This window comes from Tamandua tetradactyla, chromosome 5 (assembly GCF_023851605.1).
Source record: "Tamandua tetradactyla isolate mTamTet1 chromosome 5, mTamTet1.pri, whole genome shotgun sequence".
In the NCBI taxonomy this organism is placed as follows: Eukaryota; Metazoa; Chordata; class Mammalia; order Pilosa; family Myrmecophagidae; genus Tamandua; species Tamandua tetradactyla.
This window is the reverse complement of record NC_135331.1, coordinates 23,722,100-23,866,278: the sequence shown is the minus strand read 5'-3', so window position 1 is coordinate 23,866,278 and position 144,179 is coordinate 23,722,100. Positions and strand designations below refer to the sequence as shown.

General features: G+C 41.2%; 1 long non-coding RNA gene across 3 annotated transcripts; it reads right to left on the bottom strand.

Annotated features, from left to right (window-relative positions):
* Window positions 1-34,220: 34,220 nt before the first annotated feature.
* LOC143683789 (uncharacterized) lies at window positions 34,221-128,381 on the bottom strand. Of its 3 annotated transcripts, XR_013175655.1 has the most exons (5): window positions 128,113-128,381; window positions 109,573-109,653; window positions 102,509-102,629; window positions 102,398-102,426; window positions 101,088-102,311 (listed from the first exon to the last, which is right to left on the bottom strand). It is a non-coding gene; the product is annotated as an uncharacterized LOC143683789 (long non-coding RNA). The 3 variants fall into 3 exon arrangements; XR_013175654.1 differs by adding an exon at window positions 34,221-34,915 and having other exon boundaries at window positions 102,003-102,629; XR_013175653.1 differs by having other exon boundaries at window positions 101,088-102,629.
* Window positions 128,382-144,179: the final 15,798 nt, after the last annotated feature.

The window sequence follows — 144,179 nt, the reverse complement described above, 5'->3', positions numbered from 1 at the left end:
TTGCAGAGTTACGAGAAGCACATAGCCCACACAGCCAAAGACTTTTGGAGAAGAAGAAGGAATACATCCCCTGGGAAGCTTCATGAAACAAGAAACCTGGAGAGAAAGGTAGCAGATGTTTCCATGTTCACCATGTTGAGTCCTTCCAGTTGACAGAGAAACCCCAAACATCATTGGCCTTCTCGAATCAAAATATCTTTCCCTGGATGGTTTAGATTGGACATTTCTATATCCTTGCTTTAATTGGGGGCAATTTCATGACATTAGAACTGTAAAGGTGCAACTGAATAAATTCCCCTTTTTAAAAGCTTTTCCATTTCTGATATATCACATTCCGGCAGCTAGCAAACTAGAATAATGCAATTTATGTTAATTTTTGTTAGGGGTATTAGGTAAAGGTCCTCTTTCATTCTTTTGGCTATTGTTATCTGTTCTAGCTTGCTAGCTGCCAGAAAGCAACACTCCAGAGATGTTTCAATAAAAGGGGACTTATTTAGTTAATTCATTGTTCTTCAGAGGAAAGGCAGCTAACTTTCAACTGAGGTTCTTTCTTATGTGTGAAAGCACAGGGCGATCTCTGCTTGCCTTCTCTCCAGGTCTCTGGGTTCCAACAACTTCCCCCGGGGTGATTCCCTTCTTCATCTCCAAAGGCCTGGGCTGAGCTGCGAGTGCTGAGATGAGGCATACTGAGCTGCTTGGGCTATGCTACATTGAGCTTTCTCATTTATGCACCAACCAATTAAATCAAACATCATTCATTGAAGTAGGCACGCCTTTTAGCCAACTGCAGATGTAATCAGGAATAGATGAGGCTCACATGCCATTGACTCATGTCCACAGCAATAGAACTAGGCACCTTTACCTAGCCAAATTGACATCTGAGTCTAACAACCATATTATCCCATGCCCATTTCCTGAAAAGACTATTTTTTCCCAGTTCAGTGGATTTGGGAACCTTGTCAAAGATCAGTTGACCATAGATTTGGTCATCTATTTCTCCACTCTTGATTCAATTCCATTGGTCAATATTTCTATCTTTGTGCCAATACCATGCTATTTTGACCACTGTGGCTTTATAACGAGTTTTAAGTCAGGAAGTGTAAATCCTCCCACTTTATTCTTTTTTTTAGGATGCTTTTAGCTATTTAGGGTCTCTTTCTCTTCCAGATAAATTTGGTAACTAGTTTTTCCAAGTCGTCAAGGTAGGCTGTTTGAATTTTTATTGTACTGGATTGAATTTTTAGATCAATTTGGGTAGAATTAACATTTTAAGTATATTTAACCTTCCTACCCATGAGCAGGGAATATATTTCCACCTATTTAGATCTTCTTCAATTTTCTTAGCAATGTTATGTATTTTTCTGTGTACAAATTCTTTGCATTCTAGTTAAGTTCATTTTAAGCATGCAATTCTTTTAGTTGCTATTCTGAATGGAATTTTTTCCTTACCTGACTCCTTGATTAGGTCATTGCTTGTATAGAAATGTTACTGATTTTTGCACATTGATCTTATATCCTTCACCTTGCTGAATTTTTGTTTATTTGCTTAAGTAACTTTGATGTAGATTTCTCAGGATTTTCCAAGTACAGTTATCATGTCATCTGTAAATAATGAAAGTTTTGCTTCTTCCTTCCCAACTTGCATGCCTTTTATTTCTTTGCCTGCCTGATTGCTCTTGCTACAACTTCTAATACAAGGTTGAATAGTAGTGGTAACAGTGGGCATCCTTGCATCATTCCTGATCTCAGGAAGAAGCTTTCAGTCTCTCTCCATTGAGAATGATGTTGGTTATCAGCTTTCATATATGTCCTTTATCATATTGAGGAAGTTATCTTTGATTCCTAACTTTTGAACTGCTTTTATTAGAAAACAATGTTGAATTTTGTTGACTGCTTTTTCAGCATCAATTGAGATGATCATGTGATTTTTCCCTTTTGATTTGTTAATGTGCTATATTACATTAATTGATTTTCTTGTATTAAACCATCCTAGCATTTCTGGTATAAAGCCAGAATGCAACATACCAGAGACTGATTGGCTTTTAATAAAAGGAGATTTATTTTGTTAGTTCTACAGAGGAAAGTAATTTTAATGTGTTGTTGGGATTTATTTACTAGTATTTTGTTGAAAATGCTTTCATTTATGCTCATTAGGCTGATTGACCTGTAGTTTTCCTTTCTTATAGCATCTTTACCTGGTTTTGATATTAAAGTGATGTTAGCTTCATAAAATGAATGAGGTAGTTTCCTTTTTAGTCAATTTTTAAGAAAAGTTTGAGCAGGATTTGTGTCAGTTCTTTTTAGAATCTTTTGTAAAATTCTCCTGTGAAGCCATCTGGCCCTGGACTTTTCTTTGTAGGAAGATTTTTGATCAGTGATTGAATTTCTTTACTTGTGATTGGTTTGTTGAGATCTTCTATTTCTTCCTGAGTCAGTGTAAGTTATTTGTATGTCTGCAGGAATTTGTCCATTTCATTTCAGTTGTCTAGTTTGTTGGTGTATAGTTGTTCAAAATATCCTCTTATGATTTCTTCAGGGTCTGTGGTAATGACCCTCTTTCATTTTTTATTTTGTTTATTTGCATCTTCCCTCTCTCTTTGTCAGCCTTGTTAGTGGTTCATCGATTTTGTTGATTTTCTCAAAGAACCAACTTTTTGTTTTATTGTTTCTTTCTCTTGTTCTTTTGTTCTCCCACTCATTTAACTCTGCTTTATTATTTGTTATGTCTCTTCTTTTATTTACTTTGAGGTTAGTTTGCTGTTTTCCCTCAAGTTCTCCAAGTAAGCAGTTAAGTCCTCAATTTTTGTTCTTTTTTTTGTTTTTATCTTTGGATAATACTTCTTAATCCATTTTTCCAATCTGTATCTTTTAATTGGTAAGTTTAGTCTTTTAACATTCAAAGTTATTTCTATAAAGGCATTTCTTGAACCTACCATCTTATCATCTGGATTTTATTTCTCAGGTCTGAATATTATTTTCCCTTTTTCTCTTTTCATCCTTTAAGTTACTCTTACTGATGCTCATCAATTCTGTGCCCTCTCCCAGGGAGGGAAGACTTCCTCTTCTGTCTTTTTTTTTAGCTAGGAGAACTTTCTTTAGTATTTCTTGTAGGGGCAGTGTTCTAGTTTGCTAGCTGCCAGAATGCAACACACCAGAGATGTATTGATTTTTAATAAAAGGGGATTTATTTTGTTAGTTCTTCAGAGGAAAGGCAGCTAACTTTCATCTGAGGTTCTTTCTTACATGGGAAGGCTCAGGGTAATCTCTGATGGCCTTCTCTCCAGGCCTCTGGGTTCCAGCAACTTTCCCCGGGGTGATTCTTTTCTGCATCTCCAAAGGCCTGGGATGAACTGTAATTGCTGAGATCAGGTATGCTAAACTGCTTGGGCTGTGCTACTTTGTTTTCTCTCATTTAAGCACCAGTCACATGTCATTCATTGCAGCAGGCATGCCTCCTAGCCAACTGCAGATGTAATTAGCAACAGTGAGGTTCACATATCATTGGCTCATGTCTGCAGCAACAAAACTAGGTGCCTTCACCTGGCCAAGTTGACAACTGAATCTAACTACCACAGACAGTGTCTTGTTGATAAATTCTTTCAGCATTTTTTGTCTGTGAAATTTTTAATCTTTCTCTCAATCTTGAAGGACAATTTGACTGGGTACAGTATTCTTGGATAGATATCTTTCTCTGTCAGGATCTTAGATATATGATATTATCACCTTTTTGCCTTCATAGTGCCAGTTTAGTCTGAACTCAGTCTCATGTGATTTCCCTTGTATGTAGCAGATTGTTTTTCTCTTGCCACTTTCATGATTTTCTGCTTCTATTCAACATTTCACAGACTCATTAGTATGTGCCTTTGTGAAGGCCTATTTGGATTTATTCTATTTGCAGTTTGTTGGACTTCTTTGGTTTGCATATTTAAGTCCTTTATAAGGGTTGGAAAGTTTTCTCTCATTATGTCCTCAAGTAATCTTCCTAGCCCTTTACTCTTCTCTTTTCCTTCTGGCACAACAATAACTCTTAAATTTATGTTCTTTGTTTTGTCCATCATGTCCCTGAGATCCAGTTCAAAGTTTTCCATATTTTTTTTTGCCATTTGATGTTTTGTGTGTTCAAAATCAGCTGTCCTGTTCTCTAATTCACTTATTGTTTCTCCTGCTTCTTCAAATCTCTTTTTGTGTATCTCTACTATGTTTTTTTATTTGGTCTGCAGCATCTTTAATCTCAGTCATATCTGCTATTTTTTCATTTCTTCTTTCAAATTCTTCTTTATATTCTTCTAGTGTCTTCTTGATCGCCTTTAAATCATTAGCCATCCCACTGATTATACTTAGTAGAGTTAACATTTTTGGCTAGTTGTTCCAAAGTCTCTCTCCTATGGTGTTTTAATTCGGTCATTAGGCTGGGCTGTATCTGTCTGCATCTTGATATGCTTAGTGATCTTCTGCTATCTTGGAGGCATGTAAATACCTTGGTAGGGTTACTTTGGAAATTGATTTTTTTCAGTAGTCTAAAGCTTTGGATTTGTTGGATGGATGTGTTGTAGGATGCAGGACTTGGGGTTGTGCACAACAGTGTGATTGTGAGCTGCATCGTAGGTATAGAAACAGGTTGGGGATGCTATGCTGTTGTCTGTGAACATGGTGTTTGGGGCATGGGGCTGTGGAAGTGCAGTGTGGGGACTGTGGGGATGTGGTTCAGCTCAGGCATGCCTTGAAGCATAGGAGCATGGTGTGGTTAGTGGACACATAGATAGGACATTGTGTGATGTGAATGGGGAAGCTATGCAGATGCATGGGTGCTGGTGTGCAAGCAGGATGTGGGTGGGCATGCAGAGTGTAGAGGCCATGGGTATCAGGGTGTAGGATAGGTGTCACAGAGCTAGGAGCATGGGGGGAGGGGCAGGTGTGTCCTTACATGGGGGGAGGGGGAAGGTGTGTCCTTACATGTCCTTACATTTGGGGCAGGAGGCCTGGGATGTGGATGTAGGAGTGTATAGGGGTGTGACACAGGTCACAGGGGTTGCAGAACATGGGTCAGGGACAGGTGATGTCAGGTGGGTGGGGCCCTGGCACAAGTGCACAGGTGCAGGGGGTTGGAGCAGGTGTGCATGTGTGTGCAGGGCGGGGGTTATGTAACACAGATGTGCATTTGAGCACTGTCTGGTGTGGGAGAAGGGTGCTTGTGTTGGGGGTTAAGGCAAAGGTGACATGTGTAGGGCAGTAGGTTGAAATCAAGAGGTCAGTGTATGAATGTGTGATGCCTGGTGGCAGGATATTTGATTACACAGGAGCATGGGTGTGGTGGGCAGGGCCCTGGTGTGCACTGGTCTAGGGAGCAGGGCCCTTGTGTACACTGGTCTGAGGCAGTGGGGCCCTTGTGTGCACATGTGCAGAGCTCAGAGTTGATGGGCTGGGGTTGCATTGCTTGGGTTTGGGGTGGGTGTAGCTGGGATGCACACATCAGTACTTTCCCAGAGCTGGGTTGCATGATGAGGGCACACACATCTGTGTGCATGGATCTGGGAGTATCTTAGGCTGAGGTACATGTGCAGAGAGCTTGAGGGGGCATGATCAGGTTGCATGATGGTAGAGGCTGAGGGTGGGTGTAATTTGGATATGAAATTAAGCACCTGCAACCTTTATGTGCTGGTAACCATCTGCAGGGAATGGGGAGGGAGAGGGGATTGAGGGGCTGGGCATGGGTGGGCAGGTCTTTGGAGAAGTGAGACTGTACTTGTGTGGGAGAGGTAGGTTGGGCTGGGGCAGGTTTCTGCAGGCTCAGGGTGGGGATGTGGGGTGGGGATACATGTGACAAATCAGGGTGGGGGTGGCTGGAGTGCTGCATATGGGGTGTGAGGGTGACAGGGCTCAGGAGTGTCAGGTGTGGGGTATGCCATGGGTCATGGGGCAGAGGCGGTGTGCTTGAGGGTAGCAACAGGGAGCACAGCTTGGTCTACTTCTTAGTCCCTCTCTCCCCATCATGCACTTTTGAGGGATTCTGACTTCCTTTTGGAAAGGGATGCATTAGACTGTTTACAGTAGCTGGTTGGTCTCCAGTTTTCTGCATCTCAGTTCTTCAAGTTTTGTAACCAGGGCTTCCCCACATTGTGTAGAATACACTCCCAGGTCACTTGCACTCTGGTATCACCTCCTCAGTCACCTTCCTGTCCTTTTTCTAGCTGTTCCTCCACTTTCATGAAACTTTGAGTACCTGTTTGCCTCATAGGATTCATGATGTATACCTTCTTAAGTCATGGAAGTTAGATTAAAAATAAGCATTACTAAACAGGATCATTTAAATCACAAATAAACCACTGTCTTATGCAGAAACCAATAGCTCCCAGATATTTCCACATTCCTAGTACATAAATACACCCCAATGAAAAGTCCTCCTGGTGAAACTATCACATGCATCAGCATCCACCTTATACAGCAAGTAGGCACCCAAAAGAGTTGGAGCAATTAGTCATTTAGAGTCAACATACTGTGCATGCATAATACAAAATGTTGAAAGAAATGAAAAGGGAAGTAAATCAATAATTACAGAATTTTAAAAATGCAGACATTTTATAAACATACAAATGGAGATTACATAAATATTTACTATAATCATTGAAATTAAACATGGTCGAGGAAGAAAAAAATGCGATCATAGAAAAAGATCAGAAAATATTACACAAACTGCAATACGTAATCTAAAGTGATGCGAGTTTTAAAGCAGTTAAGGGACATCAACGTTATAAACTAAAATCATGGTATTCTCTTAGCAGTAGTTCAGAAGAGAAGAGGAAAGGGGCCTTAATTTATCAGGATTCTTCCTACAAGTACCACTCTTAGTTGGCTTAATCAACAAGAACTTATTTCCTCATGTTTTTGGAAGCTATATGCCCAAAATTAAAGTGTTGGCAGGATTACATTTTCTCTGAAGACTTTAGACTTATGGTTGCGGATTACCAGCATTCCAGTACTCAATTTCTACCTTTGTCACATGGATACCTTTCTCCCTGTCTGTCTCCTCCTGTGTCCAAATTTCCTCTGCATAAAAGGCTTCCATTCATATTGCATTAAATCCACACAGATCTAGTTTAGCAACACTTTAAGTAATAGGATCTTTGAAGGTGCTATTTACAAATTAGTTCTCATTCACAGAACCAAGATTAAGACATGAACATGATTTCGTGCTGGACCTGTTTCATTCCATAAAAAAGGGGGAATAATGTAAAGCAAATGCAACTTTTTTCTGTAGAAATGAATACAAAATAAATTTTTAAGAGTTATAGTAAACACAATATAAGATTGATTATACATGTCGGATAAACCAATATTTTGATATTTATAAAATAAATATATAATCTATTCTTATTGTATCTTTTGGATTATTTTTATGGTAGATATTTCTGATCTATATTATGCTTTATTGCCATACCTTTATAAATTAATTATTTTTATTTCAAAGTTATGCACTTTTTGACGTTCATCCGTATGGTACAATATGCCAGAACTTTATTTTGATGCCTTAACAGCATAAGTTGAAAACATTATGTTGAGTGAAATAAGCCAGAAACAAAAGAACTAATATTGTGTGGTTCCACTGATATGAAATATCTAGAATAAGAAATTCATAGAGATGGATATTAGGTTAAAGTAACCAGGATCCAGGAAATCATGAAAGGTATCTGAAGCACCTACAATTTTATTGGTGTTTTCTATTATTGTTGATTGACTCCTAACAAAGTAAAATTTACTTTATTTTTGTGAACAGTTCCATGAGTATTCACCATCAAATTCAGGATATAAAAAATTTCATTGTTCCAAATTATCCCTTCATAGTGCTACATGAGAATAGTCAAACTCTCATCATCTCCTACCTCCAGTAATGATTAATTATTTTTATCCTCTCCAGCAAGTCATATAGAGTATCATATTGTATACAAGATAAAGAATTCTTTGTTGGCAAATCTTCTCTTTCAGTAACTTAAATGTATCATCCCACCACTTTCTCACCTCCATTCTTTTTGCTGAGAGATCCACACTTAATCTTATCAACTCTTATCAAGATTTCCTTTTATGTCATAGATCACTTTTCTCTTGTTGCTTTCAGAACTCTTTTTGTCTTTGGCATTTGACAATTTGATTAAAAAGTGCCTTAGTATAGGTCTATTTGAACCTATTCTATGTGGGGTATGCTGCTTTTCTCGGATTTGCAATTTTATGTCTTTCATAAGAGTTGGGAAATTTTCATTTATGTTTACCTCCATTATTATTTCTGCCTATTGTCCCCTCTCTTTTCTTTTGGGACACCCATAACATATATATTTATGCATTTGTTTTCATTTGGTTCCCTGAGACCCTGCTCAAATTCTTCAATTTTTTCCCCTATTTGTTCTTTTGTGTGTAGAATTTCAGATGTCTTGTCTTCTAATTCACTAATCCTTTCTTTTGCCTCTTCAAATCTGCTGTTGTATGTCTCCATCTTGTTTTTAATCTCTTCTATTTTTGTGTCCTTCATTCCCATAAGTTCTGTCATTTATTCTTTCAAGCTTTCAAGTTCTTCTGTGTATTTTCATGTCCTTCATATCATTTTCAATATTTTCCTTCAACTCAATAAATTGATTTAGAAGACTTGTTTTAACATCATTAATTAATTGTTTCAAATCCTTCATCTCAATTGAGGTCTCTGTTCCTTTTGTTGGGCCAGATTTTTGTTCTTCCTGGTTTGAGTCATAATTTTTTGCTGATATTGAGACAGCTGATTTCCTTGCTGAGTTTATTCTAGAGGTAATTTATCTCCTCTCCCTAGGTTTATTTTGATAGTCAGATTTGTTCTCTGTTAGTCACTCTCACTGGCAAGCTGTCAGATTTGTTCTGCCCCCCCCCCCCCCCAGTTTCTATCCCAAACCAGACACCTACAGCAAGGATGGGAGTAGGCACTGGTCACCTCACCAATGTCTCTGTTTGTGAGTAAAACAAGTCTGATGTCTCCCTGGGGTGTTCTGTTTACTACCACCCTGCAAGGCCAGGTTTTTCTAAGGGCTCTGCTCTAACAGTTGGGTAGTCTGTTTCTCAGCCAAAACAGGGGTGGCTAATTTCTGAAAAAAACATTTCAATTTTCTTGCACTTTCTTTTCTGTCCAGAAGATGGTGTTACTTGATACCTTAATCATCCTTAGAGTCCTGTGCCTTTGGAGCACAAGCTGTGCTTCAGCAGATCAGGTTGACTGCAGGGTTCTTGGTCCCTCTCTTGCTGGCCAAAATTTGCTTACTCAGGGTCTGTGTCCCACCTTATCTATGGTGGAGGACATCCCAGCTGTCCCAGTCTTTATCCTCGCCCAGGCAGGGATAAGGTCTATTATAAGACTTTGAGACTTTTGGATCGAAGGCACGTGCGTACTTAGCCCGTCTGTCTCTCATTGACCTGGGCCTTGAAATTCTCTCCCCCATCTCCCAAGTCTCAAAAGATGAGGGTCTGTTCGACTGCTGTGAGAGAATACATATTCTGGGTCCCCATTGGGAGAGGTTCCTGCTGCTGTTTCTTTGCCTGTCCTGCATTTTGAGACCATTGAGGGGAGGGGAGAGAACTGGCCATTCCAGGACAGAAATTTCCTACCTGATAATCTTTTGATTCAGACTGGAATTCGTAGGATCCCTCTCCAGTGCATATCCTCTTCAAGATTTCTGAACAACCCAGAATTGATCTTTTTAAACTCTGAATCTCTGTGAGATTTTGAGTAGCTGTTTACATTGCCATGTTGATGACATCACAAAATTGTTTATTCATTCTGTATTTGAGATTTATTCAAGTCATTGCTCATACAAACAGATCATTCTTTCAGTTGGTGTGTGGTGTTTAGTCATGGGAAAGAACAGCATTTTGTTTATCAATAAACAAAAGAATTATTATGTGTTCGTTACAGATCATTGTTGTTTTATAATCATACACAGCCAAGAATGAATCCTATTTATAAATAAGGTCACATTCACAGAACCGGGTATTGGGATTTTAATGTATCTTTTGGGGGGCACAACTTTACCCACATCATTGGTTTTCAAACATGCTAGACAACCCACCTGAGCAATTTAACAATGAATAGTGCCTTTGGCCTGGATATTTTACTCCATAATCCTTCCTTTCTCTAGATCTTGTTTCTGATATCATTTTCTCAGTGAGCTCATTCTTGGATGATATTTTAATCCCACATTTATCATCCCTCATCCTTGTTTTATTTATTTTTTTCCATTGGCACTTTCTTACATCTAGAATGCTTTAAAATTCTATTAATTACTATGCATATTTTTCTATCCCATTAGAATGCAAAATCTTAGAAAAGGAATTTATGTATTTTTTCATAGTCATACCTGCAATGATTAGTACATTTCCTCATACATAGTTGGTCCTCAGTAAATATCTGTGGACTCAGCAAAAGAATGGATAAAGTCATTTGTGGGAGGTATGCCTTTTGTGCAGATCAAAAACTCCTGTGACCATTTCAACAGCAAAAGATGTTTATGGCCAGGGTCAAGGCAGTGGAGGAAGCTGTGACCACAACAGGGAATGTGTCAGCTGTCCAGACAGTGACAGACTGGAAAAGCATCAGGGCCAGGTGAAGCAGTTGCACCTGGTTGGCTGGAGTGGACCTGCAGGAGCTGGGCTGACTAGCAAGGACTTGGGGATATTAAACAACAGAGAGCTGCTGCCTTCTCCCAGATGTTAACACTGATAGCTGAGGTCAACAAGTGATGGGTAGCTTTTGTGCATGTGGTGAAAGGAAAAATGAACTGGTTACTAACAGCACCGGCTGTCATACCTTGGAAGGAGTTTTTGCCAGGAGCAGGAGTCTGGAACAATGGAGCTTTCTTTCAGCTGCTATAGAGGGAAAAAGGGACAACGTATCTTTATTTGCCTGACTACTGCAATCAATCCTCAAGGAGCACATCTTTCTTTGATAGCAGCCCTTCTATAGTTTCTCCCCACCTGGACACTGAGTATAGAAGGAACCAGCACCAGCGTCCAAAGGCCTTTCATCTCAGCCACCATTAAATTCATTGACTGTTTCTTGGCTTTGTGGATAAACCTAACAGTGAGTAATTTTTCTAACTTTTCAGTGCCTTCTTAGGTGTTTTGTTTCTGAGGGTACTTTGATCAGTTCATTTAGCTAAAACAGATTTTACCTACCACTGTAGAATGTCTGCGCCACAATTTCTGAGATGGCATTCAAAATTCCTCTGGATTATGGGGGAATCTTTCCTAATGAGATTTTTCTGGAAAGACTTAATTGAACATTGATTTATTGGATAGGTAATCTAAGATTGCAGGATAAGACACTCAGAGTATTGTTACCCCCCACAGAACTGTTAAAAAAAAAAAGTAGTGTAAACTAGCAGAGCCATCTTCTTCAAAATTTACATGGTTGCAATAACCACAAAAGGGCCAAATAAAAAAAATGCTTATAGTAGAAAATTTCATTATGCCATTGCTGATCCTTCCCTCACCTGCACACCAAGCCAGCCTGCATTCCACTGAGGGTCCCTGATCCTCCTCTGGAGGGAGCACAGGAAATGCTATGTTGCTATGTGCAGGCTGGAGTACCTGTGTGTGCCATTGTATCTACCCAGTGGTAGCAGGAAAGATTGAACCAGGAAATTCCTCTCAGTCTCAGCCTCTTGGAACTTGCCTTGTAGACAGAAAAAACTTGTTCACAGCAAAAGCAGTGTAAGAAACCACTCAGTCAAAATGGCCTGGGGCAGGGCAGTGCAACTGTGGCTCAGTGGCAGAATTCTCACCTGCCATGCAGTAGATTTAGGTTAAATTTTCAGAGCCTGTCCATGCCAAAAAAAAAAAAAAAAAAAAAAAGAAGAATTTTTAAATTGCCTGAGACAAATGATTATCTGTCATAACCCCTACAATATAGCCTACGGGAGGTTCAGTCTCTATCATAGGGAGAAGGGGTGTTTGAATTTTTGTAAATACAGGAATTCAAAAGGCCACTGACAAGGACAAGTTTAGACAGGATCCAAGTAGACGATGGGGAGGACACTGCCTTTCACATTCACCTTGGGCTGGACTTGACAGGAGTGCCAAACTCTGAAGGAGGCACCAGCTAAAACAAACAAAAATAAATCACAAAGACTGTGAAAGGTGTTTTTTTGGTTTGCTTTGCTTGTTTTTGTTAGCTCCTAGAACTCAAGGAAAACTCTACCCTATCATTCACTGGATACAAACCAAAGGAACAGAAAAAGTTCAGGTATAAAATCTGAGGGGTAACACATCAAAATATTCAAGTGTGCAGTGTACAAAAAATTACAAGACAGAAAATAAAACAGGAAATGATGGCTCATCCAAAGTAATACGACAAAAGTTCAGAAACTAACAATAATGAATACCAGACTTTAGATATTGTAGATAAAGACTTTGAAACATGATCCTCATTATGCTCAAGTAGATACAAAAAAATACAGAGAAAATACTAAAGGATATCAGAAAAGCAATGGATGAACAAGAGAAGAATCTCAGAACAGAGAGAGAAATTTATAAAAGGAAACAAAGAGAAATACTGGGCCACAATAACTGAAATGGAAAATTCCCTAGAAATAATTTAACTCACCAAAAATTCCATTAGTCATATAGCAAAATGTATCAAATTTCTACATAAAGGATACAATTTAAAGGATTAATCTAGTTCTCGTTAGCAATGATTAATTAACGATATAAACATTGTCAAAATACAGAAAAAAAGCATTAAAATAACAAAAAATATGTTACAAATGACCATAACTAAAATACGCTTTCACAGCTCTGTAGAGAAAAATTACAATGTAAGAAATGGGATGCAATTGTCTGATAAAAAGATATAATATGTTTATATTTGGAAAAAAATCAATTTTGTAAAGCTACTGGATCTCCACAAAACTATATATAAATTCGATGTAATTCAGTTTATTAAAAATTCTAACAGCTTCTGAAATCTAACCCATCCAACACAAGAAACCAGTTATCCTGTAGAAGCGGTTGAGTCCAGGAATGGGTGCGGGAAATACAAGATACTCCTGAAGTATCTTATGTTACCAGAATGTGAAAACATAAAATAATGAAGAAAAGATGGGATATTGAGTAATGTCTAAAGGGCAAAACAGACACTATGAAAGAGTTCTCTATGGCCAATATGGGAACAACAAAATAAATAATATAAAAATGATAGCATTTGACTATAACACAAAGAATAAAATAAAATGAGTTGATACTGATATGAACAAAGAGCTAAATAAGCAAAAAAATGGAACAATTCTCTCTTTCAGAAGAATTTCAATAGAAAAATGAGGAAGGAATGAGGGAATACTACACAGTGCTAATTTCCATAAGTAAGCTGCACCAATGGATGAAAAAACATTTGGCAAAAATTGAAGCAGAAACAGGACATTTGCAGAGTCCCAAAGTGAAACCTGTGTTAAAAAATTTAGTAATTACAAAGGGAAAAAAGTAATTTTTCAGTGAAGAATCCTTGCAGACAACATATCATCAAAATGATCAAGGTTAAAATTATTGTCATAAGTCATACTGATATCACATACTCATTAATATGTTCAAGGAGGAGAGCACATCACTTTTCTGTTGCCCTCCCCAATAATACATTACCTCAACAAATTATGAGAAAAACGTCAGAAAAACACAATATGAAGAGCACTCTAAAAAATTACTAATGAGTACTCTCACAAACATATCTAGATCATACACAACTAAGAAAGACAAAAACTGTCAAGCTAGAGGAGACACGAGAGACATAATACAATGCACTTATATATCCCTGAATGGGATTCAGGAGCATGAAAGTACAGCTGGGGGGCAAAAAACTGGTAGAATTTTAACTAAGTGTGTAGCTCAGTTAATAGTATGGTAACAATGTTACTTTTTTAGTCTGTATCATTTTCTATGATTATGTAAGAAATTAACATAAAGGGAAGCTTATGAAAGGCATGTGGAGACAAATTTAATTTGAATCTTTTCTGCAGGTCAAAATTTGCCTTAAATATCCAAGGAGCTTATTAAGTCAAACCCAAACACCATATTAGCCAAAATAACTTTGTAGAATATTAAGGACCCAGTGGTGGGATAGCCTGTTTGGAGAACTAACTATTGGATTCTTGTTAAATGGAAAAATTTATGGAAAAAATCCCAACAGCCATTGTAAATAAGTAGCAGAAGGATAATTCATATCCTAAATAGTACTAGAACACTTTGGATCAATAAGGAGAAACATTTAACTCTGTATATCAAACAATGTGCATAAAATTTCACCTACATGTAATTTTAAATGGACAAAAGAAAATCAAATGTGAGAAAATGAAAAAAAAATTATGAACATGTTGGAGTGAAAAGTTCATGAGAATTAATTTAACTACAAGATTTTAAAAATACACATAATATACAATCAATATGGGCATTTAGCTGAAGAATATGCCCATAATTGACAAATAATTATAAATAAATAAGAAAATATCAAAAACTTGATAGGAAAATTGTGACTACACACAAATGAATAAGAAAAATAGGCAAGAGTTGTCAAGGCACAATTCAAAGAAATGAAAACTCAAGTGTCAATGTGCTGGTTTGAAAGGATTTATGTACCCTAGAAAAGCCATCTTTTAATCCTTACACAATTTTGTAAAGGCAGCATTTCTTCTAACCCCTATTCAGTACTATAGGTTGGAAACCTAATTAGGTTATGTCCATGGAGCTGTGACTCACCTAATTGTGGGTATTAAACTTGATTAGATGGAGACGTGACTCCACCCATTCCAGGTGGGTCTTGATTACTTTACTGTAATCCTTTTAAAAAGGAAGCATTTTAGAAAAGGCTTGAGATCTGAGACAGCCACCAGAATGACAAAGCATAGAACCCCCACTGCCAGAGACCTTTGGAGATGAAGAAGGAACTCCTCCCCAAGACACCTTCATGGAATGGGAAGGCTGGAGGGAAGGCTAGCTGATGCCACCACATTCACCACTGCGTTTCCAGATGAGAGAGAAATCCTGAACTTCATTGGCCTTTCTTGAGTGAAGGTAACCTCTTGTTCTGGGGCATTCTTGGAGCCTAAGCAACCCCTTCTATTGGTCACAGCTGCTGCGGCCAATATGGGGTGTGTTAGAATGAAACGGGGTTTGGACTTCTTAAAAGGGGTGCACAGGGAAGAGTGTAAGAACAGAAAAGGGGCCCTGAAACCAGGCGCACAGACAGCAACGTCTGTACCCCCATGGGTGTGGGGACGCATTAAGCCCAGGGTTTGGCCAAGTGGGACATGAACCTTGTCCAGGAGAACATGTGTATGTGTTTGTGGGTGGAAATGGCCACGGGAACAGAAACCAAAGGAAAACTGCTCCCTCTTTGGCTGCCCACAGGCCCACAGTGGCTGGTAAGCCCTGAAGGGTGTGTTGGTGAGGGCTGGGGTTGGAGTGGTGGTGCCTTCGGGAAGGGACAGAGGTGGTGGGCATGGAGCGAGGCTGTCCATTCTCCAGACACTGCTCCTCGTGCAGAGAGAGGAAGCAGTGTGGTCATTGCTCTTCTCAGAAAACTCCTGCCAGGTGCCCTCTTCATCTTCCTTCTCCATTTTTTTGAAGGAAGGTGAGGGCCTGCCCTTTGGTTTCCTCCCTTTGGGTTGGCTGCGAGGTCTGATCTGGTGTTGGTTCTCACTTCTCAGTGCTGTCCTTTTCCTACTTGGAGGCCAAGAGCTGGCTGGACTTCGAGCTCAATTTGCTCATCTTCCCTTCTCTACAGAGCAGAGGGAAGAGCGGTGGCTGCGGGATGTGCGAGCTCCGCTACCAACTTGCAGTGAATGCTCGGGGCTGCCTGAAGTGTCAGCGCTGGGCGCACGGGACACGCCTGGCTCTGCTATGGCGCCTGGCAGCCAATGCGAATGCCTCGGATTCCCGAAATAGCTAGGGCTTGGATACCCGGTAAGAAAAAGAACATCCACAGTGCAAGGGAACTGAAAGAGTGTAAGAATATTTTAAAGAAATGTTAGAGTATTTGTCAAATGTTATTGAAACTTTTTTTTCATTAGCAGTGTTAGTGGTAGTAGTAGAATACTTAAAACCATCTGGATTGTTTTAGTCTTGAGTATTTTTATATCAAAGTATTACATGAAAAATTTAGAGTGTAGAAAATGAGTTAAGTTGTGTAAGTTTTCCCGTATTTCAAATTTTCTATAGTAATGTACAAGTGTTAATGACTTTTTTATTCAAACTTTTGACTTTCATCATTTCCCTGACTTTGCTAAATAATATTAATTATTCTAGAGAGTGCAAGGGTAGCTCAGTAGTAAAATTCCATCCTGACATGTGGAAACCCAGGATTCGATCCTCAGAGCCTGCACATGCCAAAAAAGAGAGAGAGAGAGAAATATTATTAATCTACTGTTTTTGATTATTTTTATTCAATTTGAAAACCACCAGTTGATTTCCTTCTATGACAGTTGAGGGTTTAGCATATACGGAAATAATTAACTCTACTTCCTCCAATTTTGGGTAATTATGATATTATGTCTGTACATTTATGAAATATTTTTAAATACTGCATGGTTCAGTACATCCACTTTAATAATTTATCTTAATTATTTCCTGCTTGAGCTGATAATTCCTTTGTCCTTTTGCCTTGATCATAAGATTTTTCCTGAGTGTTTTCAGGATTGGTAATGCTAAAATTCTCCTTGTAAACAACATTCAACTTTTGTTTTAATCAAAGTTTGAGTTAAATGTTGAAAAACATAAGCCATTAGGCACAACCTTAGTAATACTGATCAGACAAAAAGTAAAGAATCATGCTACAAATCTTTGTAGCATTAGAAAAAGATATTCTTATGACCAAAGACATGTTGATTATCTTTTCATACCCCCGTCAGTTTCTCAAAAGCATACCAATGATTGGCTGTCTTCATACTGAACTTACAAACTTTCTTTCTTATTTCCTTTCTTCTGAATTTTCTTTCTTCTCTCAATTTTGCCTTTTTTCTCTCCTTCTTTCTTTCCTTCCTGCATTTCTCCCTCTTTCCTTTCCTTCATTTATAAATTTTTCTCTTTCTCCTCCTCCTCCTTCTTTTGATCATCATTAATTTTCAGGTTCACCTTTTTTTAAGTTAAGATTATACATGTTTTCGATTGTGGCAATCGCTGGTGTTTGTGGAAGGCCGGCGGCACTTCCGTCTGTTCATTGTCCATCCATCCGTGTGTCCTGGGAGTGTTTCCAGCCATGCTGTGCACTCGCTGAACCCGATGCCCAGCCCTGGTCCTCGTGGTGAGGATTCTCTCAGGAGTGTGTGACAGATGGTGACACCAAATTAACTAAAAGATTCTTAAAGAGCTCTGTCTGAACTGCTTAAAAATAAATAGGCAACTTCCGGAGAAGATGGCGGCTTAGTAAGACGCGCAGGTCTTAGTTCCTAATCCAGAACAGCTACTAGGGGAGTAGAAACAATACAGAACAGCTCCCGGAGCCACAACAGAGATCAAGAAGACAGCATACCCGATTCTGGAATGGCTGACTGGCTGGGAGAACACGCTCTGGTGAGATCGCCGAGGAGCGCGGGCTTCCCCGGGATGGGGCGGCAAGTGGCCGGAGTCCCTCCCACCTTCCCAGGCCAGCTGGGAGAATTGGACAGGCGGTCCCTTCAAGCCATGGCGGCTGGCGCCCCCCACACGCACAGCCCCCGGACCAGCTGGGAGAATTAGATCAGAGATCCCCAGGCCACAGAGAATGGTGACCGGGGTCCCTTCTAAACACGTGTCTTCCCAGTCCGGCTGGGAACAGTGCATTCCCCTGGGCTGCGGCGGTTGGCGCCCTCCGGCCACGCTTGACGCCCTGGGCCGGCTGGGAGATTCGGATTGGCACTCCTCCAAGCCGCTTCAGCTGGCGAACCTCCCCCACGGCAAGTTTTCCAAAGTTAAAAGACCCAAAGCACCTTTTACTGGTGGGACCCGCAGACAAACAAGTGCCACGAGCGCAACCTACTGGGCAGGATAAGAAAAACAGAACCTAGAGATTTCACAAAAAAATCTTTCAACCTGTTGGGTTCAACACCCAGGGAAATCTGATTAAATGCCCAGACACCAGCAGAAGATAATGGATCATGCTCAGAAAATTGAAAATATGGCCCAGTCAAAGGAACAAACCAATAGTTCAAATGAGATACAGGCACTGAGACAACTAATGCTGAATATACGAACAGAAATGGAAAACCTCTTCAAAAATGAAATCAATAAATTGAGGGAGGACATGAAGAAGACATGGGCTGAACAAAAAGAAGAAATAGAAAAACTGAAAAAACAAATCACAGAACTTATGGAAGTGAAGGACAAAGTAGAAAAGATGGAAAAAACAATGGATACCTACAATGAGAGATTTAAAGAGACAGAAGATAGAATTAGTGATTTGGAGGATGGAACATCTGAATTCCAAAAAGAAACAGAAACTATAGGGAAAAGAATGGAAAAATTTGAACAGGGGATCAGGGAACTGAAGGACAATATGAAGCTCACAAATATACGTGTTGTGGGTGTCCCAGAAGGAGAAGAGAAGGGAAAAGGAGGAGAAAAACTAATGGAAGAAATTATCACTGAAAATTTCCCAACTCTTATGAAAGACCTAAAAATACAGATCCAAGAAGTGCAGCACACCCCAAAGAGAATAGACCTAAATAGGCGTTCTCCAAGACACTTACTAGTTAGAATGTCAGAGGTCAAAGAGAAAGAGAGGATCTTGAAAGCAGCAAGAGAAAAACATCCATCACATACAAGGGAAACCCAATAAGACTATGTGTAGATTTCTCAGCAGAAACCATGGAAGCTAGAAGAGAGTGGGATGGTATATGTAAATTACTAAAAGAGAAAAACTGCCAACCAAGATTTCTATATCCAGCAAAATTGTCCTTCAAAAATGAGGGAGAAATTAAAACATTCTCAGACAAAAAGTCACTGAGAGAATTTGTGACCAAGAGACCAGCTCTGCAAGAAATACTAAAGGGAGCACTAGAGTCAGATACGAAAAGACAGAAGAGAGAGGTATGGAGAAGAGTGTAGAAAGAAGGAAAATCAGATATGATATACATAATACAAAAGGCAAAATGGTAGAGGAAAGTATTACCCAAACAGTAATAACACTAAATGTTAATGGACTGAATTCCCCAATCAAAAGACATAGACTGGCAAAATGGATTAAAAAACAGGATCCTTCTATATGCTGTCTACAGGAAACACATCTTAGACCCAAAGATAAACATAGGTTGAAAGTGAAAGGTTGGGAAAAGATATTTCATGCAAATAACAACAAGAAAAGAGCAGGAGTAGCTATACTAATATCCAACAAATTAGACCTCAAATGTAAAACAGTTAAAAGAGACAAAGAAGGACACTATCTACTAATAAAAGGAACAATTAAACAAGAAGACATAACAATCATAAATATTTATGCACCAAATTGGAATGCCCGTAAATACATGAGGAATACACTGCAAACACTGAAAAGGGAAATAGACACATATACCATAATAGTTGGAGACTTCAATTCACCACTCTCATCAATGGACAGAACATCTAGACAGAGGATCAATAAAGAAATAGAGAATCAGAATATTACTATAAATGAGTTAGGCTTAACAGACATTTATAGGACATTACATCACACAACAGCAGGATACACCTTTTCTCAAGGGCTCATGGATCATTCTCAAAGATAGACCATATGCTGGGTCACAAAGCAAGTCTTAACAAATTTAAAAAGATTGAAATCATACACAACACTTTCTCAGATCATAAAGGAATGAAGTTGGAAATCAATAATAGGCAGAGTGCAGAAATTACACAAATACATGGAGGCTCAACAACACACTCTTAAACAACGAGTGGGTCAAAGAAGAAATTGAAATAGAAATTAGTAAATACCTAGAGGCGAATGAAAATGAAAACACAACATATCAAAACTTATGGGACGCAGCAAAGGCAGTGCTAAGAGGGAAATTTATTGCCCTAAATGCCTATTACAGAAAAGAAGAAAAGGCAAAAATGCAGGAATTAACTGTTCAATTGGAAGAACTGGAGAAAGAACAGCAAACTAATCCCAAAGCAAGCAAAAGGAAAGAAATAACAAAGATTAGAGCAGAAATAAATGAAATTGAAAACATGAAAACAATAGAGAAAATCAATAAGATTGATGGTCCCTTAGCAAGATTGACAAAAAGAAGAAGAGAGAGGATGCAAATAAATAATATCAGAAATGGAAGAGGAGACATAACTACTGACCTCACAGAAATAAAGGAGGTAATAACAGGATACTATGAACAACATTATGCTAATAAATACAACAAATTAGATGAAATGGACGGGTTCCTGGAAAGACATGAACAACCAACTTTGACTCAAGAAGAAATAGACGACCTCAACAAACCAATCACAGGTAAAGAAATTGAATCAGTCATTCAAAAGCTTCCTAAAAAGAAAAGTCCAGGACCAGACGGCTTCACATGTGAATTCTATCAAACATTCCAGAAAGAATTAGTACCAACTCTCCTCAAAATCTTCCAAAAAATAGAAGTTGAAGGAAAACTACCTAATTCATTCTATGAAGTCAACATCACCCTCATACCAAAACCAGGTAAAGATATTACAAAAAAGAAAACTACAGACCAATCTCTCTAATGAATATAGATGCAAAAATCCTCAATAAAATTCTAGCAAATCATATCCAACAACACATTAAAAGAATTATACATCATGACCAAGTAGGATTCATCCCAGGTATGCAAGAATGGTTCAACATAAGAAAATCAATTAATGTAATACACCATATCAACAAATCAAAGCAGAAAAATCACATGATCATCTCAATTGACGCAGAGAAGGCATTTGACAAGATTCAACATCCTTTCCTGTTGAAAACACTTCAAAAGATAGGAATACAAAGGAACTTCCTTAAAATGATAGAGGGAATATATGAAAAACCCACAGCTAATATCATCCTCAATGGGGAAAAATTGACAACTTTCCCCCTAAGATCAGGAACAAGACAAGGATGTCCATTATCACCACTATTATTCAACATCGTGTTGGAGGTTCTAGCCAGAGCAATTAGACAAGAAAAAGAAATACAAGGCATCAAAATTGGAAAGGAAGAAGTAAAACTATCACTGTTTGCAGATGATATGATACTATACGTTGAAAACCCGGAAAAATTCACAACAAAACTACTAGAGCTAATAAATGAGTACAGCAAAGTAGCAGGTTATAAGATCAACATTCAAAAATCTGTAGCATTTCTATACACTAGTAATGAACAAGCGGAGGGGGAAATCAAGAAACGAATCCCATTTACAACTGCAACTAAAAGAATAAAATACCTAGGAATAAATTTAACTAAAGAGACAAAAAACCTATACAAAGAAAACTATAAAAAACTGCTAAGAGAAATCACAGAAGACCTAAATAGATGGAAGGGCATACCGTGTTCATGGATTGGAAGACTAAATATAGTTAAGATGTCAATCCTACCTAAATTGATTTACAGATTCAATGCAATACCAATCAAAATCCCAACAACTTATTTTTAAGAAATAGAAAAACCAATAAGCAAATTTATCTGGAAGGGCAGGGTGCCCCGAATTGCTAAAAACATCTTGAGGAAAAAAAAATGAAGCTGGAGGTCTCACGCTGCCTGACTTTAAGCCATATTATGAAGCCACTGTGGTCAAAACAGCATCGTATTGGCATAAAGATAGATATATAAACCAATGGAATTGAATAGAGTGCTCAGATATAGACCCTCTCATCTATGCACATTTGATCTTTGATAAGGCAGTCAAGTCAACTCACCTGGGACAGAACAGTCTCTTCAATAAATGGTGCCTAGAGAACTGGATATTCATATGCAAAAGAATGAAAGAAGACCCGTATCTCACACCCTATACAAATGTTAACTCAAAATGGATCAAGGATCTAAACATTAGGTATAAGACCATAAAACAGTTAGAGGAAAATGTAGGGAGATATCTTATGAAACTTACAATTGGAGGCAGTTTTATGGACCTTAAACCTAAAGCAAGAGCACTGAAGAAGGAAATAAATAAATGGGAGCTCCTCAAAATTAAACACTTTTGTGCATCAAAGAACTTCATCAAGAGAGTAGAAAGACAGCCTACACAATGGGAGACAGTATTTGGAAACGACATATCAGATAAAGGTCTAGTATCCAGAATTTATAAAGAGATTGTTCAACTCAACAACAAAAAGACAGCCAACCCAATTACAAAATGGGAAAAAGACTTGAACAGACACCTCTCAGAAGAGGAAATACAAATGGCCAAAAGGCACATGAAGAGATGCTCAATGTCCCTGGCCATTAGAGAAATGCAAATCAAAACCACAATGAGATATCATCTCACACCCACCAGAATGGCCATTATCAACAAAATAGAAAATGACAAGTGCTGGAGAGGATGTGGAGAAAGAGGCACACTTATCCACTGTTGGTGGGAATGTCAAATGGTGCAACCACTGTGGAAGGCAGTTTGGTGGTTCCTCAAAATGCTGAATATAGAATTAGCATATGACCCAGCAATACCATTGCTAGGTATCTACTCAAAGGACTTAAGGGCAAAGACACAAACGGACATTTGCATACCAATGTTTATAGCAGCGTTATTTACAATTGCGAAGAGTTGGAAACAGCCAAAATGTCCATCAACAGACGAGTGGCTAAACAAACTGTGGTATATACATACGATGGAATATTATGCAGCTTTAAGACGGAATAAACTTATGAAGCATGTAATAGCATGGATGGACCTAGAGAACATTATGCTGAGTGAGTCTAGCCAAAAACTAAAGGACAAATACTGTATGGTCCCACTGATGTGAACCGACATTCGAGAATGAACTTGGAATATGTCATTGGTAACAGAGTCCAGCAGGAGTTAGAAACAGGGTAAGATAATGGGTAATTGGAGCTGAAGGGATAAAGACTGTGCAACAGGACTAGATACAAAAACTCAAAAATGGACAGCACAATAATACCTTATTGTAAAGTAATCATGCTAAAATACTGAATGAAGCTGCATCTGAGCTATAGGTATTTTTTTTGTCTCTCTGTTTGTTTGTTTGTCTTTTTTTTCTTTTTCCTTTTCTTTTCTTTTCTTCTTTTTACTATTATTATTACTTTTATTTTTTTCTCTATATTAACATTCTATATCTTTTTCTGTTGTTTTACTAGTTCTTTCCCTAAATCGATGCAAATATACTAAGAAATGATGATCATGCATCTATGTGATGATGTTAAGAATTACTGATTGCATATGTAGAATGGAATGATTTCTAAATGTTGTGTTAATTTCTTTTTTTTCTTTAATTAATAAAAAAATAATAAATAGGCAATATTCATATAAAAAAAGATTATATGTGTTTTCCTAAATATTACCAAAATTAGCTTCATGGGACTTATTCATTTTTGTTTTGAAAATTTTTACTGTACTTCAATAAATATTGCTATAGTTTGTATTAACCTAATTATAACCCTAAGTTCTCCTCATTATTAAAAGAAAAAAACAGAAATTTATAGTAGCTAATCAAATGATTTTGTTTTCACATTACTCTATGTAACTTTCTGCTGTTCTTTTTCTTGTGGGAGCTACTCAGCATGTGTGTACTTGAAGTTGCCGTAATTGTTAACTATAGTCTCATCCAAATAATATCTTGTTTAATATTTTATTTTAATACATAAAATATATCATTATGTGCACTGATGTGCCAGTTTTTAAATCCAAGCTGTGTCATTACCCAATCAGTAATGTTATTTAAGTATTTTAGTTTGCATCTACTAAAACAGTCTTTGCTTTTGTTCTTTTTTTATGTTTATTTAGGTTTATTAGTTAGTAATAACATATACAAAGGGGCAGTGTAATATGGCATTTTAAATTAGATTATAAAGTCAAAATATATTTCCTAGTGGTAATTGATCAATAAATATTGGCATCTTTTCTCATGAAGCCTGGATAGGAAAAACATAGGATATAGGGGCTCCACAGGAAAGCCTGACAACCCCCTGGCTCTGATCCTCAGGGAAACTTGATACTGATTACACCCTCGTCCTGAGGCCTGGGCATGTCTTGTCTGGGAATATCTGATTGGGGTCAGTCATATCTGGGGAGATCATCCACAAAAACATTTTCCATATAGGCAGGGTAACAGCCAGGAAACAGGAACTGAACAATTCTGATCCCTTAAACAGAAGCTAGGCTTGAGTTCTAGAATAATTTGAACTGAATGCCAAAGAAAATACAGAGAACAAAGCCAACCAACAAGAAAACCCTAGGTAAAAGAGTGAAAATGACCTCCAGAAAAAATAATCAGGAAATCAGATGCCTAGACATCAACAACCATTTTTTTAGTCATACTAGGAAAAACAAAGACATGGCCCAGTCAAAGGAACAAACTAATGTTTTAAATGAGATACAGGAGTTGAAACAACTATTGAAAGATTTTCAAAGGAGCATGCAAAATCAATTCAAAAATCAAATCATTGAGTTGAAGATGTTGCAAAAGAGATGAAGGATATAAAGAAGACATGGGATAACTATAAAGAAGAACTTCAAAGCTTAAAAAAATAAATGACAAAACTTACAGGAATGAAAACCACAATAGAAAAGGCATAAAAAACAATAGAGACCTACAACAGCAGATTTTAAAAGGTAGAGAAAAGGATTAGTGAACTAGAAGACAGGACATCTGAAATCCTACACACAAAAGAACATATAGGAAAAGAAAATGGAAAAATATGAGCAAGTTCACAAGGAATTGAATGACAACTTGAAGTTTGTGAGCATACGCTTTAGGTGTTCCAGAAAGAGAAGAAAAGAGAAATGGGGTATAAAAAATAATGCAGGAATTAATCACTGAAAATTTCCCATCTCTTAGGAAAGACATAAAATTACAGATCTGATAAGCACAGCATACCCCACACAGAATAGATGCAAATAGATCTGCTAGAAGACACTTACTGGTCAAATTGTCAAATGTCAAGGACAAAGGGAGAATTCTGAAAGAAGCAAGTGAAATGTGACCCATCACATGCAAGGGAAGCTTGAAAAGACTATGTGAATATTTCCTAGCTAAAACGTTGGAGGCAAGGGTAGTGCAATTGTGGTTCAGTGGCAGAATTCTCACCTGCCATGCTGGAAACCAGATTTGATGTCCAGAGCCTGCCCATGCCAAAAAAAAATGTAGGCAGGAAGGTAGTGGTATGCTATGTTAAAAATATTGAAAGAGAAATCCAGCCAACCAATAATTCTATACATGACAAAACTGTCCTTCAGAAATGAGGGAGAGTTTAAAATATTTTCAGATATACAGACACTGAGAGAGTTTGTGGAAAATACACCTTTTATACAAGAAATACTAAAGAAAACACTTAACTGAGAAATATCAGTAAGGGTAAAAAAAGAAGTAAAATATGATATATCAGAATAAAGTCATGACACATGAAACAATATTACCTTGTGAATATTTCTGGCTAACTGATAAAGTTAATCAGAAAGAAAGTTAACCAGAAAGAAATGGAATGCAATATACCAGAATCAGAGTGGCTTTTAAAAAGGGGAATTTAATAAGTTGCTAGTTTACAGTTCTAAGGCTGAGAAAATGTCCAATTAAAACAAGTCTATAGAAATGGCCAATCAAAGGCATCCAGGGAAATATACCTTGGTTCAAGAAGGCTGATGAAGTTCAAGGTTTCTCTCTCAAGTGGAAGGGCACATGGTGAATACAGTCAGGGATTCTCTCTCATCTGGAAAGGCACATGGTGAATAAGGTCAGGGTTCCTTTCTCAGCTGGAAAGGCACATGGTGAACACAGTGTTATCTGCTAGCTTCTTCCCTCCTGGCTTCTGGTTTCATGAAGCTCCCTGGGAGGCATTTTCCTTCTTCATTTCCAAAGGTCGCTGGCTCGTGGACTCTCTGCTTCATGGTGCTGCAGCATTCTCTGCTCTCTCTGAATCTCCCATTCTCCAAAATGTTTCCTCTTTTCAGGACTCCAGTAAGCCAATCAAGACCCACCCAAATGGGTGGAGACATGTCATCGCCTAATCCATCTTAACAGCCACTCAACTAAATCCCATCATTCAGGGAGATAATCCGATTATAGTTTCAAACATACAGTATTGAATAGGGATTATTCTACCTTTATGAAATGGGATTTTGATTAAAACATGCCTTTTCTAGGGGGCAAACATCCTTTCAAACCAGCACAGACATGTATGACACTAGAAGGAAAGATAGAAGATAAAGACTGGGACGCATAACTTAGTGAAACCTAGAGTGGACAATGATGGTGATAAAATGCACAAATATAAGACTGTTTTTCCATGAGGGAGAACAAATGAATGTAAACAGTGTAAGGTGTTGAAATTGGGATGGTATGCAGATGCAAATTAGGATCTATAGTGAACAGTAACACTGTAATAGGCTTCCATTAAGTGTAACAAAGGCAATATATCAGAGCTAAATGTCAGTAAGAGAGGAGTATATGGAAAGGGTATGGGGTTGTTGGTGTTGTTATTGTTTCTCCTTTTTATTTTATTCTGTTATTTTATTTTTATTTTTTCCCTCTTCTTTCTTTGCAGAATAAATGGAAGTGTCTTTATATAGATTATGGTGTCATAAATGCTTAATTATGTGATTATACCAAGAACCACTGATTGTTTACTAGGTATGGATTGTATGATATGGAAGACCCACCTTGAATGGCTGCATCACATCTCCATGGAAACAATCTCATCAAAATGTTCCATCCAACAATGGATCTTCTCCCACAAGACTGGATTAGAAGAATATGGCTTTTCTGGGGGTACATAAAAGTTTCAAACCAGCACAGCATGTGAATAAAGCTGTTTAAAAATAAACAGAGGCATACAAGTGCTTGCGGAAATGTGCAGAAAGGTGTACCTAGTCACTGTTGGTGGGGAGTAGAGTGGTGCAGCCCCTCAGGAGGGCAGTGTGCTGGATCCATAGGACGCTAAGTATAGGGTTGCCTTATGAAGCTGCAACCTTGCATTAGGAATATACTCAGAAAGACTGAAAGCAGGGACAAGAGTGGACATGTGTACACTGGTATTTATGTGGCATTATTCATGTTTTGCAATGTATGGAAGTGGCCTAAGGGTGCATCAACTGAAGAATGGAAGGTGAACGTGGTGTTTACATAAAATGGAATATTAAGTGGCTGCAAGAAGGAATGAAGTTGTGAGGCATGCAACTTGGTGAATGAACCCTGGGGACAGAATGCTGTGTGAAATAAGCCAGAAATGAAAAGACAGATATTATAATTCCTCACAAACATAGACTAACTGCCATGTACACACTATGAGAATTGAATGCAAAAGCATAGGTTATCAGGGGGAAAGCTTATTGTAAAGGATCCTTGATTGTAAGCTCTTACAACAGTCACATCTATTCCTGAGTTGTAACTTCTTCATAAATTAGGAGATGCTCACGTCTTTGTGTGTAACCTGGTCATTCCATGGTACTTCAGTACCTGTGTGACACCTGAGGCTCAGAGCTAGAGTTCTGCAGCCATGAAGTCAGCATTATCCCATACAGCAACTGTTTAAAAAGCTGAAAAAGATGTCAGACTTCAATTAGAGTTATGAATGAACCAGATTTAGATAGGACTAAAGTAAATCAGACTAAAGGGTAAAGGATGACATTGACAGTTTTTTAAAACTTCAACTTCTGGGTGAGACCAATGGAAAAGGTGTTTATTTGGTGTAAAACTTATATTTTCGGTAGCACACTAATTTAACTTCTATGGTTGGTTTATTCAAGCACCATACTTACATAAAATCTTTAATAAGGATTGAGACCATGCTGGTTTATGCAGGTTAGTGTGATGCCTCAATACATCCCAAACTAATCTGGGCATAAGATAAAAAAGTGTTTGCAAAGTCCCCTGAAGGAATGTGGAAAATGTGGAAATTTTAAACTTCCCCACCTGGGGAAGATCTTATATTCTTACAAGTATTGTGGACTGCCAATTTAATCGGTCATGCCCTCAACCTGGGGCTTGCCCTTATGAAAATTTTTCCTACAAAGGAGAAGCAAAGATAACATAATTATGCCTAAGTGTCACCCCCAGAAAACATCTTTTGTTGCTCAGATGTGGTCTCTCTATTTAAGCCAATTCTGCAGGTAAAGTCACTACCCACAGCCCTATGTGAGGCAGGACTCCTGGGGATGACCTTAGCCCTTGCATTGTGGGATTTAGAAATACTTCTTGTCATAAACAGGCAAAGAAACAAAGCAAAATGAAATTTCAGGGGCTGAGGGATTTCAAATAGAATTGAGAGGTCATTCTGGAGGTTATTCTTATGTATCATATAGATATTCCTTTTTAGTTTTTGGCATATTGGAGTGGCTAGAAGGAAATTCCTGAAACTGTTAACTGTAATTCAGTAGCTGTAGTTCTTAAATATGATTGTATAACTATATACCTTTTACTTTGTGACCTTGTGATTGTGAAAACCTTGTGGTTGATAGTCCCTTTATCCAATATATGGGCAGATGAAAAGACAATAAAGACAAAAATTAAATAAATGTCAGGGGGGAGATTTGGGAAATGGCATGTTTTTTTTGTGTTTTTAACTTTAACTCCTATTTTTATTCTTATTTTTATTGTTTATAGAGTAATGAAAGCATTCAAAAATCAATTGTGATGATGAATGCACAACTATATGATGATATCCTGAACCATTGATTGCACATTTTGTATGATTATAAGGCATGTGAATATATCTCAATAAAATTACATTCATAAAAAATACTAGGGACTAAGGAAAAATATAAATTCTCTCTCACAGAATAGTAAAAAAATCTTGAAAAGCAGCTTTGTCTTCCTTATTTAGCAACATCCTGCAGCTTACTGTTATCAGTTTGGAAAGTACAAATGTAACCCTTCCTTTACATTAAACCCCATCTCTGAGCATGCCAGGGGACTTGTTAGCATGCAACACTGTAACAATTTAAAAAGTTATAGTTGAAGGGAATAAATTACAAGCCTTGCATCTATAGTTTGGATCTCCAGAGGAGAAGAGTATGTTACAACATCCCTTGGGTTTTCAATTCATCTCTCCATGGCCTTCTGAGCACCAATGCACCTCCACGTTCACTTAAAGGGAATTTCAAAAGGTGAAATAAAAATGAAACTTTGAGAAAAACTTTTAGGTTTCTCTTGGGATCAGATGTAATTGTCACACACAGTGCATGACCAATTTCCCTGATAGAAGCTGGCCTAAGTTTGCAGATGTTTTAACAAAAGGAACTCTCCTTGGTGTTGCTGAGCTCACTTTAATTCCTATGTTTAACTTCCATGAAACACATCTCCACATAACTGCCAGTGTACTAAACTGATCAATCCAAAGGATGAGCTCATTTCCCTGGCATGATTACTTATTTCAATATCTTAAAGACATAAATCTAAATGCATAATTTAGCATGGAATTAAATGTGACTACACAATAACATTTAGAATAAAATTGCTGCTTCACTAGAAATATAATTGGGTGTTTTATTTGATGTGCAAGCACACTATATTCAACTCTCTTACTTCACAAGAAGCTGTTTGATTATTTGAAGCTTGCACATTTCCCTTATTTATAAAGCCTAAATAACAGCAGCTAGAATCTTCATAAACATCAACCGGCTAATGTGATCAATTTTATAAGATATGCAGTCACAACAGTGAAAGCCACATAAATCCTAGGACAAATTGAATTGACTTGAATTATTTTAAAGTATTTCAATTTCTTTCCCACGAGAAAAATTATTTATTTTTCTCCTAGAGAACTCTAGGATAAGGCAAAAGTAATATATATCTGCTATCTCTCTTTCCCGCTCTTTGACCCCTATGCCTCTGCTCAAAATAATATTTTCAAATTAGTATTCCACTTTCCCATCTGCTAAACATATTTATTGAATTGAAACATGTCCCATATCTTCTGACTCCCATTTTATTTCTTGTGCTGATTTAAAAGAGAATATTTCAGTATGATGAATGTTTAAGATAATAACTATGACTAGTACATTATTATAATAGGTTTTTAGCAATTTATACATTCAATTAATTATAATTTGTAAAATTGCACAATGTTCTAACAAATTCTATATTTATCTTTATTTACCTTATTAAAGACTGCAGAAACAATATCTATTTTTATTATCCGTTGCCCCCATTCTCTTGTCACTTTCTCTATCTCTTTGTTTCACTTTTTTAAAACTTCTTTTATTGTATAATTAAACATAAATACAAAGCAAAGAAAGAAAATAAATAATTTTCGAAGCACTTTTCAACAAGTAGTTACAGCACAGATCCCATAGTTTGTCATGGGCTACTGTTCCATCATCTCAGTCTACTTATCTCTTGATATCTCATAGCTCTTATTTTCTTATCTATTTTTTCAGTTGGGAAATTTCTCATTGTTTTCTAATTTATGAAATTTCCATTTGACTAAAAAGTCTAGGGTGCATTCCATTTTTTTTTTATTTCACTGGATATATTTTATTTCCACAACTCGTTTTAATTTTTTAACCAATTTTCTGCATCCCTTGTGATTTGTTTTATAATTTCTTATTTTTAAATAAAAGTTTAACTTCCATTTCCTTAAATTTAAAGTGTGTGTGTGCGTGATCACAGGCATATTAATGTGTATGTATATGTATCTCTTTTTAATACTCCTTTGATCCATACAATTAATTCTGTTTGAAACACTAGCATTGGGGTAATTTTATTGTCATCATTCTTAGCCATGTGTTTTAAAATCTTGTCTTGTAGGTTCCTTTCCATGGATCTCTGCTGGGGAAGACATGGACAGTTAGCAGCCAAGCCCATGCTATCATGCCTCTGTTCTTTTCTTTTGTGTGAAGTTGTTTGAATATGTATCCATTCCACAACAGTTTAAGTATAATGGAGCCACCTGACCATACCTTAAACCTGAAAGTAAGAATGAACAGTCCCAGCTGCTGCTCAGGGCAGGGACTCCCCAGTGGCAGAGATTCTTCCCTCTGGGTTGTATAAATACCTTGCCCTCCACAGCACAGGCTAAAGTGGGACACATGGATCTGATTTTTGTGGATGCTGAAGCAAGCAGTTGACCTTTCCAGGAGAACAGCCATAATGGGATCTCTTTCTCTGTTCTTTTGGTCCCTTGGTATATAAGTAATAAAACAGTCATTTGCTGCAAGTTTCTATTGTGTCTGAATGTGTTTTCCCATGACACACCATACAACTTGCTTCACAATCTGTCTTTCTCTCTCATGCACACACACCCATGCAAACAAACCATACATTAATTTCTGGCTTTATCCATCTGTACTTGCCCTTCCAATCTAGTAGATTTATAACCTTCTCCCAATGGCCAGCTGGGATTCCACCTGAAAAATGGTGCCAAAGATTAATCACTTCAGCCTTGTTCCTCATAAGGACATGTTAGGTCCACAGAGCCAGGAGACACTTTGGCTAATTTTCTAGCATTGATATTGAGCCTTTGCTCTCAACTTTCCCAAACTCAAAGTTCCCAACAAAATCTTAACTACAGATGGTGTCTTAACTCAACATATTAGCCCCCTGTAAACAGGGCAGATTCCCATTGAGTACCTTTATTTGCAAAGAAAACCTTGCACCAGTCCTCTATCATTTGCATGGGCTTGATATTTATATTTATTTCTATGAAACTGATGTATCTTGCTTCTGATGGCAGCAATTGAGTAATACAATCCAACCATTCTGCAACTTTCCCCCCATTTCTGATTTGCAGAGATAACCACCTAGAACTCTCTTTCATAAAATATTTAATATGTAAAAATCTCAGGCATTTGTTATTTTTTTGTCATTAGTATGTGTATGGGACAGGAATTGTTTATACCAATTTTCTGTTACATATACTATGATATGCCTTCTATTATTTTTGTTTGTTTTGGACCTCACAAGCATGGTATTAAATTTGTCACCATTCTTATGTGAATAAAATAATATTTTATTATTTCAAATTGTTGTCTATGGATTAGTAATAGAAGTAATCATTTTCTAATGTATTTGTTACCATTGGAACACTCATTCCTGTGGATTTTCTAATAAATCGCTGATTTTTCTTGTCTGTATTCATAGAAGTTAAGTTTTAGTGTTTAAAATGTCCTTGATGCTTTTATAATTATTTATAATTATTTTTCTGGGTGAAAGTTGGTAGCATTGAGCATATTTATAGTCTTTAGGATGAAATTTGAATTGTCCAACAACACTGTTCAATAATGACTTAATCTTTCCATAGGGAGCCATTGTCCCCTTTTTGTTCTAATATGATAAGGACATAGTAGGGAGTAAGAATTTGGGTTGGGAAGCCTAAAGTAAATGTTTCAGCTTCTTGAAGAAGTTCACAATTGAATGCCACTGTATATAAAAAAGAAGGTGATCTTTGGGCCACCCTATCAAGCTGTTTTGACAAATAAGCTACTGGTCACATATTTCCTCCAAAAGGCTACACTAGCTCTCCTAAGGCAATGCTTTGCATTTTGCGGACAGAGGTTAAAATCTCTCATAGGGTCAGGGAGCCCCAAGTCTGGAGCTGACATCAATTTGTCCTTTAAACTTTGAAAGGCAATTGTATATGCTGGTGTCCATTCCAAAGTGTCTTTTTCCTATCCCTTCAGGGCCAAATATATGGGTTTGGCTATTAATCCAAAATTGGTTATCTACAGTCAATGGTAGCTGGCCACACCCAAGAACCCTTTGAGTTCTTTTTTGGTCTTTGTCATGGCTACTCATCAAAGAACCTCTTTTCTACTAAGTAGAAGAGGTTGTTGTCCTTGTAGACAGAGAAAGCTCAAATCTTAGGTATTTGTAATGGGTCTGTGCAATCTCAGCCCTCTCCTCAGATAATTTATATGCTTTCTTGACTGGGTTGTTAGCATTGTTATGGTATTAGTGTCTGGGGATTCTGAAGTTTTGCTGGCTATAAGAATATCATCTACATATTGAAGAAAATGTTTCTTATGGAGATTACTACCTGGAGACCTCTGGACAAGGCTTGTCCAAATAGAATAAGGATATTTTTTAAACCTTGAGGAAATATAGCCCCAGAATATTTCTGTGTTAGATTCCTCACACTTGAAGGGGAAAAGTTTTTGAGAATCTTTATCTAATGGGATGCAATAGAAGACATCTAAAACAGAAAACCAAGTGTATGCCTCAGAAATATTGATGAAGAGAGCATATAGAGTAAACCCTAGTTGGATATATATCTCTATTATTTGATTTATAGCTATCAAACCTTGGTCAAGTTTGTAATCTTAAATCCATGGTGGGCTAGTTTGAAAGGATTTATGTATCCTAAAAAAGCTGTGTTTTAATCTTAATCAATCTTGTGGGAACAATTGTTTCTTCTAATCCTTATTCAGCACCATAGGTTTGAAATTTGATTAGATTATCTCCATGGAGATGTGACTCACCCAATTCTGGGTATTAGCTTTTGAATAGAAGGATATATGACTCCACCCATTTCAGGTGGATCTTGGGTAGTTTACTGGAATCGTTTAAAAGGGGAAATGCTTTGGAGATAGTTCCTTTTAAAAGATACAAGAAAGCCACCACAGAGCTGAGCAGAGCCATGGCAGAGCCATGAGGCTGAGAGCCCATGGTGCCAGAGATCTTTGGAGATGAAGAAGGAATATGTCTGCAGGGCAGCTTCCTGAAACAGAAAACCTGGAGAGAAAGCTAACAGACATCACAGTGTTTGCCATGTGCCTTTCCAGTTAAGAGAGAAACCCTAATTCAGCCTTTCTTAAGTAAAGGTAACTTCTTGTTGGTGTCTTTATTTGGAAATTTTATAGACTTGCTTCAATTGGGACATTTTCATAGTCTTAGAATTGTGACTTGCAACTTAATAAAAGCCATTTAAAAGCTGTTCTGGGGCAGGCCACTGTGGCTCCATTCGGTCCTGGTGTCTGCCCATGTGGGAAAAAAGGGGTGTTCAGTTTCTGGCATATTGCATTCCAGAAGTTAGCAAACTAGAACACTTGGTTTTAGCACTGAGAAAATAATGGTGTCGAAGTCTGATTGAGAGAGTCTCATTAGAATCCATTCTAGAATTCTGTTAATTAATGGTAATGAAATAATGTACTCTCTGACTTCTCATATAAGTGGATATTGTTTTAAATGTGGTGGAATGATGTCCAGCCACAATCTTACATGACTTCCTGAACATCTTTGGCTGACCCTAGGGGACCCCTTTAGCCCATACTCTCAATATGAATTTGTTGCTTGATGTTTTGGGTACACTGATTCTTTCTGGGCAAACTATTAGGCTTAAAATTGCTGCTTGCAAAGTACAGGTATGGATTGCTAGACTCTGTAACTTCATCTCATCAGGTAAGAAAGAGATATTTGCTTGTAAAGAAATTTGTAAGCCAATTGATCTTCTCTAATTTGCCACAACTTTGGGCACAATCTGCTATTAGCAGCTCTAGACATGCCCAAAACAGTGATGGATTCCTTTGAAGTACAATTAAGTTTAGGATTTAAAATTGAATAAGTTGCTCCCATATCCACTGGGAAAGTAACTAGTTTCATACCCACTTGAAGTGAGATTTGATGTTCCAAGTGGGTGATCAGCATAGATTATTTCTTTACTGGTGGAAAATACCCCGGGGACTCATTGTTCCAGGTCATTATCTTTATCTCTTGTCAGCTATGGGCATTAGGTTGGTGGTATACATTTTGTTTCCTTTCATGTTAAGCTGCATCGTTCCTTATTTCAGGAGACACATGGCTTTCTCTGGGTCCACTGGAGTCTTGCATTTCACAGACTTTGGCTGCTTCACAGTCTTACTCAGGACTTCCCCTAAGAGATTAGCATTGAGGTTAGCTAGGTAAGTATATTGCTGCTTTTTTAAAATTTTTTTAAACTTTTTTATTAATTAAAAAAATTAACAAACAAAACATTAAGAAATCATTCCATTCTACATATAAAATCGGTAATTCTTAATATCATCACATAGTTGCATATTCATCATTTCTTAGAACATTTGCATCAATTTAGAAAAAGAAATAAAAAAGACAACAGAAAAAGAAATAAAACGATAACAGAGAAAAAAATATTATACATACCATACCCCTTACCCCTCACTTTCATTTACCACTAGCATTTCAAACTAAATTTATTTTAACATTTGTTCCCCCATTATTTATTTTTATTCCATATGTTCTACTCTTCTGCTGATATAGTAGCTAAAAGGAGCATCAGACACAAGGTTTTCACATTCGCAGAGTCTCATTGTGAAAGCTATATCATTGCTCAATCATCATAAAGAAACATGGCTACTGGAACACAACTCTACATTTTCAGGCAGTTCCCTCCAGCCTCTCCACTACATCTTGAACAACAAGGTGATATCTACTTAATGCGTAAGAATAACCTCCAGGATAACCTCTCGACTCTGTTTGGAATCTCTCAGCCATTGACACTTTGTCTCATTTTACTCTTCCTCCTTTTGGTCAAGTAGGTTCTCTCAATCCCTTGATGTTAATTCTCAGCTCATTCTAGGGTTTTTCTCAGTCCCTTGATGCTGAGTCTCAGCTCATTCCATGATCCCCATCCCACGTTGCCAGGACCACACCCCTGGGAGTCATGTCCCATGCAGAGAGGGGGAGGGTGGTGAGACTGCTCATTGTTTTGGCTGGAGAGAGAGGCCACATCTGAGCAACAAAAGAGGCTCTCCTGGAGGTGACTCTTAGGCCTAAATTTTAAGTAGACTTGACCTATCCTTTGTGGGGTTAAGTTTCTTATGAACAACCCCCAAGCCTGGGGGCTCAGCCTATAGCTTTGGTTGTCCACACTGCTTGTGAGAATATCAAAAATTCAACTTGGGGAAGTTGAATTTCTCCCCACTCTCACCATTCCCCAAAGGGGGCTTGCAAATATTTTCCAGTCACTGATCAAATCACTCTGGGATTCATCAGGGCATCACTCTGGACAAACCAACAAAATCTCATGTGCTACCTGAGATTCCAAGTACTTATGACATTCAATCAAACTATCTACATGAGTTATTTTAGGAAATGCTCTAGTCAAAATATAAATTTTGTAACAAATAAACATTTTTTTGCTTTAGTCTCACACATAAGGTGACATTTTAAAGTATTAATTATCATCTATTTTCAACACCCTGCAATAATGACATTCCTTTGTTCTTCCTCAGGCAAAAACATTTCTTAAATTTGTACATTGTACATTTCACTATTATTATACACTCTAGGCATTCCTAGATTATACCATCTCGATTTTTACCATCTATCTTTCTTTCTGATTTCATTTATGTCCCCAGTCCTCCTCCCTCTAGCATTCTCACATGCAGGTTCATTCAGTGTTTTAACATAATTACATTACTGTTAGATAGTATTGTGCTGTCCATATCTGAGATTTTATATTCAGTCCTGTTGCACAATCTGTATCCCTTCAGCTCCAATCACCCAATATCTCACCCTATTTCTATCTCCTGACGGCCTCTGTTACCAAGGAAATATTCTAAGTTTATTCACTAACGTCAGTTCATGTCAGTGAGACCATACAGCATTTGTCCTTTTGTTTCTGGCTAATCACACTCAGCATAATGTCCTTAAGGTCCATTCATGTTGTTACATACTTCATAACTTTATTCTGTCTTACAGGTGCATAATATTCCATCTTATGTAAATGTCACAGTTTGTTTAGTCAACTGTCTGTTGATGGACATTTTGGCTGTTTCCATCCCTTGGTAATTGTTAATAATGCTGCTATAAACATGTAAATGTCCATTTGTGTCCTTGGCCTCGTGACATTTGAGTAGAGACAGCATATACATGGGTCCTGTTTTTTAAACCATTCTGCCAGACTATGTCTTTTGATTGGAGAGTTTAATCCATTAACATTCAGTGTTATTACCGTATGGGTAGTACTTTCTTCTACTATTTTGCCTTCTGGATTTTATATGTCATATCTAATTTTCCTTCCTTTTACCTTTACTCATAGTCTTCCTTTCTACACTCTTCTCCACACCTCTCTCTTCTGTCTTCGTATCTGTCACTAGTGTTCCCTTTAGTATTTCTTGCAGAGCTGGTCTCTTGGTCACAAATTCTCTCAGTGATTTTTTGTCTGAAAATGTTTTCATTTCTCCCTCATTTTTGAAGGACAATTTTGCTGGATATAGAATTCTTGGTTGGCAGTTTTTCTCTTTTAATAATTTAAATATATTATCCCACTGTCTTCTCGCCTCCATGGTTTCTGCTGAGAGATCTGCGCATAGTCTTATTGGGCTTCCCTTGTATGTGATGGATTGTTTTTCTCCTGCTGCTTTCAAGATCCTCTCTTTCTCTTTGACCTTGGACATTCTGATTATTAAATGTCTTGGAGTATGTCTATTTGGATCTGTTCTCTTTGGGGTACACTGCACTTCTTGGATCTGTAATTTTAAGTCTTTCATAAGAGTTGGGAAATTTTCAGTGATAATTTCCTCCATTAGTTTTTCTCCTCCTTTTCCCTTCTCTTCTCCTTCTGGGACACCCACAACACATATATTCGTGTGCTTCATATTATCTTTCAATTCCCTGAGTCCCTGCTCATATTTTTCCTTTTTTTTCCTATAGTTTCTGTTTCTTGTTGGATTTCAGATGTTCTGTCCTCCGGTTCATTAATCCTATGTTCTGCTTCTCGAAATCTACCATTGTAGGTTTCCATTGTCTTTTTTTCATCTCTTCTACTGTGTCTTTCATTCCCATAAGTTCTGTGATTTGTTTTTTCAGACTTTCAGTTTCTTCTTTTTGTTCCTTCCTTGCCTTTTTTATATCCTCCCTCAATTCATTGATTTCGTTTTTGATGAGGTTTTCCATCTCTGTTCGTATATTCTGAATTAGTTGTTTCAGCTCCTGTATGTCATTTGAATTGTTGGTTTGTTCCTTTGACTGGGTCATATCTTCAATTTCCTTAGTGTGATTTGTTATTTTTTGCTGGCATCTAGGCATTTAATTACCTTAATTAGTTTATTCTGGAGATTGCTTTCACTTCTTTTATCTAGGGTTTTCTTGTTGGATGAATTTGTTGTCTATCTGTTCTTTGACATTCTGTTCAGCTTTATCTGAACCTTTAGCTTAAGTTTTGTTTAACAGAGGAGAATTTTTCAGTTCTTGTTTTCTTGTTTCTTGCCCTGCTTGTGTGGTACCTTTCCCATACACACACTTAGGAGGGTCTGCTTAGATATTATAGACCCCGGCCAGATTTTCCCAGACCAAACTGGCCTCCTATCAGGAGGAAAGAGTCACCTGCATCGGTTTTCCCTGAGCGTGAGACCCAGAAGGTTGAAAGACTTTCCTGTGAATTCTCTGGACTCTGTTTTTCTTATCCTGCCCAGTATGTGGCGCTTGTCTGACTGCAGGTCCCACCAACATAAGATGATGCGGTACCTTTAACTTTGGCTGGGGGGTTGTTGGAGACAGAGGAGAGGTTGTAGGCTGGTTTTAATGGCTTCAAATTACCAAGCACTGGTGTCTGAATTCCTTGATGGAGGGATTCCACCTGGGTGGGCCTTCACCCCTCCCCTGGGGAAGGCACAGGCTCCAGATAAGCCCCCAAAAGAGCTCACTTCTGCCTCTGCCTGGGACAGTTGCAGCCTGAAAAGTCCTGCTGCTGTATCCAGAGGCAGTCAAGCCTTTGTAGATATACAGCCACAAAAACCTGTTTCCTTCTTCCCCCCCCCCTTTTTTCCAGCTTTTGCAATTTCCCAGAAATCTTGAGGGCAAAAAACTCTGGCAAATAAAGGACTAATTTATATTGTGTTTATTTATTTAGTTTTTAGGGTTTATTAGTAAACATACATTAAGCCCTGGATACCCTCTTAGAAATCCTGAGGGGATTTCCTTTTGATCTTGGATGACTTCTTGTACTTTACTCAAGTTATTTTGTTTAAGCACCAGCTTACAGAGGCCCATTATAAAGCAAGCTTTATAATGATCCAATTTTGTCTTGGTGGCTTGTTCATTTGTACTCTAATGGGTGTCAACTTGTGGAATGGATAGGTTTTCCAGGGATGTGTACTGCATTTCTTAGGTTATTATTGCTTAAAGAATTATTGTGCTGTTTAAAACTGTCATGTACTCCAGAAAAAAACATGTTCTTTTAACCCTCATTCAGTCTTGTGGGGGAAGATGTGTTAAATTAATCCTGATCCAATATTGTAGGGTGGGACCTCCTGGTTTGGTTGTATCCTTGAAGAGGTGACACATCCAATCACAGGTGGTAAATTTCGATTAGAGTGAGATGTGACTTCACCCATTCACTGTGGGTCTTAATTTCCTTACTGGAATCTTTAAGAAAACTCACAGAAAGGGGAAGAGTTCAGAACTGATGCAGACACAAACATTTGAAGATCCATGGAGTGTCAACACAGATGCTTGCATAGCTAATACAGAGATAAAACATCTGGAGATGGAGAAGGAGCTGAGAGAGCCATTTGAACCAAGAAGTCTGTAGGAAAGAAACTTCCAACCCCAGGAGATGTTAAGCTAAGAGAAGAAACCCAGTTTTTCTCTTAGTAGCTAAGTGAGGATCCACAGATACTTAGAGAGGAAGCTGCTGCACACAAAGACAGGAAGCACCAGAAGCAGGAACAAGGACCAACAGATGCCAGCCACATGCCTTCCCATGTGATAGACACTGATCTTTCTTAAGACTTAAGATACATTTTTCCAGATGTCTTAGTTTGGACATTTTAAAGGCCTTAGAGCTATAAACTTGCAAATTAATAAATCCCCTTTATAAAAGCCAATCCATTTCTGGTATATGGCATTCCAGCAGCATTAGCAAACTGGACAGATTTTGGTACCAGAGAAGTGGGATGCTGTGGTTTGCAAATACTAAAAATGTTGGAATGACTTTTTACATGGATAAAAAGAAGGTTCAGGAAGAATTGTGATATGAGTGATAGAGAAGGCCTATATTATTTTGAAGAGACTGTTAGAAATACAGACTCTAAAGATACTTCTGATGAGGCCTTAGCTAGAAATTATAACCGTGTCATGCAAACTGGAAGAAAGGTGACCCTTGGTTTAAAGTGGCACAGAATTTGGCAAATTTGAGCACTGGTATTGGAAGATAGGCAGCATTTGAAGGCCATAACCTGGGATACTTAGCTGAGGAAATTTTCAAACAAAATGTGGAAAATGCAGCCTTGTTGCTCCTTGGAGCTTATAAGAAAACATCACAGGAAAAGGATAAGTTGAGAACTGCACCCTTGGGTACAAAGAAACCAGAAATTGATGGCATTTAAAATTCTGGGCTTCCAGAAAGCAAGACCCCATAAATAGAGCCCAACATGTGAATTTAAGCAAACATTAAACAAATAAGACATGTCATGAAAATCCTGGCTTGGAGATGGAGCTATCCAGAAAGGATTTGGGAAAAGTCTTATAGCTTGATTGCTTTGATTCCTGTATGCTACATGCTAAATCAGAAATATTTTTGTGAGATATGTATTAAACAGAACCACTGCTAGACTAGTCTAAGAGAACAGAATGAAGGAAAAATTACTTCAAAGGCTGAATCATGGAAGCTAAGTTATACAGCCAGGAAATCTTGGATTAGGAGAGTAGATCCACCCAATTACATGAAAGGGTGCGTCTGCTCTTAAGGCAGAGGGCAAGCTTTCTGCCTCAATGTTCAGGAACAGTTTTGGTGCTGCAGGCTTCACTCACTCAGAGTGGAGCCCATTCCTTGGATATTGGGGAGGGCCTGTGTGCCATCCATTGCTTTGATGGGGTTAAGAATGTGCCCTTAGAGGGAAGATAACCCAAGTGCTGCCCTGATGTTTGGAGAACATAGAGCTGAGAATAAGGTGGTCTCCTCAATGTTCTCCAAGATTGCAACCCTCACCCCAGCATTTGGAGAGAGTAGGACCACTGAAAAAACCCTTGGAAAAGGGGGGACTGCTGTTCTATCAAGGTTGATAATGACGCTCAGACTTTGAAATCAAGTGCCATTTGTCTTGCAGGTTTTCAGAGCTGTTTGAATTCTGTGAACCCACTTTTTCTTTAGATTTCTCCTTATGGCAATGGGAATGTTTATCCTATGACTGTTCCTCCTTTGTATATTAGAAGGAGAAAACATGTTGCTAAGTTTAACAGCTCAACAGCCAGAGGAGAATTTTTCCTTAGAACAGACCATTCCTGTAACTGACTTTGATGAAATTTTGTACTGTTTCTGACTTTTGTTTTGCATCTTTACTATTGCTGAAATAGTTTAAGGCATTTGTGATATTGTGATGGAGTGGATGTGTTTTTTATATGGAAACAATATGACTTTCAGGGTTTCAGAGGGTAGAATGTGGTGCTTTGAAACTGTTATGTGTCCAAGAAGGGACATCTTCTTTTCATTCTAATCAAATATTTGGGGGACAGCCATGTTCTTTTAATCCTGTTCCAACATTGTAGGTTGAGACCTCTTGATTAGGTTGTTCCATGGAGTTGGGGCACACCTAATTGTGGGTGTGAACTTTTGATAAGGTTGTTTCTGTGGAGATGTGAACATCCACCTGTGGATGTGGCCTTTTTATTAGACAGAGATGTGACTCCAGCCCTTCATAGTGGGACTTAATTTGCCTACTAGAGTTTAGGAGATCTCATAGGGAGAGAAATTGCACAGAACTGACACAGACACAAACATTTGGAGATACTTGGAAGGCCAATATAGAAGCTTGTAGTCCCAAGACAAATGCTTGTATAACCAATACTGAGATCAGATATCTAGAGATGCAGAAGGATCTGAGAGAGCTATTTGAACAAAAGCCAAGAGGAAAGAAACTTCCAGCCCTGGGAGGTGCTAAGCTAAGAGATGAAAACCCATTTTGCCTTGGAGTAGCTAAGTGAGGATCCAGATGCTTAGAGAGGAAGCTACTGAAAACAGAACCAGGAATAAGGACCAGATGCTAGCCACATGTGTTTTGATTTGGCAGATATCAGCCTTTCTTAGGAGTCAGGATACATTTCTCTGGATGCCTTTGTTTGAACATGTTAAAGGCCTCAGAACTGGAAATGTGTAAGAATAAATCCCTTTATAAAAGTCAGTCCATTTCTGTCGTATTACATTCTGGCAACATTAGCACACTGAAACTGTTATCATGATCAAGAGCCTCTTCAATTACAATTCTTTCTTCTGAGTTCAATAGCTCATCTACTTTTGATTGAATATTGGTCCAATTTGAATTATGCATTGTAAGAACTGAATCAAATATGCTTTCCATTTTTCTGGGCTCTGCTTAATAGCTGGGAACTGAGATTTCTCATAGCATAGATCTGAGGTGGAAAAAGGGATATGTATGTATATGTATTTCCTAGGTGTGCTCTGGCAATCTTTTCCAGATAGCACTTGTCTGAGAAGGAACTGTCACTGTCCTTGACTTCCAAAGGTAGAGCCACATTACCTAAAAGTCATATCACTCTGGATAGGAGGTGTGAAGGCCATTGCATGAGAGCTGAAAAGCTTCCTGTGTTCATTCTTGGTCATCTGGCAAGAAAGCAGAGGGGGATGAGCAGGTGGGAGAACCAAACCTCAGATAGCAGCAGGAAGGAGAGGGGAGCACAGGAGCTGTGGGCATCCGCAAAGGGGCTTTAGCTGCCACTCCCTTAGTCAGCAGCCCTGGGCACTCCACAACCTAATGTCCAGAAGTTTCAGCCACCAATATCCCAGCCCAGAAATCTATAGCCCCAGTCAAGAGCTCAGGGCACTCTCTGGCTTGAGGCCTAAGTATACCAGTCACTATCCTTTCACCCTGGAGTTCAGAAGCCTCACCCAGCATTTTCTTCACTTGGGGGCTGTGAGTCTCAGCCAGCCCTTTCTTTTCCTATGGCTGGGTCCTCCTGTGTATCCTCTGGAGACAAAAGTTAAGGGGTTCTTAAGAAAAATCTCAATTTTTCTGGTAAAATTCCATCCCCAAACATTCTCACAGCAACATTTCATCCTGAGATAGAGCCATAAAACACTGCAAATAAGAAATTTAAATTCCATTTATTTATTCTCTTACAAATTCATTCAGCTACAAAACAACATTATACTTTACTGATCATTGACTTGGCTGTTTGTTGGCCATCCCCCAATTCATACTGAGCCTAAATTATTTCACATATTCATGCCACGCTTTTCTTTCTCATGAGCTCACACCCATATTGCTCCCAATGCTTTGAATGCAATTTTAAAGATCATCCTGCTTAGTTTACTTAGATTTCTCACACATGTTCTTTGTCAATTTTAGTAAATCTTCAGACAATATTTTGAGACAAGACACAACAAAAACCTAAAACCAAAACAAAAATCTAGGCAAAAAGTCTCAGTGACATTTCCTTATGCCAGGGGCTGCTCCTTTTTCCCAAACTAATCAAATTTCCAAGTGCAGTATCCTGCTTACAGCTTTGGCAGGAAGTTATATGCTATGAAATGCCCACAAAGGACCCCCATCCATATACATTAAATTTGTAGTCACACACCAGACCTCTGTCCTCTGCAGTCAGCTGCCATCAGGATGTTATAAACTCAGGGAAAGAAATTCTCTCATCTAGTTCTCAGAGAAAGAATTTGTCTGATGACCTTAGAGCCAAGAACTGTGAATATCTTACTTGGGGATCCTGGAATCAATCCAGCAGCAAGACATTCAAATTTTAGGTCCCATGTTGTTGGATAAATTGACGATAACCCCCCAAAATCTGCATTCATCCCTTGGTGCAGTTAATACACAGACATACCAAATGGATTGTGGGGGGAAAGAGGGTTTATTTATATGAGTGGAAGTACAGAGGGAAATTCTTAACTTATCTCCCTCTAGTGATTTTTCACATGGCTTTTATACATGTCAAAGACAAAGAAAGTTAATAGTTTGGAGTAACATGCAACAGGGGTCTAAAGAACTTCATAAGTTCCTTATATTAATTATTTACTACATCATTTACAATTATATCCTCAAAGATATATTTTGGATGGTATCTCCAAGTCTGGAGTGATAGATGAGAAAACTCAAACAACAGTGAGTTATGTACACCTTAATTGGTGTCTATTCTTCCTGGGTATATGTTCTACATATTGCTTCTCTGTAAGACTCAATCCTAAGTAAATAGCTTGCTTACAGTTTTAAGGTTATATTCAAAATGCTAACACTACAGATTTAATTCATTAATTGGTAAGAATAATGTTGGCATACTGCCCAAAACTTCCAAATTAAATTTCATTTGCTTCTTAATTTTTTTTGTGTTATACATTGAGATGGCTATTTATGAAAGAGTTGAACTTTCAAAAAATTATTAAAAAGTACACCTTTAAATTGCAAACTCTTTGGTGATATCATACAAATAGAAAATTTTTTTACAGAGTAATTTTTAAATCTTTCTACAGGGTAATTTGGCTGCCTGTTTAGAAGACACCTTTCATTGAGCTATGACTGAGAGTATTCAATTTTTGACACAACAGCTAACATTGTATTTACTAGAGCTTAGTATTCCCGTGTGCCTTCCTGAGAATTATCTGTATCAAGAATGGTAAATAGGTGTTTTGTCGAGTGTGAACTTCACTTGATTGGTATTGACTATACCAAGAGGGGAAACTCAAGGTAAAAAATGATTTCCTTATAGAAGAAGGAATGTTGTGAATTGATCTCCTCCTAAATGTTAATCTAATGCCTAACCTGGCACAAGCTGGAGGAATAAGGAGATGGCATAGTGAAGGTGGGTGAGATGGTTAGCAGCTGTTCCCTAAAGCATAACACCAACTAATCCCTTAGGTGTTTTGTTTATAGCATAATCACCCCAAGAGATTTCCATTATGGTTCTCTAATATGTTACCTTAATCACTTATGGATCAGTTGCTTTAACTTCCTAAAGTTTTATGGATGAAGTGAATCTTTTGCTTTACATTTCAAATGTTATCTTTGCAAGCACCTGCAGATCATGGACTTTTATTTTTAACTGCTTTACCATAACACATTCTGTTGCGACACCACTATTTACTAAGCTGATCTTCTCAAGGGACATTTAATTTACTTCCAGTTTTTCATTATTGAAATCTATTTTACAATTTCATGCTTGGCCACTTCATCCTGAAGACAGAGACAATACAAGCTCATGAAAATATACCTTGAGATATTAATCCTAGAATGTACACATCTTGAAATTCTCTAGATAATGCCAATTGCTCTTCAAAGCAGTTGAATAATTTTACATTCTGAGCAGTGGGGTATATTCATTCCCAATTCTTCACATCAATGTCAAAACTTTATATTGTCAATTGTGAAAGTTTTGTCAGATGAATGTAAAGGGATATAAAATTTGGATTTTAATGTGGATTTTCTCAGTCACTAGTGATTTGACTATCATTTAAGTTATTTGCCTTCTGGATGTTTTATAAAAATCACTTATTTATACACTTTGTTCTATTAAATTATTTTTCCTTTTAATTAATTTTGAAACATTTCTTAGATTCTGGTGACTGGTTATTTGTTATGTATTTTGTGTATATATTTTATGAGACTGTCCTTTATTTCTCAATACTATTAATGTGTGTCTACCTTACAGAAAAAATTTTAAAATGTATGTACTCACATTTATCAATGCTTCTAGGACACCTTATTTAGGGGAGGGTTTTGTTTAAGTAATTCTTTCTGGAATTCATTTCAATATTTTGAGGTTACAATGATCAGATTTAGGTTTTTAATACTTCCGAATTTTATTTTTGTAAATGGTGTGAAGTAGAGATTTTAAAAATGTGTGTATGTTTTTATTCTAATTCTCCCAAGAACATTTTCTTCTCTATTTTTCCTTCTCCACTGATATGAAATGTATCCTCTGGTATATTTTGGTCCCCATATTAGCTAGGGTTCTTTAGAGAAACAGAATCAGCAGGAGATATCTGTAGATATAAATGTATAAAGGTGTCTCATGTAACCATGGAAATGTAGAGTCCAGGATCTGTAGGGAAGACCACAAGCTGGTAACTCTGATGAAGATCCTCAACAAACTCTCAGGAGAGGCAGGCTGAACAACCATGGGAATGGAAGAGTCCAAAATCTGTAGGGCAGGCTGTGAAGCTTACTACTCCAGTGAAGGGTCTGGATAAACTCCACAGGAGAGCTCACCCACTGAAGCAGGAAGATTGACTCTCTTCTGAATCCCCCTTAAAATTCTTCCAGTGATTAAATTAAGCATCACTCATTACAGAAGACACTCCTTTTAGCTGATTATAAATGCAATCAGCTGTGGATGCAGCTGATGTAATCATGATTTAAGTCCATGAAATGTCCCCATAGCAACAGCAGGTCAGCACTTGCCTGACCAGGTGAGCAGGTACCACCATCTGGCTAAGTTGACACATGACTGTCCCCATCCGTGACTGGGTTGGGTTCTTTTCCTTTGATACATTTTCTACACTGAACATACTTTTTAAATGACTATATTGTAGATATGTTATCTATTGGGCCTTGAACCAACTTTCCCATTCTACCTTAAAATCTGTTTTAATTTTTATGGATCTTAAATTTGACATATGAATTTCAAACAAAATCCAAAAATTATGTTAAATTAGGTTAAGATTTTGAATAAAAACTCACTGAACTGAAGATAAGGCTTTTTTCTGGAGAATTGACACATTCAGTCTTCTCATTATTGTACATGGTAGTCTATGCCAAATAATCTCATCTCCTTTATATCCTTAATTGATTTTAAAAATTATTTCATAAAAAAATGTTTTCCCTTAGTTGAAAGTTATTCCAAGTTACTTTATATCTGAAATGTCCCCGTGAATATGTATTATTTGTTTGTCATAGGACAAATCAGAGTACTGTTTCTATGTTACAATATTTTGGGGGGGTAACAAAAATCTTCTGTAGCAAGTAGGCTGGAACATTTGCATAAATGGAAGCAGTTTCAAGATTAAAGGGATGGAAAGTAACTTTTACAGACATAAAGGAAAGTTAGCTTGACTCATTCATTGAAAGAGTAGTTCTTTGTCTTACAGTAACAAATTTAAGGCAGGTGGACTTTAATATGCATTGGATCAAATGTATAGAACTAGGAGCTCAATTGGCTTTCTGGGTCAGCTGCCTTGGTGGAAATTTGAATTTTCAAAAGATATTAAGATGACACTCAAGGGAGAGTTGAAAATATTAAAAATAAATTTAGTTTGAAGTGCTACTGGTAAATGAAAGTGAGGGGTAAGGTGTATAGCATGTATAATCTTTTTTTCTGTTATCATTTTATTTCTTTTTCTGTTGTCTTTTTTATTTTTTTCTAAATCGATGCAAATGTTCTAGAAATGATGAATATGCAACTATGTGATGATATTAAGAATTACTGACTGTATATGTAGAATGGAATGATATTTTAATGTTTTGTTTGTTAATTTTTTTAATTAATAAAATTTTTAAAAAAGAGAGAGTTGAAAGAAGAGCTAGTACATGAAGCTATTTAATTCTGTGAGGTCTCTAAGTCTAACTCTGTATGATTTTTTTACTTTATTCTTACTGATTCTTTTAATCAGTGACTCTCCCTTGGCCAGTTTCCCCCATAAATTTGACTTTTTTGAAGAGTCCAGTTCTTTCTCTTGTAGAATGTTCCACATTTTGGATTTGTACAGTTACTTTCATAGTATTGCTTAAATTCTATTTCAATCCTCTGTTTTCATTTTATCTGAATGATATATTTGAAATTTGGTTAAATTCAAGTTAAAAATTTTTTAAAGAATATCTCAAACATAATGTGTACCACTAAATGCAACACATCAGGTGACACATAATGACAGGTGGTTTAACTATTATTGAAATTAATTTGAACATTTGGTTAGGGAGATAACCATCTGTGCTGGTTTAAAAAGATGCATGCCCCTTAGAAAAGCCATGTTTTAATTAAAATTCCATTTCAAGAGTTTTTTGAATAGTTTGAGCAGAGTTGGTACTAATTCTTTCTGGAATGTTTGGTAGAATTCACATGTGAAGCCATCTGGCCCTGGACTTTTTTGGGGGGGAAGCTTTTGAATGACTGATTCAATTTCTTTACTTGTGATTGGTTTGTTGAGGTCATCTATTTCTTCTTGAGTCAAAGTTGGTTGTTCAGGCCTTTCTAGGAACTTGTCCATTTCATCTACATTGTTGTATTTATTAGCGTAAAGTTCATAGTATCCTATTATTACCTCCTTCATTTCTGTGAGGGCAGTGGTTATGTCTCCTCTTCCATTTCTTATCTTATTTATTTGTGTCCTCTCTCTTCTTCTTTTTGTCAATCTTGCTAAGGGCCCATCAATCTTATTGATTTTCTCATAGAACCAACTTCTGGTCTTATTGATTTGCTCTATTGTTTTCATGTTCTCAATTTCATTTATTTCTGCTCTAATCTTTCTTATTTCTTTCCTTTTGCTTACTTTGGGGTTAATTTGCTGTTCTTTCTCCAGTTCTTCCAAGTGGACAGTTAATTCCTGAATTTTTGCCTTTTCTCCTTTTCTGATATAGGCATTTAGGGCAATAAATTTCCCTCTTAGCACTGCCTTTGCTGCATCCCATAGGTTTTGATATGTTGTGTTTTCATTTTCATTCGCCTCGAGATATTTACTAATTTCTCTTGTAATTTCTTTCTTGACCCACTGGTTGTTTAAGAGTGTGTTGTTGAGCTTCCACGTATTTGTGAATTTTCTGGCACTCTGCCTATTATTGATTTCCAACTTCATTCCTTTATGATCCGAGAAAGTGTTGTGTATGATTTCAATCATTTTAAATTTGTTGAGACTTGCTTTGTGACCCAGCATATGTTCTATCTTTGAGAATGATCCATGAGCACTTGCTTTGTCACCCAGCATACAGTCTATCTTTGAGAATGATCCATGAGCACTTGAGAAAAAGATGTATCCTGCTGTTGTTGGGTGTAATGTCCTATAAATGTCTGTTAAGTTTAGCTCATTTATTGTAATATTCAAATTCTCTGTTTATTTATTGATCCTCTGTCTAGATGTTCTGTCCATTGATGAGAGTGGCGAATTGAAGTCTCCAACTATTATGGTAGATGTGTCTATTTCTCTTTTCAGTGATTGCAATGTATTCCTCACGTATTTGGGGGCATTCTGATTCAGTGCATAAATATTTATGATTGTTATGTCTTCTTGTTTAATTGTTCCTTTTATTAGTAGATAGTATCCTTCTTTGTCTCTTTTAACTGTTTTACATTTGAAGTCTAATTTGTTGGATATTAGTATAGCCACTCCTGCTATTTTCTGGTTGTTATTTGTATGAAATATCTTTTCCCAACCTTTCACTTTCAACCTATGTTTATCTTTGGGTCTAAGATGTGTTTCCTGTAGACAGCATATAGAAGGATCCTGTTTTTTAATCCATTTTGCCAGTCTATGTCTTTTGATTGGGGGAATTCAGTCCATTAACATTTAGTGTTATTACTGTTTGGGTAATACTTTCCTCTACCATTTTGCCTTTTGTATTATGTATATCATATCTGATTTTCCTTCTTTCTACACTCTTCTCCATACCTCTCTCTTCTGTCTTTTCGTATCTGACTCTAGTGCTCCCTTTAGTATTTCCTGCAGAGCTGGTCTCTTGGTCACAAATTCTCTCAGTGACTTTTTGTCTGAAAATATTTTAATTTCTCCCTCATTTTTGAAGCACAATTTTGCTGGATATAGAAGTCTTGGTTGGCAGTTTTTCTCTTTTAGTAATTTAAATATATCATCCCACTGTCTTCTAGCTTCCATGGCTTTTGCTGAGAAATCTACACATAGTCTTATTGGGTTTCTCTTGTACGTGATGGACTGTTTTTCTCTTGCTGCTTTCAAGATCCTCTCTTTCTCTTTGACCTCTGACATTCTAACTAGTAAGTATCTTGGAGAATGCCTATTTGGATCTTTTCTCTTTGGGGTGCGCTGCACTTCCTGGATCTGTAATTTTAGCTCTTTCATAAGAGTTGGGAAATTTTCAGTGATAATTTCTTCCATTTGTTTTTCTCCTCCTTTTTCCTTCTCTTCTCCTTCTGGGACACCCACAGCACGTATATTTGTGCACTTCATATTATCATTCAATTCCCTGAGCCCCTGCTCAAATTTTTCCATTCTTTTCCCTATAGTTTCTGTTTCTTTTTGGATTTCAGATGTTCCATCCTCCAGTTCACTAATTCTAACCTCTGTCTCTTGAAATCTACCATTGTAGGTTTCCATTGTTTTTTTCATCTCTTCTACTGTATCTTTCATTCCCATAAGTTCTGTGATTTATTTTTTCAGACTTTCCATTTCTTCTTTTTGTTCATCCCATGCCTTCTTCATGTCCTCCCTCAATTTATTGATTTGGTTTTTGAAGAGGTTTTCCATTTCTGTTCGTATATTCAGAATTAGTTGTCTCAGCTCCTGTATCTCATTTGAGCTATTGGTTTGTTCCTTTGACTGGCCATATCTTCAATTTTCCTGGTGTGATTTGTTATTTTTTGCTGGCATCTGGGCATTTAATCAGATTTCCCTGAGTGTGGGACCCAGCAGGTTGAAAGACTTTCCTGTGAAGTCTCTGGGCTCTGTTTTTCTTATCCTGCCCAGTCTGTGGTGCTTGTCTGTCTGCAGGTCCCACCAGCAAAAGATGTGACTCCTTTAACTTTGGAAGACTCTCACTGCTGGGTGTGTGGTGGAGACAGAGGAAAGGTTGTAGGTTGGTTTTAATGTCTTCAAATTGTGAAGTCCTGGGATCTGAATTCCTTGAGAAAGGGATTCCACCTGAGTTGCATTTCACCCCTCCCGTGGGGAAGGTTCAGGTGGTAGAGAGCCCTGAAAGCAGCCTGTTTCTGCATTTGGGGCAGTTGTAACCTGTGTAATCCCAGCGCTGAGCCCAGAGGCAACCAAGCTCCATAGAAACAGCCACAGAAGGCTCTGTTTCACCCCCTTTCCTCTTTTTCAGTTAGCCCAATTGGCAACTTCCACCTTGATCAGTTTTGCCTGAGCTGAAGGCCTATTTTTAGTAATCAGAAGTTGTTCATTAATGCCATTATTGGTGTTAGATTGGGCTCAGTCTCTACTACTGTTGGAGACTCTTTCCTTTCCCTCTGGGAAGTCGCCTGTGGGGGAGGGGTGCCGGCCACCGTGGCTTGGGGAACCGCTGTGCCAAGTCTCCCAGCCAGCCCGGGAAGCCACGTGTGTGGGAGGGGCTCCAGTCACCGGCTGCCATGGCTTGGGGAACCGCCAATCCGAGGGTCCCAGCTGGCCCGGGAAGCCGCACGTGGGGGAGGGGCACCCCCCACCGCGGCTTGGGGAACTGCCGATCCGAAGCTCCCAGCCGGCCCAGGAAGGAGGGAGGGAGGGGCTCCGGCCACCAGCCACCGCAGCCCAGAGAAGTGCGCACCTCTCAGGGACCTCACTGCATCAGAATCTCTTAGCCGGTCCAGCCGGTCCAGAATGGGGTACACTGTGTGTCTTTATTACTTTTTTTTTTAATGAGATGAGAGCTGGACACTGGGTTTTTGGGGATATTTATTCCTGAGTGGTTGGGAAACATTCTTCAAGATTCTCAACTAATCCCACATTTAGGTTTAAGGTCACCTGCAATTCACATAATGATATTATGTTCAGTATAAACAAACACACAAATATATAAGTAATAAAAATTAATAAAAAACCACAACCAGGTCAGAAATACATATTCCTATATTTCTTTCTAAACATTCTGCCCCTTTCTGTGGTGGAGGGGGACACTGTGGTCCTGGCTCTAGCTATTTCCTTGTCAGTGAGTGTTTATAAGGTCATGCACTGCCCATTTTCCTGTTAGTTCATTGGAAAGATTCATGACTTGAAAGATTTCAGTATTTCCCCATTCAAAGTTTTTTTTAATTTTACTAAGTTTTTCTTTATATAGAGAAAACCATAATTTAGTAATTTTGGACCTTTTAATGAAACACAAAAAATAAGTTCTCCAAGATCCAAAGTGCAATTATGGAAGTCAAATTCATCAAATAACTTGTCACATCCCAATATTATAGAAGTCTATTGACTGTTACATAATATTCAGACTTCATATAGATAAAACCAACTTTTTTGGTTGCAACAATGATGTATGAGCTCTCGCTTTCATTGAATAATGCCATCATGTAGAAACTATTAATGTACAAGGATATCTATGTTTCTAGAAATTTTGCCAACAAAAGACATATCATTTCATACTATAATCTCTAGGACTTGTGGATGAGATTATCACACCCAGAGAATAAAGGGTTCTTGCCAAGGTAATTAGGGTAATTACTCAATTAATTTTGACTTAACCAGAAGGGAGATTATGTGGATATGCAAATCTAATCACACACACCTTTTGAAACTAGGAAATTGACTCCACCTGTAAGTAGAGGAAATCAGAGAGAATGGAAGGGTCAGAGGGACTCAGCATGCCATTGCTGGTTTGAAGGTGGGGAGGCCATATGTTTAAGTACATGGACAACTAATAAGAGAATAGAGTGATTCCTGGCTGACAGCCAGTAAGGACATGGGGGCCTCAAACCTACATCGGCAAATACAGCAGAGAACTGGACTCTTCAAGAATTCTGAATGAAGTGGAAGTGAGTCTCCATCAGACTCCCCAAATAAGACCCCAGACCAAGCAACACCTTATATTTTAGACTTGTCAGAACTGAAACACAGAGTGTAGTCCAGCCCGTCCACATTTCTGATTTCATAATTGTGAGTTAATGCGTGGGTTTTGTTTTTACCCCTTAATGTTTCTAATATTTTGTGGCAGTAATGCAAAACTAATACAGATACTTAAAGTGAAGTGTTTTGCTGAAAGAATTTGAATGATGTGTTAGGCTTGAGTAAAGACCATCCTGAGGTGAAATTAAACTTTGACCTTGAGAAATTGAATTGATAGGAAATCACATGTCTGAAAAATAATAATCTAATAATTAAATATTAGAAATTAATAAATGTACAGTCTAACTGCCTTAGATTGAATACTGGCTAAAAAAATTTTATTTATTAGCAAGAATAATCTTAAAGAAGAATAATCTTCATATGTTTAGATAATTTATCCTGAGAATCAAAGATTGGTGCAACAAAGTTAGCATAAGACAAAATGAAAAGCGAAAGAAGGTCTAAAGTTCTTAGAATAGTTACTGGTAGATTGGAGAGGCATGTGTAAAAGAGACTCATGTGCAATAGTAAGCTGCATTTAAGGGTGATTACAACATGATCTGAATTCAGGAAAATAATTGGTGTCATGGTCCATATGCCACATTCAATTTGGCACAATGAGTGGAATTATAGGATTTAGAAAAAAAACATCTTTCAAATATCTGGAGACTTATCATAATGCAGCATAGCATGAGGTTGAGTTCTAGGGCAGAAATCCCACATTTTTCATGGAAAATTGAACACCAGGGTGGGTTGAATTTAGGTAAGATTTTTTCTTATAGGTCATTACAAACAGAAACATAGAATAAAGCCCTAAAAAATTAAATACCTTAATAAACCACATTTTAGAACAATAATCATATGGTGGGGTATGAATGGAGAACATCTTCTAGGACACACATGCAAACATGAGCCTGGCCAATGCCACATAACAAGCAAAGGCAGTTCACCATTCAGGAATGGTGAGAGCATGGAGAGAACTCATCCTGCCATGCAGTCTTTCTGAAACAGCTGAAAACTGAAGATATGAATTCAAACATGGAGGAACATCTTCCAGTGGGACATTAAAAGGAACTATAGCAACCAAAATCCAGGACAACTGCTGACAAGATTCATCCAATTCTGCACAAATTGCCTGAGAAGAGGCCTGTGCATTTCCAGACAGAAACACCACTCATCTCATCATCTACTGTACTATACAAGATGTCTAATATTCAGTTAAAATTTTTTTTTTCTGAACTTGGCTTTAAAATCAACTTTAATGAATTTTTTAATTAATTAACGGAAAAAAGAAATTAACCCAACATTTAGAAATCATACCATTCTACATATGCAATCAGTAATTCTTAACATCATCACATAGATGCATGATCATCATTTCTTAGTACATTTGCATCGGTTTAGAAGAACTAGCAACACAACAGAAAAAGATATAGAATGTTAATATAGAGAAAAGAAATAAAAGTAATAATAATAGTAAAAAAACAAAAAACAAACAAAAAAAAAACCTATAGCTCAGATGCAGCTTCATTCAGTGTTTTAACATGATTACTTTACAATTAGGTATTATTGTGCTGTCCATTTTTGAATTTTTGTATCTAGTCTGTTGCACAGTCTGTATCCCTTCAGCTCCAATTACCCATTAACAAACCAAACAGCAAGAAACAAAACAATCTAGAAAAAATGCACTAAAGGATAAACAAGGTGTCAGGTTTAGCATTTAACTTAAATAATTGATTAAAATGTTAAACAATCTACAGAAAGCACAGACAACATGCATGAACAAATAAAGATTTCCAGAAAATAATTGGAGACTGCTAGAAGCAAAAGTCAAAAGGAAATGCTGCTAATAAAATTATAATAACAGAGCTGAGGTCTGAAGATAGAATAAGTGAAGTTAAATAAAGGTCAATACAAATTAATACCCTGAAATGTAAAAAGAAAAAAAAAGTGATAAAATGAATGGAGCGAGTGGCCAAATGGACTAATATGTTTATATATGTATATATATATAATTAGAAATTAAGAAAGAAAAGAGGGCAGAAGATGCATTGAATTGATAATTGCCAAGGAACTACAAAATATAATGAAAGAAATCAAGCTACAGAGCCAAAAAAATGGAGGTTAAAGCAGTATAAACATCAAAAAAGATACACACACACACACACATACATTCACGTACTCCTCCAGACACCTGAAAAACAAAGATAAATGGAACATTTTGAAGGCAGTCAGATATGACATAACATAGAAAACTCAAAATAAGAAAAACAGAAGACTTTTCATGAGAAAACCAACCAACTACAAAGAAATTGAGTGATATGGAGTACTGGGGGGGAAATTCTACTATCTTTTAATTTTCTATCCAGCATTAATATCTTTCACAAATAAAAAAAGATATTTTTAGATGAACAAAGCTTAGAAAATTAATTTCCTAAAGTCATGCAATACAAGGAATGATATAGAAGTTTCCAGCCTATAATATATTATCAAAGAGAAATTTGGACCTATGCTAGGAATTGGACAGCTCTAGAGATGATAAAGAGGTAAGCAAAATTAAAATGCATTTTCCTATTTGAAACACTTTTAAAGATAATTGACTTCCTCTAGCAAAAAAACAATTATTGATTTTTATCATATAAATTAAACTAAAACAAGAGCACAAAAGAGGGAGAAATATATTGGAACTGTACTGTTACAAATTCATTTAATACAAGGAAAATATTTTGGCATTTATAAGTATGCTGTGATATTTAAAATATAGAACAAGCAGAAAATATTGTAAAAAATAGCTAGACTAATAAACATATAATGGAAAAAAATCAAATCATAAAAAAGAATTTAAATTCAAGCAACAAAAGAGCAAAGAGGGTAAAACAACACATGGAACAAATAGAAAACAAATATAAAGCTAGATGAGCTAAAAGTAAATGGAGAGAAAAAGATGAAAAATTAATCATATTAATATCAGACAATGTAGGCTTAGATCAGAGAGAATTATGAGAGATGATGAAGGATGTTAAAATAATGATAAAACTCTGAATTCCCCAAGGAGTCAGAATAGCCTTATTGTTTAATGCATCTAAGAACAGAACTTCAAAATATATGAAATATACATACCTAATAGAACCAAAAGAAGGAACAACAACAATTCTAGTTATAATTTGAGACATCAACATTCAGGTTTCAGTAGTTGAAACAGACAGAAAATCAATGAAAATATAGAGGCCTGAAAATTATCAATGAACTTGACCTAATATTTATTGACCACTCTTCCCATCAACAGCAAAACATACATTCTTTTCAATTAAAAGGAGTTTCTGTATATAATTTGCCATGGTTCCCCTATAAATAAGATCTTACACAACCATGGAACGTTTGTCACAATTAAGAAAGAAACATTACTACATTATTACTAACTGAACGCAACACCTGATTTAGATATCACCAGATTCTCCTCTAAAGCCCTTTTCCCATTCCAGGCATACCTCATGTAAGACATCACATTGCATTTAATTGTCATGTCCCCTCAGTCTATTCTGGTATATAACAGTTTCCCTATATTTCCTTTTTTGTCATTACCATGGCTTTTTGAGGACTTACTTGTCAGGTATTTTGTAGAATGTACCCCACTTTGGGTTTGTCTGATGTATTCCTTTTGGAAGGAGTAAAGTAATGACCCCTTTTAGTCCCATCAGGTCAGAGATACACACCATTAATATAAAAGGTATGCCACTTTCCCCCACTGCAAAGATAGTATTTTATCATACAATGCTTCTTTTCTGAAACAAGTCAGTAAGGACAGACCAAATGCAAGAAAGGAGAGGGGACATATCCTGGAGGGTGACCTATCCATGTAAATTACGTGGCTTTCTGCATAACAAAATTGATTCTCTTCTCTCTTATATATTTAAATATTTAGCAATGTATTTATATCAGTATGGTGTCAAAAATGTTTACAATTTACTTTGTGTTTTAATCTCATTTTACATATAGTACAGTCACATGATTGAAAATTATCAATAAAATATTAATAATAAAAGTCACTTGAGGACTTCCGGAGAAGATGGCGGCTTAGTAAGACACGCGGATCTTAGTTTCTTCTCCAGGACAGCTACTAGGGGAGTAGAAACGATACAGAACAGCGCCCAAAGCCACAACAGAGATAAAAAAGACAGCGTACCCCATCCTGGAACGGCTGGCTGGCTGAGAGAAGCCACTCGGGTGAGATCGCCGAGACGCGCGGGCTTCACCGGGCGGGGCGGCAAGCGGCCGGAGTCACTCCCTTCCCCCTTCCTGGGAGAATTGGAGAGGCGGTCCCCTGAAACAGCGGCGGCTGGCACCCACACCACGCGCAGCCCCCCGGACCAACTGAGAGAATTGGATCGGAAATCCCCAGGCCGCGGAGAATGGTGACAGGTGGGGGAGGCCCCTTCCAAACCCGTGACTCCCCAGGAACGTGCACTCTTCTGGGCGGGCCGTTGCCGCTGGAGCCCTCCCGCCACGCTTGTCACCCGGGCGACTAGGAAATTCAGACGGGCGCTTTCCCGGGCTGCGGCGGCCAGCAACCCTCCCCGCATTCAGACCCCGGGCCAGCTCGAACCCTTCAAAGCCGCTTCGGCTAGCAAACCTCTCGGACAGCAAGAGTTTTCCAAAGTTAAAGGTCCCACAGCACCTTTTACTGGTGGGACCCGCAGACAAACGTGTGCCACGAGCGCCACCTACTGGGCAGGATAAGAAAAACAGAACCCAGAGATTTCACAGAAAAATCTTCCAAACTTTTGGATCCAATACCCAGGGAAATCTGTCTAAATGCGCAGACGCCAACAGAAGATAATGGATCACGCTCAAATAATTAAAAATATGGCCCAGTCAAAGGAACAAACCAATAGTTCAAATGAAATACAGGAGCTGAGACAACTAATGCTGAATATACGAACAGAAATGGAAAACCTCTTCAAAAACGAAATCGATAAATTGAGGGAGGACATGAAGAAGACATGGGCTGAACATAAAGAAGAAATAGAAAAACTGAAAACACAAAACACAGAACTTATGGAAGTGAAGGACAAAGTAGAAAAGATAGAAAAAACAATGGATACCTACAATGATATATTCAAAGAGACAGAAGATAGAATTAGTGATTTGGAGGATGGAACATCTGAATTCCAAAAACAAACAGAAACTATCGGGAAGAGAATGGAAAAATTTGAACAGGGTATCAGGGAACTGAAGGACAATATGAACCGCACAAATATACGTGTTGTGGGTGTCCCAGAAGGAGAAGAGAAGGGAAAAGGAGGAGAAAAACTAATGGAAGAAATTTTCACTGAAAATTACCCAACTCTTGTGAAAGACCTAAAATTACAGATCCAAGAAGTGCAGCGCACCCCAAAGAGATTAGACCCAAATAGGCATTCTCCAAGACACTTACTAGTTAGAATGTCAGAGGTCAAAGAGAAAGAGAGGATCTTGAGAGCAGCAAGAGAAAAACAATCCATCACATACAAGGGAAACCCAATAAGACTATGTGTAGATTTCTCAGCAGAAACAATGGAGCCTAGAAGACAGTGGGATGATATATTTAAATTACTAAAAGAGAAAAACTGCCAACCAAGACTCCTATATCTAGCAAAATTGCCCTTCAAAAATGAGGGAGAAATTAAAACATTCTCAGACAAAAAGTCACTGAGAGAATTTGTGACCAAGAGACCAGCTCTGCAAGAAATACTAAAGGGAGCACTAGAGTCAGAACCGAAAAGACAGAAGAGAGAGGTATGGAGAAGAGTGTAGAAAGAAGGAAAGTCAGATATGATATATATAATACAAAAGGCAAAATGGTAGAGGAAAATATTATACAAACAATAATAACACTAAATGTTAATGGACTGAATTCCCCAATCAAAAGACATAGAATGGCAGAATGGATTAAAAAACAGGATCCTTCTATATGCTGTCTACAGGAAACACATCTTAGACCCAAAGATAAACATAGGTTGAAAGTGAAAGGTTGGGAAAAGATATTTCATGCAAATAACAACCAGAAAAGAGCAGGAGTGGCTATACTAATATCCAACAAGTTAGACTTCAAATGTAAAACAGTTAAAAGAGACAAAGAAGGATACTATCTACTAATAAAAGGAACAATTAAACAAGAAGACATAACAATCATAAATATTTACGCACTGAACCAGAATGCCCCAAAATACGTGAGGAATACACTGCAAACACTGAAAAAGGAAATAGACACAAATACCATAATAGTTGGAAACTTCAATTCCCCACTCTCATCAATGGACAGAACATCTAGACAGAGGATCAATAAAGAAATAGAGAATCTGAATATTACTATAAAGGAGCTAGACTTAACAGACATTTATAGGACATTACATCCCACAACAGCAGGATACACCTTTTTCTCAAGTGCTCATGGATCATTCTCAAAGATAGACCATAGGCTGGGTCACAAAGCAAGTCTTAACAAATTTAAAAAGATTGAAATCATACACAACACTTTCTCGGATCATAAAGGAATGAAGTTGGAAATCAATAATAGGCGGAATGCCAGAAAATTCACAAATACATGGAGGCTCAACAACACACTCTTAAACAACGAGTGGGTCAAAGAAGAAATTGCAAGAGAAATTAGTAAATACCTCGAGGCAAATGAAAATGAAAACACAACATATCAAAACTTATGGGATGCAGCAAAGGCATTGCTAAGAAGGAAATTTATTGCCCTAAATGCCTATATCAGAAAAGAAGAAAAGGCAAAAATGCAGAAATTAGCTGTTCACTTGGAAGAACTGGAGAAAGAACAGCAAACTAATCCCAAAGAAGGCAAAAGGAAAGAAATAACAAAGATCAGAGCAGAAATAAATGAAATTGAAAACATGAAAACAATAGAGAAAATCAATAAGACCAGAAGTTGGTTCTATGAGAAAATCAATAAGATTGATGGGCCCTTAGCAAGATTGACAAAAAGAGAAGAGAGAGGATGCAAATAAATAAGATCAGAAATGGAAGAGGAGACATAACTACTGACCTCACAGAAATAAAGGAGGTAATAACAGGATACTATGAACAACTTTACGCTAATAAATACAACAATTTAGATGAAATGGATGGGTTCCTGGAAAGACATGAACAACCAACTTTGACTCAAGAAGACATAGATGACCACAACAAACCAATCACAAGAAAAGAAATTGAATTAGTCATTCAAAAGCTTCCTAAAAAGAAAAGTCCAGGACCAGACGGCTTCACATGTGAATTCTACCAAACGTTCCAGAAAGAATTAGTACCAATTCTCCTCAAACTCTTCAAAAAAATAGAAGTGGAGGGAAAACTACCTAATTCATTCTATGAAGCCAACATCACCCTCATACCAAAACCAGGCAAAGATATTACAAAAAAAGAAAACTACAGACCAATCTCTCTAATGAATATAGATGCAAAAATCCTCAATAAAATTCTAGCAAATCGTATCCAACAACACATTAAAAGAATTATACATCATGACCAAGTAGGATTCATCCCAGGTATGCAAGGATGGTTCAACATAAGAAAATCAATTAATGTAATACACCATATCAACAAATCAAAGCAGAAAAATCACATAATCATCTCAATTGATGAAGAGAAGGCATTTGACAAGATTCAACATCCTTTCCTGTTGAAAACACTTCAAAAGGTAGGAATACAGAGAACTTCCTTAAAATGATAGAGGGAATATATGAAAAACCCACAGCTAATATCATCCTCAATGGGGAAAAATTGAAAACTTTCCCCCTAAGATCAAGAACAAGGCAAGGATGTCCACTATCACCATTATTATTCAACATTGTGTTGGAGGTTCTAGCCAGAGCAATTAGACAAGAAAAAGAAATACAAGGCATCAAAATTGGAAAGGAAGAAGTAAAACTATCACTGTTTGCAGACGATATGATGCTATACGTCGAAAACCTGGAAAAATCCACAACAAAACCACTAGAGCTAATAAATGAGTACAGCAAAGTAGCAGGTTACAAGATCAACATTCAAAAATCTGTAGCATTTCTATACACTAGTAATGAACAAGCTGAGGGGGAAATCAAGAAACGAATCCCATTTACAATTGCAACTAAAAGAATAAAATACCTAGGAATAAATTTAACTAAAGAGACAAAAAACCTATATAAAGAAAACTACAAAAAACTGTTAAAAGAAATCACAGAAGACCTAAATAGATGGAAGGGCATACCGTGTTCATGGATTGGAAGACTAAATATAGTTAAGATGTCAATCCTACCTAAATTGATTTACAGATTCAATGCAATACCAATCAAAATCCCTACAACTTATTTTTCAGAAATAGAAAAACCAATAAGCAAATTTATCTGGAAGGGCAGGTGCCCCGAATTGCTAAAAAACATCTTCAGGAAAAAAAACGAAGCTGGAGGTCTAGCGATGTCGGACTTTAAGGCATATTATGAAGCCACAGTGGTCAAAACAGCATGGTATTGGCATAAAGATAGATATATCGACCAATGGAATCGAATAGAGTGCTCAGATATAGACCCTCTCATCTATGGACATTTGATCTTTGATAAGACAGTAAAGCCAACTCACCTGGGACAGAACAGTCTCTTCAATAAATGGTGCCTAGAGAACTGGATATCCATATGTAAAAGAATGAAAGAAGACCCATCTCTCACACCCTATACAAAAGTTAATTCAAAATGGATCAAAGATCTAAACATTAGGTCTAAGACCATAAAACAGTTAGAAGAAAATGTTGGGAGATATCTTATGGATCTTACAACTGGAGGCGGTTTTATGGACCTTAAACCTAAAGCAAGAACACTGAAGAAACAGACTTCCTGGAAGATGGCGGCTTAGTAAGACGCGCGGATCTTAGTTTCTTCTCCAGGACACCTACTAGGGGAGTAGAAACGATACAGAAAGCGCCCAAAGCCACAACAGAGATAAAAAAGACAGCGTACCCCATCCTGGAACGGCTGGTTGGCTGAGAGAAGCAGCTCGGGTGAGATCGCCGAGGCGCGCGGGCCTTACCGGGCGGGGTGCCAAGTGGCCGGAGTTACTCCCTTCCCCCTTCCCGGGCCGGCTGGGAGAATTGGAGAGGCGGTCCCCTGAAACAAAGACGGCTGGCGCCCACACCACGCGCAGCCCCCGGACCAACTGAGAGAATTGGATCGGAAACCCCCAGGCCGCAGAGCACGGTGACGGGTGGGGGAGGCCCCTTCCAAACCCGTGACTCCCGGGGAACGTGCACTCTCTCGGGCGGGCGGCTGCCGCTGGCGCCCTCCCGCAACACTTGTTGCCCAGGGCCGACTAGGAAATTCGGACAGGCTCTTTCCCTGGCTGCGGCGACCAGCAACCCTCCCTGCGTTCGGACCCTGGGCCGGCTCAAGCCGTTTCGGCTAGCGAACCCCCAGGACGGCGAGAGTTTTCCAAAGTTTAAGGTCCCACAGCACCTTTTACTGGTGGGACCCGCAGACAAACGGGTGCCACGAGCGCCACCTACTGGGCAGGATAAGAAAAACAGAACCCAGAGATTTCACAGAAAAATATTACAACCTTGCTGGGTCCAACACCAAGAGAAATCTGAATAAATGCCAAGATGCCAGCAGCAGAAGATAACTGTCCACGCTCAAAAGATTGAGAATATGGCTCAGTCAAAGGAACAAACCAATAGCTCAAATGAGACACAAGAGCTGAGACAACTAATGCTGAATATACGAACAGAAATGGAAAACCTCTTCAAAAATGAAATCGATAAATTGAGGGAGGACATGAAGAGGACATGGGCTGAACATAAAGAAGAAATAGAAAAACTGAAAAAACAAATTGCAGAACTTATGGAAGTGAAGGATAAAGTAGCAAACATAGAAAAAATAATGGATAGCTACAATGATAGATTTAAAGAGACAGAAGATAGAATTAGTGATTTGGAGGATGGAACATCTGAATTCCAAAAACAAACAGAAACTATAGGGAAAAGAATGGAAAAATTTGAACAGGGTATCAGGGAACTCAAGGACAATATGAACCGCACAAATATACGTGTTGTGGGTGTCCCAGAAGGAGAAGAGAAGGGAAAAGGAGGAGAAAAACTAATGGAAGAAATTATCACTGAAAATTTCCCAACTCTTATGAAAGACCTAAAATTACAGATCCAAGAAGTGCAGCGCACCCCAAAGAGATTAGACCCAAATAGGCGTTCTCCAAGACACTTACTAGTTAGAATGTCAGAGGTCAAAGAGAAAGAGAAGATCTTGAAAGCAGCAAGAGAAAAACAATCCATTACATACAAGGGAAACCCAATAAGATTTTGTGTAGATTTCTCAGCAGAAACCATGGAAGCTAGAAGACAGTGGGATGATATATTTAAAATACTAAAAGAGAAAAACTGCCAACCAAGACTCCTATATCCAGCAAAATTATCCTTCAAAAATGGGGGAGAAATTAAAACATTCTCAGACAAAAAGTCACTGAAAGAATTTGTGACCAAGAGACCAGCTCTGCAAGAAATACTAAAGGGAGCACTAGAGTCAGATACAAAAAGACAGAAGAGAGAGATATGGAAAAGAGTGTAGAAAGAAGGAAAATCAGATATGATATATATAATACAAAAGGCAAAATGTTAGAGGAAAATATTATCCAAACAGTAATAACACTAAATGTCAATGGACTGAATTCCCCAATCAAAAGACATAGAATGGCAGAATGGATTAAAAAACAGGATCCTTCTATATGCTGTCTACAGGAAACACATCTTAGACCCAAAGATAAACATAGGTTGAAAGTGAAAGGTTGGGAAAAGATATTTCATGCAAATAACAACCAGAAAAGAGCAGGAGTGGCTATACTAATATCCAACAAATTAGACTTCAAATGTAAAACAGTTAAAAGAGACAAAGAAGGACACTATATACTAATAAAAGGAACAATTAAACAAGAAGACATAACAATCATAAATATTTACGCACCGAATCAGAATGCCGCAAAATACGTGAGGAATATACTGCAAACATTGAAAAGGGAAATAGACTCATATACCATAATAGTTGGAGACTTCAACTCACCACTCTCATCAAGGGACAGAACATCTAGACAGAGGATCAACAAAGAAATAGAGAATCTGAATATTACTATAAATGAACTAGACTTAATAGACATTTATAGGACATTACATCCCACAACAGCAGGATACACCTTTTTCTCAAGTGCTCATGGATCATTCTCAAAGATAGACCATATGCTGGGTCACAAAGCAAGTCTTAACAAATTTAAAAAGATTGAAATCTTACACAACACTTTCTCGGACCATAAAGGAATGATGTTGGAAATCAATAATAGGCAGAGTGCCAGAAAATTCACAAATACGTGGAGGCTCAACAACACACTCCTAAACAACGACTGGGTCAAAGAAGAAATTGCAAGGGAAATTAGCAAATACCTCGAGGCGAATGAAAATGAAAACACAACATATCAAAACTTATGGGACGCAGCAAAGGCAGTGCTAAGAGGGAAATTTATTGCTCTAAATGCCTATATCAGAAAAGAAGAAAAGGCAAAAATTCAGGAATTAACTATTCATTTGGAAGAACTGGAGAAAGAACAGCAAGCTAACCCCAAAGCAAGCAAAAGGAAAGAAATAACAAAGATTAGAGCACAAATAAATGAAATTGAAAACATGAAAACAATAGAGAATATCAATAAGGCCAGAAGTTGGTTCTATGAGAAAATCAATAAGATTGATGGGCCCTTAGCAAGATTGACAAAAAGAAGAAGAGAGAGGATGCAAATAAATAAGATCAGAAATGGAAGAGGAGACATAACTACTGACCTCACAGAAATAAAGGAGGTAATAACAGGATACTATGAACAACTTTACGCTAATAAATACAACAATTTAGAGGAAATGGACGGGTTCCTGGAAAGACATGAACAACCAACTTTGACTCAAGAAGACATAGATGACCTCAACAAACCAATCACAAGTAAAGAAATTGAATTAGTCATTCAAAAGCTTCCTAAAAAGAAAAGTCCAGGACCAGATGGCTTCACATGTGAATTCTACCAAACGTTCCAGAAAGAATTAGTACCAATTCTCTTCAAACTCTTCAAAAAAATCGAAGTGGAGGGAAAACTACCTAATTCATTCTATGAAGCCAACATCACCCTCATACCAAAACCAGGCAAAGATATTACAAAAAAAGAAAACTACAGACCTATCTCTCTAATGAATACAGATGCAAAAATCCTCAATAAAATTCTAGCAAATCGTATCCAACAGCACATTAAAAGAATTATACATCATGACCAAGTAGGATTCATCCCAGGTATGCAAGGATGGTTCAACATAAGAAAATCAATTAATGTAATACACCATATCAACAAATCAAAGCAGAAAAATCACATGATCATCTCAATTGATGCAGAGAAGGCATTTGACAAGATTCAACATCCTTTCCTGTTGAAAACACTTCAAAAGATAGGAATACAAGGGAACTTCCTTAAAATGATAGAGGGAATATATGAAAAACCCACAGCTAATATCATCCTCAATGGGGAAAAATTGAAAACTTTCCCCCTAAGATCAGGAACAAGACAAGGATGTCCACTATCACCACTATTATTCAACATTGTGTTGGAGGTTCTAGCCAGAGCAATTAGACAAGAAAAAGAAATACAAGGCATCAAAATTGGAAAGGAAGAAGTAAAACTATCACTGTTTGCAGACGATATGATACTATACGTCGAAAACCCGGAAAAATCCACAACAAAACTACTAGAGCTAATAAATGAGTACAGCAAAGTAGCAGGTTACAAGATCAACATTCAAAAATCTGTAGCATTTCTATACACTAGTAATGAACAAGCTGAGGGGGAAATCAAGAAACGAATCCCATTTACAATTGCAACTAAAAGAATAAAATACCTAGGAATAAATTTAACTAAAGAGACAAAAAACCTATATAAAGAAAACTACAAAAAACTGCTAAAAGAAATCACAGAAGACCTAAATAGATGGAAGTGCATACCGTGTTCATGGATTGGAAGACTAAATATAGTTAAGATGTCAATCCCACCTAAATTGATTTACAGATTCAATGCAATACCAATCAAAATCCCAACAACTTATTTTTCAGAAATAGAAAAACCAATAAGCAAATTTATCTGGAAGGGCAGGGTGCCCCGAATTGCTAAAAGTATCTTGAGGAAAAAAAACGAAGCTGGAGGTCTCGCGCTGCCTGACTTTAAGGCATATTATGAAGCCACAGTGGTCAAAACAGCATGGTATTGGCATAAAGATAGATATATCGACCAATGGAATCGAATAGAGTGCTCAGATATAGACCTCTCATCTATGGACATTTGATCTTTGATAAGGCAGTCAAGCCAACTCACCTGGGACAGAGCAGTCTCTTCAATAAATGGTGCCTAGAGAACTGGATATCCATATGCAAAAGAATGAAAGAAGACCCATCTCTCACACCCTATACAAAAGTTAACTCAAAATGGATCAAAGATCTAAACATTAGGTCTAAGACCATAAAACAGTTAGAGGAAAATGTTGGGAGATATCTTATGGATCTTACAACTGGAGGCGGTTTTATGGACCTTAAACCTAAAGCAAGAGCACTGAAGAAGGAAATAAATAAATGGGAACTCCTCAAAATTAAACACTTTTGTGCATCAAAGAACTTCATCAAGAAAGTAGAAAGACAGCCTTCACAATGGGAGACAATATTTGGAAATGATGTATCAGATAAAGGTCTAGTATCCAGAATTTATAAAGAGATTGTTCATCTCAACAACAAAAAGACAGCCAACCCAATTACAAAATGGGAAAAAGACTTGAACAGACACCTCTCAGAAGAGGAAATACGGATGGCCAAGAGGCACATGAAGAGATGCTCAATGTCCCTGGCCATTAGAGAAATGCAAATCAAAACCACAATGAGATATCATCTCACACCCACCAGAATGGCCATTATCAACAAAACAGAAAATGACAAGTGCTGGAGAGGATGCGGAGAAACAGGCACACTTATCCACTGTTGGTGGGAATGTCAAAGGGTGCAACCACTGTGGAAGGCAGTTTGGCGGTTCCTCAAAAAGCTGAATATAGAACTGCCATATGACCCAGCAATACCATTGCTAGGTATCTACTCAAAGGACTTAAGGGCAAAGACACAAACGGACATTTGCACACCAATGTTTATAGCAGCATTATTTACAATTGCAAAGAGATGGAAACAGCCAAAATCTCCATCAACAGAAGAGTGGCTAAACAAACTGTGGTATATACATACGATGGAATATTATGCAGCTTTAAGACAAGATAAACTTATGAACCATGTAATAACATGGATGGACCTAGAGAATATTATGCTGAGTGAATCCAGCCAAAAACTAAAGGACAAATACTGTATGGTCCCACTGATGTGAACGGACATTCGAGAATAAACTTGAAATTTGTCATTGGTAACAGAGTTCAGCAGGAGTTAGAAACAGGGTAAGACAATGGGTAATTGAAGCTGAAGGGATACAGACTGTGCAACAGGACTAGATACAAAAACTCAAAAATGGACAGCACAATAATACCTAATTGTAAAGTAATCATGTTAAAACACTGAATGAAGCTGCATCTGAGCTATAGGTTTTTGTTTTGTTTTGTGTTGTTTTGTTTTGATTTTACTATTATTACTTTTATTTTTTTCTCTATATTAACATTCTATATCTTTTTCGGTTATGTTGCTAGTTCTTCTAAACCAATGCAAATGTACTAAGAAACGATGATCATGCATCTATGTGATGACGTTAAGAATTAATGATTGCATGTGTAGAATGGTATGATCTCTAAATGTTGGGTTAATTTCTTTTTTTCCGTTAATTAAAAAAAAAAGAGAAGGGATAATTGGAGCTGAAGGGATACAGACTGTACAACGGGACTGGATATAAAAACTCAGAAATGGACAGCACAATACTACCCAATTGTAATGCAATTATGTTAAAACACTGAATGAAGCTGCATGTGAGGTATAGGTTTTTTGTTTTTGTTTTTTTTGTTTTTTTTCTTTCTATTATTGTTTTAATTCTTATTCTGTTGTCTTTTTATTTCTTTTTCTAAATTGATGCAAATGTACTAAGAAATGATGAATATGCAACTATGTGATGTTATTAAGAATTACTGATTGTACATGTAGATTGGAATGATTTCTAATTGTTTTGTTAATTCTTTTTTTAATTAATAAAAAAAAAAAGAACACTGAAGAAGGAAATAAATAAATGGGAGCTCCTCAAAATTAAACACTTTTGTGCATCAAAGAACTTCATCAAGAAAGTAGAAAGACAGCCTACACAATGGGAGATAATATTTGGAAATGATATATCAGATAAAGGTCTAGTATCCAGAATTTATAAAGAGATTGTTCATCTCAACAACAAAAAGACAGCCAACCCAATTACAAAATGGGAAAAAGACTTGAACAGAGACCTATCAGAAGAGGAAATACAAATGGCCAAAAGGCACATGAAGAGATGCTCAATGTCCCTGGCCATTAGAGAAATGCAAATCAAAACCACAATGAGATATCATCTCACACCCACCAGAATGGCCATTATCAACAAAACAGAAAATGACAAGTGCTGGAGAGGATGCGGAGAAAGAGGCACACTTATCCACTGTTGGTGGGAATGTCAAATGGTGCAACCACTGTGGAAGGCAGTTTGGCGGTTCCTCAAAAAGCTGAATATAGAATTGCCATACGACCCAGCAATACCATTGCTGGGAATCTACTCAAAGGACTTAAGGGCAAAGACACAAACGGACATTTGCACACCAATGTTTATAGCAGCGTTATTTACAATTGCAAAGAGATGGAAACAGCCGAAATCTCCATCAACAGAAGAGTGGCTAAACAAACTGTGGTATATACATACGATGGAATACTATGCAGCTTTAAGACAGGATAAACTTATGAAGCATGTAATAACATGGATGGACCTAGAGAACATTATGCTGAGTGAGTCTAGCCAACAACTAAAGGACAAATACTGTATGGTCCCACTGATGTGAACAGACATTCGAGAATAAATTTGGAATATGTCATTGGTAACAGAGTCCAGCAGGAGGTAGAAACAGGGTAAGATAATGGGCAATTGGAGTTGAAGGGATACAGACTGTGCAACAGGACTAGATACAAAAACTCAAAAATGGACAGCACAATAATACCTAAGTGTAAAGTAATCATGTTAAAACACTGAATGAAGCTGCATCTGAGCTATAGGTTTTTGTTTTGTTTTGTTTTGCTTTGTTTTGATTTTACTATTATTACTTTTATTTTTTTCTCTATATTAACATTCTATATCTTTTTCGGTTATGTTGCTAGTTCTTCTAAACCAATGCATATGTACTAAGAAATGATGATCATGCATCTATGTGATGATGTTTAGAATTAATGATTGCATATGTAGAATGGTATGATCTCTAAATGTTGGGTTAATTTCTTTTTTTCCGTTAATTAAAAAAAAAAAAAAGAGAAGGGATAATTGGAGCTGAAGAGATACAGACTGTACAACGGGACTGGATACAAAAACTCAGAAATGGACAGCACAATACTACCCAATTGTAATGCAATTATGTTAAAACACTGAATGAAGCTGCATGTGAGGTATAGGCTTTTTTTTTTTCTATTAATGTTTTAATTCTTATTCTGTTGTCTTTTTATTTCTTTTTCTAAATCGATGCAAATGTACTAAGAAATGATGAATATGCAACTATGTGATGTCATTAAGAATTACTGATTGTACATGTAGAATGGAATGATTTCTAATTGTTTTGTTAATTCTTTTTTTAATTAATAAAAAAAATAAAAATAAATAAAAAAAAAGTCACTTGAGTGCTCAAGTATGATTTAAATCCTTTCCAACTTCCCGGGGAGATTCCTCAGGCCAGTTTCCCAACTTATCAGTCAGGCTTTGTTTCAGGGGAACTTTTCCTAGTCAGTAGGAAAGTCATACTCCATCCCCTCCAAAGAGGCTCATCTCTTTAAAATATGCATACACTTAGACATTTTCTATTAGCTCTGATGTGCAATCCTTTGAAAAAAGATGGTTTCTTTTCATCATGATTATAGATCTTTATCATTCCCTAATATATGCATTTCTTTGAATAGTCATGTGCTGTCTTCAGACTGTTTTCTGTTTGGGAGTGTACATTCAGACTCTCTGGTACTTTGGGTTTAAAGAATGAAGCTGACATCTTAAGCTCTTACTGAGGGCCTCCTAAACTTCTCACAAGTGACTGGTAGTGGGAGGTGGGTGACAGTGGTGTTGTACTCCCACCAATTTTCGATTCACATTGTACCCACTCAGAAGCTCAATTCCTTAAAAATTTATATTACATTTAAGAAAAAAGAAGATGCAATAACCTTATAACAGCCAGTGACTTTTCCAGCGAGGAAGGATCTGCATAAACCAGACTTTCTCTTGCTCTTTCATGTAATTTTACTTTAGTCATGTATATGGAGGGGTAAGGAGTGGAAAGGAGTGGGGGTATTGAGATTAGAGATTACTCATTCAGCTTCCAGAGTGGATAAGTTTCAAGAAGTTTCTTGTTTCACAAATGCCAAGAGGACATCGAGTCATTTGGGCACTGAGGTGGGGTAAGTTGGGCAGTGTTCCTGTTGCGGACCCTGTGTTGAATGTTGGGCACCTAGAGACAAGATAAGTGCTACATCAGTATCTGTCATTTCTGAGATTTAACTTTGAAATTGACAACAAGGTCTCCCCACTGAGTGGTAACTTGTGGAAAGGAAAGGCCTCTCCATGGAGACTCTTCACATTAACTGGCTTGATTATATTGTCACAAATCAAATGAATAAGCCATTTGCCATTGGTGAAATATTCTCTGTACATCCACATGGGCCATCTTGGAAAGAGAGAAGCAGAGAATTAGGATGAGGTTGGAGATAGTATGGGTAAAGAGATGAAGAAGAAGGAAAGAGGAAGGATTGGGAATGCCTCCATAAACAATCAATGTCATGCACACATATGCTTTCCAACCTTCAAAGTAGGTTGTTGGAATTTTAAATGGTGCTGTTTTGAGTCTGTAGATCAATTTGGGGAGAACTGACATATTAACTATGTTTTGCCTTCCTATCCATAAGCAGGGAATGTCTTCCCATCTGTCTAGGTCTCCTTTAATTTCTTTTAGCAATGTTACATAGTTTTCTGTGTGCAAGTCATTTTGCATGCTTAGTTAAGTTCATTCTTAAGTGTTCAATTCATTTTGGTTGGTATTTTGAATGAAATTTTTTTCTTAACTGATTCCTCAGCTGGGTACTGGCTGTGAATAGAAAGGTTACTGATTTTTTTCATGTTAATTTTATATCCTGCCACCTTGCTGAATTTGTTTCTTAGCTCAAGTAACCTTTCTGTAGATTTCTCAGGACCTTCCAGGAATAGTTTCATATCATCTGTAAATAATGAGAGTTTTACTTCTTCTTTCTGGTATGGATGTCTTTTATTTCTTTGTCCTGCCTGATTGCCCTAGCTAGAACTTCTAGCACAATGTTGAATAACAGTGGTGACAGTGAGCATCCTTGTCTAATACCTGATCTTAGAGGGAAGGTTTTCAGTCTCTCTCCATTGAGTATGATGATGGCTATCAGTTTTTCATATATATTCCCTTTATCATATTGAGGTAGTTAACTTTGATTCCTGTCTTTTGAAATGTTTTTTTATCAGGAAACATTGCTAAATTTTCTCAAATGCTTTTTCAGCATCAGTCAAGTTGATCATGTGATTTTTTCCTTTTGATTAGTTAATGTGCTTTATTACAGTAATTGATTTTCTTGTGTTAACCATCTTTGCATTGCTGATACAAACTCCACTTCTTCATGGTGCATAATTCTTTCAACGTGCTGTTGGATTTGATTTGTTCATATTTTATTGAGAATTTTTTCATCTGTTTTCATTAGGGAGACTGGCCAGTAGTTTTCCTTTATTATAGCATCTTTACCCAGTTTTGGCATTAAAATGACATTAGCTTCATGAAATGAGTTAAGTAAAGTTCTTTTTCCATGATTTTTTAGAAAAGATTGAGCAGGATTGGTATTAGTTCTTTCTGGAATGTTTGATAAAATTCTGCTGTGAATAAATGTTATCGATTTTCTCAAAGAACCAACTTTTGGTTTTATTGATTCTTTCTATTGTTCTTTTGTTCTCCCATTCATTTATCTCTGCTTTAATCTTTGGTATTTCTCTTTTTACTATTTGCTTTCAGGTTAGCTTGCTGTTCTTTCTCAAGTTCCTCCAGGCTTGCTGTTACATCCTTGATCTTTGCTCTTTCTTGCTTTTTAATATAGGCATTTAGGTCCCTCTCAGCACAGCCTTTGCTGCATCCCAGAAGTTCTGATAAGCTGTGTTCTCATTTTCATGCATCTTCAGATTGTTACTGATTTCTCTACCAATTTCTTCTTTGACCCACTGGTTGTTTAAGAGTGTGTGACTTAATCTCCATATATTTTGTGAATGTTCTCATTCTTTGGTGGTTATAGAGATCCAGCTTCATTCCATTAAGATCAAATGAAGTGCTTTGAATAATTTCAATATTTTCAAATTTATAGAGACCAGTTTTATGCCCTAGCATATGAACTATCTTGGAGAATGTTCCATGAGCACTAGAGAAGAATGTGCAACCTTGTGCTTTGGGGTGCAGTGACCTATATATGTCTGTTAGGTCTAATTCATTTATCAAGTCATTTAAGTTCTCTATTTTCTTGTTGTTCTTATGTCTAGTTGTTCTATTATAGAGAAAAATGATGTATTGAAGTCTCCTATTATTATTGTTGAAATATCTATTTCTCCCTTGAGTTTTGCCAATATCTGTCTCATGTACTCTGGAGCTCCTTGATTGGGAGTATCAACATTTATGATTGTTATACCTTCTTGGTGAATTGACTCTTTAATTAGTATGTAGTGTCCTTCTTTGTGTCTTATGACATCTTTACATTTAAAGTCTCTTTTGTCCAATATCAGTACAGCAACTCCTGCTTTCTTTTGGTTACAACTTGTAGAAAATCTTTTTCCACTTTTTCACTTTCAATCTATTTGTATCTTTGTGTCTAAAATGAGACTTTAGTAAGCAGCATACAGCTGGGTTATGTTTCCTAATCCATTCTTCCAATCTATATCTTTTAGTTTGTAAGTTTATTCCATTTATATTCATAGTTATTACTGAAAGTGTGTTTCTTGTTTCCACCATGTTATTATTTTTATTTTGTCAGATCTATATATTCTTTTCTCTCGTTATCTTTGCATTCTTTAAATTACACTTAGTGATACTCTTCAATTTTGTACCCTACTCCAGGCCTTCCTCTCATTTTGTTGTTTTTTTTCAGCTGGAAGAACTCCTTTTATTATTTCCTGTAGGGCCAGTCTCTTTGACAAACTTTTTTAGGACTTCTTTTCTGTGACAACTTTAACCCCTCCCTTGATTTTGAAGGGCAATTTGGCTGTGTACAAAATTATTGGTTGGAAGTCTTTATCTTTCAGAACTTTGAATATATCATTCTATTCCCTTCTGGCCTCCAGGGTGCTAGTTGAATAGTCTGAACTCAGTCTTATTTGATTTCCCTTGTATGTAGTGGATTGTTTTTCTCTCGCCACTTTCAGGATTTACTGCTTCTCTTCAACATTTGACAAACTGATTAGTATGTGCCTTGGGGAAAGCCTATTTGGACTTTTTTCTGTTTGGAATTCTTTGGGCTTCTTTGACTTGTGTATTTACATCCTTTATGAGGATTGGGAATGAGGATTGCATTCCTGATACAAACTCCACTTCTTCATGGTGCATAATTCTTTCAATGTGCTATAATGAGAAGTTCCCCCCATTATATCTTCAACTACTCTTCCTAGCCCTTTACTCCTCTCTTCTCCTTCTGGGACACCAATGATTCTTATATTTCTGTGTTTTGTTTTGTCTATCATTTCCCTGAGTTCCCATTCAGTTTTTTCCATCTTTTTTGCCATTTGCTATTTTGAGTCTTCAAAATCAATTATCCTGTCCTTTATATCACTTATTCTTTCTTCTGTCTCTTCAAATCTGGTGGTGTGTGCCTTTAATAAGTTTTTCATTTGGTCAACAGAGTCCTTAATCTCTGTGATTTCTGCTACTTTTATATTTATTCTTTCAAATTTCTCTTTGTGCTCTTCTACTGCCTTCTTGATCTCCTTTATATCATTTACTATCTCACTGATTTTATTAAGTAGAGTTTCATGAACATCTTTGATTAACTAATCAAAGATGTTCATGATCAATGTTCTAACATCTGTGTTGCCTTTGGTGTTTTAATTTGGTCATTAGGCAGGGCTGTATCTGTCTGCATTGTGAAGTGCTTAATGATCTTCTGCTATCCTCATGGCATGTAAATATCTCAATTGATTTATTTTGGCAGATGATTATATTTTTTAGATGATTATTTTATTAATCATGCACCTTCTGTTCACAGGATAGTTATACTCCAGGGAGCAAGGCATAGGGTGGAGTACTCAGTATGGTGATTTATTGCAGGGAAAGTATATGTGCAAGTGGTGGGTTTTATGCTGATGCTTGTGAATATGGGTGCCCAGTGGCCAAGGAGGACGTAGCTGTGAAGGTGCACCAGTCTGGGGGACAAAAACCTGGTGTGTGCTGGTCTAAGGGATGGGGCCCTTTGTACACATGGGCAGACCTGTGGCAACAGGTCAGCAGTATGCCTACATGGATTGGGGGCAGATGTGACCCAGCTGCACAGGTTGGCACTTTTTCAGAGCTGGGAAGTGAGGCTGAGGGCTGTGTGCATGCACAGTTCTAGTACTCCTGTAAAGTGCAGTTCCCAGATATGAATTATGTGATTGTGGCCCATGCACATACATGAGCCTGAGAGTACCATACAATGGATGCATTGAGCTCAAGGAGTGTGGGGTGAGGCTGTGTTACAGTACATGTGGTGGGCGTGGATGACTAGGTATAGGGATTAGTGCCCACAACTTTTATGCACTGGCAACAGCCTGCATAGAATAGGGAAGGGGAGCTTGTACTTGGCAGGGTTGTAGGAGAGGTGGCTGGGCTGCATTTGGGGGGGGTTGGAACATGTATGTGCACTGGGGTGGGGTGGGGTGGGGGTACCTGGATCATGGGGAAGGGGAGTGGGTGATAGCATTTGGGTGCATGAGATGTGTGGTGGTGAGTCCCCAATCACAGCGCTGCACTGATGAGGGTAACATGCCCAAGGAACACGGCCTGGCTTACTTCCTAGTCCCTTGTTCTCATCTATGCGCTCCCTTAGGCTCCACACCTCCATGCCTGTGCACCAGGTTCTGCCTTTCAGTACCTCAGCCTCTGCAACCAGGGCTGCTGCATGTGGTTCAGAAGCCCACCCAGGTCAGCTGCACACCCAAATTCCTGCTACGTTCACCCTCCTGTTCCTTCTCTAACATTTCCATGGAAAAGGGCTTCTTTTGAACTATGCTAGTCTGCCATCTTCCCCGCAGCATCTTTGATTTTTATAACTGTTATATTATACAATAAAAGTTAAAAATACAAAAAGAAGTGAATTCATAATTTCCAATCCTGTTTTCCTGGAGGGAATTTAATGATTGTTGTTGCAAATGTGGGTTTGGCTCAGTTCACAATGGCAAAGATTTTGGTGGTTTGTAATGAAATGAATACTCACAAATGAGAGTTTGAAGGGCTTCAGAAACATGGACAGCTTTGTCTATATGATGTTTGAAGTAACTAGGGGTTGATTAGGAACCTAGAGCATTAAGGGAAAAACTCAGAAGAAAGTGTGAAATATTCACACCTTTATTTTGCTTTGGAAATGAGTACTTACTAAGTAGAGTCAGTCTAAAAGCAGAAGGCAAAAGGAGAAAGGCTAAAAGTTGTAGTAACTTGATTTTGACAACCTGCAACTACTTTTCAGCATTAGAAATGTGAATATTCCTGACTTACCAATGCATCAAAATTACTGGCATATAATTTATAAAGCTCCACCTTTTAAATACAGATACAGTGATAGAAGTTATCAATTTTTTTTACTGTAGCCTAGGTGAAATATTTCTTTTTATTTTTCTATGCAGTAATATATAATCTCATTAGTAAAAGGAATAAGATGTGACACATTACCATAACCTCCTTAGGCTCTCTTCTGTTTTTTCCAATTTATCCTTTTTTTGGATATCTGCATTAAAGCAGGAATGAACATATGTCCACCAAACCACAGAACCCTAAGATATATGAAACAAACTTTGTCATCATTTAAAGGAGAAATAGTTCTATAACAATAGCTGGAGACTTTAATACCCCACTTTGAATACAAGATAGCATATCCAGACAGAAGATCATTTGAGGTATAAATGACTTGAACAATACTATAAAACATCTAGCCATATGTACAAAATACTCCACCTAACAACAATGCACATAGAACATGCTCCAGGGTAGACCATAGGTTAGGTTAAAAAAGTCTCAATAAAATTTAATAGATTGAAATCACACAAAGCATATTCTCTGAGCACTATGGAATGAAACTACAAATCAACAGCAGAAGAAAAAGTATAAAATTTACAATATGTAGAAAGTAAAAAGGACACTCAAACAGCCAGTGGGTCAAACAATAAATCACAGGAAAATTTGAAAACAATGTCAGATCAATGAAAACAAAATCACTAAATACCAAACCCATGGGATGCAGAGAAAGCAGTGTTCACAGGGAAATTTCTATCTGTGAATGCCTGCATTTAAAAAGATGCAAGAACACAAAACATTAACCCAATATTTCATGCTAAGGAATGAGAAAGAAAATATTAAAATTAAGGTCAAAGGAATCAGGAGGGAATAATAAAGATTAGAGCAGAGATAAACAAAATAGAGAATAGAGTGTATAATTAAAATCAAAAGTTGATTCTTTGTAAAGGTCAACAAAATTATTAGGTAGAGTGGCTAATAACAACAACAGCAAGCAGAAAAGAAACAACTGACTAAAATAAGAAATAAAATTGGGGACATTAATACATTAATACTGGCCTTAAAGAAATAAAAATATTATAAGAGAATATCAAATTAAATGACCAGATGAGAGCTATGAGTTTCTGGAAATACTAAAATTATCAAAAGTGGCTCAAGCAAAAATAGAATAGTTAAACAGAAAATGAAAAGTAAAAACATTGTATCAGTAATCAAAAACCTCCCAACAATGAAACATCAAGGACCAGATACTTGCATCATTAAAATCTATGAAATACTTAAAGACTTAATAATAATGAATTTCAAACTCTTCCAAACCACAGAAGAGGGGAAAACATTTACTGATTCATTCTATGAGGGCTGCTTTACCCTGATGTCAAAGCCAGATACAGACACATGAGAAAAGAAAACTACAGACCCATATCCCTTATGAATGCAAATGTAAAACAGCTCACCAAAATACTAGTAAACTGAACCAACTGCATATTAAAAGGATTATATAACAGGCCTAAGTGGGCTTTACTCAAGGAATGCAAGAGTTGTTCTACATTAAAAAAAATAAATCATTATAATATATTATAATACTAGAATGAAAAAACAAAAAGCACTTGATCATATCAAATGACAAAGAAAATGTACTTGAAAAATTCAAACATTTAAAAATAAGTAGGAATAGAAGAGATCTCCTTCAGCATGATAAAGAACACTTATGAAATGTCTTCAACTAGCATGCTAATTGTGGTGAGAGACTCAAAGCACAGCCCTAACTTCAGGAATAAAACAAGAATGTTCTTCTTCGCTAATGCTATTCAACATTGTAATAAAATAATATCCAGAGTAATTAAGCAAGAAAAAGAAACAAAAGAGTTCCAATTGGTAAAGAAGAAGTAAAACTATTTCTACTGGCAGAAGACAGGATACTATATTTAGGAAACTATGAAGAATTATCAAAAGGAAAAAGAAACAATAACAATGTTACTACAACTAATGAATGAATTCAGCAAAATGTCAGGGCATCAGATCGGGGTGTAAGTTTCAGTTGTGTTTTAAAAACAATTATTGTATGACATCACTTATAGGAAACAGTAAATTTGAAGAGATAGAAAATAGATTACAAGTTACCAAGGGATGGGGGAAGAGAGAAGAGAAAGTACATGTATGGTGGATATGGAGTCTGAGTAACCAAAAATGATGAAAAATGATTTAAAATTAGTTGTGGTTCTATATATAGTAGTTAGATTCAGGTGTCAACTTAGCCAGGTGAAGGTGCCTAGTTCTATTGTTGTGGAAAGGGCCAATGGCATGTGAACCTCCCAAGCAACTCAGCATACCTCATCTCAGCTCTCACAGCTCAGCTCAGGCTTTTGGAGATGCAGAAAGGAATCATCCCAGGGAAAGTTGTTGGAACACAGAGTCCTGGAAAGAAGGCCAACAGAGATTGCCCTGTGCTGTCCCATATAAGAAAGAACCTCAGATGATGATTAGCTGTCTTTCCTCTGAAGAACTATATGTTAACTAAATAAATCCCCATTTAATGAAATCAGTCTATCTCTGATGTGTTGCATTCTGGCAACTAGCAACCTATAACACTATACATCAGTGATGAACTTTCCAAAAAGGAAATTAAGAACATGAGGGGGAAGATGGTGGTGCAGAATGTAGCTTGTCCTCCAGAGAAGCCAGTAAATGGGCAGGAATGGTACAGAATAACTGCTGGGGGAACATCAGCAACAGGACACACAGCATACACCAGTCTGGAACAGGTGGAATGCCTGAGATAACACGCAGAACTGTAAGTCCCCCAAGCCATGCAGGCCAGTGCCCCTCCCCCATGGGTATATCAGGCTGGTCCCCTGAGGAGAAAGGAAACAGACATGGCTAGGAGCAAGGGCTCAGCTAAACCAAGCTCCAGCTGTGGAATTAATTAATAAATTTTGACCTCTGAAAGCAGACCCCCAGCACAGATAAATCTCTAATAAGCACTAAAGGAGCTAGGAGTTTTTGTCTTGGTGAAGAAAGGGTGGGTTGATGGAAAAAATATATTTAAAAAAATAGAAAACTATAAAAGAGGGTTTTTTTTAGTTGGCCAGCACAAAATAGTGGAAACAGACTGGACACCAAGAAAGAGGGGCACATAGAACCAGAAATAGATGGGACCACATATCAAATTAGGTCCTTAATTGACTAATTTGAGAAACAGGGGCCCAGCTCTGAAAAGGCTTTATTTTTTTGCCCTTGCTACTTTTTTTCACTGCTGAACAGCTCATTAGATAGAACTGAAAGCCCTCTCAGGCTCCAGCACCACCCCAGACAAGGGCAGAATTAAGCTTGTCTGAGAGAAAAAGCTACTAGTCAGGTGAAAGGAGTTAATTACCTAACACGTGTATCTTCCCCAATAAAAAGGTGCATGTGACCAGCTCAAGTGGAATCTGTCCTTCAAGGAATTCAGGCCCCAGGGCCTGGAAAAGTGAAGAATTCAAGCCATCATATAACCTCACCTCTGTCTCAATCATGCCCCTGGCAGAGAGAGTGTGATAAGATTAAAGGCACCCTATCATTTTAAGCTGGTAGGAAGCCTTGGACAGACAAGCACCATATGCTGGACAGGATAGGAAAAGCACAGAGTCTAGAGGTTTTATAGGAAAGCCTGGTAGCCTGCTGAGCCCCACTGTCAAGGAAAATTGATGCTGGCTACTCTTTCCTCCAGAGACATGGGCCTGTCTGGTCTGGGAAGATCTGACTGGGGTCTATAATATCTGAAGACAGACTGCTAAAAAAGAACTGATCACACAGGCAGGGCAAGAAATAGAAAAATATGAAATGAAAAATTCTGATCAGTTAAACAGAACCTACACTAGAGACCTAGAATAAGTTGAACTTAATGTCAAAGGACAGGTAGAGAACAAGTCATTCAGCAAGAAAATCCTAAGTAGAACAGAGACAACAACATCCAGAATAAAGTAATTAAGGAAATCAAATGCTTAGATGCCAGCAAAAGATAACAAGTCAGTCATATTAAGAAAATTGAAGATATGGGCCAAAGGAGCAGTCCAACACTTCAAATAAGATACAGGAGTTGGGGGTGCCAAGATGGCGGTTTAGTAAGATGAGCATGTTTTAGTTGGTCCTCCAGAGCAACTACTAAATAACCAGAAACAGTACAGAACAGCTCCTGGAGCCACAACAAAGACTGGACACACAGTGAACCCCAGTCTAGATCAGCTGGACCAGTTGCAAGTCTCTGCAGCGGTGAGTTCCCTGAGCAGCGCGCACTTCCCCAAGCTGCGATGGACAGTGGCTGGTGCCCCTCCCTCACAGGTGGCTTCCCGGACTGGCTGCAAGTCTCGGAACAGCGAGTTCCCCAAGCCGCGACAGCTGGTGACTGGCGCCCCTCCCCAACAGGGGGCTTCCCGGACCGGCTGCGAGGTTGCGGACCAGCTGCAAGTCTTGGAACAGTGAGTTCCCCAAGCTGCGGCGGCCGGTGACCGGTGCCACTCTCCCACAGGCGGGCTTATGGGAATGAAAGATACAGTAGAAGAGATGAAAAAAACAATGGAAACCTACAATGGTAGATTTCAGGAGACAGAGGTAAGAATTAGTGAACTGGAGGATGGAACATCTGAAATCCAAAAAAAACCAGAAACTATAGGGAAAAGAATGGAAAAATTTGAGCAGGGGCTCATGGAATTGAATGATAATATGAAGCGCACAAATATACATGTTGTGGGTGTCCCAGAAGGAGAAGAGAAGGGAAAAAGAGGAGAAAAACAAATGGAAGAAATTATCACTGAAAATTTCCCAGCTCTTATGAAAGACCTAAAATTACAGATCAAAGAAGTGCAGCGTACCCCAAAGAGAATGGACCCAAGTAGGTGTTCTCCAAGACACTTATTAGTTAGAATGTCAGAGGTCAAACAGAAAGAGAGGATCTTGAAAGCACCAAGAGAAAAGCAATCCATCACATACAAGGGAAACCCAATAAGACTATGTGTAGATTTCTCAGCAGAAGCGATGGAGGCAAGAAGACAGTGGGATGATGTATTTAAATTACTAAAAGAGAAAAACTGCCAACCAAGATTCTGTATCCAGTAAAATTGTCCTTCAAAAATGAGGGAGAAATTAAAACATTTTCAGACAAAAAGTCACTGACAGAATTTGTGACCAAGAGACCAGCTCTGCAAGAAATACTAAAGGGAACACTAGAGTCAGATATGAAAAGACAGAAGAGAGAGGTGTGGAGAACAGTGTAGAAAGAAGGAAAATCAGATATGATATATATAATACGAAAGGCAAAATGGTAGAGGAAAGTATTACCCAAACAGTAATAACACTAAATGTTAATGGACTGAATTTCCCAATCAAAAGATATAGAATGGCAAAATGGATCCTTCTATATGTTGTCTACAGGAAACACATCTTAGACCCAAAGATAAACATAGGTTGAAAGTGAAAGGTTGGGAAAAGACATTTCATGCAAATAACAGCCAGAAAAGAGCAGGAGTAGCTATACTAATATCCAACAAATTAGACTTCAAATGTAAAACAGTTAAAACAGACAAAGAAGGATACTATCTACTAATAAAAGGACAATTAAATAAGAAGACATAACAATCGTAAATATTTATGCACTGAATCAGAATGCCCCAAAATATGTGAGGAATACACTGCAGTCACTGAAAAGGGAAATAGACACATCTACCATAATAGTTGGAGACTTCAATTCGCCACTCTCATCAATGGATAGAATATCTAGACAGAGGATCAATAAAGAAACAGAGAATTTGAATATTACAGTAAATGAGCTAGACTTAGACATATATAGGACATTACAACCCACAACAGCAGGATACACCTTTTTCTCAAGGGCTCATGGATCATTCTCAAAGATAGACTATATGCTGGGTCACAAAGCAAGTCTCAACAAATTTAAAAAGATTGAAATCATACACAACACTTTCTCGGATCATAAAGGAATGAAGTTGGAAATCAATAATAGGCGGAGGGACAGAAAATTCACAAATACGTGGAGGCTCAACAACACACTCTTAACAACGAGTGGGTCAAAGAAGAAATTGCAAGAGAAATTAGTAAATACCTCGAGGCAAATGAAAATGAAAACACAACATATCAAAACTTATGGGACACAGCAAAGGCAGTGCTAAGAGGGAAATTTGTTGCCCTAAATGCCTATATCAGAAAAGAAGAAAAAGCAAAAATGCAGGAATTAACTGTCCACTTGGAAGAACTGGAGAAAGAACAGCAAACTAACCCCAAAGCAAGCAAAAGGAAAGAAATAACAAAGATTAGAGCAGAAATAAATGAAATTGAGAACATGAAAACAATAGAGAAAATCAATAAGACCAGAAGTTGGTTCTATGAGAAAATCAATAAGATTGATGGGCCCTTATCAAGATTGACAAAAAGAAGAAGAGAGAGGATGCAAATAAATAAGATCAGAAATGGAAGAGGAGATATAACTACTGACCTCACAGAAATAAAGGAGGTAATAACAGGATACTATGAACAACTTTACGCTAATAAATACCACAACTTAGATGAAATGCACGGGTTCCTGGAAAGACATGAACAACCAACTTTGACTCAAGAAGAAATAGATGACCTCAACAAACCAATCACAAGCAAAGAGATTGAATTAGTCATTCAAAAGATCCCTAAAAAGAAAAGTCCAGGACCAGACGGCTTCACATGTGAATTCTATCAAACATTCCAGAAAGAATTAGTACCAACTCTCCTCAAACTCTTCAAAATAATCGAAGTGGAGGGAAAACTACCTAATTCATTCTATGAAGCCAACATCACCCTCATACCAAAACCAGGCAAAGATATTACAAAAAAAAAAAAAAACTACAGACCAATCCCTCTAATGAATATGGATGCAAAAATCCTCAATAAAATTCTAGCAAATCGTATCCAACAACACATTAAAAGAATTATACATCATGACCAAGTAGGATTCATCCCAGGTATGCAAGGATGGTTCAACATAAGAAAATCAGTTAATGTAATACACCACATCAACAAATCAAAGCAGAAAAATCACATGATCATCTCAATTGATGCAGAGAAGGCATTTGACAAGATTCAACATCCTTTCCTGTTGAAAACACTTCAAAAGATAGGAATACAAGGGAACTTCCTTAAAATGATAGAGGGAATATATGAAAAACCCACAGCTAATATCATCCTCAATGGGGAAAAATTGAAAATTTTCCCCTAAGATCAGGAACAAGACAAGGATGTCCACTATCACCACTATTATTCAACATTGTGTTGGAGGTTCTAGCCAGAGCAATTAGACAAGAAAAAGAAATACAAGGCATCAAAATTGGAAAGGAAGAAGTAAAACTATCACTGTTTGCAGATGATATGATGCTATACGTCGAAAACCCGGAAAAATCCACAACAAAACTACTAGAGCTAATAAATGAGTACAGCAAAGTAGCAGGTTACAAGATCAACATTCAAAAATCTGTAGCATTTCTATACACTAGCAATGAACAAGCGGAGGGGGAAATCAAGAAATGAATCCCATTTACAATAGCAACTAAAAGAATAAAATACCTAGGAATAAATTTAACTAAAGAGACAAAAAACCTATACAAAGGAAACTAAAAAAAACTGTTAAAAGAAATCACAGAAGACCTAAATAGATGAAAGGGCAAACTGTGTTCATGGATTGGAAGACTAAATATAGTTAAGATGTCAATCCTACCTAAATTGATTTACAGATTCAATGCAATACCAATCAAAATCCCAACAACTTATTTTTCAGAAATAGAAAAACCAATAAGCAAATTTATCTGGAAGGGCAGGGTGCCCCGAATTGCAAAAAAACATCTTGAGGAAAAAAAACGAAGCTGGAGGTCTCGCGCTGCCGGACTTTAAGGCATATTATGAAGCCACAGTGGTCAAAACAGCTTGGTATTGGCATAAAGATAGATATATCGACCGATGGAATCGAATAGAGTGCTCAGATATTGACCCTCTCATCTACGGACATTTGATTTTTGATAAGGCAGTCAAGCCAACTCACCTGGGACAGAACAGTCTCTTCAATAAATGGTGCCTAGAGAACTGGATATCCATATGCAAAAGAATGAAAGAAGACCCATATCTCACACCCTATTCAAAAGTTAATTCGAAATGGATTAAAGATCTAAACATTAGGTCTAAGACCATAAAACAGTTACAGGAAAATGTAGGGAGATATCTTATGAAACTTACAATTGGAGGCAGTTTTATGGACCTTAAACCTAAAGCAAGAGCACTGAAGAAGGAAATAAATAAATGGGAGCTCCTCAAAATTAAACACTTTTGTGCATCAAAGAACTTCATCAAGAAAGTAGAAAGACAGCCTACACAATGGGAGATAATATTTGGAAATGACATATCAGATAAAGGTCTCATATCCAGAATTTATAAAGAGATTGTTCAACTCAATAACAAAAAGACAGCCAACCCAATTACAAAACGGGAAAAAGACTTGAACAGACACCTACCAGAAGAGGAAATACGGATGGCCAAGAGGCACATGAAGAGATGCTCAATGTCCCTGGCCATTAGAGAAATGCAAATCAAAACCACAATGAGATATCATCTCACACCCACCAGAATGACCATTATCAACAAAACAGAAAATGACAAGTGCTGGAGAGGATGCGGAGAAAGAGGCACACTTATCCACTGTTGGTGGGAATGTCAAATGGTGCAACCACTGTGGAAGGCAGTTTGGCGGTTCCTCAATAAGCTGAATATAGAATTGCCATATGACCCAGCAATACCATTGCTGGGAATCTACTCAAAGGACTTGAGGGCAAAGACACAAATGGACATTTGCACACCAATGTTTATAGCAGCGTTATTTACATTTGCAAAGAGATGGAAACAGCCGAAATCTCCATCAACAGAAGAGTGGCTAAACAAACTGTGGCATATACATACGATGGAATATTATGCAGCTTTAAGACAGGATAAACTTATGAAGCATGTAATAACATGGATGGACCTAGAGAACATTATGCTGAGTGAGTCTGGCCAAAAACTAAAGGACAAATACTGTATGGTCCCACTGATGTGAACGGACATTCGAGAATAAATTTGGAATATGTCATTGGTAACAGAGTCCAGCAGGAGGTAGAAACAGGGTAAGATAATGGGCAATTGGAGCTGAAGAGATACAGACTGTGCAACAGGACTAGATACAAAAACTCAAAAATGGACAGCACAATAATACCTAATTGTAAAGTAATCATGTTAAAACACTGAATGAAGCTGCATCTGAGCTATAGGTTTTTGTTTTATTTTGTTTTGTTTTCTTTTGTTTTTACTATTATTACATTTTTTTTCTATATTAACATTCTATATCTTTTTTGGTTGTGTTGCTAGTTCTTCTAAACCGATGCAAATGCATTAAGAAATGATGATCATGCATCTATGTGATGATGTTAAGAATTACTGATTGCATATGTAGAATGGTATGATTTCTAAATGTTGGGTTAATTTCTTTTTTTCCATTAATTAAAAAAAAAGAGAGAGAAGGGGTAATTGGCGCTGAAGGGATACAGACTGTGCAACAGGACTGGATATAAAAACTCAGAAATGGACAGCACAATACTACCTAATTGTAATGCAATTATGTTAAAACATTGAATGAAGCTGCATGTGAGGTATAGGTTTTTTTTTCTCTCTATTATCGTTTTAATTCTTATTCTGTTGTCTTTTTATTTCTTTTTCTAAATCGATGCAAATGTACTAAGAAATGATGAATATGCAACTATGTGATGATATTAAGAATTACTGATTGCATATGTAGAATGGTATGATTTCTAAATGTTGGGTTAATTTCTTTTTTCCATTAATTAAAAAAAAAGAGAGAGAAGGGGTAATTGGCGCTGAAGGGATACAGACTGTGCAACAGGACTGGATATAAAAACTCAGAAATGGACAGTACAATACTACCTAATTGTAATGCAATCATGTTAAAACATTGAATGAAGCTGCATGTGAGGTATAGGTTTTTTTTCTCTCTATTATCGTTTTAATTCTTATTCTGTTGTCTTTATTTCTTTTTCTAAATCGATGCAAATGTACTAAGAAATGATGAATATGCAACTATGTGATGATATTAAGAATTACTGATTGTACATGTAGAATGGAATGATTTCTAAATGTTTTGTTAATTTTTTTAATGAATAAAAAAATGAAAAAAATAATAATTTAAGTAACAAAATTGAAAATTCACACGCAAAAGATAGGTTGGATAATCAGACACAGACATGTGCCATGATGGCCTATCTATGGGGTTGCAAGAAATTGAAAAGTGGATGTTGCGGGGTTGGGGTAGAACAGAGGGAACGGGCTGGAGGAGAGGAGGCTTGCCTTTAACTGTGCACATTTTCCAACATTTGATTTGTTTACATTCCCATGAAAATGTGTTACTTTTTCCCCCTGTGTACATTAATAATAACAGAGATGATGGGGAGGGGTCATGACGGGAGTGTGAATTATGGCCTGTTATGTGAATATGCCCTCCAGGAGGTCCCTAGTTAGCTGGACATTGCTAGACAGTCGGACAAGGGTTTGGCTTTATGTTCATGAGACTTATTTGTGAGTAATTTTCCATTTTTAAAAGTCTTTCTCTGGTCTTGGTATAGGATAATGGTCTTAGTTTTAATATAATGCTGGCCCTTAGAATGAGGCCCTCTGCTCTGTTTTCTGAAAAAGACGATGGATAATTGGTTTCATTTCTTTCGTTAAATGGCTGGTAGAATTTGCCAGTAAAACCATCTGAGCCTAGTGTTCTTGTCTGGAATGTTATTAATTATGGATTCAACATTTTAATGGCTCTCGGGTTCTTCTGATTATGTATTTGCTCTTGTGTGTGTTTTGATAGTTTGTGCCTCTCAAGGAATTGGCCTTAAAATTATTTAAGGCGGGTATAAAACAGAAAAACATTCATATGCATTTTACATAAAATAGACCAGATTACAGCATAAAACAAGTAACCAGGCAATGGCGTTAAATTTCTCTTGTAAAACAGGATAATTGTAAACATAAAAAAAAAAAAGACTGAAGGACCATTCAAATAATAGAACAATCACAGATGTCTCTGGTACGCAGGCTGTTGGGTTATTTGTCATTCAAGATCATCAAAAAGTGACATCTCATTATTCACAGATGCTCATTATTTCCCCATTTTACTCTTTGCATTATATACAACACAGTTTTTGTGTTTATGCTATTAAATGACTGGACATAAGTTTGTTTGTTGTTTTTGTGTTTTTCTCACGTGGGCAGGCACCAGGAATGGAACCCAGGTCTCCAGCATGGCAGTGGATGTACGGTTTTTCGTGGTATTCCTTGAATATAATTTTGACGTCCGTGGCACCAGGAGTGGATCCTCTTGCATTCCTTATTTTAGCAATTTATGTTGTCTTTATATTTGGTTAGCTAGAGCTTTATCAGTTTGGTTAGTCTATTCAAAGAATGAATTGAACCTAGGTTGTCTGGCTCCAGAGTCAATAGTCTGAGCTGGGTCCTAACCAGGCCTAAGTGCTAAATGCCAGGAGTGCAATTGTTGGGTTGTATGGTAAGCGCTTATTTAGTTTTACTTAAAAAATGCTATTTTCCAGAGTGACTGTACCATTTTACATTCCCACAAGCAATGTATGAGAGATTCAGTTTCTTCTCACCAGCACATGGTGTTTTTTATTCTTGTTAATTTAATATGTGTAGTGATATCTTATAGTGGTCTAATTTGCATTTCCTTAATGTGTAATGATATCAAACAACTCTTCATGTTCTTATTTCCCATCCTTATTTCTATTTAGGTGAGACCTTTGTTCATATTTTTTGCCCATTTTCTTATTTTATTGTTGATTTTTATGAATTCTTTTATATATTCTAGATTTCAGTTCTCTGTCACATGAGGATTGCAAATATTTTTTCCCTGCTCATAGCTTGCCTTTTTCATCCTCTTAATAGTCTTTTGTGGATCATTAGTTTTAAATTTTGTTGAAGATCAATTGATCATTTTTTGTTTTTCACGGACCTCATTCTATGTACTCCCTCTCAGAAATCTGTTTCCATGGCCCCAAATATCAAATATGCATGTGATACCAAAATCTTCCTCTTGCCTAGCTTAGCAACTCCATATATTCCTCTTCCTCTCTCAGCTTCTCACCCCACATTCAATCCAGCAATAACTGTTTCAGAGATCTATAAAATAGGAGGGAGCAAGATGGTGGCTTAGTGAGGTGTGGAATTTAGTTTACCCTCTAGAGCAGCTAATAAATAGCCAAGAACACTATAGAACAACTGCTGGGGCCATGGCTGTGACTGGACACACAACATACACCAGTCTGCACAAGCTGGACCAGCTACAATCCCAAACAGAACTGTAAGTCCCCAAGCTGCAGAGGCTGGTGCCACTCCCAAAGGGGAAAGGAAAGGGACTTTACTAGCAGCAGGGGCTTAACTCAACCAAGTTCCACTTGTGGAATTAATTAAAAAATTTTGACTACTGAAAATAGGTCCCCAACAAACGTAATCCTACTATAAGTGGTAAAGATACTAGGAGTTTTTGTCCCAGGAGAGGTGGGTGGGTGGGTGGGGGCCTGATGGAAAAAGGGGGAAAAAACCTGAGTCTTTTTGGGTTGGGCAGCATATAATACTGGAAAAGGACTGGACCCTAAAAAATAAAAGGTGATGGGGGGCACATAAAGCCAGAAGATATATACAGCATGTACCAAACTCTTGATTAACAAATCCAAGGAGCAGGGGTTCTGCTCCTGAAAAGGATCCCCCCCGCCACCCGCCCTCTTGGTATGCCAAGACACAGATGTTTGGAGATGCAGAGCCCAGCACATGTCACCATGTGCCTTCCCATGAGATGCTAAGCATGCCAGAACCCAGAGTTTTGCCCTGAAGAAGCTAAGTGAAGGCCTGCAGATGCTTGGAGAGGAAGTCAATGAAATCAGAAGCTGAAAGCAACAGAACTGGGAACACAGACCTGCAGATGTCAGCCACATACCTTCCCATGTGACAGAGGAAACTGGATGCCATCTGGTCCTTTTTTTCAGAATCAAGGTATCTGTCCTGGTTTGAAATGATGTATATACCCTAGAAAAGCCATTTTTTAATCCTGATCACATTTTATAAAGGCAGCCATTTCTTCTAATCCCTATTCAGTATTGTATATTTGAAATTGTAATTAGATAATCTCCCTGGAGATATGATTTAATCAAGAGTGGTTGTTAGGCTGGATTAGATAGAGGTATGTCTCCAGCCATTTGAATGGGTCTTGATTAGTTTCTGAAGTCCTATAAAAGAGGAAACATTTTGAAGAATGAGAGATTCAGAGAGAGCAGAGGAGAATGACATACCCATGAGAAGCAGAGTCCACCAGGCAGCAACCTTTGGAGATGAAGAAGGAAAATGCCACCCGGGGAGCTTCATGAAACAGGAAACCAGGAAAAGAAGCTAGCAGATGATGCTGTCTTTGCCATGTGCCCTTCCAGATGAGAAAAGAACCCTGACCGTGTTCACCATGTGCCCTTCCACTTGAGAAAGAAACCCTGAACTTTATCAGCCTTTTTGAACCAAGGTATCTTTCCCTGGATGCCTTAGATTTTGCATTTCTATAGATGTGTTTTAATTGGGACTTTTTCTCAGCCTTAGAATTGTAAACTAGCAACTTATTAAATTCCCCTTTTAAAAAGCCATTCTGTTTCTGGTATATTGCATTCCAGCAGCTTGCAAACTAGAACAGTATCTTTTTCTCAGTGCCTTAGTTTGGACATTTTTAAGGCCTTGGAACTGAAAACTTGTAACTTAGTAAATCCCTTTTATAAAAGCCAACCCATTTCTGGTGTATTCCATTCCAGTTGCTTTAGCAAGCTAAAACAGATATCCTCTCTCCTCCCAAGGAACATGCGCACTGCTGAAAGCCCAACATGGAAGGGTCTGGGGTTGTGTTGCCAAATATTGACAAGTGCTGCCATTGTTCAATCTACTACTGTTCACAGCACTGGACAAGGGGGTGGCAGCACAGCCTTTAAATTTTGTTGATAATGGATATTTTGAATATTATAATGCTGCCGGTTGTAGGTTGTGCTTGTTTAATGACTTTTCTAAATTATTTTTTGTAAAGACTGTAATCTTTTTTATGTGGTCACAGGAGTTTCTGTTCTGTTAGCTTAGTGGTCAGCTAGTGATTCGCCAGAGATTTTCTAATATGCCTGGAACCAGTGGGAAACAAAGAAAACCTCTCTGCTTTGGTTTGTAAAAGCTATTGGAATGCAATACACCAGAAACGGAATGACTTTTGAAAAGGGAATTTATTAAGTTACAAGTTTACAATTCTAAGGCTGTGAGAATGTCCAAATTAAGAAGCTTATAAAAATGTCCAAACTAAGGCAACAAGGAAAAGATACCTTGGTTCAAGTAGGCTGATGACATTTGGGATTACTCTTTCAGCTGGGAGGACACATGGCAACATCTTTCAGCTTTCTTTCCAGGCTTCTTCAGCAGCTTCCCTGGGGATGTCTTTTTTTTTTTTTTTTTTTTTTTTTTAATGTAGGCAGGCATCGGGAACCAAACCCGGGTCCTCGGGCATGGTAGGCAAGCGTTCTTACCTGCTGAGCCACCATGGCCTGTCCTGGAGATGTCTTCTTTATACATCTCTGGCTGTGTAGGTTCTGTTTGTTCTATTGGCTCTCAAGCTTTGTCCAAAATGGTTGCTTCTTAAAGGGCTCCAGTTAGCAACCCCACCTTGAATGGGTGAAACACATTTCCATGGAAACCATCCTATCAAAAGTTAACACCCACAATTAGGTTGGTCACATCTCACCCAGCAATATTGAATGAGGATTAAAGGACATATCTTTTCTGGGGTAGACAACAGATTCAAACTGGCACACTCTCCTGGTCTTTCCACATTGGCTTTGTGTCAAGGCATTCCTTCGATGCTTAGCCAGGCCATTTACCACTCTGTCTTAGTCTTCCCGTACTGCTTATGTGGAGTTAAAGGTCAGCCAGAGGTAAAAGCTTAGGGGTTTTGCTTGTCTCTCTCAGTATGCATCCAGCCCTGGGCATGCAGTGACCTTCGTTCTAGAATCCCAGGTATGTGACAGAGCTTTCCAAAGCCCAGATGACCCCACTTATCTCCTGTCCCAGAGCCATTCTTTCTTTCTATGCTTTTTTGTCTGTTGGTTTTCCCCAATCTGTTATCCCTCATCACAGGCAGCTATGGGTGCTATATTTGCCTTGAAATGTTTTGACAAACATGACCTGGGAGATGGCTCTAGGTTTGAAGATCTTTCTAAGGTGCGCAAAACAAAAGCGAGTAGTCAAGCCAAGCCCTCAGGGAGTCACCAGACAGGTCAAAACACACAACCACAATCCTTTGAAATGATTATCTATATTTCATTTTTTGGCACCACCAAGCCACACCAGGAAAATAGGACACCATCCTTATGGCCACTGCTAAGTTGAGGACTGGGGATGGCAGGCAGGTAAGTTAAAATGCCAAAACCCTTTTTATTGGAATTCTGTGCTTCCTTCTTCATTCTGCATTCACTCTGTTGTTTTAAGTATTAATGGTGCAATGTCAGAGCTCCACAAGAGTTGATTCTGACTGTATCCATCAGCTTTATCCAGAGTTGGGGCCCTTTTGTAGAAGAATGGCGTTTTGAAGTTCTCTGCTACACCAATTGGTGACATCACCTGTTCTCAATGATTTATATTTTCAGGACAAATTATTTACTTGAAATATATCATCATGCTTTTTTGCCTCTTATGTGGCTATTGACACAAGTGCTTAAGATTCATTGCAGAGCTGGAGCTACTTTTTTCTTGGTTTTCCCTTTGTGCTTACAGTACTAATATTTTCAGTCTTTGGCATCATTTCAGGTACTGCTTTAAGAGATTTGCCTATTCTGATAAAGTTAATATGTGAAATTAGATTATTACTGCTGGATATCAACACATCCACACACAAATATAACTTACATGTCAAAACCCTGAATACTCAGAGTCAGTTTAAATCTCCTGACTGTGGACTAAGTGAGAGAACCTATTCAGACTATATATTAATAGTAGCAGAGCTAAATAATGTCTCTGTTTCCTTGTTAAATATTAATATAAATTGAATTTTCAGTATTTATTCCCACAAATCACTGGATTGGTCACCATGTGCAGTTTGGAGGACTCTTGTGCAGACCAGAGGTCCTCTAACTGTGCTCCACTCTTCATGGGACACGTAGGCATGGATGGTCTTGAAAACCTCCTGGAGCATCAGCAGAGGCACAATTAGATATTCCTTCCATCACATCACATAAATGCTTCTTGGATCCATCTGATCAAGAAGATATTTCCCAATAATATTTTACACTTGGTTTAATAATTATTTGTTAAATGTATAATATACTTTAGTTGTTTTCATTGTGTTTAACAATAAATTTCCTACAACCCAATCCTGAAGAAATTCTTTCTTTCCTACTCAGGAACATGAGTTCATGAATCCCCTCACCCCATGTACACGAGTCTCCCCACCCCATATACACGAGTCCCCCCACCCCATGTACACGAGTCCCCCCACCCCATGTACACGAGTCCCCCCACCCCATGTACACGAGTCCCCCTACCCCATGTACACGAGTCCCCCCACCCCATGTACACGAGTCCCCCCACCCCATGTACACGAATCCTCCCCACCCAATATATAAATATATACATCGCTTCAGTTCTTTCCTCTACTGGGTGATTCCATCATCATACAATCATACTTCTATTTCTCCATCTTACAAAAACATTCTCTAGACCCTCTCCTTTCTCTCTATCATCAACTTAATTCCCCATAACCCATTGACAGTGGAAGTCCTCAGAGAGCTCTCTAGATTCATTGACTCTAATTCTAAAGCTTTTTTTGTGAGAGAATTTACACACCATGTATTGACCCATTGGAAATGTACAATTCAATAATTTTAGAAAATTTACTGAGTTAATTGGACATCATCACAATTCAGATTTGGAACATTTCTACCATGCTGTCTTTTGAAGGGCAAAACTGTTTGATTTTAATGATGTCTAATTTATCTTATTTTCTTTTTGGCACATATTTTTGGAATCACTTCTGAGAATTCTTTGCCTAACTCAAGGTCACATATATTTTCTCCTATGCTTTCCTCAGATGTTTTATATTTTAGTTCTTACATTTAAGTCATCAATTCATAAAATGCAAAGACAAATCACAGACCAAGAGAAAATATTTGCAAACCATATGTCTCAGAGAACTGTTTCTAGAACATGTGAAGTATTCTTATAATTCAATATGAAGACAAACAACACTTTACAAACAGCAAAATACACAAAATGATGTTCAGTATCATTCATTGTTAAGGAAATACAGATTAAAATTGCAATGAATGACCCCTATACTGCACACTACAATAGCTATAATAAAGATGGATAATACCAAGTGTTGATAAAGGTGTTGAAAATTGGAACCTGAATATATCTCTGGTCAGAATGCAAAATGTTGCAACCACTTTTTAAAAGAGTTTGTCAGTATCTTAAAAAATTAAATATAAACTTACCATATTACTTGCCAATTCTACTCCAAGTAACCTGTTCAGGAGATATGAAAATGTCCACACAATGAGTTGTTTATGGATGTTCATAGCAGTGGTTCTCATAGCAGCCCAAAATCGGACACAAAATAAAGATATTCATCAACTGGTATATATGAATAACAAAATTTTAATTCCATTAAAATAGAATACTACTCCACAATACTTCTAGGAATACTGCTAATTAATGCAACTCTAATGAACCTCAAAAACCTTATAATAAGTAAACGAAGACAAACCCAAAAGACTGTACACCGTATCATTCAATTTATCTGTAATATCTAGAAAAAGCAAATCTATAGACACAGAACCCAGATCAGTGATTGCCTGGGCCTGAGGATGGGAACAGGAATTGACTTCAAACTTATACTGGGGAAACTTGTTGGCTTGATATAAATGTCCTAAATTTGTGTTGTGGTAATACGTAACTTTTAATTTACTAAACCTCATTGAATTGTGCACTTAACATTGGTGAATTAAAAGTCATGTAAATGATATCGCTATAAAGCTATCAAAATACACTAATAATAGGTAAAGGGTTGGGAGATATAGTGAAACAGGTTTGGCAATATATGATAACTGCAGACGATGGCGCTGGGTAATGCAGATTCATTATACAGTACTTCCCACTTTTGCATATTTGGAAATTTCTCACAAATGCTTTTTAAAGAAGCTTTGTACATGTTGTATAGGATGAAAAAAGCTCTTTTACAAGGCTCGATTTGCTCTCTAGTGAATGAAAATTTCACAGGATGAGATAATATACAAAAATAACTGTAGGTTGAAAAGCCCAGTGAAAAGACTGTAGACAGAAAGAATGGAGGCTGTACAAAGGGTTCCTGCAGGAGATGATCTTTGATTCCATGTTGGTGAGAGGATGCCTGTGACATCAGTGTGGGGTGGAGGCTGATGTGGAAGAATGAAGTGTGGGAAGTTTAAGCGTACAGGGGAGGGCTGCGGAGTAAGTTTTAGCTGAATAGCGTGATGTTTGTAATAACGAAAATGAGATAAATGCATTCATTCAACATGCATTTGTTAAATACTTACAGTGTTCCAAGTATTGTTCTACGTGCCTCCTCTTGTTCAGGTCCCCACTCAAAATTAGCAGCTTCTCTGGTCACTTGATAAATGGGCCGGAGTAGCACACCCAAACAAGGACTATGTTGTCGCCAGAATCCAAAGAGACCACCTGGGCATTGTGCCTCTTTTTTGGACAACCTCAACCAAAATCAAGCAAAATCAACCTCAACCAAAGCAGTAGTTGTCTAGGAAAATAAAATGGAGCACCTCAACAAAACTAAAAGGTAGTGAAGGAATGACAGAGAAAATTCTAGCAAGACAATCAAGGGAAAAGGACATAATATTAGGAATAGAAGGTTAAAATTGGGAATGTATTTTTAAAAATTATATGAGATTAATGTAATTTACTTCATGCTGGTGAATTTAGAAACCATGAAATGGTTCATTTCTAACAAAATATAAATTGCTAAAAATCGATGCAGATGGCGTCCAGCCTCAAAACGGAGAAACTGAACATTTTCGAGGACGAGGCCGCAGTCAGGATGTCATGTGGATCAGGAGCTATCCCAGCGAGGTGGAAGGCATGAAGACCAAAAGAGTGGAGTCAGGGAATCAGCCAGGAGCACTACAACATGCAGGGAGGGTGTGACAGGGACCAGCTAGAGCCCGGGATGGGGAAACGGGGACCAGCTAGATGGGAAGACATGACACCGAAGGGTGGAGGTAAGATCGGGTGGGGCCAAACCCTGGTGTGGGACCTGCAGGAGGAGATGCCCTGGGAGCAAGGCCCTTATTTTCTCTGCAGACTGACAGCTCCTCGCATGCTGTGATGACAAGTGCCCTGCCTAAATGGGCATCAGAGTGGCCAGCCCCAGTGAAGGGCCAGCAGACCCATCTGTTATCACTGACTCTGCACACTCCCTCGGGCCCTCTGGTTTCATGTCCAGGAGTGGGTTCTGCAGTTACCCTGGCTTGGGAGAGCCAAGATCCAATTTCACTACACCGTTGACTGAAGCACGAGACGTGGGGAAGCAGCCTGAATTCTTAAGAAGGAATTCAATGGGGAAATCAATGACCGAACAAATTTCTCCCTGACATGGGGGCATGAGGAGCTGAACAAGAGGCCTTGCTAAGTGAACAAAAAGCCAAAAAAACCTCTGCATCAGAAAATTCCCATTTGGGTTACAATTTTTTTTTAACATATATACAGATGCAGTTGAATATGCATTGAGGGTTTACGGAATTGTGTCCAAGTAAATGCTAATAATAGATACTAGGGGATAAAGACAGTTAAGTTTTCATTTTATTCACATCTGGATATAAAACTTTTCTTAATTAGAATATTGTTTTATTAAAGTATCTCCCCTTGTCCTCTTCCCCTAGCCACCCCCCCCACCATCTCCCAGAGGACCCCATGGTGCCAAGAAGAACAATTAGGAACCTAGTGTTAAGTGTAGCCTGCATGTGTCACAAAACTAGGTGTGCAAATATATATATATTTTCTTATTTTCCATCAATTGCCATGAATTTCTATTTCAAGTTCTCAGTTCTGCATAAGACAGAAAACATAATCTATTCAAATCCTGGTAGTTCTCAAGCCTTTCAGGTTAAAAAGTAATGCCCTGAAGTCACCCATCTCTCTCCCAACCCTCCATCCTGAGCCTTGGTGGTGTGGACAGCGTCCTCCCCACTGCTGGATGCTGCCTGTTCTGCATGACTGCCAGTTATGGGTCCATGCTGCCCTTGGCAGGAGTCCCGTTGCATGGACCCCTCAGATGAGGCAGGTCACAGAAGCCCTCGAAGCAGCTGAGGTCAGCCTGTAGCACCCTGCTTGGTGAAGGCTGTATCCCAACTTCTCACTAGTGCTATTATGCAGGGGGCTGGAAACTTCTTACCCTTTGGCAGGGCCTGCTACACAATATCCAAGACCCAATACAAAATGAAAATGTGGGACCCATTGTGCAAAAAGCACGGGGTAAAGTGCAGTTAAAGGCACTAAAATATAAAGCTTTTTCCTTTAAAATATTTTAGTATATATGAAATATAATATGGGTGATGCTGATATAAAAGTAATAACTTCAGCTTATGCATTGCAAAAACAACATTTTGGTGTCTTACTTTGAATAATGCAGTAAATAGTAATTTTATTAGTGTGATATCTTGACTGGTCATAAGAACTTTCTGAGTCACTTCTAGAAATTAGTTTAGTATTGCATCAAAATGTATGCTTTTAGTAGATTCATTTTTAATCCATGTAATTGAATGCATTGTTGCTTTCGGAAATTTTAAATTATATATAATTTTTGATAATTTTTAATTTTGTGAAGGATCTTCTGTTCAGCAGTTTCTGGATTGTTTAAGAATATTTTATAGGCTGTGACAGCAATGGGATGAGTTTCTGAAATTATTTCAAAGTATAAAATGGTACACCCAGAGCTCATGATTCTTTTGTGAACTAATTTTTCTAAAAAGTTAATTCTGCAAGCAAATCAATTTAGTGTAATTCTGAATTCAGTTTGTTTTTTTTTCATGGGCAGGCGAGAAATCTGCCTGCCGAGCCACTGTGGCCCACCCCTGAATTTAATTTTAAATGTAAATTTAAACAATAGCATTTTAATGCTTCCTCTGACATAGCCTGTAAGAAATGTTCAGTCAAAGAAACCAAAAGTTGATTCCTGCTTAGAACATATTTCACAATGCCTGCTTATTCATCCTAGCACTGTGTCTTCCATTACAAAGAAAAATTAGTTTTACAATTGTCTTCCTTATTAATACTTGGATCTTTCAAAGCTTCATGTGAAAAGTGTTTTTTTCTGCTGGTGGCAATGATCTTTTCGTTTGATTTATTATTTCTCAGCTTGTGGATATTTGCTTTGCAGTGTAGCAGTAGTTTTTAAGCCAGATATTGTAAACTTTTTGAAGAATTTTAATAAGTCTCTAATATACTGCATAAAATGTCCATGTCCACTTTCATTTTGTAAGAATTTGCCAAGTTTGCTTTCTGAGCACCTTCAGTTAGCACCCTGACATTCATAGAGGACATTTAGTATTTGTGCAGATACCTCATGAATGGGCTCTGAGGATAGACAGACCAGCCAGCTGCGCAACGCAGAGCTTACTCCCCTCCATTGAACCCCTCAACTCCCACAGTCCTGGAGCTGCTGCTGGTTCTAATGTTGCTGCTGCTGCTGCCATCGCCACTTGGGGCCCTGCTGCCCCTAGATGCCCCCTACATGCTCACGGGCACCTGGTGGTCAAGCTAGCACCACTGCACGCTGCCCCCTGCCTACCGATCCCGCAGGCCTGAGGCCCCAGGCACACCCTCTACTGCCTGCCATAGCTCCTTTGTCCGTGCACATGCTCTATCGTGTTGGCTCATCACATTTCACTTACAGAACACAGGTTCAAAGATAAAAGTTCCTGTGCAGCTATCCAGGTTGCAGGCCCATGAAACTGGTACCATCCCCCGTCCCACTAGCTGCCTTCTCCAGAAACCACGGGAGAGAGCCTGACTATGTAATCCCTCGACCACACAGGATTCGGTGCTAATCCCTCCTCCCGCTGCCCTCCCCTAGCACGCAGCACCTAGCTCCTTGACACCAGCTCCCCTGCACACATCTTAGCTCTTATGTTTCCTCTTTTGCCTTGGGAAAAGCCAAGGATTTCACATCCTTGTCTCTGGTCCCAATTTTTGAGGTCGATCAAGGCCTTCTGCCCCTCATTTGGAATAATTACATTTTGGTTAGATGGTGGCAGATGTTCCTTTCCAAGACATGCCTCACTGTGAGAAGCAAACATCAGGTGCAGAAGCAAAGTAGAGGACGACAGGAGCCCTAGAGGTACCTCTCGTGCTCCTTCTGGTTCAGTGTTCACAGCTGGGGGAAGACAGCAGCCATGCATGTCTGAGTCACCAGTGCAGGAAAACACCTGCGAAGGAGTACTCAGGGAAGAATAGAATTCACTGGTGCTGCCTCCACAGATCTCCCTCCCAGACCCCCTCTCTCCCTGAGCTATTCAGGGTTGCTCAGCGTAGTTCAGTGGTACCTACTAGAGTTCAGAAACCAGAGAAATAATAAGAAAGTGGGTGAGGAGGGCTGCAGAGAGTTTTTATAGGCATTGACATTGCAGTGCCCTCACTGTCTAGAAGAGACCTGGTCCTTCAGGATGAGACTCATAAAAGGGGGGAAGATGGAAGGGGAAGGAGCTTATGAATAAAAGAGAAATTTTAAAAAGAGAAAGAGGAAATTATATGCAGAGTGTTGCTGTCTGTATCTGATATTTCAGAATCTGTGAAGTTGGCTTCCGAATGAATGAGGGCAGTGACTATGGCTGGTCGACCTCAAGAAAGGAAAGGGGAAGGTTAGGGTTGATGGGAGGACTTGGGCCTGTTATTCATGGGAAGGTTGGCCTGGTCCCAGGACTCGGTTCTGTCCTCATCTCTACCTTCCTCTTCCAGGGCTCAATTTCTTCAGCTCTGCAATGCGGGAGTGGATCTAGGATCTCCAAGGTCCCTTTCTAGCCCTCAAATATAACCATGACCAGGGAAGGCTGCCTATGTCCTGTTCCTCCAAGAACCTGGTCGCTGTCAACATATCTTCCTGTGCATGACATTGTTTGGTCTGAAACCTGAAATTAAGGCCCAACGTTATGTGTGCCTTGACTCTGGAGAACACCTGGAGGGCCTCCAATGCCCTGACTGGAAGTTTACTTCTCCCATCTTCTCCCACGGGTAAGATCCCCTAGCCAAGCAACCCTCCTTTTCATGGGTTCTGGGCACAATTCCTGCTCATTTCTGAGTAGTTGACTTCAGTTCTCTGCCACCCTGTGAAATGACTCACATTGGTCAATCACATCCTCATGTGAGAATCAAACGTCACCTCAACCTCTTGCTAGTAAAAAACCTGCCTCCCACGGCCTCTGCCTGTACATGGTTTTCCCAAGTGCCATGAGGCCCTGCGTGGCCTTTTCCTCATGGCTGTGAATATACGTAGTTAATAAACTGCTGTTGAACTTATTTATCCAGTGGCACATGTCCTGTATTTAGCCATTCCCCAAACCCTAAGGTGTGAAGCCTTCCTTCTCTGATAAGGTGATAAAAATACATTGCCTTCCCTGACTTCTCTTCCTCACTTACCTCCCTGCCTCTTTTCTCTTTCCTGATTACTGCCCATTTCCTTTCTCCTTGTCAGCTCCATCGTTGTCACATTGTTCACTAATATGGGAGCACTGCAGGAATCATCCAGGGTATACTGCCACTCTCTGTCATCAATTGGCTGATGAATTAACCAACCCGATCCTCTCCAAGAAGCAACTGTCAGGGGACAACCACACAAATCAAGTAACTGTCCTGTGTCTATGACTGTGGGTACTTTGGAGACATTTTATACTCACAACAACCCCATAGGTTTTACAGCTCATTAAAAAGGATGAATTTGGGATTAGACACAAAGTAACTTGTCCAGATTCCCTTATACTGTAAGTGAGACAACAGGAATTCTATAGGAGGGGTGACCACGTGACTAAATGGAACCTTCTTGGATTTGCAGCAAGCCTTTTAAGGTCCGGGGGGGAAGTGGACCTGGCAGGCCTGAGGAAAGAGGCATGTCTGGAATGTGAGGACAAGGAGGAGCTGACTGGCTGGAGCCTTGAGTATGAGAGGAGCAGGGGCCCCCTTGCCTACTTCCTGGGAGCTTGTCCTGGGCCTGGTCAATTCCAGGAGACTAGGTCATTGGGACTGTGAGAGCCAGTGTGTGAAGTGAGCCTGCAGCCCATTCACATGAATCCTCCAAACAGCCCTGCCAGGCTTTGGAGGGTGTTGAGGGGGCAGCTGGGCATGAATTTACAGCCAATGGAAGCAAATTCAGGTTTTATTCCTTACCCTAAAATTTAGTACTTGGCTTGAGAAGTGGACACTAGAGATGTGCTTAAATAAATACTTCTTGATACACTTCTCCAAGACACAGGAACATGTGAATAAGCTCTGAGCCAATGTTCTTTGCCTCATCCCACCGTAATTTCTCAAACACCCATCAACAGTAGAATGTATAAATAAATTCAACCATATTTCAGCACTTGTAAACCATAGTTTTGTAAGAATGAATGATCCTTAAATATGTGCAACTATATGGGTGAATCTCACAAAATGCAGAGCCAAAGAGGCCAGAAACAAAATGGATTATCATTTCCTATATACAGAGTTCAGAACAGGGCATGATTAATGGATTGTGTGAAGATGGGATGCTGTAGACTCTGGAGTGAGAGGTTCATGACTGCAAGGGGCCCTAAGAGGATTTCTCGGGTGCTGGGTTCCTGCAATGTTTTTACTTTTAATCTAGGTAATGATTACACAGGTTGTGCAGTTCGTGAAAATCCATTGAGCTGTACAATTAAGATTTTGAAGATTTTTAAATATGTATTTGATACTTTAATTAAAACAAAAAAAAAATAGACAGTATGTTCCCCAAATGCTGTGAATCTCAGCAGTGCTCTGTGGTTGCAGACAGGGTAGTTGAGTCATTTATCACAAACCCCAAATCACACAACTCAACCCAAGTTCAGTGGTGACATAGCGATTTCTAGAGCCCCTCTTTTTTCCCTGCACCAAAAAAGCCCCAGTTGACTGCAGGAGCCCCTGAGCACACACACACCCATGTAACCACATGGCCGAGCCCACCCAAAGCAGTATTGCCCAATGCTCCCACCTGGGCAAGTAATTCCTAGGATGTGACCAACAGAGTGTTCAACATCTGCTGCTCTTTCCCTCCCCCCAATGGAATATAACCTTCATAAGATTGTCATTTTTTTCTGTTGATCTTTGAACATAGAAAAGTGCGTGACACACACTAGGTACTCAGTAAATATCGGTGAATAGTTGACTGTTACACAGGCATCTTGCACTATCCTAAATTGAATTTATTATTTTTGTCCAAAGGTTAAAGAATCCAGACAACTAAGCCAGAAGGTGAGGTGGGGCCAGTTTGGTTGCAGATTCCTCCTTAGCTTCTCTCTTCCATGACCCCCTCACCATCTCCCCAGTTAACTCCACTAGAGCAGGAGCTCAATGGGCCGTGTTTCTGGGGTCACTCCAGAGTTTGCCCGTGTCTGTGGTTGGGCCCATTCATTCTTCCTTCACTCAGAGCCACGGAGTTCATTCAATCCATACAATCTTGTCACTCTGCGATTCAGTCTTCTCTTGGCTCTCCATGACTTTCGAGAAAATGCCCCCTGTTGTGTTAGGCTGGCATCCCTTGTTATACCCTAGCCACACTCACCTTCCTTGGAGGCCAGCTTTCTATTCGAGCTCTCTTCTCCTTCCCCCTTGTCTTGACTATTTCCCTGATGTGGAACTAACCTATCAGTTACGTGGCTGCTTCCTCCTCTTCCTTTCGTCCCACAGCTCAAACCTTGGACTTGGGTTACACCTTTCTTACCTATTATGTTATCCTAGCACTTATCCCTTGAAGTTGTAATTGCTGGTTCTTCATCTGTCTCACTCGCTGGGTGGTAAACTCCTCTCAAAAGGTGTGCATTCAGCTCTCCCTGCCCAGTGCCCAGCACGGGGTCACGTACACAGCCGTTGCTCACTTACCATTTCATTCACAGTGCATGAAGGCTGGGGGGGGGGGGCGGAGATGCCTGCTGCTCAATTCTTTCTGCCTCTGTACAATGACTCTCCTGGCTGGGTGGATGCTTTCAGACGGTCACATTTGCAGCACCTGGATGTAGGTGAGACGTACATGAGCTTTGAGGTCAGCCCAACTTGGGCGGAATTGTGATTGCATGATATCATATTTCAGTGGTGTCGATTAAAGTCAGACTTCCTTGTACCTAGATCGCGGCACATACTTGTTGGATGACTTCAGGTCAATTACTTGAGGTCTTTGTGCCTGTCCCTCATCTGGGAAAGTGAGAAGAGAAAATACCTACATCAGAAAACAGTTGTGAGATGTTATCTTTTATATTTAAAATTCAATTTTAGCTCACCTCAGAATAGTCCCCTTCCATCCCTCTTCCTGCAAAAGGAAGAGATGTATTCAGGGATCCTTCTGCTTTTTAAAAGCAGGATTACAGGAATTGCTCAAGGATATGTCATACCTTAGACTTATACGTTCCATTGGTTACAGGGCAGAGGTGAGTTTTCTTCCCCAGGTCCCAGGGCCTTGATGCCAGGCCTGTATTCTAGGTGAGTCGTGGCAGGTGTCTGATTTCTCTAAGCCTTAGCAAAAAGCAAAAAAATCACAAAAGAAATTGCCCCCTTAAAAAGAAAGAACGTGTCAGATGTGTTTTGTTATGTGCAGTAGGGATGATCCAGCCCCTTCCAATGTAAGAGAGGCAGCAGGTCCAGCAGGCAAAGATGAGGCTCCCTTTGGCCTTCTTGTCCTCGGCTTCCCCTCGCTTCTCCCCCCTCTGCTGGACCAGTTCATTCTGGGCTCCCCTACCTTAAAAAGCAAAACCCTTTTTAACATTTAGGAGTCGGCTCTCATAGTCATCAATTGTGCTACTTCCCCCAACCCATCAGCTGGACTGCTGGAAACTTTCCAGGTTAATTCTGACTTTACCTGTCTCCATTTGTATGAGTCCGTGCTTTCTCCACACTTGATTTACAGAACGCGGATCCATGGGAATTACGTAAAAGAAGAAGATCAAGGTTTTATTTATAGAACTCCTGGAAGACAGACAAGGCATTCAGGAGGAAAATGGGGAAGGGCGGGAGATGGCTGTGAGCAGTCTGTCCAGGTGAACTCACCTCCAGGATCCTACGAGATGACAGTACCAACTTTGGGAATAAAATTGCAGGGAAGGCTGTGGAAATGGAAACCTGTATCTCTGGGCCTCCAGCTGGCTCTGAGAAGAGCGGAGATCAGGGGTCAGCTTGTGTAATACATGTAAAAGGGGCCATCTGGGATCCAAGCTGCGGGAAGGGGGGCATGTCTGCTTCTCAAGGGTGCAGCTCCCTCAGGCCAGTATTTCCCTCTTAGAGCCTGAGATGGTGGGCCCTGGTGTTCTAGTTTCCTAGCTGCCAGAATGCAGTATTCCAGAAATGGAGTGGCTTTTAAAAAGGGGAATTTAATAGGTTGCTAGTTTATAGTTCTAAGGCTGAGCAATAGAAATCAAAGGCATCCAGGGAAAGACACCTTGGTTCAAGAAGGCCGATGAAGTTCAGAGTTTCTCTCTCAAGTGAGACGGCACATGGCGAACATGGTCAGGGCTTCTCTCTCGGCTGGAAGGGCACATGGCGAACATGATATCATCTGCTCGCCTCTTCTCCTGGCTTCCTGTTTCATGAAGCACCCCGGGAGGCATTTTCCTTCTTCATCTCCAAAGGTCACTGACTGTGGACTCTGCTTCATGGTGCTGCAGCATTCTCTGCTCTCTCCGAGTCTCCCATTCTCCAAAATATTTCCCCTTTTACAGGACTCCAGAAATTTATCAAGACCCACCCAAATGGGTGGAGACACGCCTCCAGCTAATACAGCTTGACAACCACTCTTGATTAAATCTCATCTCCAGCGAGATGATCTAATTACAGTTTCAAATATATAGTACTGAATAGGGATTAGAAGAAACGGCTGCCTTTACAAAATGAGATTAGATTTAAAACATGGCTTTTCTAGGGTGCATACATCAGTTCAAACTAGCACACCTGACCTGGAGGGAAGTGAATTGACTGATGGCCCCCCATTTCCATCTCCTGCAAAGCGCTGGACTGGTGTGACAACTGCTCCTAGCTGTCCCTGCACCTGGTGCAGGACTGGTGGGAATGAAGGCCAGGACAGACGTGTGTGCAAACCCAGCACCGTTCTTAGTGGGGCTGGGCCTTCCACATGAAATAATGAGTGGGATCCTGGAGCTCGAGCTGCAGATAGGGGCATTAGTGCCTCCAAACAGAGGGTTTCCCTTGGGGTTCTGAATCCCATGGTGGCCACAGGGGTGCTCTGGCTGGCAGGAAACCTGGCATTTCAGGCCCAAGCTTCCCCCATAGCAGCTGGTAATGCTGGGGTCCCCACTCCTTTCTGATCTTATATTGAGTGCTGCAGAGTTGGGGCTCAGATCTAAGACCTCCTTTCTGCTCCCAGAGCTCCTATATGATGCTGAGACCTCTGCCCTGGAGGGGACTGTGGTGTGTTGCCATATGCCTTGACATTAGTCAAAGCACTGGGCAGGTAGGTGGCAGCTGCAAAGCCAGATGCAATGGTTGCACCCAAGGAGAAAACATCTAGGGTGGCTCTAAAGTCCAGCTGGGGGCTCATGTCATTGTCCAAGATAGAAGTTATAAGTAACAAATCCCCCAAAGCTGACTGTGGTGCTGCCCAGGGCTGGCCAGCCTGGGGTAGAGGTTGAGGTGGGAACTGCGGAGTGTGCAAACTGGAAAGAGTGATCAGAGCTGATGGCTTCATGAGGGGGTTCATCAGGGGGCCCAAACAGCACCTGGGGCAAGGGGTGGCATGGCTCCAGGGTTAAAGGGCAGTTTGCAGGTCAAGGTAAGCCTGCAGAACCTGAGTTTGGGCAGGGTGGGGGTGCCTGTGGCTCAGGCAGTGCTACCATTGGGGGTGGGGGGTGAGTGTTTGAAGGGCGTGGTCAGATGAGAAGAAGCTGGCAGTGGGGCAAGTGGGAGGCCCCCTGAGTGGAGAGGTGGAAGAGGGCATGGTATTCAATGAGGTGGTCCCACGTCATAAGCAGACTGGTGAGCCAAGCCTGCAGATGTGCTGGTTGAGGGGCTGGAACTTGTACAGAAGCAGCCATTGCCAGGCTTGTGGAGGGAGGAGCCCCAGGCTTAGTGGGCAGTGGGGGGGCATGCAGGGAGGGTGGTGAGGAGATGGGGGAGTCCACACGCATCGGCTTTGGTGACTCCGTCTTTATGTGATGGGATACCAGGAGAAGGTGGAGCCAGCATGGGCTGTAGCTGGCACTGAGACGCTGAGAAGCACAGGGCCTCCTCCCTTCCCATTCAGGGGGCTTCCGCACATAGGCTTGAACAAGAAGGAGTCCCCTCAGCAGCAGCTGCAGGCGCAGGCTCAGGGCTTCTCCTGTCACAGTCCACACCTCATGTGGGGCCGGGAGCAGGGACAGTGGGGTGCAGGAGACGAGGACACAGGTCAGCCCTGTTGGTGTCTGACAATGGGGTGGCAGTAGGGCTCAGCAAGGTGAAAGGGGCTGAAGGCAGAGACTGTGCTGAGGAGCCTGGAAGAGACCAGGGCAGTGAGGGAAGGATGGGGCCAGCTGAACAAGTTTTCTTCAAGGCAAAGGACTCATGAAGGTGGCCTCTGCAGCACACCCCAGCTGGCCCCTGCACCAGACTCCCCTAGGGAGTCCTGCTTCCTGCAGCTCCTCAGCTATGGAGTAATGCTGGGTGTTGCAGGGCAGCTGGTGGAGAAGCAGTTCCTGCGGCAGGCAGGGGGAAGGACAGGGAAACTGTGAGGTGCTGCAGTCTGGGGCAGCCTACGATTTACTCCCCAGTGCATGGCTGATGCCCCAAAGCACTGCTTCCTTCTCCTCGTCTAGACTGTCAGCGGTGACTTGACAGCCTAGCTGGCGGTGGTGGTGGCAGCATCAGAAGGTCATCTCACCTGCGCGGCAGCAGAAGAACCTGTAGTTTCCAGGGCCTGGTGCTGTCGGATGTGGGTGAGCCACCCCTCAACCTTTGTTTCTGCCCTGAGGTTGCAAAGGAAGCCTTTTCTCTCTGGATCTTCCTCTGGAATACCACGGAGGCTGAGGAGCTGAGTCGATGGCCATCTTTGCTCACCGTCTTTGTGGCCCTCTGGGGCAGCCAGGAAAGACATGCCCTGCCGCCTCTGCAGCCGTGGGGAACCTCAAGTGGAGCTGTGAGAGCTGCTGATGGTGTTTCAGTTGGCACATGAGCTCATATGACAACTCTGGGAATTCTGGAGGCAGCAGCTTTCTGAGCTGTTGGTCTGAAGGCTTCTCTTCCAAGGCCCAGACCCAGGCACGAAGGAGGGGAGGCCTCCACTCTCCCAGGAGGCCTCAGGTAGACTCTGTACTCCCAGTGCCATCGCAGTCCCATCTCTGATTGTCCTGCCTCTCCAAGACTGTGGGACCCTCCTCCTGCCAAGCCATCTCTTCCCCACCCTCTCCCATGGCCCTGAAGAGTCTTCTCTGCACCCATCCGGGCACACCTGGGTGCTTCTGGCTACAGAGAGGTGACTCCCTGCTCCAGAACCAAGCAGAAAGCCAAGTTGTCCACCAAATCCCCTGAGTTGCAGGACACCCTGGAGTTGTGAGCAGGCAGCGCCGGCTTCCTCTGATAGCGACGCCTGTACACTGAAGTGAGGACCTCCAGAAAGGCACACAGAGATTGCAGGACACTGAGGTATGGTCTGCCAGAGGCCCTGACAAACTGCCGGTGGAAAGTTCCCAAATACTTACAGGATGTCCTGCCAGTAGATGCAGAGACAGGAGCAGCTGGGTGTCCCCGGCCAGCCAAGAGAAGGCACACTCACGGCAGGCACTGTGAGTGGGTGGGGTCAGTGGGGTCCCCCTGACATGTTCTCGCCCTCCCAGTGCCAAGAACAGCAGCGAGGGGCAAAGCCTGCCCAGGTAACTGCCCGTGGAGCAGATGTGTAAGACCAGGTCTTTGTATCAAAGAGATGTACTGTGAATGTTCTCCTTTATCAGCCAGCCGAGGGGAGGAAGGAGGGAGGGAGGAATAGAGGAGAAGAGAGGAGGAAGGATCCTCTCCAGGTGTTTGCTGATTGGCTCAATCAGTATTGGGGCATTCCATAAGTGCTCAGCCAGTCCATTTACAACTCTGCCATAGCCTTCACCTCCTGCCTGTGCTGAGCCTAAAGTTCAATGAGAGGTGAAAGCTAGGGTCTTCTCAATGCTTATCTGAGCATATGCCCTGCCATGGGCTAAAGTCCATGTAATACACAGGAGCTTTCACACCCTTATTTCCCAAAGTAACTCTCTAGCTTTACCTCTCTGACTTTCAGCATGTCTGTTATTTGTCCCAAATGTAATCCTTTGCTCTAAGCCACAGTGGCTTGTTCGTTTCCTTTTCCACATTTTGGAGGAATGCCCTCCATTTAGCCTCTTTTCCACCCTGAGAGACTTCCAAATTAGATGAAATGAAGGCAAGTACCTTGTGCTAGTCCAGACTGGCTAAAACAGACAAACAGAATTCCTTCAGAACTAGCTCTGCTCTGCTCCCTTGGGAGGCAGGCACCCACACCAGGGCATCAGACCCAATACAAGCAGGAGTAGAGGGTAGGGCAAGGTCAAGTTTAAAGGCATGCACTTCTCCTGGGTTTAAGTCACATTTATTTTGATTCAGCATCCACTTCTTTGCTGTAAACTTTTGACAGTTTTCAGAGATGCCACAAGGTTGGTTCTTATGGCTTTTGCTTATTTTCTCATTACTGTGGAGAGATGCATGAGCTCCCTACTCCACCATATTCACTGACATCATCTGTGGTTTAATTTTTGTCTCCAAATGGTACATATGTATTGTGGTAGAATGCTTGCCTTCCATGCGGGAGACCCGGGTTCGATTCCTGGACCATGCACCAAAAAAATAAATATATATATATATATACACACACACACATACACACACACATAGTAAACATTTTACAAGGAGAAACAGAGACTAGCATTTACCCAGACACTTACCATTCCCTTGTTTTTCCTTTATTTCTATGTTGTATCATTTCCCTTCAGCTGAAGAAGTTTTTAACACTTCTTTTAAGAGCAAATTGTCTGGTGATGAATTCTCTTAATTTTCTTTCATCTCCATCAATCTTTATTTTATTGCTGCTGCTCTTTTGTGGTTGTTTTATTTTCTTTTTGACCTTCCACCCTTAAGGATATTTTTGCTGCATATAGAATTCTAGGTCGATACGTTTTTTTCTTTCAACACTTTAAAAATGTTATTCCAGGCTCACCTGACCTTGCTGATGAGAAGTCATAGGCCTTCAAACTGCAATTCCCTTAGGTGTCATTTTCCTGGGACTGCTTTTAAGATTTTTTTTTTTAAGTTTTGACTTTTACTAGATTGATTCAAATGTGTTATGGAGAGATTTTCTGAGATTCTTTAACCAAGTTTTACAACATTGGCAAGTTTTAGGCCATTTTTCCTCAAATATTTTTCTGTACCTCCTTTAGGCCCTCCAAAGGCATGAGTATTAGAAATTTCGGTATTGTTCCACACATCACTGAGGCTTCATCAATTCTTGTTCCTTCTTTTTCTCTCTCTTCTGCAGATTATATTATTTCTGCTGGTCAGTTCTTCAAGACCGCTGCTCTTTCCTGTGTCTTCTCCATCCTGTTATTGAGCCCACGTGGTTAGTTTCTTGGAAGATATTTTATGCTTGGTTCTAAAATTTCCATTTGCTTCTCTTCTATAGTTTCTGTTTCTCCACTGAGAGCTTGTATCTTCTTTTTCTAAAGAGTACTTACCTACCACGTTGTGTATGATTATAATATCTCCCTTGTCTGAGAATTCTTTTATGTGGGTCATTTCAGGGCTCGATCTTTTGATTGTCTTTCCTTTGAGAATTGCTAAGATTTTTGTAGTTCTTTGTATGTTATGATGTATAATTTTAGATGGATTCCTGAAAAGTGTGTTTATTATGTTTTCAAACTTCGGTTCCTACTGAAATATTCTGGATGACATCAGTTTTTTCTTTTTGTTGTCGTATTAAGCAAATGACACAGGCAAGCTCAGACTACAAGTCCTCTCTTTCCTCCTTTCAGCAGTTGGAGCCCTTCATCTCCCACCCATCTCCTGATATGTGTGTTCTACAACAAAACTCAAATCTAGGGTATTTTAAAGAACTATAAGAATCAGTCAGGGTTCAAGTCTTTGGTGAGCCCTTTGTGTCTGCATGACATAACACAACTTTGGGAGATGAGCATTTTCTGTTGCAGAGCAGTTTTCAAAGACTCTGCTCTGTTTTTTGGGTCTGTTCAGTGCATGTAATACCAGGGAATTATACTGGTTCCTAAAGAGATTTAAGTCATCCCTTTTCCTAGCTTTCTCCTCTACAGGGTTCTACTGACATTTTCACAGTGTTTTAGCCCCCTGTGCTGTTGTGTAGCTTAGGTGACTAGGTCAGAATTTGAGGTGAAGCACTGAGAGCAAAGAGAAAAAAAAGCAACTAGAATTTTTCCCTCATGCTTCAAACAACGGGCTCCCTTACCTGTTCCTTTTGCCAATGACAGCCCCTCAGGGTGTTGTATGCCCTTGTCACCTCTGAGGCTGTCTATCTTTGGGGCCAGAGCTGAAAGAGGAACATAGAAAAAAAAAAACAAAACAGGGTTACCCCTGTGCTCTGTGACATTCAGGGATCACCTTTCCCAATAGTCTGGCTTGAAATAGAGGGTTTATCCTAGAGTTTTTACTTTCAGTGCCTGCTCCACTGTTCCATGACTCCATCCATCAGAAAACAAAGGAAGAAAAACAATCCACTGCCGCGTCCTCTTTTTCCTCCCCAGTTTAACACGGTTCCCTGGAAGGAAGGGCGGTGGCAAGGCCTTCAACGCCCCAAAAGAGGACGAGGCATAAAATGGTGTAATAGAAAAATACTGGGATTAACGACACTAATTGTGTGTTTCTTGATGCTGGTTGTGCTCCAAGCATTATATCAAAACGAATCAGAAAGCAAAAGAATTGGAAAAAATGATACAAATTGTACAAATTGCAAAACCTTGTTAATGACTGTTTAGAAAAAATTAGGTTGGGACGCCCCCATTAAGCAAGTCGTGCTGCAGATACAGCAGGCAGAAGTGCTTTTAGAACAAGTCACAGAAAAGTACCCCATAGAAAGTAAACACTTACAATTAAAAAACCCTGCATTGAGCCATCCTAGAAATTTACTCCCCACCACGGCACCAGTCCATTGCTATAAAACAATAAAAAATCTAAGTAAACAATGTAACCTTTTAATCAAAACAAGCTAACCTTTAACCAGACTAAAATAGGTCTTGACATATTGCCTCACCTGTAGAATAATAGGAAAAGAAAGTCTAAACTCAGAAAACTGCAAACACAATGTCTGTGGTTTAAGCCAATATCTTGCTGCTATTAAAATCTTGTGTAAGTGTTCCTAAGAAAATCAAAACGTGTACTTTCGCTTTGCTTCCCTGAACCTGTAACTTTACCTAAAACGTAAGCCATGACACAACCATGATTCTGTGATACCTGTTTCCTTGCCAAAAATAAGGGTATAAAATCAGTTAAGCAAAAATAAATCTAAGCAACTCTTCTCAGAGGAAAATTCTCTAAGCTGTCTCTTGGTGTTCTTCTCGCGCCGACGACCCTCCACACCTTCAAGCCCGTTCCCTCTGCTGCGGCTGGACCGCGGCAATCCACCATCATCACTCCATTACAAGTTATTTGTAGCTTCAATTCCAGTCCCTGTCTGCCTAGTCTTACTTATTTTTCAGAGTTTTAAGCACTTGCATTACATAACTTCTCTCACAACCCTACCCACCTTCTCTCACAATGCTAAAAGGTGGGTCCTTGTGCGAGGCACAAGAAGAGGGAAGACTGGTTTATTCAGAATTCCTTTCACAGAAGGAAGAGAGGAGAGAGCTTTGGTTTAGGGACAGGAGGAAAGGCAGAAGGAGTCTGGGGGATGGGGGACCGTGGCTTCTACTCCTGTCCTGCCACATTGTTGGGATGGAGCCTTGGGGCAGAGAAGGGCAGTGCCCAAAACCTGAGGCCCTTGTTATACAATATCCTGTGGGGGCTGGAGACCCAGCTCCCCAGGGAGCCTGGGGGTGGGGGGTTGGGCTTCTTCTCCATCAGCTGGTGGGGCTCGGGCACGCAGGAGCCCTGGTTACTGTTAACCCGCTGGCGACTCCCAGCTCTTCCACATCATCTTCCAAACCTTTTCCCCAGCTGTTAAACTTTGTTTTAAAAGTCATTTGCACATTTTGTCAATTTCCCTTCTTCTCCACTAGGGGGGGATCTACATCCACCTTAGAAAACCACCATTTCCAATTCCTAGGATCCTCGCGTGAACGCGCTGGAAAGGTTCCTGTCAATCCTTCTCGGTCAGCAGCGGGTGGAAAGGAGACCCGAGTGTTTTCCAGGGCCCTGTCACGTCACGGCAGTGATACTAATTCCAGAAGCTGGAACTCGCTGAGCACTTAGCCTGTGCCAGGCTCCATTCACAGATTAACTTCTTAAATCTGCTAAACTAAACTGCTTCTTTACTAATGATAGTTTGGGCCTCGCTCTCGTCTGCCCTCCCTGGAGATAAGATTTACTGAAATACCCAGCTGTAGAATTGCACTTGCTTTCTGACAGCACCCAGCGTCACCTGAACCACTGCTTACTGAGACTCGCCCAAGATTACCCAGCCAAAGCCCAAATCCTGTGACAGATCCTTTCTTACACACTCTTGTCCCACGGTGTGTGTTCTCCCGTGCTGCAGTGAGGAAGAACCCTGCTTGTGCAACTGAAGTTGTCTGGGGGTCTCAGGCTGAGGGCCATTCGCAGGACTGGTGGTGATGGTGATGATGGTGATGATGGTGGTGGTGGTGATGGTGATGATGGTGATGATGATAGTGATGATGGTGATGGTGGTGATGGTGATGATGGTGGTGATGGTGATGGTGGTGATGGTGATGATGGTGATGGTGGTGATGATGGTGATGATGGTGATGATGGTGGTGATGATGGTGATGGTGATAGTGATGATGGTGATGGTGGTGATGGTGATAATGGTGATGATGGTGATGGTGGTGATGATGATAATGATGGTGGTGATGATGGTGATGGTGATGGTGGTGATGATGGCGATGATGGTGATAATCGTGATGGTGATGATGATGGTCATGGTGATGATGATGATGATGGTAATGATGGCAATGTTGGTAATGGTGATGGTGATGATGATGGTGATGTTGGTGATGGTGATGGTGGTGATTGTGATGATGGTGATGATGATGGTGATGATGGTCATGATGGTGATGGTGATGATGGTGATGATGGTGATGGTGATGGTGATGGTGCTGATGGTCATGATGGTGATGGTGATGGTGATGATGGTGATGGTGATGGTGATGATGGTGATGATGATGATGGTGATGGTGGTGATGATGATGGTGGTGATGGTGATGATGGTGATGGTGATGGTAACAATGACAACAGTGAACACATATGTAGGGGTTACTTTTGGGCTCTGTTCTAAATTCTTCACATATACTAATCTATATTTAATCCTCACAACAAGTGTGTGAAGTAGGTACTGTCATCACTCCTGTTTTATAGATGGGGAAACTGAGGCAAGGAGAGGACGAGCGCCCTGTACTAGGCTACCCAGCTGGTAAGTTGCTGGAGCAAGGGGTTGAACCCAGGTGGTCTCACTCCAGAGTCAACACTCTGGGCTGGGTCCTCACCAGGCTTGCAGGCCCGGGCAGGGCTTGGGTTCCTGAGCTGCCTTCATCTCTCATGGGTGTGGTGGGTGGAGGAGAAGGTGCTGTGGAGTCTCCACATCAGGCCTGGGGGCAGGGGTGGCACCTGTCCTTTCAGAGGTGACTGTGTAGCCAAGATAGCCATATTTGTGGACCTACACTGACCCCCACAGGGCCCGCTAAAACCTCTCCCAGGGACTGGGACTTGGCCTTCATGGATCTGGCCTGTTGGTGCTGGACACTTGGACTAAGGGTGTGTGTACTGGGGAACAGAGAGGGGGCGTCTCCTGTACTGGGCACTGGGGAGGGAGGTTGGCAGAGACAAGGACAAGCAGAGAGTTAAGTAAGATGGGAGAGCACTGCAGAGAAAAAGAGGGGCTGAATTGGGAGGATAAAAGGGGTAGAGTGGTAAAGAGGGAGGGAAAAGAAGAAAAGGGGATGGAGCGACAGGGAAAGAGAAGCAGAAGGACAGACTTAGGGAGAGAGATGGGTGAGAGAAGAGAATAGGGTATGAGAGAGGGAGAAAAAGATATGCAGAGAGAAAAAGGCACACACATGCACACATACACACACTCAGAGAGAGACCAACAGACACACACACACACACAGAGTCAAACAGGATGGGAGCTAGAAGAGGACAAGAGGGCCAAAGAAGGATTGAAGCTGCCTTGGGTGTTCCTTCTCCCAGGTCCTAACTCGGGACCTCCTGGGCCAACTGCCGTCTCTGTTCTCAGACCCATTTCACACCCAGAATGTCATAACCATTGTCTGCATGGGTCTCTGCCCCTTCCTGGGACAGTGGGTGGCATCTGCTGTCCTCTGGGCCCAGTAGGGGCTAAGACACTGGGGACTGGGTGAGGCTTGTGGCAGCTCCTCAGTTGAAGCTTCTTGGCCTGGCCCATACCACATAACAGGGGGTCTCAGGGGAAATGCAAAGGAATTGCTGCTTTCAAGGCCCAAAGGAAGCTGACCAGGGGGTTGCAGAGCATTTTCAACTTGTCCTGCGAATATGACCTCCAACCCACAGACCTGGTTTGCTCCTGTAAATGGTTCCCCAGACCATAGTGATTTTTTAAATTTATTAACTCTGTATTTTTAAGACAGGCAGCTGGTGAGGTGGGGAGAGCAGAACTCAGACAGTCCCAGATCTGAATTCTGACCCTCTCACAGGCTGTGTGACTGTGGGCAAGTCACTCGACCTCTCTGAGCCTCTGTTTCTGACAGTGGAACTAATAATTCTTACGTTATAGGGTTGTGGATTATAGTAAGTGATTGCATGGAAGCTTTAGGGAAGAGTTCGTATTAGCAAATGTCACATCCCTCTTCCATGGTCCTTTGCAATTGCTATACAAGTAAAACCGTGACTTGCCAATTTTTTTGTTTTACATTTTCTAGTGACAAATATAATTATTTTTATTTGTATATGTTTTGATACATCCATAGGAATAAAATTCCTTTCAGTTAATACAAGGAGAATGTACTTTAGTAAACGCTATGGAGCATGATAATGGGAGCACGTCAAGTTTAGATCATCACAGTTGCCTCAGACATTTTCATGAAATACTAAACAAGGGAAAGTACCATTATATGGGGATTTACACAACACACATGGTCCTGAAATCAGGGTGATCAGCTGTCTTGGGTTCGCTGCAGTGGAGGAGTTCCAGGACTTGGGACTTTCAGTGCAAAACTGGGAAGGTCCTGGGCAAAGAGGGATAGTAAATTGTTCTCCCCACCTGAGCTGCTGTGTGGGAGTCAGGTCTTTGCAAACTGCGCTACACTTCCCCCATCCGCTCACCTGACCGCACGTGTGAAGCACTAATCCTTTCCATTCCAGATGATCTCTTTCTGACCAGGACCCTGTAAACATTAGCTTTCAGTTCACGTTAGTCCTAGTCCAGCTAACTAGTTGGCAACATCAGATGGGTCAGAATCTGTCTTCCCTACACACACACACACACACACACACACACACACACAGTCGCTCTGGCCTCTTCTCCGCAACGGTGCCAAGGGGGTCTTTAAAAATGTAAATCTGACCTCATGATCGGCTTCTACAGGCTTAAACCCTTCACAATGTCTGAGCATTCCAGGATAAAAAACAAACCTTTTAACAAGCTCTACAAGGCTTAGCCTACTTCTGTCTGCTTCTTAACTTCATTTTATATCACGTCCCCTCAACTCGCTGTGTTCCTGTCTCAATGGGCTTCCTCTCTGCTCCCAGACTCATCATTTTACCTTGGGCCTCAGGGCCTTGGCTCATGCTCTCCTCTCTGTGTGGAAAGTTCTTGCTGCCCCCGTCCCACCAGCTGACACCTGTCCATCCTTTAGTGTTTAGCTCTCCAGTGGCTTCCTTGGGACGCTTTTCTTGACCTCTCAGTCTAGACCACACCCTTTCAAGCCCTGTACCTGTGCATAATTAACAACTTCATGTTGGCATGTTTGTGTCTATTCCATTCATTCTCGTCTCCCCCAGGAGACTGTAAACTTTTTGAAGAAGTGACTATAATTTTTTTGCTTGACATTTTATTCCCAGCACCTAGTACATGTCTGGCATAAAGTAGATGCTCAGTAAATATTTGCTATGGGAATAAATGATGAATAATAAGTGTTCAATATAAATTTGGGATTTTTTGGGGGGATGGGTTAAGACATAACTTGCACTAGAAAGTTACCAACATAATTCTTATTGGCTCATTAGGAAAGTCCTCCTAACTCAGCAGTATAGCTTGGTCATTAGGGAAAATAATCCTGGAGAAATGGTCCTGGATCGTTGATATCTGGAGCCTGGAAAAGGGGGATGGTGGAGGGGAAGGCATAGGATTAGCAAAGTTAACTTTTGTTATTAAAGGCAAGGGGAAAAAAAGATACATCCACTGCCTCCTTCGTTTCATAAAAGAAAGCCCATTTTAACACCTAAGGAGTACAAAGAACATGAAAAAAAAAAAAAAATGCAGCTCCGCGCAGGGGCAGTGTGTTTTTGCACTGATGTTTTTTGCTTTAGAAAATTTCGGACAAAGTTTTATGGATTTGATCTCTTTTTCAGTCCTGCCGAGCTGTGTGACCTTGGGGAAGCGATTTTACTGTCTGTTCTTCACTGCCTCCTTATGGGGTGTTGTGACAATTAAATGACTTAATCTATGAAAAGCACTTAGCACAGCGTCCGCGGCTCAGTATTCCACAGCCAGAAATGTGTCCCGTCATCCCCGTTATTAAATAGACGACAGCGCCCCCTTGCGGCTGTTTTCCCGGGCACAGTCCAGCTGAGCCAGCGGCGCAATAATGAGGCACCCCCAGGCAGCAGCGCGTGGGAAACCTTGTCTAATGGGCGGGGCTGAGGCAGAGGCAGGAAGAAAAGCCATAAATATTCATAGAAACATTCAAAGCCCTGTCTGTCCTCCTGAGAATAAAGTTTGTTCGTGGGAAGCTAATGTCTGAGCTGACAGCTCAAGAGGCAGCAGTGGACGTGAAATCCCCCATGCAGGGATCACTTTATTTGGGGTAGAGGGAGTTCTCTCTTCGCCCCGGGTGACAGGGCAAGAGGCCGTGGCACTGTCTCCCCCTGGGACAGGGTTGGGATCGCTGTCAGCCACAGCTTTGCCTCCCTCTTGCTGTCCTGCGGTGTGTGAAGCATGGAAACAATAAGGAAAACAAACTGAGTGTGGAGTCTTTTGTGTTGGTCACAAAACGGGGGCAAACATAAGCTTCCGTGTTCTCCCCAGGGAAGGAATTGCACAGGAGGCTATCAGTCACTGCAAACAATCCTTTGTCCTCAGGAAAACAGTTGCAGGAAATGTCTTGTCAGACCTTGTGGACATGGATGCTCTCTCTTTTATTTCATTCTTTCCCAGCATGGAGAGCAATGTCAGTTTTTCTTTCCTGTCTCTCTTTGCAGGATTCCTTTTAATCTATGAGCCTGGGAAGGAACCTCAGTGATAGGAGGGACGGTTGGCTCTGGGAGTGGTAAGCTTGCATCCAATCCCAGCTCTGTCACTTGCTGGCTTGTGTGACCTTGGTTAAGTCACTGTCTCTTTAACCTCTGTTTCCTCACCTGTAAACCACGATGATAATAGTACATCTCCTAGGGGTTTGATATGAGAATTAAGTGTGCTAGTCCATCGCACAGACTCAGATTTCCATAGGCAGGCACCATGCATGAGAGAAGTCCAGGTGCAGGGCAGCTGGGAGCGGTGGGGTCTTCAGTAAACCTGAGACTCCAAGCCCCTGCAGAAGGAGCAGCTGCTGGTTAGCATCAATTGATCCAGGACATTAAGGAATGCAAGTCCAGCACTACCAGATTTTTCACATTTTCGAGAAAAATGCAGGAAGTCAGCTCCATTTATAAATGCTGGGAATTAATAACATTTTAAGAACCATTCTATGTGACCTTGGGCAAGTTCCTTAATATCTATAAGTTTCTGTTTCTTCATCAGTAAAATGGAGGTAGGAACACACCTCATGAGTGATCTTATCAATTTACATAAATTACTTCACTTATTATCGACCTCAGTGTATGAAGTTAGGTATTACTGTTACCCCTCATTTTAAAGATAAGAAAACGGAGTCACAGAGAAGCTATGTAAATTGCCCAGGATCATATCGCTAATATGTCACAGTGTAGGTGTGAGGCTTTAAAGTGAGAAAATGCATGAAAAGTGGTCAATAAATATTAGCTATTTTTGTATCATTGTTGTTACTAGCATTAATATCAGAAAATAGTTGTTCTCACATTTAGTCCTGAGGGAGATTAGATAGGAAAGAAGGGAGGCGGGACCCTAGGACCTGTAACAAAAAGTTCCTTTTGTCTGGCACACAGCTAGCTCCTGCACCCTTAGCGCTCAGGTCGGAACTTAAAAAGAACCAATGAAAAGTGCAGCTCATCAGTCCCTTATTAGCATAGCCAGAGGGGGATGCCCCCCCTCCCCAAGTCCTTGTAATGCAAAAATCCCAACCTCAGAGGGATTCCCCTTCTTTGGAGAACACCTGAACTCATGCCCTTCAAGCATGTACTCGCATTATGCATTAAACTTTGGGGCTGTACACATTGCCTAGCCCTCAAATTCCCTCCTGCAGCTGAGTCAAGAACCTTCACAGCGTCTTGGAGAACTTCCGGGGCCCTCAGGCATGAGGAACTCCGCAGGCTCTCCAGCATCAAGCCTAGAACTCCTGGGCACCATCCCTGGTTGAGGTTTTGACTTCTCTGAGAACTCCTGGGGCTCTCCAGCGTAAGTCCATTGCCCAAAAGAGGTTGCCACAGTGTTCCCGATTTGCAATGAATGGAGGTGACCTAGAGGCACGATGACTGAGGAATGGAAGGGGGAACTGTGTTGGTTACAGACAGTGGACTGCTGAGCAGCTGCAAGAAGAAAGGAAGTGGTGACGCATTCAACTAGGTGCATGAACCTTAAGGAAAGTATGTTGAATGGAATTTCAGGAACAAAAGGGCAAATGTTATCATGCCTCATTCGTATGGGCTCACTATAAAATACAAACTCAGAGAATTGAAGTTGAGAGCATGGGTCATCAGGTTGAGGCCTATTGTGAAAAGGTCATAGATTGTAAACTCTTATAGCAGTCACGGATATTTAGGGAGTTGTAACCGATACTTCTAAATTCTAAGGTGCTCAGCTATTTGTTTATAACCTGGTTGTTCCCTGAAACTTTGGGTATTTATGCAACACCTGAGACTCAGAATTAAAGCACTATAGCCATAAAAGTCAGCAGTACCCCATTCAGCAACTGTTTAAAAAGCTAAAAAGTGATCAGACTTTGTCTAGAGGTAGGAATGAAGCTGGTCTGAATAGGACTAAGGAAAAACAAAATACTGAGTAAAGGATGACATGGCCTGTATTTTCAAACTTCAACCTCTGTGTGAGACCAAAGGGAGAGATTTTCATTTAGGGCAAAGTTTATTTTGGTGTAGCATATTATCTCATTTAAGTTGTATGGTCTGTTTACTTGAACACCATAATTACATGGAATCTTGAATACAGCGTGAGATCTTGTTAGTGTGATGCCCTGATATATATCGGAGTAATTTAGGCAGAGAATAAAAACTTAATGCAAAGTCCCCTTGAGGGACTGGGGAGAAAGGAGGAAATATTCAACTTCCTCATGTGGGTAATTCCTGATACTTTTGCAAGCACTGAGGACTTGCAATTCAGTAGGTTGAGCCCTCAATCTTGGGGCTGTCCCCTATGAAGCTTATTCCTACAAAGGAGAAGCTAAGCCTACTGGTAATTATGCCTAAGAAACATCTGCAGAGAACCTCTTTTGTTGCTCAGGAGTGGCCTCTCTCTCTAAGCCAACTCGTCATGGTAACTCACTGCCATACCCCCACCCCTATGTGGGACGTGACTCCCAGGGATGGGCTGCGACCTCAACATCGTGGGATCGAGAAAGCCTTCTTGACCAAAAGGGGGAACAGAAAAATGAAACAAAGTCTCAGTGGTGAAAGATTTCAAACAGAATCAAGAGGTTATCCTGGAGGTCATTCTTATACATTATATAGATATCCCTTTTTAGTTTATGGTGTATTAGAGTGACTAGGGGGAAGTTCCTGAAACTGTTGAACTGTGTTCCAGTAGTCTTAATTCTTCAACAGAACTGTATAACTATACAGGTTTTACAGTGTGACTGTATGATTGTGAAAACCTTGTGTCTGATGCTACTTTTATCTAAGGTATGGACAGATGAGTTAAAAAAAAAAGGATAAAAAATACATAAATAATAAGGGGAGATAAAGGGTAAACATTAACTAGATTGAAATACTGTTGGTTAATGAGAGGGAGGGGGGTAAAAGGTAGGGAACATATGAGTTCTTTGCGTTTCACTTTCTAGAATAATAAATAATAAGGGGAGATAAAGGGTAAACATTAACTAGATTGAAATACTGTTGGTTAATGAGAGGGAGGGGTTAAAAGGTAGGGAATATATGAGTTCTTTGTGTTTCTCTTTCTAGAATAATGCACATGTTCTAAAAATGATCGTGGTGAAGAATACACAACTATATGGTGATATTGTGAGCCACTGATTGTATAATATGGCTGGACTGTATGTATGTGCAGATTTATCAATAAAAATATTTTTTTTTTTACAAAAAGAGGAGTCTGGATGCCTCTTACCCTAGATGTAACCAAAAGGATTAAAATAACAGATGGATAATACGGTGAAGCTCCCTGTAAGGCAATTTATAATATCGATATCATTTGATTCTGTGACACTAGGGATATTTTTTGGAGAAGGTGCCTTTTCCTCCACCCTTCATATTGTGCTGTTTAAGTAGTAAGTTTCCTCAACTGATGTTTATGCCTGACCCTTTCAAAAAATAAAGTGACCATGGCAGGAAAAAAAAAAAAAAAGAAGGCACGAGACTTTGATCCAGCCGACAGGGATCACAAATGGTGTAAATTAGGTGGCACATATGTTTTCAGCTGTCTCTTGGGTGTTTTAATGGTTTATTTCACACAGCCATTGGGCCTTCTTGCCAATGGGTTTCCTTGGGGTGATGACTGGTATCAGATCCCTGGTGCAACCAACAGATTCTCATCTTAGGGTGACCAAGCCAGTCATAACCAGTAATTTACAGTTTGAGTTCTGAAATCAAGTCAGTTTTGCTCTTCATCAAGAAGGCTGTAAAAATGGGTGTCAGGCAGCCTTGAAAAGCAGTTGACATGGGAGTGGAGAGCTTGCAAAGCCTTGGAGAGGGGCCAAGGAGTTAGAGGAGAGCTGAAGCAGAAGGTGGAGGAGGCCGGCCTTTGTCCATGGCTGTGGTCAGAGCTGACTTGCCTTGCACTTGGAACTGCTCAGAACAAGTTCCAACCCTGTGGGAAAGTAGATGTGGCTGACAGTGGCATATATAAGACAGAGAATGGGCTTTGGGGGTCAGGTTGAAATGGATTTGTATTTCAGCTGTGCAGCTTTCTAGCTATAGAACTCTAGGGAATTAGGCTCCATTCCCTGAGACCCAGTTTTCTCTCCTGTAAAATGGGCACATAACTGAACTCATTCACTGAGCCTGGTTTGAGCTCAGTGAATAGAGGGTAATACTTTTTCAGGCTGATTCTTATCCACTCCAAGTTTGGCACAGAGGAAGTTCTCAGGGTGTATTGACTCAATTGCATGGTGGATTAATGTGTTCCTCAGGAAACAGATGGCATCCTCAAACTGGATAATTTGAGGAGAGTTTAATAAAAAAAAATTAATGACACTAAAACATATTAAGTCATAAAATAGCCATTAAAATTATGCATACATGGACTATTTACAAAGATGAGGGAAGGGTGTAGGGAAACCAACATGGGACAGTGCTGTATGCTGGGGCATTTACAGGTGGAAGCAGTTGCCACCTTGATGTAAATAAGATTATGGTACCTGTGCTTGACTTCGCAATGCAGTAGGAAGAGTGTACACCCTACCCCATGAATTTAGAGCTTGGTCATGTGCCTTGCTTAGGCCTGGAGAATGTGATGTCGGCTGTAATATGAACGAGGTTAGATATGGGCGTGCAGGCCATGGCTCGCCCTCTTGTGCTTCTATAATTTGCTTCAAGAAAAACATGCTCTAGATGTCTGATGGGCCCTGAATGAGGCTGTGGAGCAGATCGGAACCTAAGCAGCAATCTAGACTGAGTTCTGCTGAGCCCAGTAGAGCCAAAGCCCACTTTCAGACCCCAAATGTTGGCTCTTGTCCACTGAAATTTTGAGGTTGTTTGTTATACTGTAAAACTAACTAATCCTCACCTCTAGATGGGAGGGAGATGAGACAAGGGGAAGTGCAGCTTCTGGAGTGAAATGCTTAACAGGAGCTTTGGCCTCAGTGAGGGGCTCCAGATGGCTCAGCCTTACTTGCTTCCCTCCCTTCTATCTCCTGCTGGTACCTCCCATCCATTGGTTGAACTTGATGTCAGGAATAAGGACGCCACTGAGGGATCTGGGAAAAATCAGCATCCCAGAGCAGGGGTGGAGAAAAGCAGAGCATGGATGTCTTAGGGCAAATGGAAATTATCCAGACAATTTAAAAGGAAGGAGGGTGGGTGGTACTTTTGTGCCCAGGACCTCATCTATAGCCCTTTGGGTATTTTCTTCCCAACTCTTTCCTTAGCCTTCCTGCTTTTACCTTGTCCTGGCTGGGTATTGGGAACATTCTTTGGGATCTGAAGCTCCATGGAGTTAGTCTGCAGGGCTTAATTGTTATGATTATTTCAGAATTTTCCCCTTTACCATCCATCAGCCAAACGGGAAGTGTTCCCAGGATTATTGTGGCTGAGGGGGAGATTCAGGGAACATTTTCTTCATTTAACTTCCTCCTTCTGTTGCCTCTCAACATCTTCACAACCCGTGTGGGCCACTGTATTGTTCACAAGAGTCCTGCCTCCAACTCGTCCTCAATAATTTTCTGGCCAGTCAAGGGACCTGGGCTTCCTTTTTCTTGGACAGAAGCAGTTTAGCCCAAAAGTACAGAGCGAGAGATTTGAGTGGTTTTAAAGCTCAGCGGGTCTGTTAACAGCTGGGCGATCCTGAGTAGGTGACCTCACCTGAGCTTCTGAGCCAGCGGAGAAATTATCAGCATGCATTATCATACCCATTTCAAAAGCCACTTTGAAAATTCCACAGGATATACAGTAAGTCCCTTAGCAGAGCACTTTGCAAATACTTAATAAATTATAATTGCTATTATACGTTCCCTAAATAAGGTCAGAAGCATGTGGCACTGGGATGGGGCTGGGATTGGCATGGAATGCTCTACTTGATGCCACAGCATCTGGCTTTCCATCCATGAAGCTGAGAGAGCTATGCCAGCCTACTGTCAGCACTCTCCCATTGGCTGTTGGAAGCAAACCTCCCTGCCTTTTTAGGTGGGCAGTTGCAGAGGCACCCCTCACCATTCCAGGGGCCCTGGTCACACCCAGAAGGGCATTTATCCTGAAAATAGCCTGTGGGTGGGCCTCATTCAGCTCACTCCCTCCTGGAGAAACTGGGGTTTGCCAATCCCTGTAATATGCTGGGGAGTTTGGATTCTGGAGGCAGAACGTACAGAGTTATATGCAGGACAGTTGAGTATTGTTAGGTGAAAAAAATATGTGTGTTTTATTGTTTTTTATTTAGAAATTAGGCATGGTTTAAGGTTATATGTGTAGCTGCCAAGTTGACAAGGGGTGAACTGTTATGGTCAGGTTCATGTGTCAATTTGGCCAAGTGGTGGTACCTGTTTGTCTGGTTGGGCAAGTGCTGGCCTGTCTTTTGCTATGAGGACATTTCATAGAATTAAATCATGAGCACATCAGCTGTATCCACAGCTGATTCCATTTGTAATCAGCCAAGGGGGAGTGTCTTCTGCAATGAGTGACGCTTAATCTAATCACTACAAACCTTCATTCCTGAAGTTTCAGAGCCATTAGTAGTTCTGCCTGGATTGGGTTGTTGCCGTTTTCCATTGATTTTAATGTACAGGGCATGGTAGTAGTAAAAGATGCCCTGGGGGATCGCCTATATTCCAAGAAAACTCTTCTTTACCCCCATTGTGTAGTTGCAGTCCTGTTTCCCCCTATAGGGTCAATCACCCCAGCCAATAATGTAATCCCCTTCTTGGCTTGTTGATCCAGGGGCATGAGTAGTCCAAAGTGACCATGTCGCAGTCTTAGATTCCAGTTCAGTGGAATCGTTGTTTCTCCTGGTAGAAGCACTCCTCCTTTGGAACTAAAACCTGTAGCCCAGCAGAGCTCAGGGGCGCAGGGACAGGAAGCAAAAATTTTCCTAGTGGAACCCTAAGGGTAATAGTGACTGGTGCCACTCCCATTTCCACCCCCTTGATTCCTGGACCCATGGATCCTGGCTATGGGAGAAACAGCACCATATAGTGGATGCTGATTCAGAATATACACAGCTTCCTGGAGAACATTACCCCAGCCTTCAAGGTATTGCCACCTAGTTGGCACAGTAATTGAGTTTTTAAAAGGCCATGCCACCGTTCTGTCAATCCAGCTGCTTCTGGATGATGCGGAACATGGTAAGACCAGAGAATTCAATGAGCATGTGCCCATTCCTGCACTTCATTTGCTGTGAAGTGTGTTACCTGATCAGAAGCAATGCTGTGTGGAATACCATGACGATGGATTGGGCATTCTGTAGGCCCACAGATGGTAGTTTTGGCAGAAGCATTGCATGCAGGGAAAGCGAACCCATATCCAGAGTATGTGTCTATTTCAGTTAGAACAAATTACTTCCCCTTCCATGAAGGGAGTGGTCCAATGTAATCAACCTGCCACCATGTAGCTGGCTGGTCACCTCTGGGAATGGTGTCATATCGGGGACTGAGTGTGGGTCTCTGCTGCTGGTAGATTGGGCACTCAGCAGTGGCTGTAGCCATGTCAGCCTTGGTGAGTGGAAGTCCATGTTGCTGAGCCCATGCATAACCTCCATCCCTACCACCATGGCCACTTTGTTCATGAGCCCATTGGGCAATGACAGGAGTTGCTGGGGAAAGAGGCTGACTGGTATCCACAGAATGGGTCATCTTATCCACTTGAGTATTAAAACCTTCCTCTGCTGAAGTCACCCTCTGGTGTGCATTCACATGGGACACAACTATCTTCATGTTTTTAGCCCACTCAGAAAGGTCTATCCACATACTTCTTCCCCAGACCTCTTTGTCACCAATTTTCCAATTATGGTGTTTCCAAGTTCCTGACCATCCAGCCAAACCATTAGCAACAGCCCACGAGTCAGTATACAAACTCACCTCTGGCTAGTTCTCCTTCCAAACAGAATGAAGCACTGCTCAAAGTTCTGCCCACTGGGAGGATTTCCTTTCATCACTGTCCTTCAATGACACCCCAGAAAGGGGTTGTAGTGCTGCAGCTGTCCACTCTCGGGTGGTACCTGCATATCGGGCTGAACCATCTGTAAACCAGCCCCAAGTTTTCTCTTCCTCAGTCATTCACTGTAAGGAACTCCCCAAGAGGCTATAGCTCTGGTGTGAGAAAGAGAAAATAATGTGGCAGGAGTGGAGACGATGGGCATTTGGGCCATTTCTTCATGTAACTTATTTGTGCCTTCTGGACTTGCTCTGGCCCTATCTCATATATACCATTTCCATTTTACAATAGACTGCTGCTGTGCATGCCCAGATTTATGGCTTGGTGGGTCAGACTACACCCAGCTCATGATAGGCAACTCAGGTCTCATGGTAACTTGGTGGCCCATGGTTAAGCTTTCAGTCTCTACTAAGGCCCAGTAGCAGGCCAAAAGCTGTTTCTCAAAAGCAGAGTAGTTATCTGCTGCTCCAAAATTCTAAGGATCTGCTTTGTGATTCTCCTATGGGGCCTGCCAAAGGCTCCAAACAGTGTCTCTATTTGCCACTGATACTTCCAGCACTGTTGGATCTGCTGGATCATACAGCCAAGAGGCAGAGCAGCTTGTACAGCAGCCTGGACCTGTCGCAGAGTCTCCTCTTGCTCAGGTCCCAATTCAAAATTAGCAGCTTTTCTGTTCACTTGATAAATGGGCTGGAGTAGCACACCCAAATGAGGAATATGTTGTCACCAAAATCCAAAGAGACCAACTAGGCATTGTGCCTCTTTTCTGGTCATAGGAGGGACCAGATGCAGCAACTTATCCTTCACCTTAGAAGGGATATCTCAACATGCCCCACACCACTGGACACCTAGAAATTTCACCGAAGTGGAAGGCCCCTGTATTTTTGTTGGATTTATCTCCCATCCCCTGACACACAAATGCCTTACCAATAAGTCTAGAGTAGTTGCTACTTCTTGCTCACTAGGTCCAATCAACATGATATCATCAATATAATGGACCATATGATGTCTTGTGGGAGGGAGAAACCATCAAGTTCCCTGCAGACAGGATTATGACATAGGGCTGGAGAGTTGATATACCCCTGAGGTAGGACAGTGAAAGTATATTGCTGACCTTGCCAGCTGAAAGCAAACTCTTTCTGGTGGCCCTTACTAACAGCTATTGAGATAAAAGCATTTGTCAGATCAATAGCTGCATACCAGGTACCAGGGGATGTATTGATTTGCTCAAGCAATGATACCACAACTGGAGCAGCAGCTGCAATTGGAATTACCACCTGGCTGAGCTTACAATAATCCAGTGTCATCCTTCAAGGCCCATCTGTTTTCTGCACAGGCCAAATAGGAGAGTTGAATGGGGATGTGGTGGGAATCACCACCCCTGCATCCTTTAAGTTCCTAAGAGCGGCAGTAATCTCTGCAATCCCTTCCGGAATCCAGTATTACTTCTTATTTACTATTTTGCTAGGTAAGGGCAGTTCTAGTGGCTTCCACTTGGGCTTTCCCACCATAATAGCCCTCACTGCACGAGTTAGAGAGCAAACATGGGGATTCTGCCAGTTGCTCAGTATGTCTATTCCAATTATACATTCTGGAACTGGGGAAATAACTACAGAATGGGCCCAGGGCCCACTGGACCCACTGTGAGATGGACCTGAGCTAAAACTCCATTGATCACCTGGCCTCCATAAGCCCCCACTCTGACCAGTGGACCAGAGTGACACTTTGGGTCCCCTGGAACTAATGTCACTTCTGAACCAGTGTCTAATAATCCCCGAAATATCTGATCATTTCCTTTTCCCCAATGCACAGTTACTCTGGTAAAAGGCCGTCAGTCTCCTTGGGGAAGGCTTGGAGGAAGATTAATAGTATAAATTTGTGGCAGTATAACAGGGTTCTCCCCCAAAGGGACCTGGTCACCCCTTCATTCAAGGGGCTCTGGGTCTGTAAACTGTCTCAAGTCTGGACATTGATCAAGGGGCCGTGACTCTGTGTTAGTGTAATTCAGGTTAGACTTCTGTTCACTTGACCTAGAACTCTTTTGTTTATACAGCTTGAGCAAGAATTTAGTAGACTGCCCTTCTATTGTATTTCTAGGTACCCCATGATTTACTAGCCAATGCCACAAATCTGTGAGTCAGATTATTTTGACTCCTGCTTTGAGTTTGCTGTCTATTATAATAGCCACATCTACCCTGTCTTTGGCGATTAAGTGCTGACACCTGGCTTCTGCCAACTTGGGATCCAGTCATCCCCATTGTGTTTAAGGATTCCAGCTCAGTGACAGCAGCTCTTACGGTAATATCTGACCTACAGAGAAGTGCAACTACAGAGCTCTTCAGGGATGATGGCGCTAGTCTCACAAATTTATTTCTCACTGTTCTGGTAAAAGGTGCATCCTCCGGACATTCCTGGGGTGTAAGAGCAGGCTTTGCATGATAAATCCACTCTAACATTCCAATCTCTCCATTCCTGGGGTGTAAGAACAGGCTTTGCATGATAAATCCACTCTAACATTCTAATCTCTCTAAGCCTCTGGATCCCCTCATCTACATTATACCATGGCAGTTCTGTCATTTCAACCTCAGGTAATGTCAGCCACCGTTTGATCCGTGTTTCAACCAACCATCCAAACAAACTGTTAATACCTTTTATAACCCCTCGAGCTATAACATTGAATGCAGAATCTCTGCTTAGTGGGCCCACATCAATAAATTCAGCCCGATCCAGCCTTATATTCCTCCCACCATTATCACACACCCTTAAAACCCATTGCCACACATATTCCCCTGATTTCTGTCTATATAAATTGGAAAACTCACAGAGTTCTTTTGGAGTATAACGTACCTGCTCATGTGTGATACTTTGTACCTCATCTTTAGGGGCCTGTTGGGACTTTAGTCTGGTTATAGGTCTGGAAGAAGTGAGGGGTGGTGGGGGTAGGTCACGAAAGAATTAGAAATATCCTCCAAGCCATTTGCTTCAGGGCATTCATTTGCAGTTTCATCTGGCGAAACAGGATTACTCACTCTAGGGCTAACCCCTTCCAGGGGAGGTTAGATGGCCAACTCCTCAAGGCAGGCTGGAGGTGGGGGTGGCTGTGTCCTCAGGGCAGACTATTACAGGGTTATCTAGAGAAGACTCAGCATGATCTAGGGTTTCAACCACACCCCTGACATCATTATCAATCCACATGTCACCATTCCATTTTTCAGGGTCCCACTCCTTTCCAATCAATGCCCTCATCTTAATGGCAGACACCATGCAACATTGAGATTTCAGTTTACGTTATAAAGTTGCTACTCTAACAATAAGATTCTGAGTCTGATTTTCATAGATCTCAAGTCTACAGGCCACAGGAAATATGATTTTCCTTCAGGATACTCATAGAAATTTCTACATCTGTCAGCGCTTAAGCTTCTCGTTTGGCACCTTAAGCCCAACCCTTTCACCCCTTAATATATCCAGTGTATCTAACAACAACCAGCCAACATCTCTATACCTCTTATTTCCACAAAACTCCATAAAGGTGTCAAGCGGTTCTGCCCCCATAAGGCTCGCGACTTGCTGTTTTGTCGGCTGCCCCACCCAGGTCTCTCACCTCCGCAGGCGCACAGGGAGGTCCGCGAGCAGCCATTAGGCTCGGCCAGGGAAACTTGTAACAGTTGGCGCTGCGGCCGCCTCGTGCTGCGTTTAAGTCCCGCCCCTCGGAAGGCGGGGGCCCGTCCAGGGGCCTCGCGTGTCAGTCAGGCTGACCACCCCCGCGCTGCCTGTCCCGTCCTGCCCCGCGACTGCGCGAAGAAGCCCTTAAGGGAGCAGCAGGGGTCGGCGCCTGACGCAGGCTAGCTGCTCTGCTGCATAGATTCATGCTGTGGGTCTCTGGGGAGCTGCGGAGCCAGGCCTGAGGTCAGTTTGGCGCAGGGGCAGAACCTCTTGCTTCCGGCGCTGCGTGGGGCGGACCGGGGCGCTGCGTGGGGCAGACCGGGGCAGGGCGCGCGAAGGGGGTTGGCCTGACTTTGCAGCCGACAAAACAGCAGAGCCTTAAATGGGGGCAGAACCTGTTGGTCTCCGTGCCGGGAAACTTCTCACAGTCGAAGCTGCAGCTGCCTCGTGCTGAGTGCAAGTCCCGCCCCTCGGAAGGCGGGGGTCGTCCTGGGCTCTCTCGTGTCAGTCAGGTGGAACCCCTCGCAGGCCGTTCCCCACTGCCCCCCAGCGCGGAGATCAAGAGGTTGTGTCCCCCGCGCCAAACTGACATCACGGCCTGGCACTTCTGCTCCCTGGAGACTCACACGCAGGAATCAGTGCTTCAGAGCAGCTAGCCGGCCTCAGGCACCCGCCGTACGCGGCCCCTTTAAGGGCGTCTCCTCGCCGCCTGCGGCGGGGCAGGGCCCGAGAGGGGGTCTGACTGACAGACACGGGAGCGCCCCGGACAGCCCCCGCCCTCCGAGGGGCGGGACTTGCACTCAGCACGAGGCGGCGGCCACAGCTGCCAGAAGTTTCCAGGCAGGAATCTAACGGCTCCGTGTCGGCCCTCCGTCCACCGCGATGCGCCGCGGGGCCGCCCCCCGGGAGCGGCTGATGCCCGGCGGCTGCCTCCGAGACCGGCCGGGCAGCGCCGAAGAGCCGTGGCGGGCCGAGAGGCCGTCGCGGTGCCGCGGTCCTGCTGGTCACCGCCAAAGTGGGCTTGCCGTTGGAACACGTGAGTGCCCGCCGCCCTCGGCTGGCGGGCGGGGGGTGGGGGGCGTTGGCCGCGGGGCCCCCGAGCTCTGAACCCTGAATTGTGTCCCCGAGTGCCGCTCCTCAACTGAACTCTGGGCCCCTTGCCTCTCCCGGAACCCGTGGCCCACTCGGATACCGAAAACCGGTCCCTGAATATGGCCCCGGAAATACGACCCTGGAGTCTGGAGCCCGGACCCCAAACTTACCCTCCCTTTCTCTTTCTTCATCCTTTTTTTTTTTGACCTGTTTTACTTAAATACTGTGCAAACTTACATTTTAAATTTCTTTTATAGCTATCTTTAATTGAGATGTAGTTTACTTACCATAAAAGTGCCCTTTATAAAAGCATACAATGCCGTGGTGTTTAGCATGTTTACAAACTCGTGCCACCATTACATTAATCTCCTTTAGAACACTTTGTCACCCTGCAGTCACCCCGTGTCACCCCCAGGCCTGGCGACCACAGTATCCGGGATTTCCCGTTTCTGGGCTGTCCCTACTCTGGGCGCTTCATTACCTGGAGCTGACCGCGTCCCTCATTCCGTGTCTGCTTCTCTCCCGCGCGTGTCAGGCCTTTGCTCCTTTCGCGGCGCGACAGCGCCCCGTGCTACTGCTGGCCGGGTTTGTGTGCCGGGTAGTCCGTGGTGGATGCCCCCGTGGCCCCCGCCCTGCGGCCCTCGTGGAGTTGCGGTGCTCAGCCACGTGCAGGTGTTCGCGGCTGCGGCTTTCCAGCTCTTGGGGGTGCGCGCACTGGGAGTGGAGTGCTGACGCAGGCGAGTTGTTTACGGCTTTCGGGAGCTGCCGTACAGGTCCCCGCAGCAGCCCCACGCGGTTCCAGGTCTCCCATCTTTGCCAGGGCTTGTTATTGCTTTTCCGTTGTTGTTGTTGTTGTTGAGAAATGTAACATAGAAAAGAGCAGTAAATTTCAAGGCACATCACAACAGTTAGTTGTAGAGCAGCTTTCAGACTTTGGTGTGGGTTACAACTGCACAATTTTAGATTTTTATGTTACTTTAATTTTAGGATTTTACTGGAGACCAAAAGTGACATCAATTTAATGATTCTGCAGTCATACTTCTTTGTTAAACCTTACCTTCTCTGTATAATTCCATCATCATCTTTGGTCTTTCTTCCACTCTTTAGGGCTATTTGGGCTATGCCCTTTTTAAGTTTTTCATGTTGGAAGACTGTCGACAATATGGGATAGGAGGATAGAACTAATTGATGTTCTGGAAGGACTGTGCCCTCTGTATTTCTCTGGTCCAGGAACTCATCTGGAGGTTGTAGGTTACTGAAAGTTACCCTCGTGTATGGAACCTTTGTCTATTTTTATGTCTTGCCAGAGATGTTCGTTAGGATTGACAGGAATGGTTTTGGTTGGAGTTTGGCAAGTTATGATAGGTAGCAATGTCTAAACGAAGCATGCATAAGAGTGACCTCCAGAGGAGCCTCTCAATCCTATTTGAACTTCCTCAGCCACTGATACCTTATTTGTTAACACTTCTTTTCCCTATTTTGGTCTGGAAGACATTGTTGATCCCACGGTGCCAGGGCCAGGCTCATCCCTGGAGTCATCTCCGACTTTCACCCCTGGATGTCAGGTCCCACTTAGGGGGAGGGCAATGATTTCACTGGCAGAGTTGGGCTTCAAGAGGGTGAGGATACATCTGAGCAACAAAGGAGGTCCTCCAGAAGTAACTCTTAGGCATACCTATAGGTAGGTTAAGCTTCTCTGCTCCCTACTACATAAGCGTCACAAGAGTAAGCCTCAGGATCAAGGGCTTACCCTACTGACTTGGGTATCCCTCATGTTGACACAGCATCCGGGATTTCCCTGGTGTTGTCGTTGTTTTTTTAAAGGTTAATTCCTGATGATGGTTATGGGCATCCGAGTGGTATGAGGTGGTCTCTCGTGGTCTGGGTTGTTTCTCTAGTGACTGGTGAGCTGAGCATCTCTTCGTGGGCTTCTGGGTGTGTTCATATCCTGTGCCCCTTTTCAGTTGTGTAGTTTGTCTTTTCATGGTGTCTGCTGGTTCTAGCCATGCGTGAAGAGGGGGAAGGAGGGGCTGGTGCTGGTGCTGGGTGGGCCGCACTGAGTTTGGCGCTAGTTGCGTGGACGGTCACTTCCTGGCCTTCTGCCTGTTGTGACACCTGCTGGCTGTGTCCTGGCCGTGTGTCTGTCCTGAGGGGGCCTCCAGGACCCACCCACATCTCAGGTACTTGGAGCCTGTCCCATCTGGGGCCGGTGCTCAAGTGGGCTTTAGTGCCGAGGTCCCATCCTGAGGCCTCCTCACGCACACCCCCGAGTCTTCTTCCCAGCTTCTTGGCCTGGCCAGGGCCAGCAGTCCATGGCAGGCACTGGTGGGCGGCCCTGCAGCCCAGGGACCAGACAAGAGTAAGCTGCCCCAGCTGCAGGGTGGTCCTCCCTTGTGCAGGGTGCAGCACACTGTCACTGCCTGGGCAGTCCTGACCAGGTGCCTAAGACCCATATCCCTGCAGCACAGCTGGGGCTTCTCAAAGCCCCGGAATTTACTGCTGACCCTGTGAATGTCACCCCCCCCCCCTCCCGAACAAACCCCTTCGTGTTGTGTGTGAAGTTTCTGCTTTATAAGCACCACAGAGCCAGGGATTCCAGCTTCCCAGGGGTCACAGGCCAGGGCAGGGCCATACGAAAAAGCACATCCTCGTCGCCTCCCAGGGCCTCCACAGACAGCCACACAGGTGCCCCACTGCCTGACCCTGCTTCCCCCATGTCTTTGCAGCCACTCTCCAAGTTGGCCCCACTGTGCCAGTGGGCAGGCCAGGACTCTGAACGTCTCCCTTCTCCAGTGGGCACACCCTCCTTGTTCGGAGCCAAGGTCCCTGTGACATTCATCCTCCGTGGTTCCCAGGGTGTCCACCCCGGGTCACTGCAGTATCCACCCTCCATAGTTCCCACAGCGTCTAGCCCAGGTCCCCAAGGTATCGAGTTCAGGTCCCCATGGCTCCCACCCTCCACGGTTCCCACAGCATCCACTCCAGGTCCCTGTGGCACCCGCCTTCCACAGTCCCCATGCATCCAATCTGTGTGTTTTCCATGGCATCCACACCAGGTCGCTGCGGCATTCACACTCCATAGTCACCACAATGTCCACCCCAGGTCCCTACGGCATCCGCTCCCAGGTCTGCACACCATCCACGCCAGGTCCCCATGGCGTCCACCCTCCATGATTCCCACGGTGTCCACCCTTCAAGGTCCCCATAGCGTCCAGCCTCCATGGTCCCCATTCCTTCAGACCAGGTCCCCACAGAGTCTACCGCAGGTCCCTGTGGCCTCCACCCTCCCTGGATCCCACGGCATCCATCCCAGATCCCCCACGGTATCCAGTCCCAGGTCCCCGTGGTGTCCACCCTCCATTGTGCTCCGCAGTGTCCACCCTCCACGGTCCCCATGCTTTCAGCCCCAGTATCTCTGTGGTGTCCATCCCCCCAGGGTTCCCACCGTGTGCCTGCATGGGTTAGCAGTGTGACACCCTTCCCCGGGTCCTCACTGCATTCTCCCCCAGGGTACTTGCCATGACCACCCCCCCCCCCCAGGGTCTGCATGATGAACCCCGAGTGTCCCTGTGCCTCTTAACCACCCCCCAGGTGCCCCACCACATCCTCCACTCCAGGGTCCCACGGCATGCCCCTGAGGCAAGGTGCCTGAGTTGTATTTGGGAGGTGGGAGACAGTGGGTTGGGGTGCAGGGTCCAGGAGCTGCCTTTTGCCAGGTTAGGGTACCCCCTTGTGGAGGCCATTTGTACAGGTGGGTCTGTGCACAGTTGTTGGGCATTTTCTGTGTCTAATGTTTTTCACTTTTTTCTTTTCAGCCAGAAAACCTGCAGAAGAACCGGCTGCAGGAGTTTTATCAGGTGAGCTGCTTCTTACGGCTGCTGCGTGCTCGTGTCTCCCTACTCCTCTGGACAGCACCACCGGGCCCCGGTGGCTGGTTCTGGGCAGCCTTTGCTGGTAAGTGTTGCTTCAGGGCTGTGAGGCACACAGAACAAAAGTGTAGACGAGCCCTGGGAAGCGCCGGTGGGGACGTCACGCAGAGAGGCCAAGGTAGACGTGGTGTTTTATCTCCCAGCTGCCAGCATGTGTGCTTAGGGGTGTCTGTACTTGGGGCTGCTCTCCAGGGGCAGAAAGCCTCAGGCGGTGGAGACCCAGGCCCTTGCCTGTCGAGTGCATCTGCCTGCAGTCCAGCCCTCCACAGACTTATGGGTTCAGGGGTCGAGGTTGGAGGGGGAGGCAGGCCAGGCTTTCTCTGGGTCCATGAGAGCCCGGGGTTAGAACTGGGACATTGTCCTGGCATTGCTCAAGCTCATTTGACCCATGCCCCATGCTCTTCCCGAGCAGTCCTCTTCCACAATGAGGTGAGGTCACTGTTCTTGGGCAGCAGGTGGAGGGGCTTTCTGGAGGTGCATTTCATCTCCCCTCCTTGTACACGCCCCAGACCCCCAGAGGCTGCCTTGGGGGTTGCGACTCATGAGTGTGGGCCTTGCCTTGGTGTGAGGGTGGAGGCACCATTGGAAACTCAGGACGTGGGTGTCGGGTGAGGACGACGCAGGTGGTGTGAGGGCACGGCTGGGGCCACTGTGGCTTTCGGCAGAACAGTGGTGACTGGCTGGGGGTGGGGAGGATGCCCCATCCAGAGGCTCAGGGCAGAGCGATCAAGGCCCGGGGCTGGGTTTGGAGTGTCCGGCCAGCCCTCTCAGGTCATTGTGTCTCGGGGGCCGAGGCAGGCATGACTCGGTGGAGGCTGTGCAGGTGGGATGACAGCAAGGCCGTGGATAAGTTTGTGGCACACCTGTACCAGCCAGGGCCACGGCTGAGGCAGTGCACCCACCGTGCATGGTGGGACCCTCTGGCTGGCCTTGCCAGGCGCCTCAGAGGGTCGAGGGTGGAGGCTGAGTAGGGCACAGTGGGGTGACTTTGTGCTACATGGCAGTGCTGACGCCTAGGAGCCAGTAGTGGACTGAGGTGGAGGGAGGGCCAGCCTGAGGGGCCTGGGGAGTCTGGGCAGGAGAGGCAAGGGGCAGGAGGAGGCCAGCAGGGGTCTTTGGGGCCTGGTAGGGTGGTGAGAGTCCTCAGGCTGTGTGGCCAGAGCCCGCCAAACGGTGCAGCTCTCTTGGCTCCCTGCTTTCTGTCATTCTGGGTGAGAGCAGGTGCCATGTCAAGTGGCAGCTTTAGCTGAGCGCATTGGCTTTGAGACTTCTCTCCCCTCCAGTCAGCTCAGTTCTGATTGGCTTTGCCTGTGCTAGAACTTGAAAAACGGAAATCCAACAGAAGATAAACTTAGGTTTGGTTTCTTTCACTCTGCAGAATGTTTTTGAGATTATTCCATGTGGTTGCCTTATCAGTAGTTCACTCATTTTTACAGCTGAGCATGGCATGGGAATTCCTGCAGCCTGTCCGTTTGTCCGTTTTCCTGCTGATGGAAATATGGTGGTGTCCAGTTTTGTCTGTCACGAGCAATGCTGCTGTGACCATTCTTATGCAAAGCCCTCTGCGGACCTGGCTTTCACGTCCCTTCGGTAAATTCCAAGGAATGAAGTTGTCAGGGTATAGGGTTTGTCATTGTCAGGTTCATGTGTCAGCTTGGCCCGGTGCTGGTACCTGTTTGTCTGGTTGGGCAAGTGCTGGCCTATCTGTCTCTGTGAGGACATTTCATAGAATTCAGTCACGATCACATCGGCTACATCCACAGCTGATTCCATTTGTAGCCAGCCAAGGGAAGTGTCTCCTGCAATGAGTGATAGTTAATATAATCACGGGAAGCCTTATAAGGAGGATTCAGAAGAGACAGGCTCCCTTCCTGCTTCAGCCGGGGAGCCTCTCCTGTGGAGTTTTTCTACACCCTTCATCGGAATCCTCAGCGTCACAGCCTGCCCTACGGATTTTGGACTCTACGTTCCCACAGTTACGTGAGACAGTTTCATAAATTTTATGTTTACAGATATTTCCTATTGATTCTGTTTCTCTAGAGAACCCTAACTAATAAACAGAATCGATAAATGTTATGATTTGCGGAAACTGCCTAAGTGACCACATCACTGCACAGTCCTGTGGCTTACGTGCAGCTCTGCTGCCCCTGTCCTCTCTGGCCTGGTGTTGTGAGCCTGCTGGAGGGTTCCGGAGGCTTGGCAGCAGTGTAAAATGGAGGATGGTCAGCTTAGAGATGGTTTGGTGCGTGATAATTGCTCCTTTCTCTCGGTTCTAAACTTTTATGTATGTTGTCATTGTTGATAGAGGCAAATGGAGCTGCCCTCCATGGAGGCTCGTGAAGTGGTGAGGCTGTTGCTAGCATGTCTTTGACCTAGTGTTTGAGTGTTTTATGGACTGATGCTCAGAGCTCTGGGTTGCAGGCATTCCTGGCCCCTGCACTGTCCAGAGGTCATACTCAGTGGAGAAGGTTGGTCGGTCAGGCTTAGCCGAGAAGACCAACTGGCCATGCTCAGTTGCTCCTCAGAGGTTCACACACTCACCAGAGCCTGCGTGTCTGCGCTGTGGTAAGCATCAGCCAGGCCCGGGGGCCAGGGGCATGAGGTGGATGGGCCCGGGGGCCAGGGTCATGAGGCGGATGGCTGTAGTGGAAGGGAGCTCCCAGGAGCCCAAGGGGGTTGGCAAGGCTGAGGCCTCGCTGCCTCCGTGGCTTTCCTGAGTGGTGAGCCTCTGCTTGGGCTCCCGTGACTGAGGTCGGAGCAGCCGGTGTGTGACATTGCTCTGGAATGCCGGGAACTTGTGTCCTTGCCGCTGAGCTTGTTCTTGCTTCTGTCTGGCTGGAGTTGTGAACAGCTTCTTCCCTGGTTCAGGTTCACCTCGATCTCTTGCTGCCAGCTTGGAGCCTGCCAGATTAGCAGGTGCGTATGAATTAATTAAGAAATAAATGAATGTATGAAAGCTGGAAGAAGAATGCTTTCCAAGATTAATAGTGATGATGTGATTAGAAATCTGCCTGCTTGAGGGTGCAGATGGCTGAGTTGTAGCAGGAGACAAAGCTGAAGACTGTGGCACGGCAGTCCTGGCAGGTCTTGGGCTCCGTGAGAGCTCTAGATGGCTCTCTCAGGGTAGCGGGGTGCTGCTGTATGTCCATTGGACTTCCCCCATCATTTTGTACAGACCGTTGGGTGTACCAGTGGCTGAGGGGAGGATACCCTTGGGTATGGAGAGAAAGGGAAGAGGTCAGGTGTGCTTGGTCCTGGTTTCATTCAGTCCTCTCATCGTTGTTGACAAGTGCGCATAAGGTTCACTATTCTGATTAATCTGAAGTCCTCTTTCTCTGAAAGGGCCCAAAGTGTGGGTATGTAATTTCCTAGAAATTAATCTTAGGCAGATCTCCTGCCATTGTGTTTTATCTCCCATGAAAGTGTGATCCTCATTTAAGCAAGGACACTTCAGTTCTTTTTTAACAGAGCCTTCCTGGCTTGCTGGGGAAGGGCAGCCTAGCAAGGAGCCAGGGCTCAGGTCCCGGCCTCATACCTTCCTCTGCTGGTAGAGAGAGGACTGGGCAAACCTGGGCTCTGAAGAGAGCAGGAGAGCACTTGGGTCAACCCAGGAGAGAAGCAGCACCCCCCGATCCTGGCAGGGTCTCGGGGTCACGAGACTGGGGTTTGCAGGGCTCCCAGCAACACCTTGATAACTCTCTAGATGACTCTTAGGAGCCAGGAGGGAAACAAATGTTTGGTGGAGCCTGGTGTGGTTCCTGTGGACAAGGACTCCAGAGGATGCTAACTGGGATTCAGGGTGGGCCCTTTGTAGTGGAGGGGAGCCCCAAACTTGGGGGGAGTGAAAGCTGGCATGACGGAGAAGATAGAACTCTCCCGAGCACAGGGGCCTTGTGGGACACTGTGGAGAGTGATGTGGAGAGTGTCGGGTGGGCCCCGTGAGGCTGGCTGAAACCCCCCTTTGAGGTGGGGTGGCACTGCCCTGCCAGTGGGGTCAGGGCTGTGACCGTGTGGCCACCATGGCTGTGGTACTGCCCTGGACAGGGCATGGTGCTGGCTTGTCGATGCCTCATTTGATCCTGTGACTTCCTCCTTTTGGGTCAGAGTTGACCTCAGAGTAAAATCTATTAACTCAAGTAGAACTGGGATGTCCCAGAGCAAAATATGGTGTTAAAATTGCAATTGACGAAACATCCTCAACTTAATAAAGGTCATTTGTGAAATCCTACAGCTAACATCCTGCTCAATGGTGAAAGACTGAAAGTTTTCCCCCTAAGATCACAAACAAGACAAGTGTGCCAACTCTCCCACTGCTACTGAACATTGTACAGGAAATTATAACCAGGGAAATTAGGCAAGAAAAAGAACAGGCATCAAAGTTGGAAAGAAAGCAGCAAAATTCTTTACATCCATATATGGCATGATCTTGTATACGGAATATCCATAGACATCCATAGAAAGTTATTAGTCATAATAAATGAATTCAGTAAAGTTTCGGGGTAAAAGATCAACATAAGACTCTATTGTGTTTCTGTGCCTTACTTAACAATGAACAATCCAAAATGAAAATGAAAAAAAGTTCCATATAAAATGACCTCTAAAAAATAAAATATCCCAAAATGAATTTAGCCAAAAAGATGAAAGAATTGTACACTGAAAACAGCACAACGGTGCTGAAAGAAATCAAATAACTACATAAAGGGCAGGGCATCCTGTATTCATGAATTGGAAATTGTACTTTTTTTAAGCTGTAAGATATATCTACAGATTTAATGCAATCCCTATCAGAATTCCAGCAGTCATTATTTTTTTTTTGCACAAAGAAAATAGCTGATCTTCAGATTCATATGGTATTGTAAATGGCCCCAAATAACAAAAACAATTTTGAAAAAGAAGAATGAAGTTGAAGGACTCCCATTCTCTAGTTTCAAAACTTACTACAAACTGCAATAATCAAAACAGTATGGTACTGGCATGAGGGTGAACATATAGAACAATGGAATAGAATTAAGAGTCCAAAAATAGACCTGCACATCTATGACTAATTGATTTTCAACAGGGTTTCACATACATGCAATCTAGAAAGAATAATCTCAACAAGAAATGCTGCTGTGACAGTTGGACATATACATGCAAAAGAATGAAATTGGACCTGTATTTCATACCATATACAAAAATTGACTGCACATGTATCAAGGCTCTAAATATGAATTCTTAGAAGATAATGGGAAAATCTTCATGACCCTGGATTTGGAATGTATTCTTAGATATGACACTAAAAGCATGAGCAAGAAAAGAAAAAATATTTAAATTGGACTTCATTAAGATAAAAACTTTTGTTCATCAAAGGGCATTGTCAAGACAGTTAAAAGGCAACTTATAGAATGGGAGAAAATAGTTGCAAATCAGATATCTGTTAAAGGTTTAATATCTGGAAAATATAAAGAATTCCTACAACTCAATAACAAAAAGATAAGCAAACCGATTAAACACTGGGCAAATAGCTTGAACAGACATTTCTCCAAAGAAGGTATATGAATGGCCAAAGAGCTCATGAAAAGATGCTTAACATCATCAGCCTTTAGGGAAATGCATTTGAAACCCATAGTGAGACCCCACTTCATACCCACTTGGATGTGTATTATTTTCTTTTTAGATGGAAAATAAGTGTTGGTGAGGATGTAGAGAAATTAGAACCCTGTGCATTGTTAATGGGAATGTAAAATGGTGTGGCTAATGAGTAAATTAGTATGGCAGTCCACAAAAAGAAAAATTGCAATTGAGTACACACCTCTGGGTCTTACCCTTGGCTTTGTGTGTGTGTGTGTGTGTGTGTGTGTGTGTGTGTGTGTCTGCGCGTGCGTGCGTGTGTGCGCGCGCACTGTATAGCAGGGGTCAAATTTCATTCTTTTTCCATGTGAATATTCCCTTATTGAGGCGCCATATGTTGATTCTTCTTTTTGTTGGTTTTTTTGTTTGGGAAGCGCATGGGCTGGGAATTGAACCCGTGTCTTTTCCCTGTGAGGCCGTCCTTTCTGCCCGCTCCCTCCAGTCTGGTCTCCACATTGGTTCTGACATAGGTCACCCAGACCCTGGTGGGTGTGGGGACAGCATGCCGGCTGGCCCTGCTAGCTCCTCTGCCCTCAGCCCGAGGCCAGCTTCCTCCCTCAGGCCCTGCCCCTTGGAATTGTGGAGTCAGAAAGCAGGGGACGTGCCTTCAGTTTGTTTGGTGTTATTTAGGTTTTGTCTTTAATTCCCCGTGCTGTCTCTTGCCAGCATTTCAAATTTGGTCTTTTCCAGAATGTTTTTCTTGAACGTTCCTTCCAATATATTTGAAGGAAGTTATAATAAAAGATCTATTTTTTATTGTCTTCCTGTTCTTCTTATTTTTGAGTTAGAAATTGATCCTTTCTTGCCTGTGGGGTTCTGGAGGAGCAGATGTATAGTTTCTGGACAGGGGTGCCCTTGGGTCCATGGGCCAGGGAGTAGGAGGGGGCTCAGGGCTGTGGGCAGAGGTGCTTGGTGGAGGAGGCACGGCATGGGGGTGCTGGGAGCCATACCCCCGCCTGGGGCTCTTGCTTTGTGGACTCCTCTCCTCGGTGCCATGTTCACGTGCATCCTGGGCCTCGAGTAGCTAGCCCTGTTCCTCCTTGGGAGCACCAGATCCCAGGGCCTTGCCATCCTGAGCTTTCCCCCGAGCCCCTCATGGCCACCCTGTGGGTGGCAAGGGCGCAAAGATGGGGCTTTCCTGGTGCCTGAGGCTGCTGGGGTCCACTCCCTGCCCCCAGTGCCAGGGCAGACAGAGGCTGATGCGCAGCTGCCCCAACCGTGCCCCTTTTTCTGCCTGGTGGGGTGGCAGTGCCAGAAGCAGTGCCCCAGCATAACTCGCCGAGGAATTTTATATCCTGTTAGCCGAAAGTTTCCCAAGGCAGGTCACTATAAAGGATCATCTTCTCATGAGCCATTCTGAATTTCTCATCTGCAGTGATGAAGCCTCTTTGACATGAAATCTCTAATTCGCGTGTGATCATCTGCCGTTGGCCTCCCCGAGCTGCACCCCAAAGCGGACAGTCATGGGAAACGGCTGCCTCTGTTTCCCCTTGCCTTGCCTTGCTGTGAGGACACGGCGAAGGTTGGAGACCAGGTGTATTCTCCTCCCAGCGCTCCTCTGGCAGCCTGGCCTGTGGCTCCAGGCAATAGGAGGTGGCCTGTAACGCTCCCGCCAGGTTCAGCCTGGGGGTCTGCAGCAAATATTTTCTTGTGGTGAATTTCAGTCATTCGCGTGACGGTAGAGAGGATGGTCCAGGAGCCCCCAGAGCCGTCCCCGTCCCACCGTTCCCAGCTCCCAGCTGAGGTGTGATGACGTCCAGGAAATGTCCCCTATTGCAGCTGCCTGGGCTGCCGCCCATTCTCCCTGTGCTCAGACACTGCGTGGAGGCCATGTGGGCACTTCCAGGTGTCATGTGCACAGCGCTGTCCTTCCCTGGCTTTCTTCGCGCTTCATGGTGGGTGGCTCCCCATGGGCGGAGAACAGCAGCACATGGTTTTGATCCTTGGCTTGCCCTGTGCCTGGCGAAAGAGCCTCCGCCTTGGGGGTCCTGTTTCTGGGCCAGTGGGCCGAAGTGCTGGCGGAGTGGGCCTGCGTCCTGGCTCGGCCGATTTTGGTCAGATCTGTCAGTTGTTAAGAGGAGGGCTATGGCACTGCCTGTTCCTCTCGTTCCATCGGTTTTGCCTCATGCGTTTTGAGGTTGTGCCAGCCACGCACACGTATCTCTTGGGGGTCTCTCTATGAGCCATGTCTCCATTGCTGGGCCCTCCCCTCCCTTGGCTCCATCCCGTGAGCTGTGTCTCCATCGCTGTTCCCTCCTTTCGCATGGCTCCATCGCCCAAGCCATGTCTCCATTGCTGCTCCCTCCGCTCCCGTGACTCCATCCCATGAGCCGTGTCTCCATTGCTGCGCTCCTCTCCCATGGCTCCATCCCCATGAGCCATGTCTCCATTTCTGTGTTCTCCTTTCTCATGGCTCCACTGCTCCAGCCTGCACAGGCTGTGGCTTGCATAGCCTAAGGGTCTCTTCGTTTGCTTCCACGTGGAGTCTTTATTTGGAAGTGTGACACTTGTAGGAGGCATGCACTTGCTGTTAGAGTTCTCCTGTCACCTTCTGCCTTTTAATTGGCAGTTCTCACCACACACTAGCTAGCAGGACTTTCTGCACTGGTAGAAGTTTTCTGCTTCTGGCCTGTCCATCTTTGTGGCTTAATACCCCTTGAAATGTGACTGGTGTGACAAAGGAACTGAACTTGTTAAGTTTTCTTTTTAACCTTAATGCCCTTAAATGGAAATGGCCACAAATAACTCAGGGCTGCCACTGTGGACCGCAGTGGACTAACCCGTTTGCATTTAGTGTAACTGTGGGTGTTTCCGAGCCTGGGACTGTTGCTTTAGTGTTTGTTTTGTGTACGTGCCTTTACTAGTTTTGTCCCCTTGTTCCTCCATTCCCATTTTCCTTTGGATTATTTGAAGGTTTTTTCTCATTCCATTTTATTTTATGTACTGACGTTTTGGCTTTCTTTCCCTCTGGCGACTCTAGGTTTATGATGTATAGGCCTACGTGTTTTATTGTCTACCTAAGTTAATGTTACCTCCCCTTGTATAAAATGTAGACATCTTAGAATGCCCTACTTGCTGACCAGGAGCAAGCCGCCCGGCTGCCCTCGTGCCCCAGCCCAGGCCTCCAGGCCCTCCATGCTCCGGGCTCCGTCACCATGGGCTGTGCCCACCCGCGGAGCCTGAGCCACTTATTATTTTCTGGCTCTTTCCTGAGAAGTTTGCCCAGCCCTGCTCTGGTAGATCCCTTAAAAAGTGCTGCTGCACGCAGGATTTCTAAAACGTTTGTGGATTGAACTGTTTTTCCATACCCTTGTTCTCGCTGAATGGGTCACCCTTGGTTTATACTTCATTGTGTTGAGTTTTTAGAAACGGCTGCTTCGTCGTTGCCTTGCTTTGCATGCAGGGTTTGAAAAGTCCAATGCCAGTGTAATTGTTTCAGTTTTCTTATTATTTTATGGTTTTATTTGGTGTCTTTGGGCATTTTACCTTTTTCTTTAAAATCTAATAGGTTTATTAGGATGTGTTTCAGAGTTGGTTGTTTTCAATTAATTTCCTCAGGCACTCAGTTCTTCCATGTAAGTTCTGTTCTGTTTTTGGAAGGTTTGTGTATCATAATTTTAAATATTAGTCCTGTTCCATTGTTTTCCATTTCTTCTTCAGGGACTCTGGTAATATGAATGTACCTCTTTCTTTGCTGGCTTCCATTTTCATGTTTCCCCCCTTACTCTTTTTTTGTCATTCCATTTTCACTCTCATGGTGGCTTTACTGCCTTCAGTGTTCCTTATGGGGAATCATTTAAATCCGTTCTCCCTTGGGCACTTTGTAATTCATTTTTCCTTTCTGTAATGAATTTGCATTTTTCTTCCATTCCTTACATGAAGTCACAGAGTGCTATTTGCATTTCATTCTTTTTTGGTTCATCTCCACTTGGTTTTGCACTCTTGGTTCAGAGTGGTTTTGTTGTTGTTTTTCTTAAATGCTTATTTGCTATGCGGACTGATAGTTTAATTCTACCTCCTGGTTGTTTTCCTGGAGTGGGGCATTTTCCTGTTCCTGGTATGAGAGCTTGCCTCCTTATGCTTTGGCAGTTGCATTGTAGGGTCCTTCCTTTAGGAGAGGGTAGTGGTCTGTGGGCTCCCTGGCTCCCTGCCATTCCCTCCTGGCAGCCATGCAAAGTCCAGGTGCTGCCGGGGTGGCGGAGACCCGGAGTTGTGTGTTCTCTGATTTCAGAGTAGTCTTGTTATGCAAGTCCCTTCCCCTCATTCTCTTTTTTTCCCTTTAATATCCCCTTGCTCCTCCTGCCTTTTTTTTCTCCCGAAGACATGCCTTTTGCACGGTGTCATCTTTTTAAGCTCTGCTACCCCATCAGTTCAGTTGTGTCCCCCTCCTGGTTGGTATATCTCGAATGTACTTTTCCTTTTTTTTTTTTTGGTTTCATATCCTTTGGGGAGGAAATTTGGGGTGGGCAGAAGGTCAGTACACAGCTGCCTATGTCTTGTTGTCTTTGCATTTCCTACTGCTCCTTCTGCCAGGAGACGCGTTTTGCACTGGTGCCTGCTGCTTTCAGACTGCACAGATCTGTGAGCAGTGCTGGGATTGAGAGTGGGATGGGTGGAGAGCAGGGCTGGGTGGAGAGAGGGGCCCTAGGTGGATACTTGGGCCTTAGGTGGGGAGCATTTGTGCTGCTCAGAGGTGCCCTTTCCCTCCTTTGGTGTGAGTGCTACTCTTCTGCCTGCCTTCCTGAAGGATGGCTTCACTGGATATTGGAATCAGGGCTGGCCCTTTCTTTCATCTGCAGTTTAATATGTTGTCCTGCTGTCTTCTGGCCTCTGTTTTCTGCCAGCAGGTCATAGTGATTTGAATTGTGCTCCTGTATGTATTGGGGTTATTTCTCTCTTGCTGCTTCAAGATTTTTCTGATTGATTTTTAATGTTTTTTCATTTGATTTTGATGTCCATGGGTATGGTTTTCTTTGAATTTGTCTCGTTTAGCATGCCCTTTGGTTCTGAAATCTGTAAATTTAAAATTATTTAAAAATCTGGAATCTGTCACCAAATTTGCGGCTCTCTTTTTTTTTTTTTTTTCATTTGGGACATTTTTGCTCACTGTGTTTTCACAATCTTTTCCTTGTCTCCTCTGGTTCTCCAGTTTTGCCTGTGTTGGACCTTCCAGTGTTGCCTCACAACTCCCTGTAGCTCTGTTCACATATTTTAGACATTATTCTTTCTTTCATGGCTTCACTGATTTCTGTTGATCCGGCCCCAATTCAACACC